The sequence below is a fragment of the Solea senegalensis genome, linkage group LG16, assembly GCF_019176455.1.
Source record: "Solea senegalensis isolate Sse05_10M linkage group LG16, IFAPA_SoseM_1, whole genome shotgun sequence".
Taxonomy (NCBI): Eukaryota; Metazoa; Chordata; class Actinopteri; order Pleuronectiformes; family Soleidae; genus Solea; species Solea senegalensis.
In genome coordinates, this window is record NC_058036.1 from 17583867 (window position 1) to 17724432 (window position 140566).

At 44.0% G+C, this 140566-nt stretch overlaps 11 protein-coding genes and 1 non-coding gene across 16 annotated transcripts in view; 4 read left to right on the top strand and 8 right to left on the bottom strand.

Moving 5' to 3' along the window:
- Positions 1–32210: 32210 nt before the first annotated feature.
- Positions 32211–40702, bottom strand: prox2 (prospero homeobox 2). 2 transcript variants are annotated; one of them, XM_044047692.1, is made up of 6 exons: positions 40119–40702; positions 39914–39961; positions 37287–38895; positions 35467–35574; positions 34070–34264; positions 32211–32887 (listed from the first exon to the last, which is right to left on the bottom strand). In XM_044047692.1, exons 3-6 carry the CDS (start codon positions 38835–38837, stop codon positions 32720–32722), a joined length of 2022 nt encoding a protein of 673 aa, XP_043903627.1. In that variant the 5' UTR covers positions 38838–38895; positions 39914–39961; positions 40119–40702; the 3' UTR covers positions 32211–32719. The 2 variants fall into 2 exon arrangements, with proteins under 2 accessions (XP_043903627.1, XP_043903626.1); XM_044047691.1 differs by having other exon boundaries at positions 39914–40702.
- A 303-nt stretch (positions 40703–41005) lies between these two features.
- Positions 41006–49835, top strand: dlst (dihydrolipoamide S-succinyltransferase). Its single transcript, XM_044047695.1, has 15 exons — positions 41006–41167; positions 41995–42028; positions 42138–42177; positions 42942–43003; positions 43102–43176; positions 43288–43343; positions 44361–44469; positions 45442–45603; positions 45774–45859; positions 45963–46060; positions 47265–47395; positions 47758–47831; positions 47938–48021; positions 48128–48295; positions 49204–49835. Exons 1-15 carry the CDS (start codon positions 41105–41107, stop codon positions 49336–49338), a joined length of 1377 nt encoding a protein of 458 aa, XP_043903630.1. The 5' UTR covers positions 41006–41104; the 3' UTR covers positions 49339–49835.
- Positions 49836–50040: 205 nt separating this feature from the next.
- On the bottom strand, positions 50041–55367 carry rps6kl1 (ribosomal protein S6 kinase-like 1). 2 transcript variants are annotated; one of them, XM_044047688.1, is made up of 12 exons: positions 55238–55367; positions 54554–54664; positions 54211–54384; positions 53788–53912; positions 53609–53701; positions 53028–53075; positions 52631–52763; positions 51127–52536; positions 50956–51045; positions 50751–50833; positions 50556–50651; positions 50041–50451 (listed from the first exon to the last, which is right to left on the bottom strand). In XM_044047688.1, exons 3-12 carry the CDS (start codon positions 54344–54346, stop codon positions 50341–50343), a joined length of 2325 nt encoding a protein of 774 aa, XP_043903623.1. In that variant the 5' UTR covers positions 54347–54384; positions 54554–54664; positions 55238–55367; the 3' UTR covers positions 50041–50340. The 2 variants fall into 2 exon arrangements, with proteins under 2 accessions (XP_043903623.1, XP_043903624.1); XM_044047689.1 differs by having other exon boundaries at positions 54554–54764.
- A 1036-nt stretch (positions 55368–56403) lies between these two features.
- Positions 56404–58247, bottom strand: olfm4.2 (olfactomedin 4, tandem duplicate 2). Its single transcript, XM_044047696.1, has 5 exons — positions 58172–58247; positions 57906–58073; positions 57613–57825; positions 57391–57532; positions 56404–57309 (listed from the first exon to the last, which is right to left on the bottom strand). The coding sequence occupies exons 1-5, from the start codon at positions 58226–58228 to the stop codon at positions 56516–56518; spliced, it is 1374 nt and encodes a 457-aa protein (XP_043903631.1). The 5' UTR covers positions 58229–58247; the 3' UTR covers positions 56404–56515.
- Positions 58248–60225: 1978 nt separating this feature from the next.
- On the bottom strand, positions 60226–62121 carry olfm4.1 (olfactomedin 4, tandem duplicate 1). Its single transcript, XM_044047694.1, has 5 exons — positions 62062–62121; positions 61802–61975; positions 61502–61714; positions 61283–61430; positions 60226–61206 (listed from the first exon to the last, which is right to left on the bottom strand). Exons 1-5 carry the CDS (start codon positions 62113–62115, stop codon positions 60356–60358), a joined length of 1440 nt encoding a protein of 479 aa, XP_043903629.1. The 5' UTR covers positions 62116–62121; the 3' UTR covers positions 60226–60355.
- A 321-nt stretch (positions 62122–62442) lies between these two features.
- Positions 62443–65746, bottom strand: LOC122783049 (leucine-rich repeat-containing protein 74A). The gene is given in 12 exon segments (XM_044047693.1): positions 62443–63087; positions 63247–63332; positions 63537–63641; positions 63795–63938; positions 64055–64150; positions 64239–64433; positions 64513–64598; positions 64685–64766; positions 64845–64894; positions 65013–65106; positions 65206–65313; positions 65393–65746. Coding segments are annotated over 12 exon segments (2004 nt in total). The 3' UTR covers positions 62443–62483.
- Positions 65747–66535: 789 nt separating this feature from the next.
- On the top strand, positions 66536–71750 carry angel1 (angel homolog 1 (Drosophila)). The gene is made up of 11 exons (XM_044047686.1): positions 66536–66619; positions 67571–67923; positions 68108–68780; positions 68987–69210; positions 69314–69383; positions 69703–70145; positions 70266–70407; positions 70510–70620; positions 70716–70749; positions 70836–70999; positions 71096–71750. Exons 1-11 carry the CDS (start codon positions 66550–66552, stop codon positions 71302–71304), a joined length of 2493 nt encoding a protein of 830 aa, XP_043903621.1. The 5' UTR covers positions 66536–66549; the 3' UTR covers positions 71305–71750.
- Positions 71751–72932: 1182 nt separating this feature from the next.
- On the bottom strand, positions 72933–77971 carry vash1 (vasohibin 1). Its single transcript, XM_044047702.1, has 7 exons — positions 77033–77971; positions 76463–76551; positions 76127–76183; positions 75674–75748; positions 74989–75370; positions 74260–74369; positions 72933–74110 (listed from the first exon to the last, which is right to left on the bottom strand). Exons 1-7 carry the CDS (start codon positions 77252–77254, stop codon positions 74038–74040), a joined length of 1008 nt encoding a protein of 335 aa, XP_043903637.1. The 5' UTR covers positions 77255–77971; the 3' UTR covers positions 72933–74037.
- Positions 77972–79230: 1259 nt separating this feature from the next.
- On the bottom strand, positions 79231–81450 carry fcf1 (FCF1 rRNA-processing protein). The gene is made up of 8 exons (XM_044047706.1): positions 81352–81450; positions 81034–81098; positions 80721–80792; positions 80491–80639; positions 80324–80396; positions 80129–80216; positions 79466–79560; positions 79231–79378 (listed from the first exon to the last, which is right to left on the bottom strand). The coding sequence occupies exons 1-8, from the start codon at positions 81352–81354 to the stop codon at positions 79330–79332; spliced, it is 594 nt and encodes a 197-aa protein (XP_043903641.1). The 5' UTR covers positions 81355–81450; the 3' UTR covers positions 79231–79329.
- Positions 81451–81461: 11 nt separating this feature from the next.
- Positions 81462–93180, top strand: arel1 (apoptosis resistant E3 ubiquitin protein ligase 1). 3 transcript variants are annotated; one of them, XM_044047680.1, is made up of 22 exons: positions 81467–81502; positions 82364–82592; positions 82977–83145; positions 84425–84645; positions 84970–85041; positions 85242–85468; positions 85608–85845; positions 85944–86113; positions 86218–86398; positions 86486–86730; positions 87361–87438; positions 87518–87659; positions 87757–87878; positions 87976–88051; positions 88690–88799; positions 88903–89082; positions 89389–89514; positions 90137–90266; positions 90354–90412; positions 90491–90580; positions 90667–90842; positions 91015–93180. In XM_044047680.1, the coding sequence occupies exons 2-22, from the start codon at positions 82445–82447 to the stop codon at positions 91115–91117; spliced, it is 3063 nt and encodes a 1020-aa protein (XP_043903615.1). In that variant the 5' UTR covers positions 81467–81502; positions 82364–82444; the 3' UTR covers positions 91118–93180. The 3 variants fall into 3 exon arrangements, with proteins under 3 accessions (XP_043903616.1, XP_043903615.1, XP_043903617.1); XM_044047681.1 differs by lacking the exons at positions 82364–82592; positions 82977–83145 and having other exon boundaries at positions 81462–81502; XM_044047682.1 differs by lacking the exons at positions 81467–81502; positions 82364–82592; positions 82977–83145; positions 84425–84645 and adding an exon at positions 84659–84876.
- Positions 93181–97774: 4594 nt separating this feature from the next.
- Positions 97775–97847, bottom strand: trnav-cac. Its single transcript has one exon. It is a non-coding gene; the product is annotated as a tRNA-Val (tRNA).
- Positions 97848–112639: 14792 nt separating this feature from the next.
- Positions 112640–140566, top strand: part of LOC122783036 (latent-transforming growth factor beta-binding protein 2-like) — an 85288-nt gene continuing 57361 nt past the window's right edge. The window contains exons 1-3 of the mRNA XM_044047673.1: positions 112640–113537; positions 116315–116388; positions 125405–125666. Of these exons, the coding sequence (XP_043903608.1) occupies positions 113107–113537; positions 116315–116388; positions 125405–125666 (767 nt within the window). The 5' untranslated portion in view covers positions 112640–113106. The remainder of the gene's footprint in view (positions 113538–116314; positions 116389–125404; positions 125667–140566) is intronic.

A 140566-nucleotide genomic window follows, 5' to 3' on the forward strand; every position in this document is an offset into this window, starting at 1 on the left:
CTGGCAGCCAAGTGAGCCATGCGTCCCCACACCTCTGACCCTGCCCAAGACTCTCTTTGGCAGATCAATAGGCTGTCAAAGTGCCTCGCAGGCACAGCAACCGGGCCATCTGAGAGTTCACCCCCTCATTGTCCGTCTTCACTGTTTTTAAGTGCATTTATCAGGTTACACGCCTGCTCTCTTCATCACTTAATGCACGGCTGAGCTGCTGTCCAAAAAAAAAAAAACCTAATGGCCAACAGCAGACCTCTGTCCCAGTTTGTCAAATTACTCTGGTTTCACTTTTATGCAATCACACAGTGAAAGGTTACAGTTTAAAACCCAGACCGGATCTGATGTCGGTCAGATAATCTGCACCCACACACACACAAAAGAAGAAAAAAGGAAACATTAAATCAAGTCTTATCACTTATCATTTTATGAGTGACACTAGTATGTTTCTGGGCCAAAGTGTGAAAGGAGTTGTACGAACAAGCGTCGACCAGAACAAGTCGTCTGGGTCCACGCGAGGACGAGACCACACTGACCCGACAGTGCCGCAGTGGAATCCCTGCTTTTACCTTAAATCAGTGCACTTGTGTTCCCGAACACTTGAACACTGGCAACACAGGCACAGTGGAGGAGCAGGTTATAAACTACACACACACACACACACACACACAGATAACTGCATGTGAAGGGTTTTGTTCCTTCATTTGAGATTTATTTGCCCAACTGTATCTTTATCTGTGCTGCTCACTGATATGAAGCTGTGGGGGGAGCAGAAATATTTCCAACTATCTGCTGACTGTATCTCCCTCCACCCAAGAACACACTGCTGTGGTGTGTGTGTGTGTGTGTGTGAGTGTGTGGGAGTCTCTCCTCCCCACACTGCTTTATTGCCTCTGCCATGTATTCACATGTCCTTATGGGCTTTTCCAATTTAACCACTGGTTTGGAAATAATGAAGGCAGATAAGGGAAAGTGATAAGCACGGATATGTCCGTCAAAACGGGAGAAAAACTCCTCGCCGAATGGTTTGTGTGCTCATACTTCACACACGTTATTACCGCGGACCCCGGGGCCTGTGCTTTGACTCAAATGAAGACATTCATACTGTACCTCATCTGCATTTATTATAGAATAGTTTGAATTATTAATATATTATTTATTTTAATTGTTTTTTCCCCCCTGTTCAATAAACATATTGTTGTGTAGTTACTGTTATTTGTTGACGATCATATGTTGATGTCAGCGGTTGATGGATCATGGATTGCAGGATTTCCTTCAGTGCAAATTGAAGGAGCAGCAGAGCGAGGGGGGGGGCGGAATGGTCCGGCTCAACTCCAGAGGGGGAAGCAGCCAGAGATGGGCCTGACCTTTTAGGCATGTCAAGCAAAGGTTAGAAATCTCCACTGGCCTTAAAGCAAATGCACTTGTTTGCCATAATGGAGAAAGCCCCTGTCTTTTTTTTTTCCAGTGAGAGACCAGGTCTGGTCCCCGGAGAGTTCCCTATGATGGAATTCAGTCTGCGCACACACACACACACACACACACACACACACAGAGTCTCTGTTGTTGGAAGCTAATTAAATATTCATCTTCCTTGCATCAAACCAACCAATCTCAACTTCTTTTATTAAGTGATGTCATTTCACGTCGAGTCAAACACACAATGAATTCGTAGCGGAAATGGACACGCCCCCCCCATGAGATTATTCTGCAGAAATCCCATAAATATTGGCAAGACGCTCTGTCTGGGGCGGCCTAAAGACACTCGGTACACCATATAACACACGCGGCTGCTCGTAATTCACACGTTCATATTCACAAACGGGAATTTTTATTTTTTTTGTATTTAAAATACGACTCGTGTAAAAAAGGCGCGATCTACGGAGATTGACGGATCATGTGTGATCCCCCCGAATTAAATATCGTATAGATCACGTGCTTAATGTCCTTTACCCTCGCCCGATGGAAGAGGGGAGCCTTGACCACGCTGCGCGCTGGTAATTTACGGTGTTATGGGACGAGTGCAAAACATGCTGTAAATAAATAAGACCGTCGCCGTTTCCTTTTAGGACAGGAGGGAGGTTATAGACGGCGACGCTCTCTCTGCGGGCGCGTCTGTATATCACCCAGAGCGGAGGAGGCCACGAAATGGGGCATCGAGCGACACTACATGCAGTCCATTTGCTAATTTCAATATGGTCCCCCGTCTGTGTGGGGTATGGCCTTGGGCACGGTCGCAACCCCCATCTTAGTTCACCGCCGCTCCCTCGCGTCCCTTTGACCTTGCACACACACACACACACTTTATACATACAAATTCTTTTTTACTTGCTTTTGTTTTTACACCACACACACATAAGGAATCACTTTTTTTAAAATGTCAGTGTTTCTTCATGAGCAAACCAAACATTTCCTGCAGGTCTTTGGAGGCTGAGCTGATTGAGTAACTGGGAGCACCTGGCCAGGCCTCCCAGCCTATTTAACCCCGCCTCCCCTCAGAGATCACGGTGCAACTCCTTCACCTGCACCAGGATGATTTGTTTGTTTTAGTGTTTCCTTTGTTAGACACTGACAACATGCGCTACACATGCTCCATCGCATTCAGACACCACCTTATTGTTTCTATGTTAGCACCGTTGTTGAATAAATGTGACTTGTTGTGCATCTCCCAGTTGTAACAATCAGCCGGTCGTAACAATCAGTGTCAGGCAAGCGTCGATAAACGAGGCCAGGCAAATCAAACGAGTGGTTCTGTTGTGATTGTGTGTCAGAAACGGACAAAAATGATTTAGTTTGACCACATTACGCCGCCATTGTTTGGCCCTCGCTACTCAGCATCTCATCTGACTGACTGACTGCACTTTAAAGGTTTACTGGCCCATAAATCCCGATTAAAACGTGAAATGTTTTACAGTTGTTTCAGTTTGTGCCTCTCTACAACACCATGAACATGTCGTCCTGCATGACGTCTCCCATCACCCCTCCCTCCCTCCCTCCTGTGTGGGTGTTAGAGCAGAAGCAGAGGGAATTATCACACAATCCTGTGGTGTATTATTGTAATTAGATTTCCCAGGATAGCTCAATTAAGTCATACTGCTCCGGGGTTTGACACTCGCTCACGAGGGGTCCACTGTGTTAAGTAAAGCACACAGGAAACACGACGATTACTGTGTGGTCACTCGTGTTTGTATGAATGAATGAAACACCCCCTCTCTCTGTTGTCCCTGCTGCAGCTCACCTGCACAGATGCTGCTCAGGAGTGAAGGAGAGCACACAGTGACTGTAATGTAATGTCATGCATATTCTAATGAGAGGAGCTCCATCTATGGACCACCTGTTGAACTGCATTCATCCCAATCCTGCTGAGAGAGTGCTTGTTACTGCGGCGCGTTAAAAACAAAAAAGAGAACGCCTGTGGGTGGTAAATAATCACAGAGCTCTATTTTTAGCCGCTGCGGGATAAATCTGATGGACACTCAGTGTTGCTGTAGAGGTCATCTTTAAAGCACTGTCCGGGGCTCTGTGTGATTATTTATTTGTATGAATGGCAACAAAACGTGAATATGTTTGGAGGAATTGCTTGTCATGTGTGGTGACAAAGGGAGATTCAGCACTTTTGATGATATGTGGTTACATTACTGGTCCCAAGGCTGCCGCTGAGTTTAAATGCTCCAGTAACATTTCCTTTTATTTATATCCGCAGACCTTGGCTGAAATAAATGAGTTGAGACAAGTGTGAGGGGCCGATGTTACGAACAATTTCTTCCTGACGCCGGGGAAACGAGTGCGCGCGCGAGACACTCCACTCGTTCACTGCCAGTGGCTGACAGGCCGCCCGCGCTCGGCAAGCAGGAGGCCTCTTAAAAAGATTCAATGTCGGCATCCACGTGAAAGTCGTTGTGTCATTATCTTAAATCTTAACTATCCGGCGGGATGAAAGTGTGAGAGACAACCATATCTGTCAGGGGTCGGCGGGAGATGTTTTATTCTCTGTGTACAGTGAGTGGCCCCTCTCTCACACACACACACACACACACACACACACACCGAGATTAGCAGTTCCGACCGAGGAAGTCACTCCACGAGGGTCATTCTGTAGCCTGCCTTCAATTTACTGCCACTTTTAATATTCTGTCACAGTTAAAGTTTTTATCGCCCTCTTTTATGGCCGTATCCTTATGTCCTGTGCTTATGAACTTTTCTATGCAGATCACTCACTCGAATCAAAAATGGAGTCCCGCGGTCTTTGTTTTCCGGCGGCTGAAGCGTCGGGGAAAAAAATCTGTTTTTTTGGAATTCATCAATGACGTCGTCCCACGACGAGAGACGAGGCCTGGTGGTTGAACAAACAGCAAACCCTGAGCTGAATGTTGTGCTTCTGCCTCTTTCCTTTTCCCCCCTCCTGTAAGAGTGCACACGGACTCACAGGGGACTAGTTTCTCTCTGTACTGAACATTTGTACTCGCTTCACCTCGATACATTCTCACACTCGTCTTCCTCCCCGACGACTGCGCCGCTCTTGTTTTCTCTGCCTCTGAGGCTTGACAGGCCAACGGGGGAGGAAAAAAAAGAGGGGCAGAGTGGATGCGCTGGAGATTTACGAGTGTATGGATCTGCCACTTGGATGAAGTTCATGAATACGTTTAGATTTTGTCCTCTGACGCCGCTGTCCTCTATGTTACAGGGTACACGGATACATACAAATATGCAGACAGGCGTGTCTTTTCGACGTACTCCTCTGTGGATCGGCCAGGTGGGGGGAGGAGACACCGGGAGACTGACCAGTGGCCAGCAAGACTGGACTATTGTCCTGGTGCCATGGTGACTGGGAGCAATCAATAGTACATTAGTACGATCGCTATATAGATACTTGGTGACTGCCTCTCTTGCTTTGTGTCCGTCTCTCTGTCGTTCATACGCACACCATCGCGCGCACACACGGGCTTTTAATGATAGTTATTTGATTGGGGGGAAGGTGCACGGAGGTGTGGGCTGAGCTGACCAGGGTGATGTGTGGATGTGCTCGGGGGGCCTCTAAGTGCTCATGAATGGCCCTAATGTGGCTGGCAAATGGAGACATAAAGAGGGAATGGGTACACTTTTCACTTTGGTCTGACATACCGTCGCTGCCCCCCCGGAAGCCCTTGAGGGGGCATTTGGAGAGGGTGCGGAACACGCTTTAAATCCTCCTCCTCCTCGGACTAATTGTTGAGGATATTGACCTTGGGAAGGGAGGCAAGAGCGATGGAGGGAGGGGAAACTGGGTGAAGGGTTGAGGTGGCGCACAGTTCATGACGGTTGCGTGACCTATACGCCAAGTGTATTCCTTTCTTTAAAGAAGCCGCAGTTTTGAGTCCACGTGTCGTACTCTGTGTGAGTCGTTCAAATCAAAAAGGTGTCAACGAACGTGGCGTCGCAACTGCGGGAATCAACCACTTGAATTTCAATTTCAGGCCTCATTTTCACCCCCATGTCAGTGATTCAGAGCACACACGGCTCTATCGCATCCACGAGGGAGAATGTGGCAGTCTCTCACACACAAACAGCCCCCACCCCCTGTCCTTTGCCCTGACCCTGATCGGGCTTGGACAAGTTCACCATCCTGTTCCGTCTCAAGTCCCAGTCAATGGGTGTCAATACACTGGATTGGCCCGGGCGACAGCAGCTCGAAGGGGAGTCGATGAGGAGCTGATAAGCAGCGAGAGGCTGCTTTGTTTTAGTAATGACGGCTTAAACAAATGCCCACCGGCCCTTCTGTTAACCCACGGCGTCACCTCAAACAACAAGCGGTCATCAATAAAGGGGCAGTGGAGGGACACACGCGATATGGACCCACACTCTGCACACATCCCACACCACTGAGTTGCAGAAAATCTACCTCTTGAAAATGTTTATGGTACAAATTCAACCTTTGTTTATCCCGAAAAAACTCCCATACACAATGACACTGCTCTATCTGTAGATGCGGTCCTTATGTCTCAAATTAAACATTATATAGGCATCCACGTTTACCTTATTTGGCCGTCAAAAGTCTCTCTGTTATGACTGGCGACCTCTCATCATCTCACGTTATTCCCTCCTGCGGAGTGCCACAGGGTTCTATTCTTGGCCCTATTCCTTTTTTTATACATAATAATGATGCACAATTTATCTTTTCACTGCTATGCAGATGTTACAAGTCTACTACTCTAAATGCAGTGCATCTTGTTTGGTTCCAGCATGCATAATGTCTAAATTTCAAATGTCTTCATTCTAAATTGTTAATACACTATTTTAACATGCAGTAAATTATTCTGGGAAACTCATTTTTCAGGCATTTTTATGGTTAAAATAAGCAGGACATTTTCTATTTTCTTCTCTATTCCCTTCATTTTATTGCATTTTATTGTATGTGAAGCTCTTTGATTACCATGCAGGTATTGTAAAGTGATACATGTATAAATAAACACTCATTGATTGGGAAAAAAAGAGGAATTCAATTTCATAAGTAGCTCAACTAAAAACGACGACATGTCAGAGAACCTGCCTCTGGTTAAAAAGCAAGCTTTGAGTCAAGTAGTTCCCTGTTTTGAATATTTGCCCCCTCAAAAATAGCGTTGATGCATGTGAGTTATTTCCTGCAACAATGTGAAGAAACTAGGAAGGTTTTTGCGCAGTTAAATCCTCCCTTTTTTATTTTTCAAGCTGATTAATCGCCAGCTTAATGGCATTTTATAATGTTACATTAACACTTTAACGATTTAATGCTCTTGGTTCTGCAGTGTAATGTCCAGAGTTCATTAGAAGTAAATCTTATCTCATTACTTATGGCGCCGTGGTTGTTGAAATTGTAATTCTGATTTATATCACGCGGTAGTGAGGAGGAAAACCAGGGATGCAACAAATATCACACGAGAAAGTATGAGAGTTTGTGTTTTGGTCTCATTAATTCAGTCTGTGCTTGTTTTGTCTGTGTGTGTCTTATTTTATCTCTCGCTCCTGTAATTGACCCATATTCTCCTGCTTGCTCAGTGCTAATTTTACAGTATGTAGCCATGGTTTACAGACATAACAAAACATTAAGATAATGTAAATCACCGCCGTGTAAAAAGAAGCTCATTGTGATATATTTATTGCATGAATACGTGAGGTAGTGGCGAATAAAAAGAGTCGTGTTTTCAATGGGTCGTTGGCCCTGTTAACATTTAGCGTAAAAGGCCGTTGCTTTGACCACTTCCTGTCCTGTGCGACTGCAAACAATAGCCTTTTACTAGGAAGCCCTCCTCCTCTCCTTTGGCAGGCTTTTATGGCGTGACAGTTGCACTATACCTCCGCAATTACTTTTCAATTAGCACGATGAACATTTCCAACACTGCGGCGCAATTATTTTATAGCCCAGTGTCTTAGCCCATTAATGGTGCTACCAACAGCACGGGAAGTGATAAACCATCTGGCCGGGCTCCCAAAGAGATAGAGCACACTTAATGGAGTGAAAAAGTAAAAGCAATTAATGTCACATTAATATAATGATAATAATGCTTTCCCTTACAGCTCTGGCAGGCAGAGCAGGGGACTGGGACAGAGCTTTCATGAGCGCCGCTGAGCTGAGGAGAGGGAGATTCTGCCGGGACTCACAACACGGCACAGCAAACCCGGGGTCACTGCTCACTGCAGCTGTGAATGGAAACATTACTCCAGCCATGCAGGGAGGGAACATTTCTCAATGGAGAAAGAATCGAATGCTAGCAGGCAAATATTGTGAGCGAAACTGTGACAACTGGGCCGTAGATTTAAGAATCCTTGCACAGATCAAGTGTAATCCAAGTGTTCAGGACACTTTGATTGACATTAGTGCATATGTGTGTATGAGTGTAATCCTGGCTTTCTTGGATTAACTAAATGAAACCGAGTGGGCTGCGGGTGCAGATGCAGAGTGTTACGGTCGAAACACTACAAAACAATGTCAACATTTCACGAAGAAACAGAATAAAACATTTATACAAATGTGGAAACATCAAATTCTAAAGTATCTAAAAAATAAAAAAATATAAGTATCATCTTACACGATTAGGTCTGCTAGTGCACATGCTAGAAACATGTGTGCTTGTTTTATTTACACCTGCACCTGTGTGTGTGTGTGTGTGTGTGTGTGGCGGCAGCAGTGCCTGTCTCAAGAACAGCTCCCCTGTCCTATCTCCTGACCCCTCTGTGTTCCTGCCGCCCTGCTCTGTTTGTGTTAATTCCTCTACATCTCCAGGGTGGCTTACATTAGAATATCTTAACCACTGGGCTGCATTAGCATAGCGTGATGGATGCTGCTGAATCTCCATGCCAGATAATGTCCACATTTTGCATTTTAAACTAAGCTACGCGATGGACGTGCTATCCATTTTCACGGGGGGAAATTAGGTCCTGGTGGGAGAGCGCCTGGTACTCTGTCATCCCAAGCAAAGCTCCTCGCCCGGGTTTTATGACACCTCTGGGGCACCATACAGAGACAGGTTGAGGGTCATTGTCCAGCACTGGTCAGCTGTGATGCCTCATAAACACTTAGTAAACTTGGGTGTCACTTTACTCCGCTTGTTTTTTGTTTTTTAAAGCTTGCCAAAGTTAGGGATGGAGCGCTCTTGCAATATTCATGTGTTGCGTCCATCTGCGCGCCAGGCTACGCGCCGCTATACTTCCTCTCCTCGAGTTACTTTCAAGCGAAGCGTGATAAAACCGTACATAATTCCCATTTCAATCCATATTATAGTCCGGCAGACGAGTCATGTGCTCGGCGCAGCCAGACTGACGTGGTGTTGATTTCCGTTACAGCGCTGCCGTTGGCCCGCGGCGTCTGATCAACAGGAATAAATCAGTGGGCTTCTTTTATGTGACGTGAGATAGTTGTACATTTATAAGCCTCTTTATGAGATAAGATCTCAACACTTGAGCTTGCATCACACACACACACACACACACACACACATGCAGAGCCGGCTCCCACACGCTTATTAGCCAACACAGCGGCAGCATGTCTGTGCAGTTTGCCCGAGGTGAGCTTATATTCCACAAATATCCACTGTTACTGTGTTACTTATTATCCTTATTGATAGAGATATCAGTTGTTATCAAGCAGGAACTTTTAAATGTGATTATGCAGCAAGGGAACAAGTGGAAATATGACAGTAAATCTCAGTGTGTTGTGTTACAGTTAAAGAACAGGCCGGTTTCTGTCGCACGTATCCATATCCAGGAGAGCGATAGCTCATTGATTAGCCGTCTCCTTGCTTTTTCCCTTCACACAAGCATGAAAGGCATTGCTGTGCGGCCTCATGATTCCGTAATGTTCTGCTAATTACGTTTGACTAATTATGATTCTTTTATGTGGCAATATAAGCTGGGAGTCCCCCCCCCCATTACAATATAGGCCCTCGCTCTGCTTCATTGATCATGATTGGATACCAAGGCCTCCGTTTTCTGTTTATTTTCTAATTAAATATTAGCTTTAACCACATGGGGATAATTAAACTATTACACCCATTGACCGCTCCAGAATGTGATCAAGTGAGACTCCAGCTTTAATTAGAGCGCTTGGACATTAGTGTTTTTTTTTTCCCAGGTTAGGAAAACCAGGCAGGATGCTTTCAACACCAAGCACATTGACTGAGCTCAAATTACATCCGCCTTTAAGTAGTGGATTGATTGGGGAAGGGGAGGCTGTCTTCACAAGCTAAGTGTTTCTGAATAGAGCTGCAGCACATACCTCCTCTTCTGTCCTTTCCACGTGCCCCATAAAGAGAGCACCGCTCTCGGAATGTAGTGCGGAGTATGTGAAAAACAGTACAGGGATAATTCAACAACACGCGTGTAGACAAAAAGGAGACGGGGCAAAGAAAGGATGTGTGAGGTGTGCGTCGGGGGGATAGGGGGGTGGAAAGCAAAGTGCCACTGTGCTCTCTTTCTCTTTCTCCTCGGATGATGGATAGCAACAGTAGGGAGAACAAAACCAAGCATTCCTCATGCTGTCAGCACAATGAAACAGGGACATAACAGGATTTGGTCACAGTGCGAGCGGAGCACTTCAGAGAGATGCCAGGCCATCATGCCACTTCGACTAGAAGTCAAAGACTCCATCCATCACTTATAACGTCCCCTTAGCATTTGACTGGGGCTGGCGTTGCTGTCTTTCCTGGGACTTCCCGGTCCGAGGCACGGAGTCTGAGTGATGAATTTATTGCACGAGCCATTGTTTTATTGTTGTTATTCCAATGAAGAGATGTTCTTTGAGTCGGGGTGTAGATCACTTCACATAATGCATGTAGCCAGAGAGAGAGTAAGGTCATTTTGTGACTTTCTTGCGGTTGTTTAAAGGAATACTTCAACATGCTGGCAGCGCACTCGATGAGAAGATCAATACCACTTTCATATTTGTTTCTATCTCCGCGTGAAATTGAAGCCGGCAGCCTCCGAGCCTCGGTTTAAAGACGGGAAACAAGTCAAGTCAAGACAAGTTTATTTATAAAGCACACTCGCAACAACCACAGCTGGCCAAAGTGATGTGAAATAACATAATGAGAGATAAAGTAGCACAGCGCGCAAGCCACAGGAGATACAGGCGGAGTAGTTACTCTTCTGTGTCCAAAGATAACACAACCCAGCGACTATCACTATTCTAAAGCTCATTAATTAACACATAAGACTGGATATGCTTTGTTTCATCTGGATCAGGGGTCTCAAACTCGCGGCCCGGTGGCCACATGCAGCCCGCCAGTCAATGTCCTGCAGCCCTTATACGCTTATTAATTATATATAAGCCTGTCTAGTGTTTTAATTACAATTGTCCACATGTATATTTTTGATTGAATGTTTTAATTCTGTTTTATTTATATGTTTTTTTGTGAACAAACACTTTTTATTTACTTTACTTACGTGACGGATTATCACAATATTATTTTAATTTCCAATCACTAAACTGTTCATTTTTCCATGATTTTTTGTTGGACTTTTTTCACTCCTGACCAGACTAGAAGTTCTCTGGCCCCTCAGGTCATTTTGAGTTTGAGGTCCCTGATCTAGAAGCAGTAGTAGCAGTTGTCACAAAAGACATACAGTATATATAGATACATGCACTGTGTAAGTGTTTGCGTTGTATAATTACTGGTTTATCTTTTATCTCTTTAAGGGGATAGCAGTCACTTTTGTGTCCCTAGTGCTTCCTGTTTGGCCACAGTCATAAGGACAAGTTGAGAAAAAGTATTTCCCCAAATATTAAACTGATTTCAGAGTATGTTTCAGTGTACTATTCCTTACTATCTATTGATATAACAAAAAATGTACCCAAACTGTGAGGTTTCAGCTGCATCCACTCCGTTCGAGTTGTGCGTTTCTACGTCCAGGAAGCAAGGGAGCGAGGCAGCAGGTGTTTCCCCTGCGTCCACAGCTCAGAGATCAGCTCTATCTATAGCAGTGGGTTGCGCTCCCGTCTGTAACGTGAAGCCCCCCAGTCACACTACCCCAAAAAACAAGGACTGCAGGGGGGGAGGACAGCCTTTACAATGAGGTTCCTGCGAGAATGGCACCAGGTGATAAACATGATACACATGCTTGTGTAATGCTCTCTTCTGTGTGATAATGTGAATATTGTGCAGTGTGTGTGGGGGGGGAGGTTGGAGGGTGACTATAAAATGAAGGATTGGAGGAGGGGAACATTGAAGGGGGGAGTTGCATTCTCAAAATTAAAAGTTGTAGCCTATTAGTCTGTTTTTGGTAGCTGAGCACGCGCCCATGCCTAGCACGGCTGCTAATAGGAAAAGATGTGTGGAAGTATATGATTTATGGTTGCACGCAGGCAGGGGTGGAATAATTTGGTGCAGAACGGGTACTTACTGAACGGCAACAACTCGGCTACTTATCCGTACTTTCTGGTGATAAATTAGCTCTTGTTTAAAGTGGCTGGAGACCCATTTTTCATTTTGATTACTACACTTGATATCTCTTTCTTTCTTACTCTCTCTTTGTCAGCAGTGGTTCTTAGCATTTGTTGTGTATACGGTGTGTACATATATATATATATATATATGTGTGTTTGTGTGTATTCAGTCCAGCCGCGGCTCCTTAACCCTTCCCTCACCGGGGCGGTGCAGTGAAACCGAGGTAATGTGGCGTATTGTGGTGACGGCCAGAGTGACGTGGCTTCTCTCTCGCTGACCGTGAGCTGTCCTGCTGCCAGCTGGACGCAGAGCTACTGTCACTCAGTGGCCGACCCCTGCCGGGAACCCCTCGCCTCAGACAAGGTTCCCATTGATCCCCATGTTTCCCCTCAGTGGGGTAAATAAGCGGGTGAAATATTAAGTTGTAGGTCAGCTACCGATCAATAAATAGAGCGAGGAGGAAGGAGGGGCGGGGCCAAGCCTCCACAGCCAGAGTCCCACTAGAGCTCTGTGATCCACCTGCAGGCAGAGGTGAAACCAAATCTTCACCCCTGGACTGTTCACGTCACACAAACTCCAAACTGCCATGCCATGTCGCGAGCTGGCACCCACGCTTATTGTCCTCTCTGTGGCACTGCCAGCCAAGCGAGTGCCTCGTCTAGTGCTGGAAACTCTACAGACGGCGTAAATAAAACATATGAGCGCCGTAATGAGAAAAGAGCTGCGGGGGCCAGCGGAGCCGCAGACCAGCAGCCACTGACATAGTCACCTAGATAGCCAGCTTGCAGATAGTCCAGTGTAATTACTGATGCTGTAATAAAAGGCTGCTCCTCTGCAGTCAGTCAGTGTGGCATTGATCACACAATTGTGTGTGTGCGTGTGTGTCTCAAAATCCATTGTCCTGACAGGTTCGTTTGAATTCTCCGGCCCTGGGGCTAAATAGTTTGGCAGGTGTCAACACTTATCTTGACCTGGCTTCTGTGTGCAGGACAACTGAGGGGGAGGCTCTGTCAGCTCCCGCCCTGTGAAAGCACACGAGGGGGCAGGGGTGTGAGGGCGGCGGGGCGGCAGGGCGGCTCGGCAGCGCGAAAGGCCCTTTTTCCTCCTGCAGGGCTACATCTTCAGGGCCTGCACCTCCAGCCCCCTCTCCACTCCCCGCTACGGTCCTGGTGCTGATTGACAGCTATCTTACGGCTGCGGGACATGCACCCCGGCAACCCACCACTGATAAAATGTTAATGTAATTAACAGATAATGGCTGTTGTTTTTAGCTGTCAATACTCAAACTGGGAAGGGATAAAGGATTGGAGCCGCACAAAGTCACATTCAGATATCTGCCAGCTATTGTAGAATTCAATTATTTCGGGTACACTAAACCCCACCACCCCCCTCCACCTGTGTTCATCTGCTAACCTCCACACCACCGTCACAGGCTCTCGTCCACCTGCCTTCACAGGCAATGACATCTGATCGTCTTGTCGTGGTATCGACAGGATTTCTTTCCGGGCCCTGCTGTTGGAGACATGCCTCCGCTCTGAGCAGCCGCGGCAAACTTTTTTTTTTCACGCACGGCCACGTCTTCCTGCTCGCCACTTCCCCGACCATAAATCATGTGACTGAGGCAGGCAGCCACAGAGCTCCTCTCACCTCGGACAGGGAGTCTGACACAGACGCGCCCAGCCGGCCCGCCACAAGACAAATGTATTTATATTTGTTACCAAAAACACGACGCCTATCAGGACGCGGCCGGCGCTGCTTTGGACATCGGCTGCCTGACTATTCTGGTATTTTAATAAGTATCAAGCCCAAACAAGATTAGGCGCTTCCAGTTTACGAAATGTCAGTGAAGGCAGCGCTATCACTCATAATAAATGGGCCTATGCAAACAGAGGGTTTTTTTTTGCCATGCATAAGAGCTTGTTTGGTGTGCACCATGGTGATGCTGTATGCTGATATGCAATTATTCTAAAGAGTATCAAAGTTCAGGTGTGAGTCTACCATCTTGCAGGAGCAGTGGGGGGAAAGCTCTGAGCAGCTACAGATTACCATAGGAATATTCCATGAATAAAGAGAAAAAAGAAAAAAGAAAAAAAACTTGGGACGATAAGGAGGAGCCTGATAAAAAAAAAATCCATAATGGATGGGTCTGTGTGTGTATTCATATTTTGTTTTTGGCCCGGCTCTATAGCTGATATGAGTGATAATCCCGTAGCCCGACCTGTATGCATTCGCTCCCTAACGATGTCACCCTGCAACTTTGATCAGTCCATCTCAAGTGTTTGTGCTCCTGCTCCTTAATTAACCCAGTTTGTATTTGCTAATGACGCCTAATTACCATTTGTGTAACAAGATTGCTCTCATTGCCATAATGAGAGAAACTCCTTCAAATGTTGCAGCGGCTTACGAGCGGGGTTTGTGCCGTTATTAGCCGAGTGTTTATGCAATCACGTCTAATTGAAGTGTTAATTAAATCAGGAATACCATTTTGCCCCAACAACGACGCTAAACTGTGCGAGTTGTGTTGAAAGACACCGTCACCGCGGGCACCTTTCAACCCACGGCCGCCCCACACCTGTCCACCAGCAGCATCCACACCGGGTGGAGTTGATTGGCACTTTGAGCAGCTATAGTGAAATCAGGCTCCTCCCTCCCACTGCTTCACTGTTAATTGCCACTCACAAAAAGGGCTGCTGGCTCTTGACCTTGTCCACCCATCAGTGTCCACACAAATCTGGATGACGGCAATCTCAGTTGACCAGACACACACACACAGGCAGATAGACAATAGAGCACATTATAAAGCACCTAATTATTATGTGATAATCAAACAGTGATTTTATTGTTATATAAGATTTAAGACAGTGTTATGTTCAGTGTGGGATCTTCACGTGACGACGCCGGTGCCTGCTTTGTTTAAATAATTGCTGTCAGACTAAGATAGACTATTACAGGTTATGAATTTATATTAAATATTATCATTTTAAAAATGTTATGAGTCAATGTTTTTAATACTGCAATTGTAAAAACATGATTGTCAATATATTATATAATTATCAATTAGATAAGATAAGATAGTTCTTTATATGTCCCGCAGTGGGGAAATTTACATTGTTTCAGCAGCAAAGACAGTAAAGATAAGGATAATAAATGATTAATAATAAATAATAAACATGCATTACCAACAAATGTACCATATATAAAGATATTAACACCAAGACTATAAAAAATGAGTTAAAATAGAATGTAGAATGTACATTTTAGACAGTTTGCAGAAAATACCCGGTATGGACTTGATATTTACAGTATAAATAAACGAAGGTTGAACATGGGAAATTATATAAGTATATTGCACTTATGTAAATGTACAGTATATTGCACGTGGAAGGGAGGAATGAGGAGCCTGGTTATGTGTGGTCGACTGAGAGCAGTGCTTGTTGTGTATATTGGGGTATACACACACACACACACACACACAGTAAATGACTTGCTAACGTAGGAAAATTATAAAATAAAGAGAAACATTTTTACTGCATGATGAAGGAAGTGTCTAAAGCTAAAGGTTGTCCAACATTTTCACACCTTAAATTAAATGTTGTCGTATTTTGTTGACCTGTTAACAACGTGTCTGAAATTAAATAATAATATTGATAATAATAATAAAACAAGGAAACACACAATATGCAGAAAGAGTGGACCAATGTTGGTAAGTGTTGGAGCCACATCCATCACTCCCCCCCGGCTCGCACATGCATTCGCCGCTCTCCTCTCACCTCTCCTCCCTCAGAAGGATGATCCATTTCTCTCCTCTTGTCTTTACGTTCCTTTCCTCCTCCTTCTCTCAATCTCATTTCATACCCCAGTCATTATGTCTCCCCCCCCCTTCCCCCTCCACACCGTCTCCCATCCTGCTCCTGAACAGGACCCATTGGCCCTGATTAATCTGCTGCATTTGACTTAATGAGAGGTCATTCACATATCTGATCACAATGGCTACAGGAATCAATGATAGATGGCCACTTGGCAGAAATACTGAGGGAAAAAGCAGCTGAATCTGTTAAGGCTTTATTCGATATCCACCCTTTATTCTGTGCACCTGAGTGTGTTGTATTACTGTGTATAAAATCTATCTCTCTCTCTCTTTAACCTTTAAAATGGTGATATTGTTTCTTTTAACGTCATCGTCAGTGCCTGTAAGTGAAGTGACTTAAACGTGGTGCTATAGATTCACGGTGCAACGCTCAGCGGCCGGAGAAGGTGAGTGTTGTGACTGAAAAGTGTGCGTTAAAGACTACATACACAATAGGTCATTCGATATTATAGCGCTGTGATACACATATCTACACGCACACACACACACACACAGAAAAACCTTCAGTTAGGAGCTTATGAATTGATTTCTTCCGCCCGATAAAGCCCACGTCTTCCTCGCTGAATCTAGTAAGGTGTCCTCTTGACCTTTCTTGGTGGGCTTCTTTCTGGTGAATTGACTCCAAAGCGTTTGTTCCCTGGCCTTTTCAGCAGCATGGGTGTCCGCTTATCTGTGGTGTGGCCTGGCTGGCAGACATCAGCTGCCTGTCAGCACATCACACTTGACCATACACACATGTAAACACACTGTTTTAAAGAATTAAGGCCTCAGAGCGAGACTCTGTCTCCATTCAAGGCTGTACCGATGTGTGCGATGTGATTTTATTTAAACTTGCAGTGTTGACAGACAGAAAATAGGACATTGCATGAGAGCTGTCATGACCAAGAAAGCTGTTTAGTGTTTATTTGTTGTCTTGTGGTTTCCTGTTTTATTTTGAAATGTCACTCTCCTCTCGTTTCAGGTAACTTGGCCCTTCCCTTTGTGTTTTTCCCGCCAGTCTGATTGTCTTCCCCGCCCTGATTGTTTCCACCTGTTCCCCATTACCGTGTGTATATATTATGGTCTGTCGCCCTTTGTCTATTGCCAGTTTTTCTTGAGAACTTGAGAACCAGCATAACCACCGTGCAGTCGTCTTGTTAAGATTTGTCAGGTTTTGTACTTTTGTTTGTTATTTTGGCAAGCCCTAGTTTTGCCCTCAAAAGAGTGGTTTTGTTTGTTAGCTTTAGCCCTAGTTTTTGCACCCAGTTTTGCCCTCAAAAGTTTTGCCCTCAAAGAGTGGTTTTGTTTGTTAGCTTTAGCCCTAGTTTTTTGCACCTAGTTTTGCCCTCAAAAGAGTGGTTTTGTTTGTTAGCTTTAGCCATAGTTTTTGCACCTAGTTTTTCCCACAAAAGGGTGGTTTTGTTTGTTAGCTTTAGCCCTAGTTTCTGCTACTAGTTTTTCCCTCAAGAGTGGTTTTGTTTGTTAACTTTAGCCCTAGTTTTTGTTAGTAGTTTTTCTCTCATATGAGTGTTTTTTGTCGCACTTTCAAAACGTTTATTTTTTACTTTGTCCCCCGAGTCGTGCAATTGGTTCCTTGTTCAGTTGTGACAAGAGCAACATGTGACATTTTACTTTGTTGACCTGTGGCATGTATGTAGCTGAGTAAACTACTGTGACTGTACAGTCGTACTACAGTATGCTAGCCTGTCCGTGATTCATTCCACTACATTATGCACAGTGGGACATGTGTCTAGAGTATTTGCTGCCAATGAATTTCCTGGTCTTTGTCCAAGTGCCATCTCTGGTCCATGGAGCGTGGTGGCAATGAGGCCGGACAGTGACACCAAGGTCCTATGCATCTGAACTAGCATCTGTTGTGGATGGGAGCAGCACAGCGGCCGCCCTGTCCTCGCCGTTGGCCCGACAGCATCCTGCACAGTCCACTGTCTGTCACACCCAGCGCCCTGCAAAGTTAATTGTGAACTGGAGTGGCGCGTTGGGGCCCTCTCGCTAAGCGCCCCTAATGACAGGCAGAGAGACAGCTACACATGTTCGCTGGCTCTCCCTCTGGAGGAGGCTACAGATAGCGCTCCGGCACAGACACTGACCTGTCACAAAGCTGTCAGCAGCCAGCCTGTCAGCCATGCAGCCCAGCACGCAGCCCAGCTATCCCAGGTGCTCGGCTGACAATCTCCGCACCCTGTTCTGTCGACGGCACGGCCAAGCCTGCTGCTGCTGAGATTCATTAAGGCTTTATTTAAAGCGGCCTTGGCCACTTCATTATGAACCTACCCCGGCGTGTGCGGGACACAAATAAGCAGCACTTTTTACACTTTGAATGGCTGTCCAGAGTCCCACAGAATCAATGTTGTTCAGTCTTGTACTCTGATGTTAAATTTTCCAGAGAATTCCCACAACGCTGTTCCACTTGGTCTCTCTTGTTAAGATGACTCCTGGAGTGTGCATTTTGTGTTTATGAAGAATTCTCCTGGTAGTGTAATGGAGCTCAGCACAGACGTATGGAACACATGTGCTAATATCTCCTCATAGGAGCCCAAATGAGCCATTACAGGAGCTAATCTGACAGGCACACTGCATTCAGTTCCCCATCTGCCAGCCGAGGTGCTGGAAGCCGCAGTGTGTTTCCTCCTGAGTGCAGCGCTGGGATGGATGGGCCAGATGGAAAACACCCCACTTTAGAAGCGAGCCACTGACCGTGGATGCTGAAAGACGCACAGAGGAAGAGGATGACTGAGGATACCTTCATATCACGGATGAATCACCTGATTATGGCAGAAAGTTTGGGAGAATCGGAATCCAATGCAGTGCTTTAGTTGTTATGTGAAATCCTTGAGCAGAAGGCCATGGTACCGTATCCACCTGGGTCTGCTGGCCCCTCTACCTCTTCTCCCTCCATTGCAGTTACCCATTTTTCCACACTCTTAACACATGGTGAGCGAAGCAAAAAAGGTGGAGGGAACAAAGGGGCAATATAGGCTGCCGTCTACCTCTTGGGGAAGAAGACATATAACATTAATGGTATCCGTTAACATCTCCTTAACCCCAATCCCCCTTGCTTGCCGAGCACCTCCCATCCCCTTCTTTTCCCCCTGCAGCCAACCACAACCCACTCACCGCCCCACCACGGTCCCTTCTACCTCCAGCCCCCTCAGGCTCTGCTCCCTGGGGGCCTGTTTGTTTCCCTGCCAGGGGCACAGGCGGCGGAACACTGATGAGGTGCTCAGGCCACCGTGAAATGTGCCATAACCTGCCAGCGCAAGGGCCTGGTGAGATTGCCGTATTTACTTTTTAATCTGGCCGCCTTAATACATGCGATAAAAACTTTGTCACATTAGATGGTGACAGATGGGCCCGGAGATGTTATTACTGGTCGGGGAGGCAGGGGGAGAGGGTGTTGGGAGGAGTGGGTGCGGGCTTGGGAGCACAGGGTTATGGGGGTTTGAGAGAGAGAGAGAGAGAGAGAGAGGCAATGCCCCCAATCACGATAATTTTTCATCACCCCAATTACATTGTTGAGTGCGTCTCCGCAGTGGCATGTGCACACCCAGTCCTGCTGCTGGGAAAAGAGCGAGGCAGAGAGACATAAATAAAGATAAAATGAGGTGCCCTAGGTCTTCTATCCTGCTGACTATTTCTCTGCCATCTCTCCAAACTGATGGAGGCCCCTTTTAAATGAAGGCTAAATCTTATTTAGATAAGAGAACTGAACTGCTGCCTGGGACGAGAGCATCATTGTTTGTTACTGATGGCTGGAGAGGTGGAGAGGAGGAGGAGGAGGAGGAGGAGGGCTCAGAGAAAGTGGCTGGTCTTTGCATGTTGTTATGCTATAAGAGAGATTGAATGTTGTTTTGTTTGTGGGAGTGCGGGGGAACAGACCACATGCAGAGAGTATCTGTCACGACACAGATAGGCAGGTATGGTTTTGGTTTTCTAAGTGTGCATTTGTGAACTGGATCCCCTGGTAATAAAATTTCATTGTTGTATATCCATCCTAATGTCATTTCCTATCTGGGAGCTCTTTGGCTGTATACTGCATAGAATACACTATCAAAATATAGCTGTTGTTTATAGCTTCTCTTTATAGCTGAACATCAAAATGTGTGTTGCCGGGTGTGTGTATTGGTTGCACAAACATTTTTGTTTGCCGCCGCTGAGCACGCACAGCGCTCGGCAGCCTCAAGCAGTGCAAGTTTAGCAACTGTTTTCCTTTTTAATTGTTGTGGAAATTAAATAAGAGTGTTTGTGACATGAATGTTGTAGGTAATGAGAGTCTGAGAGCAGCTGGGAGGCTCCGGGCCTGCGTGAGCATCATTAGGAGCTCAGAGGCTCCCATGCTCCACGCAAGCGTAAGCCGCTAATGAAAAGAATGTAGTCACAGATCTCATTTTTCAGGCAATTCTTGTGTAAACTGGAGATTTTCCAGTGTATGCACAGTGGAACAGGGACCCCACATAAATCACACAAGCCGGCTGCCTCCAGTGAAAGAAAGAGGGGGTTTGGAGCACATGCTAACCCCACAGACATATGCTGCAGGAAGCTGGATTTCTGCAGCAGCACAGCCAAAATGAGAGAACCACTCACCGCACCTACACCTGTCCGCCACCCCCACCACCACCGTGTCCCCCCCCCACTTCTCCCATCTCTCTATCCATTAACACCACGCTGTCCAACAGCCCAGCCCCCATCGTCGCCCCTCACACACCCCTTCTTTAACTGCAGGCGAGCCAACGCCAGCATCCACGCCACCGAAATGGGTCATTTTTTAATTAAATACAATATTAATTACTGCGAGCATCATTACCGATACGTGAGATTTGACTAATTAGTGTAATAGTTTTGGTGTCACGCTCATTAAATATGAAAATTACAGCAGTAGAAAGGATCGGTTCCATGATCAATCTTGTATGGACAGAGAGGAAATGATTTAGAGAATAGCTTTTATTGTACAATTAACTCCATTACAACCTGCCAGACAAGAATAAAGTGAGCAGGGAATTCGGGTCGGCGTTGTGTTGTGAGCCTCGCACGTGCGAGTGCTGCCTTTTGGCTGCTGGCTCTATCGCTCTTTCAAATGCAATGCTTTGCTTGTAACTAGATGAGACACTTGCCAAAGCATACTATACCCTCCAGAGGAGCCGTAGCCTCATCGCCTACTCGATTCGGACAGCTGCTAAATGGAGGACTTGTTGATCTCTTCTATTTGACACCCTCAGAGTTCATTATACTCGTCCAGTTCAGCAGCTTTGCCATCGAACAGTGAAGCACGATGTTGTCATTTGCCACGTTAGAACTTGACATTGTCTTATTTGCACTGTTGGACAGTAATGCATTACTCGGTTATATATTAGTGTAATATTTGTACTATTTTGACAGATAATCACTCGGTTAAACGATCAAATGAGTGGTGGCTGAGTTCCATTTAGCTTCCTTAGAGTCAGGGTGCATGCTGGTTCACTGTGTCCTCACTTGCACATGAACTAAACAGAGCCATTTTTACCGTAAACAGTAAACACCTGTGCTTTATTCCACTGAAACATGTAGGAAATTGCTGCGGCGCAAAGAAAATGTGGAGTTAATGTGCCGCTAGATCACAATCGCACACAAAAGCACAGCGGGTCATCGCAAGTCACGTCACAGGGAACTCACAGTAAAAGTTCTAATCTCATATAATTATTACACTTCCTGAGTAACTGATTATTCCAAACGCGTTGCTTTGGGAGACAATGGGAGAAGATTTGCAGCATACGATAGAAATAGAGAGTGAACGCTCTCCCAGGTGGTGAGCGAGTGGGCATGGAGCCTCACTGTTGTTTGCGTGCGTCCGAGTCTCTCTCCACTGCTCTGGTAAACACATTACATAGGAACGGAGCCAGTGCGTAAGAGCTGAACAGAGCGTCCCTCTATGTCCCCAGCATGTGTACAGCTTAACGCCGGCCAACAGACATTGGCCCTTTCGCCGGAGTAGGGGTTTTTGTGTGTTTAGCATATCAAAGCTGTGAAAATAACCGTGTTTGCGATGCCGCTGCTCTGTCCAGGTGGTCCAGTCATATCTGAGGCCTCAGACCCGGATGACACGGTGCCTGGTGTGTGTTCATCTGGGTAAGGGGAACACCCCTGGCTGGCACCGCAAGTCTGTTCCATTCAACACAAGTGATGATGGCAGAAAGCATAGCAAAGCAAACAAGGAAGAAAAAAGAAAAACAAAAAAAAGCCACATTCAAATGCCTTCAGTGTAACTATGTCCTTGCAATTATCCATTTATAAACTATTCATATAGTAATCAATAGTAGAGTATTTTTGGTGAATTATTTAAGATACCTCTTGTTCTTGGCTGATCATTTCTCATCCGTGACTGTCATTAATACTCTTTATTGGAATATTATTCACGTTTAACCCGTTGCTTCATTGCAATCAGCGAGAGCAGAATTATAACACACCTCCTGCAGCTGCTTATGACCTTGTTCCTCGAACGTCTTTGTGAACCTCCACTTGTATATGTATGTACTATAAACATTTCCCCCCTCTTTGAATATATGCAATAATCCTATCTCCAGCCACATGAATACCGGAGCCTCCATATTATTGTAATGCTAACCTCCAGACTGCATGCCTGATAGCCAATACTTTATCACAGCTTTGCCTTTTTTTATGGGTCTGGTGTCTCTTTAAAATGATTGCCCCTGTTTTGATCTGATTAATTTTGTGTGAGCACAAACAATTACTTTTCATCTTTATCTGCCCGAGGAATCACCCCCTTTTATGGGTATCATTTATTACAGGTGGACAGCTACTTGTTTATTAGAATTTCAAGCAGCCCGATCGCAGCCGAGATCTCCCGCGGTCTATATTTACATTTCAACTTCAGCTAAACAGGCATGACAAACACACGCGGCACGGAGGGCCAGCCGTGGCCACGCTTCATTTTCATATTGCCTCTTCCCAAAGCCAGACGGACGGCACTTAATGCAAAAGTTCCTGACATGGTGGCAGAAGGTGCTGTGCGAGAGAGAGAGGGAGAGGGAGAGGAGGAGAAGAGAGAGGAACTGAATGAGGTTGTGTGGAGGGAGGGGAGGGGGGGGACTGTTTGTGAGTGAGTATGTATTTGAGCTTTCAGGTGAGTGTCCATCATTCAGGGGAAGAGGATGGGTTCATGGCCTCTGAAATCCATCCATGGCGAGGGGGTCTTCACAGTGAATATAAATATGTGTGTGTGTGTGTGTGCCACGGCCAGGGCCACTCTTGACAAGCCAACAGCTGTTAATTATGAATTGGCCTGCAGAGAGGGAGACAGGCTGGTGAATATGCAGAGCCGGAGGAGCGCGAAAGAGCCCGTGCAACACCGAGTGTCAGACCCCCACTGCACCCAGAGTGGCAGGGTTTGACCTGCGTGTCAATCACTAGCAACAGAAAGGGGAATTATTTGGAATGGGCCCAAAACTCTGCAGTTTGACTCACAGTGAAATGAAAAGTTCTTATTTTCACAGTAGCACACGAAAGGGAAGTATCTTAATCTTACTCAAAATGGACGACTTTTAATTTGGTGCAGTGCATTGAGTGTTTTTTTGATGTAGTCACTGAACTCAAATGGACTTTCATTTGGATTTTCAGTATCATGTTAACATGCAGTGTGCAATAACGACGTTATCATGCACTTCCTGAGGAGGTTTGCCATGTTCCCTGCACTCGTTTATTATTCAAGTCTTTTTACTTTAATAGAACATTTTTAGAGGAAACAATCTAATGAAGCAAATAAATTAATCTAATCTTGACCCTTAGTGCTCACACGGCACAGATTTGTGCCGCAGTTGCACGCATGGTAATTTGCCGTGGGAATAATACACAACTCCTTATATGGACATCCGGGGCGGGGGGTGTTTACAAGTCACATAATATTATTCAGGCATAAATATAGGCCGCTTTTCTTTTCTTCTTGTCCATAAAAATGAGACAAGTGAACTTTGAACTGTGACGTATTTCCAAATTCACAAATTCAGTACTTTTTGCACCATAGTTGGTGAAAAAGAAATGTTTTTTTTCCATCAGATTGCCTAAAAAAAAGGATATAAGACACTCTATATTGCACATATTCTTATACACTCTGTATATACTGTCCGTTTTAACATGAAGGAGACAAGTAGCACACATCAGGCTACAACCGGACAGATCACAAACATTTTTAAGTCGTACTCTGACATGAATAGAGATGTGGATTAAAGAAACCACGAGGAGGGCTTCTCAGAGAGGCCCCGAAAAATCTTCTATGTCTCCCTCTGGTCACGATGGGGAGAATCCCCCTGTGTGTACACAGCAGCCAGTCACAGTAGGACCACACTTAACAGGGCTTGTGCCTTTAATGACAGGGATATCGCCAGGAATTCTAATTAATTCTCCACTCTGAAGCTGAATCTGCGTTAATTTCCCCCCTCAAGGACTTTTATAAATTTCATCATTAATAAAATCAGACATTCAATTAGTCCCAAAATCCGAATTGCTGACTGTTTCTGAACATTTCGGGTCTGATTTTTCCCCTTCTTTATTAGGTTGGAGGAGGGGGGGGAAGTTAAAACTAATTTCATTAATCTAATCGTCATAACTTTGAAACCATCTCTTAATTAGTTCAAATTAATATGATTAATCACAATAATGACAAAAAACGCGTTCAATTACAGCTTTTCAATGGCAAGTGGATGTGTTGGGGGTGATAGGGGCATAAAGGATGAGGGTGGGAGGCAGAGCTGGCTGCGGGAGACGGGATTGGTTGTGATTATTCCAATGACTGACAGGTTATCAATCATGCCACATGTTTAATAAAGGCTCCCGGAACTCCAGTGGAATGGCCGCGGCTCGGTTGTCTTCGTTCTTGTTTTATTTCTACAAAATCCTCTGGAAGTCGCCCCTGTTCCTCCATGAAATATGAGCCCACCTGTGAATGACTGGAGCAGCACATTTTAATGAAGAGAGTGAAAACAAAAATGGACTCATCCATATGTAAATAAGATGATGGCAGTGCATACGCTCAACTCAATGCTGCCCCATCATTGTTGAAAATTGCATACGTTTATGCGCTGGAAATGATACCGCTTTATTTTCATTTTGTTGAGCAGAGCCGCAGATGAGCGTGTCTCACCCACCTCTCGGCTACTCTCTCTCTCTCTCTCTTTCTCTCGCTGCAGACATATGGATCTGAGAGACGCCTGCTGCTTTGCTTTCAATCAGGGCCACTGATCTAACAAAGCAGGAAAGCAGAGGCATGTCACCATTTGTCACATGCCACCAGGGCACAAGCTGAGCAGCAGGTACACCCTCGGGTATGTTAGGCCACGGGGCCGTGCCGCAGCTGCCAGTCCAAGGCAGGTTCTCTCTCGTCTCATGCTGTCCCCCCTGGGACTATAGACACCCAAATGTCCCCAGTTGGTTTCTGGGGGAAATTTGACCTGCGATCCACCCATCTGGAGAGAGAAGAGAGCACTGACATGGCTGCTTAGCCTCCATCACCCTGAGGAAGCAGTCAGATGATCAGTAGGTCCATCTGGGGATAGAGATCCCCTCTGAAGACTTCACTTCACCTCTCTTTGCAATTCATTATCTGGTGTAGTTGATCTACTTCAGACACTTTTTGCACGGATACGTCCTCAGTCCTGTGGTTTGGCACAGAGCAGGGGGATTCACCTGCCACTGCAGTTCAAGTCAACCCATGTAGGAAGGGAATCAAAGACACTGAAAGGTATCATCTCTCTGCAGTTGTGATCTTAAAAGTTCAAAAACACTAGCTGCTGGAACCTAAAACGGGCATGAGCTGCAGCAACTGTGAGGAGGACATGTCTTCTCCTGCTGCAGCCTGTGTGACACATACAGTACAGTTTGCACAGCATTCACAGTGAGGACACTCATAGACATTAACCCTAACCTTAACACTTCTGTGATATCTAGAAGATTGAAAAACTATGCACCGGCGACCCTCACGTGGAGGATGAAGCTGTAGAAGATGGATGGATGGATGGATGGATACCGGAAAGCAGAGAAACAGCAGCAGAACGACCGTCCAATCACAGACGAGGTTCACACCAGCTTCTCAATGCCATAATTCCTGAACAGTTGAGTAACCGCCAGATATGAAAAGTGAAAGTTATCTTGGAAAAAACATTTTTTTATAATAATTCTACAGCCATAAAACCAAAATAAATCCAGGCAGGCCTGAATATCATAATGCAAGAGTTAACCATCATAACTAAAAGCTGAAGCCTAAGTTCTCACCCTGACCCTAAAATCAAGTCTTAACCCCTTAAAAAGCCCTTGTGAGGACCAGCCAAAATATGAAATTGTTCTGTTTCCTGTTTTATTTTGAAATAATCCCCATTGCTTCTCGTTTTGGCGTCTACTTCCTGTAGAGTTTCCCTCCTCTGTGATTGCCTGCCCCGCCCTGATGTGTTTCACCTGTTCATCATTTGCCCTGCACCTGTGTATTTAGCCTGCATGTTTCCTGTGTCTACTGACCAGTAAGTGTCCTTGTCTTTGTTTAAGAGCAGTCACCTTTTGACCTCTATCTTTGTATCTTTTGTTGCCTTGTGCTTTTTTGTCTTACTTTAACATTACGCTTCCACCTTCCCTCCATCAGTTGTGGAAAAATATAAAACTCTGTGGGAACATCACATGAAAACACAACACAGGAAGTTGTTTATAGTTTTTTTACACAGCGCACGGCACAGATACATATGTCTCTGTGACCGCGCTTATCACGCCGCTCAAGCACTCCATTCCGTTACCCGATGGTTATATCTCACACGGGGCCGGATCCGTGTCCGATGCGTATCTCGGCTGACAGCACAGTTGAAAGCCAGCAGCGTGACAGACAGACAGACGGACACGCTCTAACGTGTACATTGTATAGTCAAGTGTGCGTGTAACCCCTCGTGCGCTGCAGATCTTGACTTCCTGCGCGCCGCCGTGGCCGCGTTTGTTGACCCTGATGATTAGAGGCTATTGGGAGTGACAGAGAAACCAGACAGTGAGTGGAGCCATACCTTTGAGGATGCTGTGACCACATGGGGCAACATATGGAGCCATTTCCTGCTCCCTCCCTCCGTCCCTCCGTCCCTCCCTCCCTCTCTCTCTCTCCAGGACTTTTTAGACATGTCAGTTGGGCCCTAATCATGCATTTTTCTGCATGAGTTGAGATCTAGAGTGTCTGTGCCGAGCTGGCTTCTGTGCCCTGCGGTTCTCCACGAGTGCAGTCAATCAATAGTGCCCAGCTTCACTGTGTTCATGACTTGACAAACACACACACACACACACACACAGAAAGAGATTGAGAGACAAGGACAGACACACACACAAAGAGTTTTACTTTACTTCCATTTAAAGGTCTGTGCTTATTCTGTCCATTATTCAGGCCAGTGCTTATGCTTTAGACCATTTCCTTATTGTCGTCGTGCTTTTTAATTAGAGGAGAGTGGGAATGGGGTAGATGGGGGCTATACCTCAATAGTTCAGCCTTCCAGAGGCTCGGGGACAAAAGAGGCATTTTTCAAGGTCTAAACCCACCCTCCCCTCACATGCTCTGCCATCTCTCAGTCCCCGGCCGCCCTTGCACAGCCTTCCATGTGCATAAAGTTGAAATAAACTGCAGTCTATATTTTCATTGGGGAAAGTGAACCCAATTTACACGCTGCTCCGTTGGAGATGAGCACTCTAGCGTACCCTAGCTGGTAATCTTGCCCAGATTCCCCCTTTGTGTCCTGCATTATTGTTGAAATAAATAACCTTTCACTGCAATCATTGTGGGGATCTTCACTTAAATTATCGCCCCGCAGATAGCTCACTCATGATCTGCTTCTATATCCATTAACTATCCCGCGAAAGTGATTTATTGGTTGAAGGGTAAGGAAAGAGGGAACGAGGAGGAGAGCGAGGGAGTCCGTGTGGTGGGTTTGGTTAGACAATATTGCCCTCTACTGTTAAGTGAATGGATTACCTGCAGAGTGGAGGATCTGGTGCTGATGATATCGATGAATCTGTATTTCTTCAAGCCTGGACCAGTTCATCTTTGATTACAGTCACAAATAACGTAAAATAAAACTAAAAAAAGAAGAGATTTGAAGCCTCTTCCAACGACACAAACTTGAATTAAAGCATCAGAAATGCTACTGCACAAGCTTCCAAACAACACAGCTCAGATGGAAGGTTGGGCCTGGACGTGATGCCCTCTCTTAGCAGCAATCCAAACCAGGGCTCCAGTAACAAAACACCCCCCCCCACCCCTGACCCCCCTTCATTTCATCCCCTCCTCTGCAGTCCCTCCTTCCCCACACTCCTGTGATGTGTCGTTACACGCTCGGCTGGCTCCTCTTCCATGACAGACTGTTACTTCCTGGAGCGGAAACGCATTTGATTGTTAACATCTGGGCCATTACAATTGCAAACTAGGGCTCTGTACATCAATCAGGAAGTGATTTCAAAACAAAGAGACCGTCCTCCAATCAATCTATTGGGAAGCGGGGGCATTACATGCTCCTGTAATCCCGGCTAATTAGCGGGATAATGGGAATGAGATTTATGAATCTGCTGAGGAGAGTGGAGGTGCGAGGGCACACTCAAATTAGCAGGGACGCGCGCCAGCCCCGGCTGCAATAAGGAGGATGTGCTGTTGATTTTTATCAACTTCTTGCTGCCATGGCCACCTTTTGGCTGAATGTCACTGTGGAAGCAGCATCACATCACATCACATCACACGGTGCGTGTGGAAGAGCTTTATCAACCAGTGCAACAGTGAACTTTGTGTCCACCAGGGGAGCATTTCTGCTTTGTCAGCACTTTAAATAAACATATGGAACAGGGGCGGCAAACTCGTTTTAGTTCCGGGGGGTCACGTGCGACGCAATTTGATCTCAAAGTGGGCTGGAACCGTGAAATAACAGCATAAAATAATAGCAAAAATAAGAGCAATTTCAACACTATTATGCTAAAATGTATACATTTACAATGTGTGCATAACAACTTACGGATCAAGGCACAAAACATTTAGTCACAGTTATTTCAAACTGACAAATAGAGTTTAAGGTTTTAACAAATTCATCCTGCATCCGGCCACGTTCTGGCCCACGCGCCGTATGTTTGACACCCCTGATCTAAAACAAACAGCACTGAGGAGAAATATGCCGCACAGATAGTGTCCACAGTTTATTCTGTCCATATGTTAAAGGAGACATATAGAAACGTGTGTATGCAAACGGTCATTTTTTGGAATAATAACAATAAGGATAATAATGTATTTTAGTTATAAGCGCCTTTTCAACACTCGAGGACACTTTACAAAGCAGACAAACCACAATCATGGTCATTATTTTGTGTATGTATGTATGGAAAATGTGAAAGTGGTGTCATGCTGCACAGAGAAGTCAAACATCTGATTATTATATTATGTCTACACCCCAGAGAGACAATATAACAAAAACATCGCTGGATCAACAAAGTCTTTATCGCAGTGAAAGAAGGAGGAGAATATCTGCACGTCCTAAAGCTCCCATTTAAAGGATCTTTATTGTCAGTGGCTTTTTTGGAGTTTTTTTGAGGCGTGTGGCTCATCCCCGGCTTTTTTCGCTGTTATCACGAACAACAAGTAAACTCCATGAGATACACATCACACATCACGAGTGGAATGAAACAGGATCTCTCTGTAAATGAGTGAAGGAAAGAGATGAGCATGTGTGTGTGTGCTGAAGGTGGCTGCCTGGATGCCACCCTGAAGCCTTCTCCTCCCCAGCGGCCCCAGGCCTGACCTTGCCCGGCGGTGGCGGCGGGGGGGGGCGACGGGGGGACGGGGGGGACATCTTCTATTAAAGCAGCGCATTGTGATAAGGCCATTCCTTTTCCTTCAGCATCCCTTTAATGTCATCCCTGAAATATGAAGTCATTAAGCGATATTAAAACAGTGCTGACAAACTAATTAACAGAAGACATTATACGGGATGGGCTCGATTAATCCGCTTTAATTGCTCTTTTAAATGGGGGCTCCAATTAAAATTAATAAAGATTTACTGGTGATCACACCAAACTACACCAAGAAGTGGCTGTCTGAAGGGCAGCCTAAAGTCAGCGGCCTCCGTTCTCAAGTTGCACTTCCTTGTGCTCCCCGTGCCCTCGCAGAGTAATAAGCCTCATGTGTCTCTGAGCGGGAGATTAAAGCGGGGAGAGAGTCTCCGTCTCAGTGTCCCACAGCTTCTTCAGGCTGCAGCTCGGGGGACTTCTGATCCTCCCTTTTGTCTTTCCGGGATCATGCTCGCGAGACAGTGGAGACTCCATTTTTTATTTATTTTTTATTTATTTTATTAATATTAATATTAAAGCGCACACACGCTGACTCCGTGACTCTGTTTTCCCCCAGTGCACAAATAAAACAAAAATAATCCATAATCATAATAGGACTTGACCGTGTCCACCTCTCTGGAGTGTTTGCTGTGTGAACACCTCCAAAGCTCAGTTAAAAAAAAAAAACAGCGACAACTGCGCCCTCGTGTGGAGACTTTGAGTCACAACAAGATCTGCTGCCATACATTGTGTGTGTGTGTCTTTAATAAGACATAATAATAATATTATTATTTTTAAAAAAAACAAAAAAAAAACACTGGTTATTAGCTAAAATTTAATAAATAATCACTTTACGAACACAAAGAATATAAAACAGAGATGAATCTGTTGTTGAATTTGGGAAAAGTGAACAGTGTGTGTTGCAGTAGAGCTTCACTAGATGATGCTGTTACTCTTCTCTGTGATCACACTCAGGTCCAAAGTTATTTTGCCCTCTATTTACTTGGCTCTTTATGTGTGAGGTTGATCAACATAATGTATAAAAGTGGTCAAACAGTGGTCTTATCACACCCTGCTTGCCTTTTACCTTTCATTTCATATTCATTACAGAACATGCTTTGTTGTTTTTTTTTAATTTCCCCCCACACACGTCGCACGGTTTAAGTTGGAGGCCTGAAACAAACTGAAGGTATTTTTCTTTGTTGTCTTTCATTATATTCGAGGTGAACCAAAGAAATGTCACAACAAATTAATTTGAGCGCAAGCACTTTGGTTCAATCCAGAGGCATTTTAATTGAGTCGAGAATGTAAATCAATTTACCGAAGGAGACGACTGATCTAATTGAAAGGAAATGTCTATTAAAAGATTAGTGCGGGGGTTTATTGTCTACAGTCTTTGTCATCAGCAAATCCAACTAATGTTTTAATTTCCTTAATGTTATCATTTCTGATGTAATTGGTGCTTGGATGCCTAACAGGTTTTCCAATTAAATATTTGGTTGTGGGCACTGACGACGTCATCTAATGTAGAGACTTTAAAGAGACATTGTGGATATTTTTGTAGAAGTTTCAGAAATAAAAGCACCTATACATATATGTATATATATATATATATATATATATATATATATATATATATAATAACCATATTCATTAATATACCACAGACAACAGTGGACTTGCTTTGATTTGTCTGGTTTATATTAAGCCCCCGGGCCATGAAAAGGCTTTCATTTGTGATTTTCTCTCTCTCTGACATCACCAAACTTGTTGGTGTGATAGTGATCGGCGCGCTGTGAGCGGGTGCCTGGAAGAAAGAGAGCCAGTGGGTTTGTGGAATTTTGCACTGGTGGCAAAACACGGTGATATGAGGTCACCTCAGGCATTAGTCACTGAGCGGGCATGCTTTTGTGGCTGTTTTTAAGACATGACAGTTGTCACACGCACTGAATGCGGGCCTTAGAAAAGTTGACTTGAATTGGTTTTGGGCGAACAATGAGGACGGCATAGTTTGGGGGTGAGGGGGGGCATTTAACAGCTGGCTGCTGGACATGGATTAGAGGAACCTTAGGTGCTCAGCATGCTGGGATGTGTCACTTTGACTGGCAGAAATAAAGCATTTACCTGACACGTGATTGTTTTGTATTGTATTGTAGAGGGAAATCATCTTTAACTCTTAGAACACAGAGCATTTTGGCAGCTTTTTTCCATGTTTAGCATGTTTAAATATACAGTATATACGGAGGCTATAAGAATGTGCAATATAGAGTGACTATAGAGCACAACCTCTGCAATCTGGTCATTTTCACCAACTCCATAAACACACCTGAGCAAAAAGTACTCAAAATGCTTAAAAAAGGATTGAATTTGAGAGATTTGTGAAATACGTCGCAGTTCAAAGTTCACTCGGCTCGTTTTTATGAACAAAAAGAAAAGAAAAAAACGCTTCTGCACAATTATTTCTACTTTATATCACTGCTAAAAATGTGACATAAAATGAATCATAAGTTTGACTCAACAACACATAAGAAGATGAAAATAAACCAACACATTTTTAAAAGCCTGAATATGTGACCTGTAAACACACACACGCCCCCGGGGATGTCCATATAAGGAGTTGTGTGTTATTCATTATTAATGTCAGTGAGAATGAATGAATGTTCTTTTCATGACTTTTATATACAATATTATCACATGCATATGCAGTCAAGCCCGTAGTTTACAACAAATGTATAGAACACAATATAACGTACAACAGCGACGCTTGTACAGTTAAACAACTATAAAAAAAACCTGCTAACTAATACTGAAAATAAGTGAATAACTAAATAAGGCTACGCTCTAAAAGATCACGTCTTTGTAAACATTTTTACACACCCACAAACTCTCTAAATGTGTTGAGGAAAACACTAAACAAGAATAAACCTCAAAAGCATTATTTTGAATAATCAGTAGTTGCTATTTGACCAAAGTAGAAGACAATATTTCAAAATGGCGAGCGCTTCTTTGTTCTGTTTCTTCTTCTTTTTTTTTATACAGATTTACAAGATCGTGATTAAGCCGACTTTTCACCTCGTTAAAAATCCACTACAACAAATGATGAGAAAAATAATAATAACACTGCGTCAGCTGACTAACTTCACTCCTTCCACTGCACTCACGCCTATAAATAGGAGGATGTCTTGAACTCTTCTGGGACGTCGCTGTCAAGTTTACAGATCACCTTGTAAATGGCCTTTTTCCAAGAGGTGTCTGAATCTTTGGCGGCAGAAATGGCGTTGTAGAACTCGTGCAGGGTGATTTCAGAAACCTCCAAGAATCTGTCTGGAACCTGGGAAGAAAAAAGAAAAGCAGAACAGAGATCCGTAAGTGAAGACAATCGAGTTAGAACTCCTATTCTATTAGAAGAAATAATAAATAAATGATGTCGCACTTTTCCCAGACACACTGAAGCCTCTCTTCAGCTGTCTCCGAGTGAGAAGTATATGAAACGAAGAACCTGTATAGCGTAATTCTTCAAACGCTCCAAAGCGATGAAAGGGAGCTCATCTCTTTGTTCTCCGCACACATACAGTACAATAAATATGATACCGAGATCATTAAGTTTCAATTACAGGCTCTCTTTGATTAGCCAGTCTTGTTTTCTTGAACTCAAACTGACTCGCGGCGAGTTTCACTCCCAGCTGGGATTCTGTCAAACACCATGATGGATCCACCAGAAATCTGAGGGGCCAAGATAAAGTACGGAAGCACTTGGCTGATTAAAACTTAGAAATAGCTGCAAATAGGGATCGCTGTGGTGAGTGCTTTGGGTAAAAAAACACACATCAGTGAACGGATAAATGCAAGGGATGCTGGGAGAAAACCATGCTGGCCCGCGGCCCCTTGTTTCCCATCTACTGACCAGTTAGCACCACAGTTGTTGGCATAGCTTATTTTTCTTTCCCCCTCTCATCTCCCGACACAAAAGCATCCCTGGGAAAGGAATGTCTTGGTCCCAAGGTAAAGAAAACTTGTCGCGTCCCTTTCCCACCAAACGGCCTCCATCTCGCTGCTCGTGAATCCGCAAGCGTCTTTCTCAGCATTCCGCATCAGTAGCAATCTCAGCCTCGCTCAGGCGTGCCGGTCCTCTAATCCGGAGTTGTTTTAGCGGGGTTTTGCAGCTTCCTCTTCCCACAGTTTGATAAAGCGTCACTCTGGAGTTTAGATAATGTGCCGGCCTGCAGCCACAGGTGCACAGTGTGACACTGCAGGTCAGCACACGGGCATACGTGACAATAATATTCTGTCTAATAATAGAAAGAGGGGCAAACTGTCTTGGTTATTTAGGCGTCGCCATATCTTAACTACTGCTAAAGAAGCGTGAGGAGGGAATTATACCTTTAGACAGTTTTGTTGCCTTTGGACAGAGCCCAGCAACTCTACCATTGTTTGTAGTCTGGATTATGGAGCCATATTCTATTTGTTGGAGCCGAATATCTCCCAAGACAAAAGAATACAAAGTGCAACTTACGTGGAAGTCATTGGCCTTGTTGTAGTGCATGTTCAGAGCGCGGAAGAGCTCCGAGTCTCTGCTCACTGTGATGTCCTTGGCGTCGCCGACGCCGTCGACGATGGCCTGGCGCGCAAACTTCTCCATCTGGATGTAGTAGAACTCCCTGAAGTTACTGAACCACTTGATCAGCTGGGAGGTGATGCAGCGGTTGAACTGAGAACGGAGAGAAGAGAATTTGATGAAAAAAACCTGCTCATTTGTGAACTAAAGCAGTGCACGGCAAATTCCACACATGTGGGGAAAACAACTGTGCAAGTGTACGATTACAGAGATGTTGTACAAAAAACGGCCAACATTTCAGTGACTCCACTGAATACTTGAAGGGACAAATTGCTCTGATCCTTTCCCACCGATATCCCAGGCGACCAAACATCTGTCAGGACTCTGTGTTTTTAATCTCAGTCTTGACATTAGTCTTGTTATTCTATCTCATCATCCAGAAAGTCGGAAAAAGAGAAAATGCCTAAGGGCTGGGCAGGCATCAAAGACACTCCTTCTCTCTGGTGTGGCGGGTGAGAAAGCAGCGGCACAACGACAGAAGGAAGCTTCCCACTCATTGACTCGGGATGATAGGATGGAATCAGACACTGGGATTAGGGCGCTCTTTTGTTCACTGCCACTTCCCACCACAGGATTTTAGGCAAGGAGGAGACATTCGCAGGGCTGCAGCCGCAGCATTCTCCCCCCTGACCCCAGAGGTCAGGGCAGACTGAGAGGCAGGGCCCCCCGCCCCACCCCACCCCGAACTGGCTCAGAGATCCAGGAGACAAGATAGGAGAGGAGAGGGAAGAGAAAGCCAAATAAAAAAGAGACAGAGGAGGTGATGCGATGTGAGAGGTTGTGATAGAAATATTTTTTTTTAAAAAGGTAAAAGGAATAAAGAGGGGAGGAAGAGGATGAACAACAGGATGCAGATAAGAAGACAAAAAGAGGAGATAGAAGAGGAGGCATGACACGAGGCCGAGGCCAAAACACACAGGATGTTGTGTTTAGGGCCAGTTCACCGCCGCACAAGTCTCTAATACCAACTCTCTGTTGACACTCAATAGCAATGCCTTCCCTACAGAGTCCTTTTGTCACTCCATTTGCTGACTGGAGTGGCTTTTTTTAAAAGAGAGAATGCCCCCGGTATCTCCCTCTGCCCCCAGGACATGCGGACAGCTCAGCTCGGCTTTGTTGTTTAAACCCTCTGGGTTTTTGTTTCTCTCCTCCGACACACTGCTGATTTTTTTTTCTGTCCCAAACACACACAGACAAGTAGATACTGGAGGGGGGGGCGGGGGGGTTAACACGGGACAAATACAATACAATCTGCTGGTTGTTTTGTTTTTATGATGTTAAAGAAAAAACATTACCTTGACATCAGGGAAGAAGGTTTTCAGCACATTGGAGCTGGGGTAACGCGTGTAGAAGAACATGAGCTTCGCCTTCTTCAGATGGCTCGGGGTGAGGCCCTCCTGGATGTGCACGTTTAGGTTAAGGCGAAAAAGAAAAAAACAGCAGACAATTAAATGTAACACACCGCGTTTACACGTCGACGCAAAGTGATAGTGGAGCGGAGTATTGTGTTGCCTCAATCTTCAGCTTAAATTGGATTTCGCTAAAGAACAGCTCGGCATTAACCGGGGAGTCAATAATGACCCTAACATGTGCTTATTGGCAAAACAGAATTACGAATTAGATTAGGGATTTTTAATTAGGGAGCGGAGCACTTCATGCCCGGCGGTTAAGATGGCTTGTTGGAAATGTTTGGAAAATGGGAGCTGATTAAGTTGATTTAGAAACAATATATATTATTTCTTCTGGGAAAAAAAAAAGCCTATAGGCGCAAATGTATTATATAGTTTCCTTGTGTTAAATTGTGCAAATAATTTAAGTTTCTTCAACATATATATACGATACAGAGTCAATTTTCTTTGTGCAAATATTCATAAATTCAAAAGTTGCCCCTCGTGGAGATGTGAAGATGCTCGGGAGCATTTTCCTCTGTAGTCCACCACTACGCCTTAGGTCATAATATTTCCTTATCAGGTCACCACACCATATATTTATTGGGGAACACTACCTTTGAAATGAGGGGAGAGGGAATGAAAGATTGATGTGGTATTGTTCAAAGAGCACAGCAGAGCTCTTTGCACTGTAAAGATAAAGCAAATCCGGAGCGGCGTCCACACATTATTCCTCTCTAATGCCTCACAACAAGAAGACAAAGTGAAATTGATTGAAGGGCGTTATTTTTCTTTTATAATGAGACGTGAGTGAGGAAATCACACTGATCATTGATTGTGAGCAAAAACCGATTTCTTTTGCACAAACAAAGGTCTCGTGAGTGTTTTTCCTTGAGTTCCTGTGTGGTAAAAAAAATAAAAATAAAATACCGTGTTATCTTGCACTCAATTTTAATCGTGTACTTTCTGACAAAAGGTACCCAACAACAAATGCTCAAGACAAGCGCTCAAGTGTTATGGCTGGTGAGCACTTGTGTTTTTCCGCCAGCACTCAGATGTGACCTTTCAGATGCACCCCTATCACTCTGATGATGGAGAAATAGATCCTGCACCTTTTCAAGTCTGAAAAAATGACGCTTCCTGGAACAGAAACCAGTGCTTTCTCTGCCTTTGAAAAATTGGCTTTTGTTCCTGGCAATTCTTATCAAAGCCTTGTATTCCTTTTTATTTGTCTTTTTCCAGACTTAAAGTCATTACTCTGCTCAGATTAAAGAAGATGCTGTAATTTTCGATGGGGTTCCCGAGATCAAAGAAAAAATTCTCCTTGAAGTTTGTTAGTGGAACTGCCCGCGCTGCAATGAACCTCGGCCAGCTATTGTTCAAACCGAAGAGCTTGGATGAAATAAAAGATAAATACAGTGTATCCTTAGACATATTCTAATATTTGTATCTGCTTCTAATTTGTACTTTAGTGTATTGTATTGTTACGTTGTACGTGAACGACACTCATGGGTCTCAGTGACATAAAGGTTGAATTAGTGTTTTTTAATGGGATGCTTTCAATGAGGGTTTTCACTTTCACTTTCACCTGCATGTGGGAGAATCGAATTATTGGACGGTAACAATGTGTGTGTTTGAGTGTGGGTTGTTGTGTCTGTTTTCAAATAAAGAAAAGGCAAAAAAGCAGAAGCACACGTGCTCATATCATTCAAGTGCAAAAAGGATATGTTGAGAGACATGTAGGGGTTTCGCTCGGCCATGCTCTGCAGGTCGCCACACTCCATCTTGACGTGGGGGAGACACAGACCGTCGACCGACACTCCACCCAGGGCCGACGGACGAGCGTGGTGGCCGAGGTGACTCGCTGTCACCTTGGACCGCATGGCGATGGCGTCCCACGGCAGGTCCACCGAGTCCGGGGAGGTCCTGCCCATCGATGGGGGCATGCAAGGGAGGCCCCCAAAGCTGGGATGGGGCCCATACTTGAGAAGGTGCTCTAGGATCTGGTTGTCATGCAGCGGGGCACTGTAATTGAACTGAAATGGCGTCTGATGCACGGGGTAGGGCCTCTTCACCGTCGGGGTGACAGTGCTCATGGGGGTCACTGCTGGCTTGCGGACCACCAGTGACAGAGCCTCTGTCTGGTCCTGTGGGCTTTGAGCTGACGAGCCTTCATAGTACTCCAGAGAGCGAGGTTTGGCTGCCACCTCCTCACACTGAGGCAGTTCCTGTGTGACGCTGGCCTGCTGGCTCTTCCTGTCTGCGCCCACGCTCATCTGCAGCTCTGGGGACGAGCACATGCGTGGCTGAGGGGACTTGTCCAGCCCTGTGGAGGACACCTTCTTGAACACCCTGTCCACGCACTCGTTCACAGCCGTGGAGAGCTCCTGCTTGAGGGCCTCCTGTAGGTTCTGACTTTCTCTTTGGTGAACCAGATAACCCACGACCTTCATTCTGTCCTTACAGTCTGCAGTCACCCTGCTGTTCTTCCTCTCAAAATCATCTTCGACACTGGCGTAGCGTGACCCTGGGCTCTCTGCCAGGGAGTCACGCTCGCCGGTGATCTCCGCCTCGTCTCTGTCGTCGCGCTCGACATTGTCCTGGTTGTAAACTTGAAGGAACTTCTCCTGTAGCTGACGCAGCAGCATTTGCATGCTGTGGAGCTGCTCTTTCAACTTGTGACACTCCTCGTCCTTGGCGTGACAGATATCACCGTTGCTGCTGCTGCTGCCAGCTCTCCTGCTCAGTGGTCCTCCAACACTGTTCTCCTGATGCTGAGGCAGCCTCTGTTTGCGCTTGTTCTCCCTGTAGGCCTCCCTGCTGTCTCTGGCGTCTGTGGTGAACCTCTCACTGTCTCCATGCTGCTTGCTGTTGGGAGAGCCAGCCATGACCCGGATGATGTTTTCCACTCTGGCCCGTTTGGCCTGCAGGTGGTCAGTCATGGGATGTTCACCATCCAGGCTGGTTCCTGTAGAGATGTGCCCACTGGGCGACGTGGCTTCCACTGTGCTGTCCTTTGAGGAGACACTGCTCTGGTCTTCCTGACCGGAATCAGCGGCAGTGGAGCTAGTGAGGTAGAAATGGCTTTCGTCTTGGGCCCTCTTGTTGTGAATGGTCTTGCGGAGGAGCTGAGAGATGATGGAGCCACTGGAGTACGAGGCCAGGGGCTCGTCGTACATGTTTCTGCGGAAGCAAGGCAACATGGCGCCAGGTTTGTCGTCGTCTATGCAGCCGTCGCTGGAGTTGTGCATGCTCTGGTCAGGAAGACTGAGGTTCATGCTCAGTGGAATTTAAAGCTCCCACGCGACGAGTGAGAGTTCAGTGGAAATGAGAGATCTGGAAACACAAACCAGTTTAAGGTTAATGAACTATGTGTAAAAAAAAAAAGACAAGTGATTAAAGAAAGCCCTATATTTATTTATATTTAATCCTGTGACGTTGTTGTTTATTGTGTCATTTATATCAGGACATGTTGTTGAACACGGCATCAAATGAACAACGAGTTCAATGAGTCTTTACTTTTGGGTGGAGATTTTAAATGGAAAGAAAACATTGAGATAATAAAGACCCATGAGTTCATTCAGCAGCAATTCTGTCATTTTGTTTATAAATCATGAGACTTTTAAATTGAATTGAATTGTATTATATTATTTAGTGTTACTTAAAATGACTACAGAAGCAAATGTAAGGAAATCAAAGGATCTGCATTATTTTCAACATCCTCAGCTCGACTAAAAAAATAAATAAAACCTACATTTGATCTTGAACAATGAGAGTTATATTTCACCCAGCGGTTGCAATAAAGAATAATGTAAAATATATTAAAAAAAAATGTGTGATATGAAATGTATTTCAAGCCATCCACGCAGGCTTCACGCATGAGACACGGCTTCACACATGGTTTCTGTCTTTAAGAATAATAATAATGGACTAAAGCTGAATTATCTGATACTGTTTTTTTAGTTAATTAATGTGTAACTGACTTTGGGCAACTTAATACTGTATTTTTGTATAATTCTCTATCATTAATTTACACAACTTTTTCAATTGTTTCTAATTCTTTTCTCTTTTTTTTTGGTGGGGAAATATATGTACTTGTCTTCCCTTACAGTTTTAAATGATATAACTATAATTATATATATGCAATAATATAACAATGTATTTATGGACAAATGGTAAATTAGTCCACACAAGCAAGAAAAAAACACATTAACATTAAAGAAAAACTTTATTTCTAATGTATTCATTGCTTTTGAATCTTAATTATAGCTTTTCAATTATAACATGTAAGAAAATATCCAGTATATTGTCACTAAACAGTAGAAAACTCTATTTAAAAAACAACAACACTTACCTTGTTTAATCTGGTGATCAGGAATCAAAGTGTAAAAAACACAAACTGCTGCAAGGGAAAAAAATAAATAAAAATAAAGTGAAGCGATGAGTTTTCTGAGACAGAGATCTGCTCGCGGACACTTTAAGGTCAGACTCCCACAGCAGTTCACTTCACCCACGCTGTACACTGACAGATTCCACGGCGGTGATGGGAGCTTGCTTACCTGTTGCGCTGATGCTGCTGTCTTTAAACTCATAGATGGCCTGCGCACACTGAGAGTTGGGCAATTTGAGTGCAGGAGGAGATGATGTATGAGAGCTGGGGCGTGGCCATGTGAGAGCACGCACAGAGAGATAGATGGTCATGGTCTTAACATCAGCAACACAAATGTCAGGAGGAATTGAGGAAAGTGTGTATGAAAAGGTGCTGCTGTGAGAGTCACTTAATGTTTTTCAGGGGAGATGGATTAATACAAATGCTCACTGCAACCGGAAGAAATTCATAAATATTCATATTAATCATAATTAAGTAAACGATAAATGGAAAAAATACATATTATCTGCATAGAACCCAATAACAATCATAACAATAATACCATTCCATTCCCAGATTGATTAAAACTGGTTTATCAGAATGACAAAGCACTTATTGGCACAAGGAGGAAATAAGTGGATCTGGATTGGAAGTAACTGTGGCTAAAATGTGTTTTAAATAGATAAAATAAATGAATTAAATGTCTTCAGATCAGTTGATGGCCATTATGTGTGTACATTTGCGCTAATATAATCTAATAATAATAATATGTTACTATTATTATTATTACATATAATATATTATTGTTATGATTATTATAATTATTAGTGTGTGCTGTTTTATACAGTTGCTGTACAGCATATTCCTTTATTCTAATTCTGTTGTAATGTTTTTATTGTTTATACGTTGTATGCAGTATCTTCTCTGCTTTCATCGTAGTATTATTCCATTCTCTTTTATTCTATTCTATATTTTATATCGTTACAAAGGCATATTCTATTTTGACAGCAGTGAAGGGTCAGAGTGGACGGCAGAGAGGACTCCCTCCTCTCCTCCCCCTCCACCAGGAGCACTTGGTTTTTCCCATACCACTTCCTCGGTGCTTGCGCGGTGTGTCAATCGTGTCGGTGTGACCGAAGTTCCCTCCCGTGGACAGGCTGCCGTTACACAGCCACCATGTTGTCCCATTCCCGGTGTCTCACCAGGAATTTTGGCCGCTCCCTCTCTGCCATCCGCCAGGTAGGCAACACGCAGGGAATAAGCAGATAAACGCGTGAAGGCACGGGTTCTGTTAGCGTTAGCATTAGCCGCTTTAGCCTGCTCGCCACCGTAGGCCGCGGACAGGGACATTGAAAGCCAAGGACAGGAGGACACTTCTGCTTCATGAGCCCCTGCAGTAGCGTGTATTAATGTTGAAAAGCACCATGCTCCGTATTAGCGTTGTCTCGTGTTTCTTACCTTTTAATATTAAATGTTTGTCCGAGGTAGAAAGACCTCCGCTGCGTATTCATACGAGTTATGTCAAAGTTATTCAGCAATATTGAGACTGCTAGCTAGCACATGCTACCCATACTAGGCTAAGTGTAGGTACATTAGCAAACTGCCTGTAACTGACATGCTGAGGTCACACTGTGGTTTATGAAAGAAACCCACACCCTGCTTAGCACATTTTATGAAACTGTTATGCTCGTTCTCAAATGTTTGGTAATCACTGTATCATACTAAATCATACTAAAGTGGCTCATTGTGCAGCTATTACATTAGATGCACATATACATTGATTTATTCATTATTATACTATATTTAATATATAATATCTATCTATTATGAATGGCTGTCAAATTAGAAGTTCATTAATCTCTGAAATATTTGTACAGAACATTTATTTTGTATTTGCTGGTTTGTTTGTTCTGCAAAACTTATTGACTGTGTTAAAGGTCATTGTCCAGCATGTTGAATTGATCCGACTGCTATTCCACGAATGTACAATCACATCTTTTAGTTTTATTTATTTAACTTGTCATTATCTTGATGGTGACATGATTATGGTTGTATATTTTTCACAGGGGAATAATGTGTTAGCTCGTCGGGCCACGACAGGTATGTGTGTTTACTTGTCAAACATGAAGTCTTCTATCCCAGCCTTTGACTTTGTATAATCCCTCTGCTCGATGTTAAATGCAGGCTTCTCTTATCCTTTCTCCAACAGCTCTGTCAGCTAGTCCTTCTGTCACTTTGAACAACACTGTGTAAGTACACAAAATGAATGGAAAATAATATAAGTGTGTGTTATGCATGAGTCGGTCTGACATTGTATGACAATCTTTAGTGAACCGTCACTCCGGTTATACCAGTACAAATGTGAAAAAAACTTGTGCTGATCGGCTCCATACAACTAGAAAGAAAAACAAGAAATAGAGGCATAATAAAGACAAAATTAAGAATATAAGTTAAGTGAAGAAAAGTATACAAAGAGATAATAAAATAAAATGGTAATACATACACTATATACAATACAGATATGGTGTAGTTTTTAGTATTATGTATTAGTGTTTTGGCATATTGTGCATAATGAAACATTGCACATTGTGGTGGGCTGTTTTTTTTTTAGCTTTCTTATGACTGACCCCGGCTGGGGGCTCGTGTTACTCACCACTACATACAACTTGAGTGAGTCATAAAAACAGCTCATACCTAAGGCACAATATGAGAAGACACTTGAGTGATTTTGCTACTTCATTACCGCGGTATATCTTGAAATCAGTAATCAGTCCATGCCGATTCACGATACGGGTATAGTGAATGAGTTAAATTTTGATGTCCACATGTACATTTTCCCATTATCTGTATCTCATTTTGCCATTAAGCTATCACCTCAAAATTGTCCCCCAAACGCCAGATGCACAACCAAATTTATAACATTATTGAATGATTTCTTGTCAAATGTGTTTTTATTTTTTGCCCCTGTATTTATTTATCTGTTCATTCATTCATTCATTCATTCATTCACCAGAAAATCTGATCCCCGGTCCAGCATCTTCCAAATCCAGTACTTCAGGACGTCTGTAGCCTACAGTATGTTTTATCCTTTATACACTTGAGATGATGATGCAGAAAAATAATTTGAGTGGAGAAAAAAAAAAAACATCTCCCGTTACTGTGTTTATCTCCAGGAGATGAAGTCGTCACAGTCAATACCCCTGCATTTGCAGAGTCTGTCACAGAAGGGGATGTAAGGTGGGAGAAAGGTAACTCTATTTTATTTAGAATTGTCCACCAGTTGCTTCTGATGCAGAAGAGCGGTCAAACACTTCAGAAGGTGTACACTGGAATACTAAAACGAATTTATGTCCCTACAGCTGTTGGGGACTCCGTCTCGGAGGATGAGGTGGTGTGTGAAATAGAGACAGATAAGGTAAAATCAATAATAAATGTTTCATACCGCATTCCGATGGTTCCAAGACATCATTGAAAGCGTACATGTCTATTTAAGGCATTGCCTTTCAGATAAATAGATTACATTTCTGTTATGAACTGCTTTTGAATTTCTTGATGAACCTGTTTGATGTCTGTTTGCACCAGTTAATTATTTTTATGCTCAATGTTTGTTCAGTTTCTCCAATTAGCTTCTCTTTTTTCCCCTCTTCTAAATTAAATAACTTCCATTCTAATCACATATTCACATATCACATATTCTAATCACATATTCCAGTATCACTTGATGAATGCCGTTGTTCAAAGTTATTAAACACATCCAGACATGAATGCCACAAAAAAGAATCACCTTTTTTTTTCAATTAAAAAAAAAAAAGGTTAGAATCTGAACTGTACTTTGTTGCAATGGTATGACATTGAGGATGTCTTGTGACTAGTTAGAATAGCAACAGTTAACAGGTATAATAGGCCTAATGTACAACCATATTATCTTTGTCCTTGTTTCACCTTGAGGGGCTTATTTACTACCATTTAGGCTACCAATGAGCCTTTTACCAGTCCCAATCCACTATTCTTACTATCAGTCTAATTGAACTAGTCTATGTGGTTGTTTCCTTATTCGGCACATGCAGTTACATGATGTCCTCTATTGATGCATCTATAAAACCCCTGTGCCAGTTATGCATCTTTCCAAAGTTTGCTCTCCCTTTTCTGGCAAGGCAACCATTTTTGTTAGCCTCTCTTCTGCTTCAGTAGTTAATGTCACTTTGAGGCATTCAGTTTCAGGGAATTGTGCCTGAAATTGTTTTATTTAAAAACATTTGTTTATTTTAGCATGAATGGTATGTTGTAGAAGGTGTGGGTACTCTGTGGTTTGTTTCTCATATAAGGGCTGGGTAATATAGACGAAAAATTATATCCTGTTATGTTTTGGCTGGTACTTAACCTTTTTAGTTTTAATTTGATCTAAAAAGAAATGTCTTTTCCCTGCCATTAGACCTCAGTGCAGGTTCCCTCTCCTGCTTCTGGTGTTATCGAGGAGCTTTTGATCCCTGATGGAGGCAAAGTTGAGGGAGGAACTCCTCTTTTCAAGCTTAGGAAAGGAGGTTTGTGATACTGGAGTTATACTGTAAATTAGGGGTGGAGTGATTCATTAAAAAATTTGCTTTGTTCAGTACACCTGTCATGGTTCATGACAGCGCAACGTCTGACTCACACTGCATGTTTCACAGCTTTGTTTTCAGTTCAACACCCTTGTTAACGTATGAGAGTGTTCACAGTAATCAGAAGCTGTATGTGTAAGAAATGAAAGCTTCAACTACAGGAAAACTATATTAAACAGGTGAAGGGTGACAGCCCCTCTCTCTCTCTCTCTCTCACTCCCTCTCCCTGGTGAGGGTGAGGTTTGAGAAAGAGCGTGACCAACGTTCCCATTTGTTTAATAAAGGAGAACATGTTTATGTTTATACCTAACTGCCACCAAACGGATGGCAGTTAGACTGAGTATTCATTTACAATAATCATGCAAAATCAACATGGAAGTGCTGGGAATGTTTGCATCGCAGGTGCACTCTCTATTCTATCTCTTTCAGTCTCTCTAAGACTACAAACAACCACTAAAAACAAGTGGGAGAATATAAGAAAACAAACCACTTTTAACAGGCAGTCTAAGTCTGTTTCAGATTTAAAACAACAAGCTGTGCTGTCATGCACACTCATACACATGCATACAGACACCCCATAATTGGTCATTTTGGGAGACAGATGAGTGACACGCAGCAGAGTGAACACCCACACAGGAGCTTAAAGTAGCCTTGACACACTCACCTATTCTTTTAAGTAAGATTAGACACTGAATACGTGTTAATATTCTTACCTAGAAGGTAAAACGGTTCTTTAAATGCAGCGATGTTTCATAATCTCACTTCAACGTTAATTTAATATTGTTACAATGATGCCCCGTTCTTTTTCATGAACCATTCCACCCCACTGTAAATCGAATGTTAAGATGGAATAGTTGAATAAAAGATGTTTTATAAAGCCTGTGCAGTCATAACCTTTCGTCTCTGTGTCAAAAGCTGTGGCTCCCAAAGCTGCGGCAGCACCAATAGCCGAAGCCCCTGCAGCCCCGTCGCCACCACCTTCTGCTGCCCCTCCTCCCCCCTCAGCTGTGGGCCCCATTCCCACCACTATGCCCCCTGTGCCACCTGTGCCAGCACATGCTATGGACACCAAACCAGGTTAGCTTTCATCAGACAGACTGCCTGTGTCATGTGAGAAGTGTTTTGCTTGACATCTGTGCTCTTGACCTCAAGCTTACATGATTAATCACCGTTCTGCAGACAGTGGTCGCCATCAGTTCTGCTTAACTGACATATAGAGACACTAACTCTTAATGTCTTTTTCATAGTTTCAGCCATCAAGCCCACAGCTGCTCCCGTGGCACCAGTGGCCCAAGCAGAGGGAGGAGCTAAAGGTGCCAGGACAGAGAGCAGGGTAAAGTGCACAAATCACCACAACCCCTAAATATGATATTTAGGTAGAAATTGTACTTTTTATTTAAAATTTCAACGTTTTTTTAAAAAAAAATGATTTTTAGGTTAAGATGAACCGCATGAGACTAAGAATTGCCCAGAGGCTGAAGGAAGCCCAAAACACCTGTGCGATGTTGACAACATTTAATGAGGTCGACATGAGGTAGGAAATTCTAAATTTGTTGACCTACATTATTAAGCCCTCTTTGATGCCCTACACTTTTAAGTGTAGGGCATCAAATTTGTTCTTTCAACGATGGATGTGTTTTGTTTTTTTAATCTGTGTATTCTCACTCAGTGCCACTGCAGTGTAAATATGCACTATGCATGCTGTAGGTATATCAATGTCAAAACCAGAACAACACAAGTTGTTATTATAGATCGGGATGTGGCCAAGAGGAAAAGCTTTTTGAAACCCAATATCCTCTTAAACACTGGAATGTAAATATTTGGTCGTAATGCCATCTAAAACGAAGATAAGAATTGTTAAAATGGGTTTTATTAATTTACAAGGAAATGTTATTGTCTGCACTTGCCCCCTGTGCTGAAGAGGACACTTTGAGGATTTCTTTTCCCCTGCAAATGTGTGGTGTCAGCTTTCAGCTATTCAGGGTTTTCTGTGTATCCTAATTGGATTGACATTGACGGTCTGGAGGAAGACTTCCCAGGCTAGGGCTCATCTGGAGCCGAAGGAGCTAGTCAGAGCAGGAGGCCCGAGCATCTGCAGGGGCCCACAGAGACCTGCGCTCTGAGTGGAAGAGCTGCCTCAACCGATATGGGCTTTTATGACAGCCCAATAAGATTTACAGGCCCTAGAAAGTGAAGATTTTTATCGCTTCTTCTCTCCTTTCTCGGAGAGTCTGTGTCTTGGGAGTGGCTAATTATGTTAGGGGAGAAATCCTAGAGCTTCAACAGGGTTAGAGACAGGAAAACAAACAATTAAAAAGGGAGATACAAGAGAAAAATGAGCAACGGTGAAACGATTAGCAGGCCAATTTCAGCGGCTTTAATTCAAAAAGGATACAGACATGATAGTGTACATGATTTTGTCAGATTTGTGACCTCGGTTACAGTTTTCACAGTAATGGTATCTGATTAATGATTCTAGTATTACCAGTTAGAGCTGTTGGTCATGCACTTTCTATACAGCAACTAATCAAACTAATCAAAATAATCAGTAAATGAATAAATAAATACAATCATTAAGTACGTTGAGGATTTAAGTCACCAACAGTTCCCCTCAGTAGCACACTTTCTTATCCCTCGGTGGGTATTGAATCAGCAAACCCACAAACCTATCTCGCTTGTGCCTTAAAACCAACATGTGGCTTGATCTGTGCATTTTCTTTTTTCCATTTCCCCCGTAGCAACATCTCAGAGATGAGGAAGTCTTACAAAGATGCCTTCCTGAAAAAACACAACATCAAGTTGGGCTTCATGTCTGCGTTTGTGAAGGCCGCTGCCTTCGCTCTGTCCGATCAGCCCGCCGTCAACGCTGGTATGGATCACTACTTCATCTGTGTCGTGTTGTGTCTTTGGCACGACTTTCTGCAAGTGTGTGTGCCGAAGGAAAAGATTGAAGTTTCAGTATCTCGTGCTGCTTTAACCGCAAAACCAACAGTATTAGATGTACTGCTCTCAGACCAACATGACCTACTTGCAGATACCTCAATGAAGCAGAGGTGGTCTGTACCTCTGGCTTAAAAGCAAGCTAAAATCTAAAATAGGCTCTTGGTTTCATGTTCTGTTGCCCCCTTGCATGCTGTAGAAATGGTACATGAGGTCAGGAAACCTTTTTAAATTAGCTAGTATTTTATCAGTATGCAATGTTTTATGTGTGTCGTGTGTGTGTGTTTTCAGTCATTGATGACACAACCAAAGAGATAGTGTACAGGGACTACGTTGACATCAGTGTGGCTGTGGCAACGCCAAAGGTGAGACAAATGGATTATACTGTAACACTGAGTGTAAGTGCTTGATGGCCCACTCGAGTCTAATGTGAGGAGCAGAAAACTCAACGTCACGTGACTTCTCTCTCAGGGTCTGGTGGTTCCTGTAATCCGAAACGTGGAGGGAATGAATTTTGCAGACATTGAGAAAACCATCAATATGTTGGGAGAAAAGGTAACTTCTTTTTTTTATATATATATATACATATATATATTATTTGATTGTTTATTTTATTACGTGATCAATAATAATTATGAGCGCATGTGGGGTTTTTTCCCAGGCTCGTAAGAACGAGCTGGCTGTTGAGGACATGGACGGAGGAACCTTCACCATAAGCAACGGCGGCGTGTTTGGGTCCATGTTTGGCACGCCCATCATCAACCCACCGCAGTCTGCTATTTTAGGCATGCATGGCATCTTTGACAGGCCTGTTGCAATCGGTGGCAAGGTTGGTTTTCCTTCAACGTACAGAATCACACACACACACACTCAAAAAAAAGCTTTATGAATTTATCAATTAGCAAATCTCAAAGGCTGCAATTTAATCTTTGGATTTTTGATGGTGCCATGTTTTATGAAATTACTTAAAAAACTAGAGTAAAGATAAATTATATTATATTTAGAGCTGCAACTAATGAATATTTTCATTATAGATGAATCTGTGTTTTTTTTGCAATTAATCGCATAATCGTTTGGTCTATAAAATGTCAGAAAAAAAAATGTTCATCATTGTTTGATGATGTCTTTGTAACATGGGGAAAAGAAACCAGAAAATATTCACATACAAAGTGAAGTGGAGAAAATAGAGTAAATAAAGACATCGTGGATCTAAAAGTGGTTCAGTTGATACATGTAATTTATAATGTATAAAGGACAAACGCAGATTAATGATTAGATTTACAGTCTACTTTGTATATGGTTGTTTTTGTTAACTGTTTAACTATCAAGGTCTGAAAATATTAAGGAGTCATATGCCTTTAATTACTACTGCCATCTATAAAGCATATTAGAACACACATTTTATTTTATTTAATCTTTATGTAACCAGATAAAAGACCCATTGAGATCAAGACCTCATTCACAACGGTGAAATAAATGCTTTTCATTTGGGTCCAAACACGGGGAGCAGACGGGTACAAAATGTCATTGGAACGTAAGGTTTAAAGCCAAATTCAACGATGGTGGGAAAGTACTGCAATCAGGAGTAGATTATGACTAGAACTGACTGTTTCATTCCTTTATGCCTTCTCTCAGTCACATCTTTCGGCATTTCTATCAAATGAAAGCTTGGAAAGCTCCGATGCTGAGCTTTTTTCTTGTTGCTCAAATCTCCCCGATTTCTTCCCCCGTGTCCAGGTGGAGATCCGTCCCATGATGTACGTCGCCCTGACGTACGACCACCGTCTCATCGACGGCAGAGAGGCCGTCCTTTTCCTGCGTAAGATCAAGTCGGTGGTGGAGGATCCCAGGGTGCTGCTCCTCGACGTGTGAGCCCCCACCCCCCCGGTGAACTCCAGGCCCCCACCAAACAAACCCAATCCACACCGGCACCAGTGGCTCTACTCACTCGACGAACATTAACCGTAACTGTAGATGATATGTTGTTGTTGTTAAATAGAAGAAGAGAAAAAAACAGTTGGGGTGTGCAATGGACATTTTGTCAGACTGATTAAAGTGTTGGTGCTGTTTGTGGAGGAATTTCAGGGTCTGGGGCTTCAAGATCAAAAAAAAAGAAAAGAGGATATTATATAACTTATGTGCACCATATGTCATTTTCTACATACAACTACTATGAATGGCAAATAGAGTTCACAGTGCCCGTCATTGTATGATTTGGCTGAGAGGAGAACAATGAGCACATACTGGGGGGGAAACACTTCTTAAATGTCTGAGGTGATCAAATTTGTCGAGAGGAAAATTTAATGCTGTACAAGAAAAGACTATTTAAGAGAAACAGAGTTTTAAACAATAAAAACTGCATTACTCAACTGAAGGCATCGCCTTTGATTATTTCTCATGCGTCCCGTCATGTTTACCGATTAAATCCAACGGAAGGGATTTCTCTTCACCAGATTTCAGTGGTTAGCTTTTGGAGAGACAAGCTCATGATTATGACATGTATCCTTAATCCTCTTCAGAAACACAACATCTGTCCATAATGACCGGTTATACGAAGGAATACAAACACTCCTATTGCAGAATGTACTTGTTTTATTACAATATTAAATGTCAGGCAGTCCTACGTTTTGGAATTGCCAGAATTTCGGGTTAGGTGGTGCCAGTTTTCATGCACAGTGTCACTTAATTTGAATTGATGATTTAAAAAAAAAACTGAATTGAAACCCCTTAAATAGCACTCTAGAATATTTAAGTGTTTTGGGAGTTTCTTTTCCTCAGTTTTGTTTTCCTTGGGAATCACTTGCTGCATCCTGTCTGGCCACACACGGATGCTAAATTGGGGCGTGGTAGAGCGGCCACCCTTTTAGCAAAGTGCTAGCAGCTTAGCGCTTTCCAAGAGATGCTGCTGAAGAAGGGATGGCACTTAATGTCACTCACACCTCCGCCACCAGAACCCAACCGATAGCCAGCATCGAACTGGAGCAGCTGCAGCGGGATAATGGGGAGAGGAGAAAAGACATTTTTAGTTATGTGTGTTCATTGCACACACACAGATCAAACGCAAGGGTCTTGTGGGCGTTTGACCTAACCTCGGTGAGCAGAGATGCAGCCGCCGTGCTCAGGTGGTCGGGGATGAGCAGCTGAGTGTGAGAGTGGATTCCTGCCGGGTGGAGCTGCCACAGTGGCTGAGAGATGCAGTGAGCAGAGTGTGTGAGAAGCCAGTTCTGCCAACACAGCGACACAATCACAGACGTTGCTTCGTTCTCGTCGTGTTTCTTGCTTACCATTCCTGTGAGGAGTTCAAACAGCATGGCTCCGAGACTCCACCAGTCACAGGCCTCTGTAACCCTGGACACGCCACCGATTTCTGTCAACAAACAAACTCAGTTTTTCTCTTTATTCCCATCTATTGTGCAGCACTAGAGTGGACAGACTACATCTTGCCACTAGAGGGCAGGACATGAGCTTACAACAAAGCTTCAGCTTTACCTGGAGCACAGTACATCTGTTCCACGGCTTTGGAGCAAATCTCTGACTGGACCTCGCTCCACTGGCCGAAAAATGTCAGACACACCTTTCCTGGAAGAACAATGTTGGACCTAAATCAAGAGTGTTGCACCTTTCCCTCGTGACAATGTGAAAGTGAATCGACAGACTCACCGTTGCTGGTGAACAGAACATTTCTAGGGTTGAGATCACGGCACAGGATGCCTTGCTGGTGCAGACTCTCCAGGGCCAACAGGATCTGTGCCCCCCAGACACGCACCTCTGCCTCTGGAAGCCCCCAGCAAGTCTGTGGGGCCTTACCCCTAAGCTGGGAAGACTTGTTAGGGAGCTGAGGCAGGTGACACCAGCCGTCCACCTCAATAATCTGGTCTTCTCTCTGCCCAACTGATTCCACAGATTTAAGCAAACCATCATTATTGGATGGGGCTCCAAGAGGACCAGAGGAAAACCAGCCCAGAAATGATCGCTCTTTTGCAGGCGCCTCTTTCTCTTTAGGACTCAATTCATAGGCTTCCTCTGCATCTTCTCCGGCCTCACCAGGACACGATTCCCCTCCGTACTCCACTCCGGACAGGGTCAGGGGCATCTCTGAAGACGTGATCTGGTTCCCTGCGTTGCTGTGGTAGACTGGGGCAGAGCAAGGCCAGGAGCTTTCTGAGGTGTGCTCAGAAAACACCGCTCGGTCCGTGCTCCTGATGATGACCATACCGTTCCGTTCCTCCACGGTGGGACTGCTGTGGTCGTGTACCGAGCCCGTAACCGCGTCTGCAGAGTCACCACTTAAAACAGATCCCTGGTTCGAGCCGTTGGTTTCCCATGATGCCCTACCACGGATCTGGGTTTGGCAATGGAGCGGAAGATGCAAGATAGCAGGGGAAGAACTCAAACCATTATTTTCACCCTTTCCCGTTTTTATAAATGAGGTCTGATTGGTGTGAGGTGCAGTTTGTCCTGGCGTGTCAGTCACTGCATAGGGGTTTATTTTCTCGCAGGTCTGTGCTGGGTCTGCAGCATTCCATGCCACCTCAAACTCGGAGCTGCACTCAAGCAGTCCCATCGCAAGTTTCTTGCGGTGGACCTCTGACATGACGTCGAGAGCTTGACTGACACGAGCACAGGACAGAGGAAGAGCGGGCTTTTCCTGAGTTTCACTAGAGTGCAAGCACAAACTAGGGGCTGGTGGATGGATGCGAGTGTCGGCCTGCTTCCTCGGCACGCCGGAATGCAAACTCAATCGATCGAGCTTGCTGTAAAATGATGCTGCAGAGCGAGTCTTCTGCAGACAGCCCGTCTCCTCGATGTACGAGTGAGTGCCACAGCTCTCCACGCGCTGCTGAGTCTCGTCCCAGGAAGTGGGGAAGTCCGTATCGGGGCTTTCGTCGCCTAATTTCTCAGGAATGCCCACCGTGCCTCCTTTGGTGTTGTGCTGGTAGTCTGTGCTGATGGTGGGAGAGGTGTAGCTGGTCTTCAGCTTGATGCTGTGCTGGCCGGAGGTGAAGCATTCGGGGTGTTCCTGGGCCTTCTCGTTCCGTAGCTTGTGCAGCTTCGAGAAGAGCCTCCCACCTACGACGACGGGGTTTAGAAATGTGCGACTTGTGACGTTTCAACAGATTTGAAATGCTTATGTTTGCAGAGGAAACCTCGGTGAACTTCTCACCTTTGACGTGCTCGAGATGCAGGTACACAGCATCCTCGCTGACGTAGTATCTTAACAGCTTAACCATGTATGGCACGCCCTGAGGAATGATGGTTGGCTGATCCCTGCTCTCCCAGCTCGACTTGACCAGACTCTGCAAGAATAGAGCAATGCACGACAGCTTGGATTGGCCCCCTTTAGAGATCGGTGTCTTTCTGTTACCGTTTCTCTCTAGTGGCTGAAACCTGAGTTGCAGCAGCGCTGGCTAAAGTGAGTCAGATCAATGCTGGCTGATACTCAGGGAGACAGGATGGAGAGGGCTCCCATCAGCTGTCTCACCACAGAACTCAACAACACAGGTTTGCAGCCACATGGACATCCCCCAGTGGCCGTCTATGGAGGAAGAATGAATACTCACCTTTACAACAAATGTCTCCTTATTCACCATACTTTGGACAATCAGGACCTTAGATGGGATAAAAAAACAATAATAATTGTAGATACATGTAATTACTATAGTACATTTTGCTACAGACAGTTAAAGCTGTGGTACGTAACTTTAAGAAACAAAATAAAGTCCATTACATTTAAACAATAGTCAGCATTTTACGACACAACTGATGACGGAAATGCAGAAGAATAACAGCTACACTAAAAGTCTGATATTAGCTGGACTGAGACAATAATTCGGTTTTCTTAATGTCATGTAAACACGTCCGCCTCGGACTGGACTATGAATTGCATTATCCGCGTTAGTCCGACTAAAACTAGCTTGATTTTAGAGTTGATGTTTGAGTTGAAAAGTTTCCTCCTAATCCTCATAGTCCTGATTCATGCACACTTCCTCTTCCTCTGTGTGTCACAAAGCTGCAGCAGGAGAAGACGTCACACGCCGCTTGTTTCTGAGCTTTAGATTGGGAAACTATTCAAAAAACACTAACTGTGTTTTTGTGACAGAAGTTACGCACTGGAGCTTTAGTAAGTCAACGTCAGTCTCACCTTATCAGTCACTCCGATCACCTTGCACATCTCCAGATCCTCCATGGGTGAACTCAGGTGTCTGATTGGACGGAATCTCAGGCTGCTGTAACCCTGGCAACGAAAGCAATGCAAGAATGAATGAATGAATGAATGAATGAATGGGAGTCGTTTTAGAATGACTGTGGTGATTGTCTTACCCCTAAATGAGAGCTCCCTTTCCCCAAGTTGTCCTGCAGATGTGTGATGAAGATTTCTTCGGCTCGCTTCAGATACTGAGTCGTCTTCCTCTTCACGGCTTCTCTGCGGTCCTTGTTGGGGTCCACTGTGAGACAGTGTCAAGCACGTCAAAGAACTGAGATACAATAGACCTCACACACAAAAACCCTTTTGGCCTTTGATCCAGGATAAGGAGCAGTAACAGCTCTTATTGTCTTACTGTCTAACCAGCAAAAAAAAAAACTCAACTTAACCTTTGGTTTGTGACTTCCTGTTTTTATATTTGTCCACATTCCTATCACATGTCTTGTGCAAACACACCCATTTTCAAATTCCCCATTCTGTGTCACACACACACACACGCTGCCATTAAAACAAACCAAAGCACTGACCACTTCACTTACACTGAACCCCATTCAGCAGTAAGTCCACGCCGTTCTTGTAGTAGCTGAAGGCGGCCTCGTAGTCCTCATTGACCTCGCTGTCCAGTGCCATGCGGATCTGCTTGGCCGCCTCCACCAGGTAGTCTCTCTTTGCCATGGCTGCCTTGTTTTGAACCTGTCAAGGTCCAGCTGGGCCTGAGCACGGGATTGTTCAGGGTCAATCGATCAATCTTGGCCGATACTGTACATCAGTTGTGTTCAATTATTAAAAAGAAAGTGACTCGTATGATTTTATAAGTGAATAAGTGAAAGGTTACCGCTGCCGTTTAGAGTAAGATCTTCAGTGTTAAAGCTGGGCACTCACCTTTGTTCCCTGGTCTTATCAACAACAGGACACATCTCTGTCTCTCGTCACCGGGCTCAGTGTGTCCCCGGGAAATCCACGGTGTATGTGTTGGAGGCGGCGCATGATCATCTGGGCCGGTGGAAACAAAGAGTTAACCTCCAGACCTCCACAGGAAGTGACTACAAGCTTGCGTACTATTTTCTGATGAATGGAAAGAAGAGAAGCACAGCTGCGCAACGTCCAAGATGAGCGATAGAGAGAGAGAAAGCATGCATATCTGAGGTTAATTATGTGTCATGTGTCACTGTGGCATGAGTAGAACCTGCAGAACGTGTCAGAAAACATGATGACACTCCCACTGTGTTTGTCCAATAATATGTGCTTACAGAGGGACATGTATGATACACTGACATGGTCTCTGAGACATCCACCCCTTACCCACTGTCATACAAAACCAAATTGTGTTAAATAGAGCATTCCTCTACCATTTATTTATCCACAACACACACACACACACACATACACACCCCAGTCTGGTTACAGACATGGAGGCGACAGCATCTCAGGACTGTTGTGAAGAGCCATCTTCCAGCATCCTCCATTTTTCCCCCTTACAGCATGCACCATGCATAGGAAAATCCACACACAACAAAACCAATGTGTAAACGGCACAGAAAACACACACAGTTGAAGAGACGGTACCTGATGTGAGGCGATCATGCCCTGGACCCTCCGCCCGGCAGCAGCAGCAGCAGCAGCAGCAGCAACATCAGCAGCAGCAGCAGCAGCAGAAGTCCATGTCTACAGCAGCCTCAATACTCACATCCCAGGAAAAGGAGAGGAGGAGAAAGCCTCTGATTGGCTGAGCGTGATGTCACTTCAGAGCACCATTTCACTCAGGGCCTCTCACTGCGCCCTCCCTTATCCTGAGAGATGCTGGCTCCTTTAAAGAGACAGTGCTGTTTTTGTGTGTGTGTGTGCACTCACACAGACCCAAGGCCCCCTTTTTTCAACCCTGATCTTGCACTTCTAAAATTGACAGAGTTCAGGTTTTATTTGTGTGTGTATACACACACACACACAAAAGATTGAGTTATAATGATGTCTGATGTCATCCAACCATCCCTGAAGCCGTAACGTTGGCGCTCAGTACCAGATGGAGCCAAGCTCCAACCACAGCACAAAGGAGAGTCATCCCCACCCCAAGGGAGGGCCGGCTTACATGAAGGGGGGAGGGAGCTACAGTGTGGAGTAAAGGGAGGGTGGAGTTGTGTATCTGATGCTGCAACCTTACCCTGAAAGCAGGGGCTCTGATTTGTCTGACTTTCACTTCCCTATACCCTCATTCTTAAATGTTGAAATTGAAAACAGAAGAAGCGTGACACTGAATTGAACGTAGGTCAAGACACGAGAGATTCATCCTTTTGCATAGTAGCCATTGACACAGTAGCCTCTGCTCAGTGCAGGTTTTACAAAGTGTGTATTTCTCCTCCATAGTGTCAGTGTGTAAAGAGTAGAAGATGTCGTCTATGTTGAGATCTCTAGGTGTGGTGGTACAAGCTGTAAAAAGCACAAGCTATCTCTCCTTTATCACGTGTCCCTGTTGAGAAAAAGACTAAGAAGTCCAAATTTCCTCCACCTTTTGTACTTGATTTTATATCCCGTCAGCGGTATGTCCCCTTCATTCTGTTGTTACTATGGCGCCCAGCCTTTTCCGTATATAAACAGTGACAGCGATATGAAAACGAAAGGTTTTATTAGTCGTCATATTGGGTTGAACACAGTCTTTCATATTTCCATGAATGCACACACGGAGAGAACATGCAAACTCCTACACCTACATGGCATAAAAACTTCATTTCACGTCATTTGAATGCTTCAGTTTGATTTTATTCAGGAGAAAAAGAAATGGAAGGAGCTTTCGTGACATAGCAGATCAGTCGTATCAATCACAATACAGGCGATCGCGACAGGGAGGAGTTATTCTCTGTTAAACTTCACGTTGTAGGACACATAGTAGCCGTTGTTGTACATGTAGAGCTTCTGGTCAATGGGGTTGTAGTCCAGGCTGCTGTATTTCTCCTGGAACTTGTTGAACTGGATGTTAAGGAGTTTCTCCTGCTTTGTCTTGGTGTCGTAGGCGTAATAGATCTCCTCTGTGTTCAGATCTACTGACCGGGTGACGTACATGACTCCACAGGCCATGAAAGCGTTGCCCGCCAACTGCTTGTAGGCGCCAGTTGTCCACTCGTCCGTGATGCCAAAGGAGTTTTCATCTACCTTTGCGAGGACTATTTTACCCATGCTAGCATGGGACGCATACATCACCCACAAGCCATTTTCGTCCGCTGCAAAGTCGATATTTTGATTTTCTGAGTATCTGTACGAGAATGCCGTACTGGCGGCTGCAATGACTCTGTAATCGTATTTTGCAGTCGTCAGATTCAGCTTGGTCATACTGAAGGGTGAGTTGTGCTGGTAATATATGGCGTTGCCGTGAAGAATGTAATTGTCACCGATGCCGACCCACTCGGTTGGCAGGTCATAATGTTTGAAAAGATTTCTCAGAATCAGGTTTTCATAGCTGGTGTACAAATAGAGGTCATACACATGGGGAGTGCTGTATGCACCAAAGAAGTGCATGGACTCGTAGCCACGATTGGGTTTGGAGTCTCTTCCCCAGACCCCATAAACATAACTGCTGCTCAGATGACCATTTAGTTGAACCACTGTTGGTTTGCTGACACTTATGATTCCTGTGTGATTGCAGTTGCCTGAAAAAACAAAACAAAATAAAGCATAAATGACCGGCATTGTAAACACATTATCTTCGGTCTTCTGATTTGCTGCCTTACCGATATCGGGATTGCTGAACTCTTGCTCCTTCTGGCAATCCTGCAGCTTCTTCTGCAGCTTAGCAAACTCAATGCGGATCACTGCAAGGTTGCTCTTGTCATACGTCTCCAGTTGGTTCACGATGAGCGTCATGTTTCGAATCTGGAAATAAACGCGTTGGTTAAAGAAAAAAATCCAGTATCATGACTACGAAGAACTACTATGAAGTGGGTTTTTTTCACCTCAGTATACAGACTGTCGAACAGCGGCGAGGAGGAGTTGAGGGAGAATTTGAGCTGCGACACCAGAGCCTCGAACTCTCTGAGCTCAATCCTGAGCAGCTCAAAGTCCAGTTTGATGTAGTCGTCAGCACTGGTCTCCAGCATGACCACACGAACAGTCAGGTTCATCAGTTCTTCCAGATAGATCTCCACTTTAACCTGATAGCTCACCAACTACAAAAAAAACAACATAAGCCGTAATGATGACGCCTGTAGCGTGACATATGTTTGCAGTCGTCAGACTTATACTGCACCTTGTTCTTTTGTATGTTCACTTCCACCATCATGTCCTTGTTGACTTCTTGCATGTGCTGGACTCGGTCAGCAGGGAACGTGGTGTCGGGCAAATACACCTGACAAACACACTGGCCCGAGTCGCCCACTGATGCAGTCACATTGCCGGACTCCCAATCCTCCACTGGCTTCAAACAAAATCGCACCATAATTAAAGTTTGTTGTAATAAATATCCTTAGATATCATCACGTTTATTCACATGAGAGTGAAGCAAAAGTCACTTACAATCCAGGCCAAAGCAGGACTCAGGACGGGAAGGAGCAGCAGGAGAAGCGGCGGCATCGTGTTTCGGTTTATCTCTCGAGTGTCTCCTCGGACGCTCAGACTGAGGGATTTTAAAGACAGCGCTTATCAGATCATGGCATGACACCTTCTCTCTTCCCACAGTTATTATGTGAGCTCAACATGTGTGCATGTTTGCACACCCTCACTTTGGGCTATGACGAACCCAACACCCAAGATCTGATGAGAAAAATGCCATGTGCGGAGAATGTTAGCAACACCTTTTATAGTTTTATAAGTTTATAAGAGGAAGAAGTCATAAAATTCAATGATTGACACTGTATTGCGCAAAAGATCTTATTGTAGCTACATTTTCAGTGTATTAAAAAACTACCAAGCCAATTAGTCTTAATCCAGGGAAGAACGCTGCTCCTGGTTTCTTTTCTCTGTCTCTACCTCACCTCCCTCTTGTCTTTTCTCTCCTCTGTCCCCAGTTTTTCTTTCCCCCCCCAACCTGACTAGGCAGATGGCTGCACATCTTTGAGTCTGCTTCTTCTGTTTTTCTCTCTCCACTGATGCCTTGTGCTTGCTCATTGTGTGAACTCCGGGTTCTCCAGCTTCCTCCCACAGTCCAGAAACATGCAATATGGGGATTACGTAAATTGTACACTCTTGACCGTAGGTGAGAGAGTGGATGACTGGATGAATGGATGGATGAATTGAACCCATTAAATATAGAGCAGATAAGAGGTCAGTTCCCATTATCATTATCATTATTATTATTTTTAATTAGTATCACTTTATAATCCAAGTGGCTAACTAGCATTCTCTTGTATGTGTGTCTGGGTTGGGTGTATTTTCAAAACAAGTCTCATAAGATACAAAAACACCTACATTTCCTGGATGATGATGCGAAAGACACAAAACCATTTGTAAATGTAAATGAAACTGTTGTTTAAGTTTTAAGACAGCGTTAACACTGCAGACATCTTTTGAGGTCACTTCACTTCCTCCCCACCTGTGTTGATCGCCTGCCCGCCCTCATTACCTGCATGTGTGTCTCGTTAACCCTCCTCCCCTTGTGTATTTAAGCAGTGTGTCTCAGTTGGTCTGTTTCTCCACCAGTTCTGCCTTGTATCTGTTTTCGAATGCGTGACAAAGTTTTGTTGATTACGTCAGAGTTTTATTGAAAATCTCTGCTCAGAGCACTCAGACTTCTCTGTGTACTGACCTTATCAAAATGAATTGTGAACTTATCCTGCTCTTGAGTTCTTTATCTGAGCCTTTGTAACATTGATTCCCTTGTGTTACCTTTAAAAAGAAATGAGTGCGCGCATCACATTGTTTTGTTTTCTCTTTTTAGCGGATTGTAATTGTACATAAAAAAAAGGTATACCCTTTGAAGATGTATATAATGAATAGTACGGGGTAACAGGGATTTAAGTGATCTGTAACTATGAATTGTATAATCTTAGGTGTTTCCTTTTCAAAATATCTTGTTGCAATGGTTTCATAGCTAAATTGTAATCGTTTTTTTATGGGCAGTAGAAGATTTCTGAATTGTCACAGTAGGAAAAGTTCTCAGCATAGAAGTGTGACTGAAAGATGGCACACAGTGATACATACATTTCTAAACTACTGTTTTGCTACTGTGACACAGAAATATTGCAGCTCCACTATGACCAAAGATTGGAACACTATGAGATTATCTTTGAGATGACTATGTCTAGTTTATTTGTTTTTTGTTTTGGGTTTTTTAAAAAAACAATTGAAAATCACTAAGAAAGCAAAACCTAAACGAAATATTTATTTCTAGAAATTCAGGATCAAGACTGAATGGCTTTTGTTGTTGTATAAACTATGACTAAAAATGCTTATTTAATTAAAATAAACCCTGCTATCCCACTGTAATGAAAGTCAAGTCAATAGAAAATGGGCCTTTTAAGTTTCATTTTTCAGCTATATATAAAATCCATATTACACCATGTGTGTACTATCATGAGTAATTGCCAAAAAAATACCTCCATAAATGAACAACATGACACACCGGACACTTTTGTAATGCTTGAGATCATTTATTAGCAGAAAGGAAGAAAAATGATGCAATATGTGAATTACAAGAAGAAAATGGACAGTTCCCTTTATAAGGAATAAGGTAGAATATTTCAGCAAATCACAAGTAAGGATTTAGGACTTTGACAATGACACATTGCCATGGGCCAGTGGTGGCTCCACCGTGGCTTGAGTTGTGTGGTTAAACCACAGATGATAGCTAACGTAGTAGCCCTCATTGAACATGTAGAGCTTCTGGTCAGTGGGATTGTAGTCCAGGTTGGAGTACTGATCCCGAAACCTCTCAAAATACACATTCATGTGGCTTCCCTGCTTAGTCTTAGTGTCATACTTGTAGAAGATTTCTTCAGTGTGGATATCGAGCGTCTTGACTACATACAGAACACCACACACCATGAAGGCGTTTTTCACTGCTGGCTTGTATACACTCGTCTGCCATTCCTCCTCAATCCCAAAAGAAGCCTCATTGATTTTTGCGATGGCCATTTTACCACCGGTCTGGTCTGTGGCATACGTCACCCACAGGCCGCTCTCATCGGCAGCAAAGTCGAAGTTTTGATTTGGGGAGTTAATGTAGGAGAATCTGCTGCTCGCACGAGGAATCACCCTGGACTCGTATTTCATGGTCGTGAAATTCAGTTTAGCCAACCCGAACGGGCTGTTAATCTGATAATACAGGGTGTTGTCTCGTACGATGAAATTGCTCCCCGTACCTCTCCAGTTTTGTGGAAAGGTATGATGCTGGAAGGCGCTTCTTAAAATCAAATTATGGTAGTTAGTGTAAAAGTAAATGTCATACAACACTGTACTGCTGTGTCCTGAGTAAAAGTACATGGACTCTCTGTTCGGAATAGGCTTTGAATCTTTCCCCCAGCCTCCAAATTTGTTGCTAGAGGAGAGATGAGCATTCAGTTGGCTCACAATGGGCTTGCTGACTTTGATAAGACCAGTGTGAGCACAGGAACCTGCAGAGAAAGAGACACAAAAATGAGCAACTCAAGCCCCAGGAGGCGCTGTTCTTGCATCTGTGCAGAAACCCACCAATGTTGGGGTTGAAGATTTCCTGGTGGCGCCTCTCGCACTCCTCCAGTTCCAGCTGCACCTTGACGTATTTCCGGCGGGTCAGCAGAACCACGTTCTTGTCATAGGTCACCTCCAGCCTACTCAGCGTCACCTCCATTGCTGTGATCTGAACGATAACAAAGGTTTTTTTCAGCATTTAGTCTGTTGATGTCAGCGAGAGCCATCCTCCGTACTTACCTGTACGCGCAGAGACTCAAAGATGGTGGTGGAGCTTGTGATGGAAAGCTGAAACTCTTTGATCAGAGCCTCCACTTGCTTAATCTTCACCTTCACCTCCTCAATGTGTGCATCAGTGTAGTCATCAGGGTTCTTCTCTATTATCTCAACCTCTGCTGTCAACTCTACTATTTTTTGTGCATATGCTGTCAGTTTGAACTCATAGTCTTCCAGCTGGAATCAAATCGGGGGAGGGAAGAGGATGAATCATTATCTTGTCACTAATGGGTCATCATTCACTGTGCATGTATGTCAGAATACCTTGGCGATCTCCAGCTCCAGTCTGTGGCTGATCTCCACAGCTGTCTGCTCGATCTCCTCCAGGTCCCTGATAGGAAAGGTTGAAGTGGGGAGGAAGGCATCACAGGTACATCTGTCCCCACTTCCACCTCCTGTGTCATTCCTCACACCCCCCTCACTCCAGAGGCCGGCTTGCTGTGGAAAAAAAGATTAAGTACATCTTCTGAGCTCTAATTTTGGTTAGTTTCAGAGGATATTCTCTCACGTCACGGCTTACGTACCCCCCAGGCCGGTGTGGAGCTCAGCAATGCAAAGAAACACAGAGCGCCGATCATGGTGGTGCGGTGCTTTTGACTCCGACAGGCACATTTGTGGGGTTTATATAATCAGGTTCAACATTGGACAAGACGCAGCACCTGTCCTAGTTCACAGCATTGTTATTTGAGATGTACGTTATCACCGATCTTATGTTTAACAAGGGTTTGTTGACTACACTTATATTTGGGTGTGCATCACAACTGACAGAGTTCCCAAGTGTTATGAGCAGAGACACTGACTAAATCAAATATTGATTCACAGGTGACTCATTTCTTGATTTCATTTCTGGAAACTGACGACGAAATACAACATTAAATCAGTCTTTATTAGTTGTGTGTGGATAACAAAGATGTCAGGGTGTGAATTATAACATTCCATATATTATTCACATTTGCGTGAGATTCTTTGAGCCCTTGTCCACTGGTTTCTTAGTTTTCTTTTTCTTCACTTTCCTGGTTTTAGCTTTGGCCTCCGGCTGCTTGGCATTGAGAGCAGGCCTGGACTGGGTCAGGTGGTTCGCCGTGGGGGTCAACTTGCTGTGGCTCATCTCCGGATCAGAGCGTATACCCTGAGCAGAGATGGACTTGCCCCGCGCAGAGTTTAGAGAGTCATCCAGCAGGTTGGGTTGGGAGTAGGAATGCATTGCCAGGGAACTGGTGGGATAGTAAGATGCGGTGCCGCCTACCATGGGCAGGTGGACATGCTCATTGCTCAGGTTAGTGACAGAATAACGACTGCTGTTGGACATAAGAATGTGGTGCCATGAACTGAGGGGGGTGGCAGAAAAGTGCTGCGGGCCACTCGAGTCGTCTTTGGCCGCACCAGGAGAAATGACCATGGAACCATGAGGTGTTACAGCCTCCACAGCCTTCTGGAAGGTCTTCAGGATACGGTCGCTCTTCTGCTTCTCTTTCTTCTGACGGGACTCGACCTTCCTTAGCTGCCGACGGTGATCTCTCATCATCTGTTTCCTTGTATCTGCCAATCCCCTGCACATCATAAAAACCATGGAAAATGTCTCTCTCTCTATCTCTGTGCCATTTACAAGATCTGCACATGTTCCCAGCTCTTAACTAAAATAGACTTTGTTCTCTGTGATAAACATTAGAGTGGATATGATCAAACAACAGCATACAGGATGTACTCACCTGTAGTCTACCATCCCCGTCCTGTCACGATCGAGTCTCTGAATCAGCTCCTCAATCTGGTATCGATCCAGAGGAATGCTCGATTGCTGCCACAGTTTTACATAACAAACAGAGAAAGAGACAAGTCACAAAGTTTGCACTTGATTATATTGATTTGTTACATCCTTTGTGATAGACATGATCCACATCAGGAATAAGTGTGGACCAGTGCTCATCATGGATGATTTCAGACGACTGAAATTCCTCAGTGCATTTCATACGTAAGTAAATTAATCATAAGTAAATCAGACCTGCACTGCCTTCCTAAAGTCAGCGACAGGGACTCGCATGGTGCCGTCTTTGTCAATGTTCCGGAAGAAATCCCACAAACGCAGCTTGTGCTGATCCAGATAATCCTTTTGGAAATAATGGAGAATGCATTTTGTTTTTTTAAAACGTAGGAAGAAAATGCAGCCATTTGATAGTTTTCCTGAACTATTGTGTGAGTAAAATCCTTGTATGAAAGAAGATGATTTCAGATTTGAAGTCAGTCTCAGAGGGTGACTCGCCTGGATGACCTTCATTGGGTCGACACGTTTTGGCGGCTTCTTTGCAATGGAGCCCCCGACCCCTCCGTACTGCACATCCAGACCTGGATGCTCCTGACACGTCGCCTCCAGCAGCTGCACAAAGTTCTCATTTACCAGCACATTCTGCTTGGTAAAAAAAGGTGCGAAAAACAGAACAATGACGTTTGATTAACAAATGTGTAAATGCATGTCAGGAATTTTCGAGCAGGATGGAAGACGGTGCCACAGCAGTCACTCACACACATGTTTATTTCCTCCAAGGCAGTTTTAGGTGTGTTCTTCACCACTTTAACCAAGGCCAGTGCTCCCTCTACTGTTATAGAATTATATGCCAGCTGCAGGAGAATCAAATAAAGCATTTGCTTAAAACTGCAGCAACACTGTTTTCGCATGCGTTAGATCCATTCAACGTCGTCCTCTCACCACGAGAGCTCGGAGCGTGTCGTTGAACTCGAGACCTCTGCACAACATGCTGACTCCCTCGTCGGTGATACGGTTGTTGTTGAGGTTGAGGTGAACCAGAGTGTTGTTGAATTTCAGGGCCTCTCCCATGGCCAGGGCGCCCTCGTTCCCAAAGCCATTCCAAGACAAGTCGAGGTGTTTTAACATCACATTCACCTAACGATGGGGAAATAAATGCAATCAAACGTTGCATATGAAGTTCATGAGTAAAATGTATTTCTTATCAAGAACATACTTTGAGTCCTGCACATAGAGCTACAGCTCCTTTCATTCTAAGATGATTCCAGCTCAGGTCCAGCACCTCCAGAGCTTCATTGTTCGCTGTAGGAAGGAAAGATGAAACACTGATGAAGTAAAGCAATACACTAGATTTATGAAAACATTAATGTTGGTGAATTATTCTGTACCCAACATTTGTCCCAAATGTTCCCCTCCTTTTCCACAAAATTCATTGTGGCTCAGGTCAAGCTCCTTTATTCTGGAATTGCTCTAAATGAAACAAAATATTATTATTACTATTATTTTAAGCAAATGTGGATTGTTTATTTCTATTCTTTATGAACTTACGGAGAAGGACTCTGCAAAATATTTAGCGTCATCGTCCGTAAATCCATTACCTGTTGGGAAAAATATGATTTTAAAGTAAACACGATCACAGATGATTATAATAATCTTATTACTGTTGTGGACTCACTGTGTTTAATTCTCATAATATCATGTCAAATGCACGTTTACCGGAAAGTTTGATGGATTTTAAGGAAATGTTGCCCAGCAACATTTTAGCCACATGCTCAGCTCCTGCAGACTGCAGATTGTTGGTGGACAAATCCTGGACGTACAACAGAGACAGAGATGCTGTAAACTGTACCATGGAAGTCATCTGAAAAACATGTGTGCCCTCTACTGGTGAGTTTGCAGTCCTACATACCAGGTGCTGAATGGTGAAATTGGCCCTCAACATTTCCACAAGGTATTTGGTCCCTTCAGCTTGAATGTGGTTGTTTGCCAGCTCCAGATTGTTGATATTCATGTCATTCTGAATACAAAGAGCTTATGAGAAATGTAAAAAAAATAATAATAATTTACTCAGTAGGAGGCTTGCATTTCAAACTTACCACCAAAGCAATGGCAAGTGCCTTGCATCCCAAAGGTCCCAGTCCATGGTGGGTGAGGCTCATGGTTGTCGAGTCAAGGTTTCGTATAAAGTAGGAGACCGGTACCACACCCACAAGCCTGCAGGCCTGCAAGTACACTTCAGCTACAGATGCGTCCATCGTGCCCTCGTCTTCCTCTGAAAACAAAACATTCAGAATGTATTTCACTCCTTTTTTTGAGCGCATTATCAAGACCTACTTACCATCAGACTCCAAGTCTGTGTCAAACGTGTCCTCCTCTCTTTGGGCTTGTCTTGGGGAAGGAGGACAGTCATCGTCTTTTAGGCAGAGAGACTCAAAAGATATTGTGGACATTGCAGTCAGCCGTCAGAGTATGTGGCTTGTGTCTTCTGGTATGGGTTGGTGCTGTGTAATGAAATAGGCCTGTGGTGTCCAGCAGGTAACTCTACTCCACAGGTAACATGTCATGTGTTGTGCAATTAATAATTCATGCCTGAGTGTGGCTACAATCCTCTGATTTGTTTACAAATGTAGTGTATTTCTTAAAGAAAATGAGGCGAAAACATTACATATGAAGGAAGGGGATGTTTTTGGAAAGGCTGAACTACATAGGACTGCAACAAATAGTTATTTTCTATATTTGTAGTTTCTTTCTTGTGTGCTGGATTTGTTTCCCCCCTCCTCCTCCTCTGTACAAACATATCGAATTCATACAAGATAAATGAATAAATATTGAATAAAAAAGAGAGAAAATAAATATAATGTTCATTAACTGGACAACTGAGAGAGTGATTTCTGCTTCTGAATAAAACATTTTGCAGTTAGGATAGTAAAGTTACTTCCGGCATTCAAGATCATTGTCTTGTGGAATAACACTGCAGCAAACAACATTTTTGAAAAATGTGAGATTATGAAAAGAATTTACAGAATAAAAAAGTAATTCTTCTAAATCTATCTACAGTTTTCAAGATTTGTATTTAATTTAACAATTGCAGTCTACATGAGTAGTCCCAGTACTGTGCATTCAGAATGACAGTAAATGTTGCAATAACAAAACTCGTAGATTAAGATTATTTCGAACACGTGTGTCGCAGTTTGGGGTACCCCTCTCTCTGCTGACCAGTCAGAACGCGCATGCGCAGTTTTCTAAACGAGCCATGATTTGCAGCTTGTTGTTTTATGCGCTCTACCCTCTGTCACGGTACCTGACCGCGGGTCGACGCTCAGGTAAATCTGACATCACAACAGTTATAAACGGATTTGTGCTTTTAAAGTGATAGTATTTGCCGTGTGTGTGCGCGTTTCCCTTGTCAGGAGCTAACGGTTGCTATAGCTCTGTTTGCCTCGGTTTGTCGTGGCGTTGTCAGTACAAATACAAGTTTAAAGTTAGGGTTTTAATGCAGCTTTTGTGTGACGGGTGTTTCGTTGTGTCAGCCGCCGCTTGTACTTTGTCCTTTGGACACGTTTGCGACGTGCGTGTCGTGTTCTTGCAACTTGGCTAACTTTAGCTCATGGCAACATGCGTTTGTCTGCACCTGTTTTTAAGCTAATGACGCTCACTGTGACGTCAGGGCGTCACCACGTGCCCGTGTTTTGCTGTTGTATTTTATTTCTATTTTTATGAATATTGATTTTATTCCCATTTTTGTATAGTTGTCAAGTTCATCTATTTGTATTTTAGTTTTGTCTTTTAATTCTGTTTTTTAATTTGTTGAAGGGTTAACATGTAATATTCTGTGCATGTGTATAATCACTTTTTAAGAAAAATCATTTGTTTTTTGTAGTGTCAGAATAATCCTTCTACATGTACTTTATCAATGGCGTCGGTTTGGTTGAAAGATTAGTAGGGACACTGCTGAGCCATTTCGGTTTCTTTTTGATTTGATCATTTAAATGATGAACTTGATGATGAGTGCAGACTTGAGTTTCAAAAGGTAAGAGTCGCTACAGACATTATTGATAACCGCTTTATTAACGGCTGTGCTGGTTATCGATCAAATTAAGAAATAATTTGCATGTTCGCTTGTGCAGATGTTGGTTTAAAAAAAAAAAACAGTGTGCATTTAATGTGGGAGTTAATCCAAATACATCCCTTCCCACCAGTAATGAAAACAATTTATGCTGTAATGATCCATCTGCTTGCATCACTGCTTTTAACACCAATCTCTTTTTTTATAGAGGACTCTCAGAAAGGTCTCTCTCCTGCAGTGGTCCATGGCACGGCAGCATGGGATGGTTGTGCTGTCACGACAAAGAGGTTCACCCAGTCTCAGACAACCCAGCCGGACCAGTGGCTCTCCTCAAGCAGTACGGCGAAGGGAAAAACGGAAGAAGGGATGAAAGAGGGAAGCCCAGATAAAGAAGGTGATACAGGGATGGAGCAAAACAAGGAGCAGCCAGTGGCTGTACCACACAAAGAACCTAAGAATGGGGAGACAAAGATGAGTGAAGAACCACAGAGTGAGGCTACAAAGACGAGTGAAGAACCACAGAGTGAGGCTACGAAGACGAGTGAAGAACCACAGAGTGAGGCTAGAACCACAGAGTGAGGAGATGAGTGAAGAACCACAGAGTGAGGCTGAAGGTGAAGAACCACAGAGTGAGCTAAGAGTGAAGAACCACAGAGTGAGGCCCACAGAGTGAGGCTAAGATGAGTGCAGTGAGGCCAGTGAAGAACCACAGAGTGAGGCGAGGAGTGAAGAACCACAGAGTGAGGCTAAGGAGACGAGTGAAGAACCACAGAGTGAGGCTAAGGAGACGAGTGAAGAACCACAGAGTGAGGCTGTGAAAACAAGTAAGGAACCACAGAATGAGGCTATGATGACAAGTGAGGTGCCACAAGGCAAAATGGAAGTTTCCATGCAACAGAATATCAACACAAAGGAGGCAACTGATGTTCCATCAGAGGACATCAACCCAGAACAAGCACTTGCAGCCCATATAAAGTGGTTGCAAACAGACGCTAGCATAAAGGAAACCGACTGTCCAGGACTAGAAGAAATACAGATACATACACCTACACACAGCGTGGAAGAGTTGGTCATTTCAGCTGAGGAAAGAATTGAACAAACTGCTTGTTCAGGAGAGCAACAGACACAGATACCAAGCATGGAGTCTGAGACTCCAGCTGTCAGTGAAGTAACTGAGTGCTGGGATGAATACTATATAAATCCTGCTGCTGATGAAGAGTATGATGGGGCAAACAGTTCTAAGTTGGTGTTTTGTGAGCATTCTCAAACTCACCTTACAATCAGCAAGCCATGCAATACGCAAAATAGCTTGCACTTCCCTGCAGGACTTGGCTTGGCAGGGGAGATAGAGTGCCCACTGTGGCAGTTTCCTGCTGGGAGCTATTACCCTCCATTAGAGTCCCCCGAATCATTTGAAGGTGAGAGTCGACTTTCTTTTTTCTAGTTATTTTTTTTACACTTATGCCGTATATAGAACTCAACTGTTGCATGATGGGGTTAAGCCTAAATGTCAGTGGTCTAAAATTAAGTGTTTCTCGAGCTAAGACTGCTTTTTTCCCATCTCTGTGCGTCATGAAAGCAGCTCATGAGTAGTTTATCAACATTTGCTTGTTTTCCCACACAGTAATGTGGAGAGTATGGCAGAGTTTACCTGCAGCAGAGCCTGCACTGATACCTTTCCCTTTCACAAAGACATCATTGAACTTCACTGTCATGTCCTACAACGTCCTCGCTCAGGATTTACTGGAGGCCAATGAGGAGCTGTACATTCATTGTCCTCTGGAGGTGCTGGACTGGAGCTACCGCTGCAGCCTCCTCCTAGAGGAAATATTTAAGTGGGCACCAGATGTGAGTCAAATGCAACTTCTGTTTTCATGAAAATCAATCAAGCTACATTTGATTTAATTTGTATGTTTCCACTGAAGATTTGTGTTTTCCTTGTTGCTCTTAGATTCTTTGTCTCCAAGAGGTTCAGGAAAACCACTACCATGAACAGCTATATCCAGTGCTGTGTCAGATGGGTAGGTCATCTGTAGACTGTGGCCACTTACTGTTTTCAAAGCATATTGCAATATTAAAAAGTATCAAAAATACTCAAATTTCCTGTCATACCATGTGTAAGTGCTGTTTTTAATGACTTTGATGTTATCATGGCTGAAGGAGGCAATATTTTAGACCTGTAATGCCGTAATATCTTTTTGCTCAAGGTTGTGATTATATCATCAGAATCTGATATGGTCTCATGCCTAGTCCTCTAAGACTAATCAATATAATAATAGTGGGGGGACGCTGAAGAGACGAAGACGTTGACATAATTTTGTCATTGTGTGGTTGCTCCAGGCTACACATGTGTGTACAAGCGCCGCACAGGACCCAAGACAGACGGCTGTGCCACTTGCTACAGAAGCAGCTGCTTCTCTGAGGTGTCCGTCTCATTACTGGAGTTCTTCAGGCCGGACACGGAGCTGCTCAACCGGCACAATGTTGGCATTGTGCTGCTGCTTCGGCCTGTGGTCACCCAGGGGTCTGAGATCAAGGCGATGGGCCCGCCCCTTTGTGTGGGCAACACCCACCTGCTCTTCAACCCGAGAAGAGGCGACGTGAAGCTGGCTCAGTTAGCCATGATGCTGGCAGAGATTGACAGTACGGTCAAGTCCTGTAAGGCCAAGGGTGAACATTGTAACATTGTATTGTGTGGAGACTTTAACTCTGTCCCAAACATGCCTCTTTACCAACTCATCACCACGGGCACGCTCTACTACCGGGGTCTACCTGCATGGATGGTGAGACTGACATCAGACTTCTAATTAATTAATTAGTTTAACACATGAGTGAACTTTTGTGGGCTTTTTATGTTCTTGTTCATAAAGTTCTTGTCTGTATGTATTCACTGTGTCTTACAGGTATCCGGTCAGGAGGACCTGTCCTTTAAAACTCATTTTCACAGACTGTCTGTTCCCCTGTGGCACAGCTGCCTGGGAATTACTGACAACTGTCAGTATAGTGCATCCAAAAACACATTTGAGAACAAGGATCAGACATCAGGTTAGTGTCGTGAAAGTCTCAGTATAATTGTTCACACCGTATTCCTGTAATCATGACAAGATGAGTTTTCATGTTTCATTTCCCACATTTGTTCTTCCCAAGGGAAACTTCACTACAGCCATGACTTTATGCGACAGCTGCGCTATTGTCCAGCTGCATGTGTCCGTCCTGTGGACCTGAAGCTGATCCAGGGCGTGACGGACAATGCACCAGGTATTTTTGTACAACGCTGACGGAGCAGAATTATTAAAAAAGATGATTTCCTTCCTGTGCTGCCTAAAATCTGCATCCTTTTTAATTGTGCACAGATCCTTCACTGGAAAATCCATCTTATGACACATGGTGAGTTGATTTTGTGTGTTTTTTCTATGTAATCAAGAAATTTTATTCCTATAGTATTAATTTTATCCTAAGTTTTGTGTTCACAGTTCCAGACACACTCTCACTCATTGCTTAGACCTGGAGTCGGTCTATCAACATGTTCTTCCGGGCTCTGGTGCCCCAGAAGTTACAACCGTACACTCTGAAGTTGGAGCCACAGTCGACTACATCTTCTACTCCCCAAGACGCAGCTCTACCTCTGCTCAGACGGGTATGATTTTTATGTTGGGTTATAAATTTGACACAACAAATAGTTAAATTTCCAAATAACTTAGTTTCCTTTTTGTTTGTTTGTTTTTTTTTTAAGCTTGTGGCAACTTTGTGAGTGAGGGTCTGGAGTTGATTGGTAGTCTCTGTCTCCTGTCAGAGGATGTCTTGTGGTCAATGAACGGTCTTCCCAATCACATGTTCCCCTCTGACCATCTTAGTCTTGTGGCCAAATTCCAGCTGGACCTGAACTCTCCCGCGATAGGAAAGACTGTGGGTGAAGTCGGTGGGATTGACGTCAGAGGATAAGCAAATTTCCATTCAAACCATTCAGGTCTTGCTCTCTGTACACACTTGGTTTTTGTTTTTAATTTGTATGAATACAATTACCCGCGGTTCAATCCTGGCAACGGCGGATTATAGTTTTTGTAGCTTTGAAAATAGTATTTTGTTGACAAATAGCCAGGAAAAATGACTGCCAATATTCAGTCTCTTTCCACTCGGTTTTCCTCGGGTAAATCATGAGAGCGGCGTGAGACGTGATCGATATTGGTAGCGAGGTAAGCGTTTGCTTAAATGTGAAAGTGGTGATTGTTTTCTGTTTTGATATGGTAATATACTGACCTGTTTGTGTTGTTTGGTAATGGTTCTGTCACATTTTAATTTTATTTTAAACCTACTTTTGAACAGAGGGACAAATTTCTGATTGTCAGTTCTGTACTGACGGGAGGGAAAAAAATAAATATTTTCCATTACTTTGATTGCTTCATAGTTTTCATCTTAAACATACATGTCTCTGGGCCTGACAAGAATGTACTGTATATGTCCTTCCCATAAGTATAAATAAACGGGTATAATTGAATCCACTAGTATTAAATCTTAATATTTATAAATGCATCTTTCCACTAGTGTTTAGCCCTGAATGTTGGCTCTGTACAGGGTGATGTGTGTGTGTGTGTGTGGCTGGCTGGTTGATGCAAGAGTGAATAATTAATGTTGATAGTTGAGTGCCCATGCATGGCAGAGCTCAGTATGGAGCTCTGTATAATGTGTGGGACATGTTTCACTTGCCTCATTCATTCCTGTCGGCATGGTTTGTAACCAACCGTCACTCAAAGTCTTCAGTGCACAACAGAAATAGATTGTGTTTCTTCCCTTTTAGGCATAGAATGCACAAAAGTGGGATTTCTTGCCCTCTGCTTCTGCCTTGCAAATGCTTGATATCTGTAGTATTTCCATAAGAACAGACTTGGACACTTATCCACTTACCCCGTGGTGTGGTGTTACTATAGTTCAGTGGATCATGACAATGATTTTTTTTTTTTTACCATGCATGCAACCCTAGCCCTCTCACCTCGCTGGTGTATCCACTAAAGTGGTTTCTTGCTGACTGGTTTGCATTGAACGCAGCAGCCGTTCAAACCATATTAGCTGATTGCTGTGCTGCTTTGGGATGGACTTGGGGATCCATTAAACAGCAGGATGCCCGATCCTGAGAGCGTGTTACTGCAGTTGCTTATATAAGTACAGTGAACACTGGCGACGCTAAAACAATATCGGGACTGCATTAATAATGCTGCACAATGTCAGCGTGAAATGTTTAGCTTGAACTATATTTAGATTCTAGTCTGGTCTGTTTTAACTCTGAGGCCTGTACTTGGCTTATATAGAGTTGTTGGCATTAAGTGCCTTTTGTATAAACAGGCACACTGTTGTGCGATCTCTGCAGTGTATTGTCATCATCTGCCTTGGTGCCAAAAGCTGCCCCTCAGTTAATGACTCCCTGTGCTCATTTAAAACTATTGGCTGATAGAAAACTGGCACGATTCCCTGCCTGACAACCAAACCTCCAATTACAGCATCACCCATTCAGTGAGTGCACCGTGCAGCAAACGGAGCTAATTAAATACAACAACAAAAAACATCCAAACAACAAATTGTGTTGCCTCAACACTGGTGACACTTTATTGTGATCCTGTAAATCTTTTGATACAAAACAGTTGTTTTTTTATAGGATATTAAACAGAACATGAACAACACCGACTATACACATAAAAACATATTCAGGCCAATGTGTCTTAAATATTCAGTGACACTAGAGAAAGTATAAAATGACCTTTTTTTTTGTTTAAAAAAATTACAAAAAAGCAGGTAAAAGTGCTGTAAACAAACTCCTTTGCACGTCTGCCTTAATGGAAGTCTGCTGCTTGGATACCATTGTTTCAGGCGAGTGAAATATTGTATATAAAGTTGCTACAATTTGAAAGAAAAAGTGTATACAAAGCACTTGTACAGTACACACATATAAAGCGACTCAATATTTCACATCTACATGAAATGCAGGTGAGATCAGTCAGCTGTTCCCAGGAATCCCATCGGTAACCGTGTCACTCAACGGAAGCGTTCGTACGCTTCGATATACTCCGTCTACATCTAGCTTGCTGAACATGCTGCTGTCTGTCATACGTTTATATTAAAGTTACTGGGGTGGTCAGCGATTATACTGTTTTGTGAGGCCATAACAATAATTGATTAGATATAAAAAAAAAAGGTGTTCTCTCTTTGAGTTTTCACACAAGGCACAAAGGGTTGTGGTTTACAAACGAGTCACTACACAAGCATTTGCTGCTAAGTGGATTCAAAAAAGGACGCGTTTTTGTTACAGTACGACGACACAAACTGTCGATGAACACCAAAAAAAAGAGAAGCTGTATGTCCATTAGCACGTCGACGACGCTGAGCGGTCGTCTTCACCAGGCTTTTAAGGACGCGTCCCGATTCGCTCTCGTTACAGTTGGCCAAACTGCACTTGTGACCCCTAGTTCTATTTTAGGAGCGTTGCCAGCACCAAATACGAAGCACAGTAGCTGCTCCAAAAACTACCGACACAAACGTGGAGAAGCGGAATGAGGCAGGTCTTGGTAGGGATAGGTTGCTGGTGACCTATTCCACATTGCATCCAATGCGTAGGTCAGTGTGTACAAATAAATTAGACTAAAAGTAAACCTAATCGGCCCATGAAAAGTGTGTAGTAAGATTTCTTCAGACTCTAATCTGGTATCCGTTCATGTCTGTAGACGAGTTCTGCTCCAAGACCTTCTTCTCTCCAGAGGGGCTGCAAATAAACAAACAATAAAAAGCTTTATTCACAACAGAGGGAAACTGTGACTAAATCAAAAGTGACTTCTCGTTCTACCCGCAAGATTAAAGGAACTGTATTTTTAGCAAAGAACTGAAATAACCAGAGCACATCATGAGTCTTACCGTCTCTCAACACGGCTGATCCTGCGTATTGGGCTGCCCGGCCCTCGGAGCGGTGAACCCATGCTGTTTCTTCTGTCTTTGGTTGGAGAGGGATGTGCCGACGTTCCAATCTGTACCAACAGTACACACAAATCAACTTTAGCCTGTCGCATTCATGAGATTCTAAAGTCTAATGTCTGTGAAGGTTCTCGAATGAGCAGAGCACTCAGTGGAACACAATGAGCTGTGGTGATCGACCGAGGCAGCCATGCACGAAGCAGAGTCAAGCCATCGACTTCAGTTTCATTATACGCGACATTATGTCGGCATGAGAGGTGATGAGAGCGCCGTTTGAGAGAAATCGCTCCTCGGACGGCAGCTTGACTCAGTCACAGAAAACCTAATAAGCAGTTAGGCAGACTCCCATCTGCTGAAGACAAATGACATTTCTCGTTAGTCCTATAAAGGCTTCTGCGAAATGTCCTTGTTTACTTTTAAAAATAAACGTTAAGACGCTACGTTAAGCCACTGTCAAACACGCTCGCACAATGCTGATTGAGCCCATCGGCTCCACAAGATTCACTAGGTGTTACTCAGTATTGGGCGGCATTTAGATCTGGTGTGGGTGACTCTCGTGGTGAAATGAATGTGCCTGACTGCATTTCTGCATGTGCCAATCATGGCTGCAGGGGCTGCTGCACTGGAGCTTTAACATCTGCTTGATTTTCTCTCACTATCGCCACGCTTTACCTTGAGCCGCATGTCCCGCGTATGCCTCTCCAGCTCCTTCCGCAGCTCGTCCTTGGTCAGCTTGTTCACGTCCAGTATGGAGTGCTTCCACTCTATCTGCTCCACGCTGTGGGGGTCGTGAGACACGTAGTGGCCGATCTTGACCTTGTGGAGCGTGTGCCAGTAGCCCCTGTAGGCTGCGTCGTATTCCTGCAGCAGGTCCATCAGTGTCCGGAACTCCAGGGGCTTGAACATGAGGTCCTCTCTCCTGCTCATGCCCAGAGCGCCGAAACGTCCCCCGCTGTGAACTCCCAGCACGATGTGGTGGAAGTGGTTCCCTGAGAATTGAGACTTAAAGCTGAGGGGGAAGCGCTCCACACCCGGCATGTTGTTGGTCAGGTGACTATGTGAAGGTGGGTTAAGGACAAATCAGTGCAGATTTGGCTCCTTTTACTCAGGCCTGTTGATAGTGAACTGGATTTATCCGTCCATTTTCTACTGCTTTATCCTTCACATGAAGGTAATGGAGGGGCAAACGGTGCTAATCCCATCTGACATCTGGGTTCCAATTTGCCTAATCCCCAAATCTGCATGTTTTTGGACTCTTTTTTTTTAGTAAACAAAAAAACGAATTGAAAGCCAGCCATTACGCACCCACAACAAGTCATTTTGAAGACATCACGGCATTGTGAAGCTGTAAGGATACATCCCTAAGATCACCGCCTCCAGACATTTGATTGGCAGGGCCTCCCTCGTCATCTCTTTAGCAATGTCCATCAACCTGTGTGGAAAATTTTAATCAACAACAACAACAGCAGCATGTAATTCTGTTTAGTGAGAAACAGCCCGGCGCACTGATGACTGCTGCAGTGAAACAAAGGCGTTGTTTTCCCCGTGTTCCAGGGAAATAAAATCTGTGCAACTAAATCTAATAAGAGTGAGGTCAGGGTAATTGTGTTCCCGGGCCTCTGCTGATTGACGTCAGCTCCTGCTCACGAACCCGTGGGGTAAAGCAGACACACGGCCGAGCCACATGCATCAGCCATCAGGAGCGCGGTAACAACACCGTAAGAAATCAAACAAACATCCTGTGACTGCTACCACAAAGCCCCAAGACGAACGATAGCGCTGGGGTTAAGTGGAGGCTTTTTTTGCTTACGCGGTGAGAGGACGGCTCTTCTTGATTTCAAAGAACTGCATTCCTGTGTGATTGTACCTGTAGGACACGGTTAAGGTGATATGCTACAGAAACAGAGCAGCAAGAAACAAGAAACAATCTGATATTCATACGTTGTTCATTATTTATGAATGGGTGGTTGCTGTAAATCAAGCTTTTGCTTTACATAGAATACTCATCTTCTAATATTTGTGCTGAAAAGGGAGGGTAAAGAGAAACTACTACAACCGTTAATCAAACACATCCTTCCCATTATAACTATGATATTTAAATACACTAAATAATGACACGTTTAGATTCTAACCAGCCAAAGGATACTGAAACTCCCTGATGTATTTCTGTATGGCTTCCAGGCGCTGTGGGACAGTGGTGGTAGGTTGGTATGAAGGCACACTCGGCACAGGAATCTGGGACAGACAGAGGAGCCAAACAACTGCATTGCCATTGTATAATCCCAACATTCACTCACATGCAGCTACAGAATGTGGTCTTGTTCGACCACTGTGCTCGTCTCTGTTCGGTCGAGGAAGCAGCAAGTGTAAAGAGCTTGGAAGACTGGTGAAAATGCACAGTGTGGTCCTTATTCTCTAATGTCATGTCTTCTGAAGTGTAACTAGTTACCTTTGCTCCTCATGACATATTTGAATATGTCATTCTGATACTTATGGATGTAATAATCAGATTAATTCACATAATCATGAGTTGCAGCCCTTGTGGATTCCAGAATACTTCTGTTTGGACTGCGTGGCAACACTAACTCAACATTTCCCTTTAACACATGGGTGTAAATTGTCTCCAGCGAGTGACATAAGGTCAGTGTGGACAGTTGCTTCTGTCGTGTGTGTGTGTGTGTGATCAGATGCAGTTTTGCATATTCAAACTCTTTACCTTGGGCAGGTCTGTGGCCCCTCGGATCTCCTTCCCCAACGCTTCGCCGCTGGGGTGGATTCGTGCCACATGGCGCCACATCCTCTCCCAAGTCTCCTCATCCACCGGGAGTCCTCCTCTGTTCACGTAGAAGGGCACCCCTCCGTCCCTCAGCTCGTCCTCACCTTCATCCTCCTGCTCCTCGTCCCTCTCCTCCACAGAGCCCACAGTGGCCCTCAGCATCCCTCCTCCACAGTCCTGGCACAGAAGTGTCCTGATGCCTTATTGGAGGCGTTCACTGTCTGATCTGCAGCTCACAGGTTTAAGCAGGTTTCCACAACAGATGACAAACTCATGTCATCCAGCGTGTGTGTGTGTGTGTGTCCAGTGTCTCACACAGTCACTGCAGTGAAAAGGCGATCAGCTGTGAATGAATGAATGAAGCTCACCTCTGTGACTGGAGCAGGTGAATGTGAAGCAGTGAATTCAATACGTGGATTGCAACAAGCTACATCAAGAAATATTGACTTTGCAGTGATTACTCTCTAATAACACAGCATGGAGGTCATCGTGTGATCAGCTACTGATAGACAATAGATTAGGACACTAAGCCTTTAGAGCTTTTTTTTTTACATTGAATGCGGATGTAAATATCGACACCTGACAAATGTAACGCTGTAACAGACCATAATAGGATTGACAGTGCACACAGCAGAGTCCTGCATTTGACCAGAATCTCCCTGTACCGTTATGAAAAGGTCATTCGCGTCACACCACCACGTGGTCCAGCAAATCACTGCCGCCGTACAATCCCAACACAACTATCCCGCTTCATGTTCGTCTCTCACCGCGTTATTTCCTCCCCACTCCGCCGCTGCATTGTCCGCGCAGATGCTCCTCTCGTTAGCTCCAGCGACTGCGGGGCTGGATCCTCGCAGACACTCCCAGAGCCGCGTTCACTGCGCATGCGCACCCACTCGCACAGCGGATGATCTCAGACGTGACAAATGCGGCATGCAGGTGCTGCTCCTGAGGTGTCCACGGCCCTGTCCACATGCCCCCATACACCCCTTGAAACCGCACAATTTGATGACATCACCTCGATTCAAAAAAATGACATAGGCAGGAATGGATTATGTCACTTTTTTTTGGTTTTGCAGATAGGGGCAAAATAATGTATTTACTCTTAATATTGTAATATACACAGAAAATGGGCATTTTTATACAAAATCCAACTTAATATACAACTATTTAAATAATTAAAACTTAGCATATTCTTAATTTCTTACATTCCTCTCATAACATTTTGTTTTTTCATCTTAATGGGAACATAATTTACAAGATTGACATCACGTCCTACAGCAGAAGACGTGGCATTACCATTAACACCTCAGAATGTTTGAGGCATTAAAAGTTTACTGACCTTACAAATCAAGTGAGAAGTAGGTTAATTTTCTCATAGACTTCCATTCATACAGTCCATGCAGGTTACCATGTGGTTACCTGTAAGTGTGGCAAGTTCCCTTATGAAAAGTGGCTGTAACAGTGTACATTGCTCATAACAGCTGCCATTTAAGCCCTAAGACCTCCTGATTTACTGTGAACGTGGACCTCAAAGTCTCCGAGGATGGACATCAGGACCGGGTCCATGTTCACAGACGACGCAAAACAGTGTTTTTGCTCGTCGCAGTAAATAACTGCACCACTCTGGGGCCATGTTTCAATGTTCCTACTCCAGACGTGTAGCATTCGCAGAGTGGAATTTATTTGAATGAATAACATGTTTCACAAAAAAAGAAGCTGCTGCAAATAGCATTGACTAGACACTTGCACTACCGCTCGTGTTGGGATACACAATGGAAGACGGCTGATGTAGCTGTGTGCTGCCTGTAATGCAGGAAACTGCACAAAGAAAGCAATTTCCCCACTCGTCCTCCTTTTATCTGACTTGCCTTCCATCTGTACAAGGCAAATCCCAAATTGACTATAAGGCCATTGCGCCACTCGGGTTCTAATTGCATCCATTTACACAGATGCTGAAGAGAGAGCGACTACTGTTATAACCACATGTTCATGTCACATTCAACTTAATGAATGATCAATTAGTCAAGTTCATGAAGTGTGTTTTTATTGTGATTTAGAAAATGCACATTTGCAAGAACACACATTTTCAATGTGGCTACTTGACTATTATCAAGGCAACAGAAGCAAGAACAACATTTTTTTTTATCATCCAAACAAAATTTTTAATATACATGAAAGGAAAAGAACATTAAACGGGGAACGTCGGGTCATTTACAGGTCCAGCTATAGAATTCTTAAAACCTTGGTGCACCATAGTCATCGGGCATCCGTTCAATGTTATACCTGTAAAAACAGAAGGGGTAGTTGATGAAGCGGTACTGACGCCAGGTCAAAAGAGTCACATTTTGGGGGGAAAAAAGTAACACAAACCTATGGTTTGAGATGTACATGATGGGTACTCCAGGGATCTTTCTGATTCGTCTCTTTAGATCTCTGTCGACAGTAGCCAAGATGTAACACTTGTGCTGTGGAAATATTGGTTTACAGTTGTTAGGCACAAACATTTTACAACAACTATCAAACCACATGCAGCTACTTTAAATTAGGTCTTCTGTTACTAGTAGTAACCACAATCATACAGCTCCATACCAGTTAAAATCCCCAAACTAGTCTCGAGAAATAAAATCAGAATCAAAAATTAGTCACACATCTGTGTAGAGACAGAGTTTATTTTTTTCCTGTAATTGCCTTGATGAAGCGTTATTTGCTGCTATGACTTTCATTTATGATTGTTGATTTGTTTGATCAGCCTTGGGTGAAGGTGCCTTGTGATAAAAGGGCAGAAACACTACATGTACACAACTGAAGACGTGTCCCTGGCATCTGCTGGTTGATTTGCAATTTGTCAATAGCACGATTTTAATGTGGTACTTCTGTGTTTCCAGCTTCCTTGCAACATCTTCCTAATTTGAAAGCACTATGATTGCATTTGTTTTCTGTGTCTTTATTGTTGTGACTGCAACTTTAAGACTTTTAAGGACATCATCAATATCTGTTTTATTGTGGAGCTACTCTGTCATCTAAATACATTACCTGTGTTACTCGTTGGACTAAGCAGTCATCTGCATATGTTCCCTGGTGTGTGCATGGCAGGCGCTCAAACCTGGGATCTTTGGCTATCCTGCAAAAGCAAAAACAAACAAAACACTTTAATTGAAGAAATACTATATATATAATACTATAAAATTACTATTTCCAAAATTCTATTCTGTGTCAAGTGTCTTGTACCTGAGCGCCACTCTGTATTTCAGTCCAAGCTTTTCAATCTCAGCCATTACACAGTCTGTGATATATGGAATGCCTGAATGGTAAAAGATTAATGGAGTCCATTTTTATTTAACTCTAATATGCTCAATTATTTAAAAGGTTTAACACCTGTGGATAAGAGTACTTACATTTGGCATACAGACAATCCATCATAGACTGAAAAATGTCCAGCTTTGCCTTGATGGAGAAGTTGATGAAATTGGTGTCAACAAGTACGTGGTATGGTGGACCAAGCTGAGTATTGTACTGGAAGAACAGGCATGATGGGTACTTTGTCCTAAAAATGCAATGGAATGAGTTTAAAACTGTGCCATAAACGTCAAGGTATCCAATTCAACCTTTTTTGTGTCTAACTTACACTTCTCTCTCCTTCAGCTGTGATGGGTCCTTCTTCTTTTTCTCTTTTGCTTTGGCTCGATCTTTCTCTTTTCTAAAACCAAGGCACAGGGAAAAACGTATTGGTATTGGCAGTCGGCCGAAGCACTACTGACATATATAAAAAGTCAATATTGCAAAAACAATACAACAAATACAATTACATACATGTTTACAGTTAAACTTAAGTTTTGTTTTGGTTAAAGGTATAAGCTGTCATAGTACTGTAATGCCTATATAAACCAAAGTCGTTGACAGAAATCAACAGCGTTGAGAAATCAGTTACCAATACTCACATTCTCTGATCTTTCAGGCTGATCATTCGCTTCATTGCAGCAAACTTCTTGGTTTTCTGCTTCCCCTACATTAAACACACATACAAACAATGTTCAGAGCCTATTTATACAACATCTCATACTGTATCTTTTTAAAGTACTTGATGAAATACTTTGTGTGTTTTAACAAATGGCATATGTTTAGATTTAGGAGGCTAGGCTAGCTAACATAGCTCGACAAAACAGCTTCATATCCTCGTTAATTACACACAACATTTAACATTCCTAACATTATAACACATGCGTTAAATCGCTATAACGGGGTTACAGATCGCTTACCATGGTTTAAATCTGAGACAAAGATCACATTAGCCGAGTAAATCTTGCTACCCTTCTCCTCGTGTATCGATGCGCTTACTGTTGACGTCATCAAGTAATCGACACTTTTACTACACATTCCGGCTGCGAGGCTAATGTCCAACAGACGAAGGTAGATGCAATGTTTTTTTACGCCAAACACAAAGGATAATTGAAGATTTGCATGTTTGCTTTGTGTGAATATGCTTTTACAAGTGGCGTCCTGTCAGCGTGTTTAATGTGGATCCTGGTAACGACGTGGGTTGACTACAAGGCTTTATGAAAATACACCGACATTGTTGGCTAACTTGGTTAGCTGTTAGCACCGTGCAGCAGTCAGCCAATGCGAGTGCAGCTGTCTGTCATTGTAACGACGCTAACAAACGCTGAGCTTAGCCTTTCGCTACACTAGTCGCTCCAGGTGTCAACAGACCAATGAGGATTGTTCGTATTGATTTTGTTTTTGTCCAGTTGTCCATGGGGGGAACTTGAATAAGGCGTTTTGACAACGCTATTTAGCTTCCAGGTTGTTTGTGGCAGTAGCGGTCAATGCCATTTGACAGGGTTTTGACACCTGTAATTTGCACGGCTTGAGAGTCCACCATCAGTACCTTGACCATCTTCTGGACTTAATAATTGGATCTACTGGGAACATGTATATCTATTCTTTCTCTTTGATGGCCACATAGAAGCTGGAGGTAGTGTTATAGGCAGTCTTTTGCCAAGTTGTTCATGCATATTTTAGTGTTAGTGGATGACATGTAATATTATTCTCTCATCAGCCAGCACCACTCCAGGGTGACACTTAAATATTCATGCTTTCTTGACAAAGCAGTTTACCGTTGAAGCTCCCATGCTTGCTTAATCATCTGTTTAACCATTGTTCCTCATTTGAATCCGTCTCTTAAAGAGCTTGAGGTTTTTCGCCATGTATTTTTTTGATTTTTTTTGACTCGTGGCTTTTGAGCCTAAGCAGTTTTGTCTTCTCTTGTAGGAGACTTGACTAGCTCCCTGGTACATGGTACTTATCTTTTTGAGCTCAGAGGAGACTGAGTGAAGGCTGAAAGATGGTCTGATGGACCGCTGCTTCTTCCTGACCTTCCTCCTCTGCTCAGTGTTGTGGATCTTCTTCTGGGAGGTGCGCTGGAAGAAAGGAAAAGAAAGTCAGATTGAGGAATGGCTTCAAGGACATAGCCTTTCTCAGTACAGGCACTTATTTGAAGGTCAGTGTTTTTCTATTGTTTCATTTGAGATGACCAAACATTGGTGCTGTGCTACCAATGTTTGGTCTACAGTTAAAACAAGGGTGCACTGAGCAGTTTAAGCTTTAGTTTTAAGTACAAGGAAATGTATTGTGTCCTCACATTCTTGTAGGAAAAGTGCCATGTTTTACCTCATTTGATATAGGTTTAATGCAGAAAGATTGCATTTGACCCCAGTCATTGTTTTGGCTTGGAAATACAAAATAATCAGGTTTATGGAGTGCAATTGGAATATAGACACAATCTGCACAGACCTAAAAATGAGAGACTTAAATAACTCTTCTGCTGATTTGCTGGCTGGTGCATATATGGGGAATTTTATGTGCTTGTTCATGTGTCATCCAGATGTACAGACACTGGAAGAACTGAGTCTGAGTGTACTGAGTCGCCTGGAAGAGGTAGTGAAGGAACAGCAGCGCTGGAGGCAAATTGCAGAGGCCCACATCCAGCTGCTCCGAGACTTTGCCTTCCAGGAGTGGCTTTGCTCTCAGAAGCTGGAGCACTATTACCATACGTAAGCAATGGATGGTTTTAAATGCAACATTAATCTTGGAAACAGTCACAAGCATCCGTCCTTTACAGACGCAATCAGCTGTTGGCATGTAACAAATCTTTTTCCAATACCTTGATTTACTTTAGTGTTAATTGCCGTGGTTAACAAAAGCTTTGTATATTTTTGTCCACTGGAGGGCAGCCTCACCATGTCTGCTGACACAGTGTTTCTGAGGGTCACTGCAGTAAACAGTGTTCTTGAGAGGCTGTTATCCTGAGACCCTGCAGCAGTATTGCAGATGTGTTTTTGTGTACACGTCCACTTGTATTTCTTACATTTTAGGGCCTTTTTTGGCATACATACTGACCTTGTCATAGCCAGCAGTCCTCAGAAAGACCAACACTTGGCCCTAATGAGATAGAACCTAATTTCTGAGGAACCAAGTTTAGTGATTATGACAATTAATACAAATGTCTGCCTGCATTTGTATTAATTGTAAAGTTCAGAGGTGTTTTGAAAACGCAGACCATATGGTTTGAGGGAAACGTATACAACATTTCTAAAGGGACACGCTCACCTTTTTGAAGGTCATGACCGTCATCTGTTAAGCCTAGGGATGCACATTGCTGGACTGTTTGCCGATATAATAGAACGCTTGGACAGAATACCGATGCTCACGTCACAGCCTATCTTCATTGTGTGAAATAAATAGTTGTAGAGGACATAAGCATAGATGCAAAGAGGTTGCAGCCTATTAAGCCTAATGTTTTAGTCAATAGTCTTATTGGGGGATTTTTGGCATGTTTACTGATATCTGATAATACATTTTAAAGCAACCAATATTTGCAGATACCAATATTGGGCCATCAATTCATTACTTGCCTTTCCATTTACCACACCATAGTGTAAATTGAAGCTAGAAGCTTTCCTCCCAGATAAATAGCAAGAAGAATGTTTGGTTTTTGCAAAGAGACTTTGTTCATGGAAGTTTTTCACTTTTTTCAGTTTTGGCCATTTCAATGGTAGGTAGTGTTACAACAAAAGATTTTGTTTCGCTTTAATGGTTACCTCCATTATCTATTATCCTTTCCTTTGCTCATTGCTTTAATGTTAAACCATATAAGGTAAAGCATTAATTGTGAGGGACTAACTGTTGCGTGCTGTTGAGTTGGCAGTCTTGCCGAACAGACTTTGAGCAACCCCCTTAGCAGTGATACTAGTGTTGAGTCACTGAGGGCAGTGACCCTGCTCCTGTCCGTTGTCTGTCTGCAGTATTTTTCACTTTTGTTTTCCCCTGCAGGCTGAAGACCTTGGGTTGTATGAATCTAGATGATCTATCCCAGTTTGACAGTCAACTGCAGCTGTCACTAGCTGCCTGGGGCTACTACTACGAAGATTATATTAAGTTGTCCACAGGCATCAATATCCTAAGGACCTCCAGGGGGAGTCGAGACCAGGACTACGAGATCCGGCTGGTGCACAGCCTCGCTGAGAGGCGTCTGAATGAGAAGTGGTCGATTGGTGAGTCAAGTCGCTCTTTCAGAGTGGTTTTAATTTGGGGTTGTGTGCTTTAACTGCAGCTGAGGTATTTACAAGATGATCTAAGACATAAAAATTTGATGGATTGTACTCTTGCTAAAAGTCACAGATAGTTTTAACAAAGCATCATTAAAGAAGTATTGTTTCATCTCTTTTTACAGCTCAACATCTGTTTGTTTTACTTTCCTTTAATGGAAAACACAGTTCCCAATGGTATTCAAGATAAATATATTACAATTCATAAAATGAGTGAATGTTCCATCATTGTTAATTATTAATTGGATCAATGTCCACTTGTCTTTTCAGCTGGAGCTCTCATATTTGGCTGTACTGTGGCACTGTGCTTCTTGATAAGGGACCTCATGTTTTACGTGATTGGTGAGTCTAGGTTTAGCTCTTGGGTGTTGCTGAGCCTTGAAATGCTGCTGCACGACTTGTCATTATTCCACCTTCCAACACATACTCTCACAGCAGCTTTTACAAGTAGCTTTGCAGTAGTTTGATGCCTGAGGATCTGCTAGAAACGTTACTCTTTTAAATCTTAATAAATCCTCACATTGTTTCCCTTCTTATTGCAGGTGGAATTACTGTTTCCATCATAGCGTTTGTCTTTACTATCAAGTTCCTCTGTGAGCTTGCAGCAAGGGTTGTCAGCTTCCTGCAGAATGAGGATCCGGGGCGCCGCGGTGACCGCAGCATCTATGACTACGTCCGGGGAAACTACCTGGACCCACGCTCCTGCAAGGTGTCGTGGGACTGGAAGGAACCGCAGGAAGTCGGACAGACTATGAGTTTCAGAGTACAGGTGATGATTGATTGATTGATTGATTGATTGATTGATGGTTTCAAGTTAAGTTAAATTATTTATGCATGACTTATGAATACAGCAGTGACACAAGCATGTTTCTGTGTATCTATACTGTTTTTTATTTCTGTTTACTCAGCTGTTCTATAAGAATGGCCAGCCTTTCCCGGCTCATCGACCGGTGGGGCTGAGGGTCAACATCACCCACATTGAACTGGCTCTGGACATCCCTGTTACACAGGAGGTTCTGCAGGAACCAGAGTCCAATGTAGTTAAAATGGCCTTCACGGTGCGCAAAGCTGGACGTTATGAGGTTGCTGTCAAGCTGGGCGGCCTCAATGTGGCTTACAGCCCTTATTACAAGATATTCCAGCCAGGTATGATATACTGTTTTGGAGCCTACCTTTATTTTGATATGATTTGAGAATTTTTGTATCGCGTGTTCAGTACTTTTCTCTAACTTTGTTCACTCCAGGTACAGTTGTCCCATCTAAAACAAAGATTGCCTACCATTTCTCCACGCTGGTCCTGGTTAATGGACAGCAGCACACTTTGCAGATTGAGCCCAGGGACGAGTATGGAAACCCCACCAGTAACTCGACAAGTCTCACCGATGAAGCGAACTACAGCGTCCATGTGCACTCTGTAAGTCATTTTTTTCTGTTATCCATCACATTCGGTCATTTCCTAACACGACAGCTTTACAGGAGAACAGGGTCTTACCAGTGAAATTCCCTCTGTTCTTTTAGCTGGGCACAGCAGACGACGACAGTCTGGAGGGATGCTTCAGTAAATCAGTGTCACTCAACAAGCAGCAGTGCCAGGTTCTGCTGAGACTGACCCTGAGGAAGGCAGGTTGTTTCAGGGCCCGCATCTCCTACAAGGATCAGCCTCTCAGCAATGGGGAATTTGATGTTATTGTTCTCAATGGTGAGAATTCCAATGCATTTCATAGATATTGGGTAGATTCTGTCATTTCAAATCCTAATTCTCATATAATCTCATTGTATGTTGCAGAGAATGAGAAGGCCTGTGTGGAGAAGAACGTGTCCACTCCAGGCATAAGTATCTACTTTGAGGCGTACCTATACAGCAGCGGGAACTACAGCAGTTCATCGTGGCAGTTACCAGCCTCCTCTCTGCTCACTCCCCAGCGGAGGCCCTCTATGGGAGAAGAGGAGGACGAGCATGACTCTCCTGTGGAGGGACAGCCTGAGAAGGTCAAGAAACCAAAAAAGGTCTACTGCTACATATCACCAAAGGTCAGTTGCCAGCATTTAATGATTTATTTATTTTTCTTCTTCTTCTTGAAAGGTCCAGTGTGACACGTTTAGGATAGTTAAGTGGTTGAAATCTGAATTTTAATGTAAGGTTTTCAAAGTTTGAAAAGCTTGTGTGTGACCATGAAATCATGATTTTGGTTTGTTTATGTCATTGTACCATCTCTTTTACTGCTATAAAAGTGAAATAAGCATGGTGATTATGGCGATGTATTTTTATAAGTGTACCACAACTGTAAGATGCTGGTAAAAAATTATCTTGAATTTGACCTGGGAAAAGCTGTGTGAACCTAGTGAGAAATGAAGTTTGTGTACATGTGTAACCCTTGTAAGATAAAAAAAACAATTATGTCTCTGTAGCCTTCGAAAAAGCTTTTACTTTACTTACGTTTGTATTTGAAAGCGAAGTCTTAGTATATAAAGAAGGAAAAATCACATCTGTAGGACACTGTAGTTCCCTGACATACTTCCATTGAACAGCCTGCAGTCTCAACATTATGTCACTAATCCTTACTCACTGGACCTTTTAACTTTTTTGTTCGTGAATATAAGAAGGTTAGAGAGGTATTATGTGTGATAACTAAAGACTAAGTTGACTTTTCTGTCTAACAGCAACTATCTGTGAAGGAGTTCTACCTGAAAATTATTCCGTGGCGCCTTTTCACCTTTCGAGTTTGTCCAGGAACAAAGGTAAGGCAGATCAGAGCAGAACCAAAGAATCCTTTATTAAATGTGACAAACACACAATAATCCTCCACTCCGTTTTCAGTTTACCTATCACGGTCCCGATCCTGTTCACAAGTACCTGACTCTCGTGGTGGATGATGGGATCCAGCCTCCCGTGGAGCTCAGCTGCAAAGACAGGAACATCATGGCTGCCACCTTCATCCGTTTCCTGCACAAGAACATTGGTTCGTTTCAGTCCGGTGTTTGAATTGTTTTTGTCACGGGCTACACCCGTGTTCTGTTGACCACCGTGGTAGTGATTTATTGATTTATTATCGCCAGGTGGCTCTGAAACGTTCCAAGACAAAGTGAACTTCTTTCAACGTGAACTCAGACACATCCACACCAAGAAACCTCGCACCAAGACCTGCCTAAAAATCACGAGACACTCCATTCTGGATTCAGTGAGTGCTGCTGTCTTGTATTATGAATCTGATTGTTATGTGGTTGTAACAAGTGTAATATCGACTCAAATCATCTTTCTTTCTTCGTGCTGCTCAGTCCCTGAAGGCTACCCGGAACTTCTCGGTGTCAGAGTGGAGCAAAAACTTTGAGGTCGTGTTTCAGGATGAGGAAGGTAAATAAAACCAGAGTGTACCAAAGTGAGCTTAAGCATTTCATTTCAAATGTAATATTTGGTTTGTCCTGAGTTTACATCCTAATGAATGTCACCGACGTAAGCCGTGTTTCCATCGTGGTACAATACGTTTGGTACAGTCGCGTCGGTAAGATACGTAGCCTGACTGTACCGGTGCGCCAACAACGACGTCAAACGTGACACAACAAGTCGAGCATTGAAGAAACACCGGTCACAAGGGAGTGACGTGGGTCTGTCGTGTGTCTAGCTCCACCCGTACTGTACCCTAAGGCAGTGGATAAGTAAAAAGTTCATGTGCAAAAATAAACAGCAGTTATAGATTTTTATTTGGTTGATACTGACTTCTAATTATCCAGAGTGACTGATTGGGATGCGCAAATATAATTATATTAACCTCACAAACTCAGAGCTCCGCATCCCCCTAAGGGGCGCTTGCACCCCAGGTTGGGAACCATGGTCCTAAGGGAAGGGTCCCGAAAAATGGAACATTTGGGACAGGGTATTTTGGTACTTTCCTCATGGAAACAAAGAATCTGTAGCGTACCAAACCGAACCGTTCCACGGCAGAAGGTATTCACTGAAGTGACCGCTCTATGAAAATGTTTTTTTTCTCCCAGCTCTGGACTGGGGAGGTCCTCGCAGAGAGTGGTTTGAGCTGATTTGTAAGACCCTCTTTGACACCTCCAACCAGCTGTTCACTCGTTTCAGTGACAACAACCAGGGTCTTGTAAGTGTTGACCCCCCCCACTCTCCCACCCCCACCATGTTTTGTCTCCTCTTAATCTACACACAATCCACACAAACTAACAGAATTAACATCTATCTTGCAGGTGCACCCAAATGCAGACAGGCCGCCCCACCTGCGTCTAAAGATGTATGAGTTTGCAGGCCGCGTTGTGGGGAAGTGCCTGTATGAGTCCGCCCTGGGCGGATCCTACAAACAGCTGGTCCGAGCTCGTTTTACACGGTCCTTCTTGGCCCAGATCATTGGCCTTAGGATGAACTATAAGGTATGGAACACAGAAAAGACTTCTTCCCAGAAGTTGGATGTTCCTCTGGTCTGTCTCATCACTTAAACATTCCTCACTAAGCCAGGAAAATCTGATTTGTTTCTCTGCATTATTTATTTTAATGACGAACCAGGCCAGCATGTTTTGCCGTTAATCCAACTTCCTAAGATTTCAAAGCTGAGAACTGAAGTCGACCCTATCATCTTTCTTTCTTTTCCTTTTTTTTCTTCCGCGGAGGAGATGAAATGTCGTGTTTATTTAACAAACGTCACTTTGTTGTGTTTCCACTTGATTTCCCACACGCAGTACTTCGAGACAGACGACCAGGAGTTCTATAAAACTAAAGTCTGCTTCATCCTAAACAATGACGTGAGTGAAATGGACCTGGTGTTTGCCGAGGAGAAGTACAGCAAGTCGGGACAGCTGGAGAAGGTGAGGCAACACTTTTTGGAGAGGAACCTCCCCCTTTATCCCTGATGTAATTTCACATTTGATAGGAGCAATAAACGAGCAAAAGAAACCATATTGCTTATTTGGCAGGCGTCGTATTTTTACTTTAAGGGGAGGAGAGTGGTGAGTTTGTATTCAAACTTTGTTTGAGTCCACACAATAAGTGGCTGTGTAACTCGCCGAGTTTAACCGCCTCCTTTTAATGACATACATGTGTTTCTGCTTCTTGAAAAACGTTTAAATTAATTAGAGGACTTGTGTTTGGGATGGACGCAGATCTGATATTCCTAACTTTGTTTTCATTTCGATGTAATAACTTAAAATTAAGAGTGATCATATTTGTGCTAGCGTACAGTAGAATGGGTTCTTTTATATCGACGGTGGAAGCAGTTTCTCAACATGTCGCCGTGCCACGTTTCTACAGCAACGCAGAGTAAGAGCAGACGAAACCAAGCATGGTCTCAAGAGAGGATCTTTTACCTTTGCATTATGTACTTCAAAGCCACACTGGTGCTTCTAATCGCGTGAAAAGGCGGAGTATTGAGTTAGAAACAGTGCAATCTCAATCCCGTCTCTTGCATCTAACTTTGAGCGTGTCGTGCAGGTGGTGGAGCTGATTTCGGGAGGAGCACAAATCGCTGTCACCAATGAAAATAAGATGCATTATCTTAACCTGCTGGCCCAGTACAGACTGGCCAGTCAAGTGAGGGACGAGGTGGAGCATTTCCTGAAAGGTAAGGAGGTTTTTTATACTAGTTTTTCTAATCTGTCGTCCACCACTACTGTGTTTATAGTTAGCATCATTTCCTAATGAATCGCAGGTTTGAACGAACTGGTTCCAGAAAACCTGCTCGCCATATTTGATGAGAACGAGTTGGAGGTATGTGTGACGGTTCAGAGTGAAATCCCGTCGCCGTTTCTATTTATATCCGTTTATAACGACTTCTCCTCTCTTAAGCTCCTGATGTGCGGCACCGGCGATATAAACGTGCAGGACTTCAAGGCTCACGCCGTGATTGTCGGAGGGTCGTGGCACTTCAGAGAGAAAGTATGTTGTGGGAAAATCCCCTTTTTTTTTTCTGTGCTCTGACACTGATGAGAATATCTGAGCGCGTTGATTTCCTGTCGCTGCAGGTGATGAAGTGGTTCTGGGCCGTGGTGTCCAGCTTCACTCAGGAGGAACTGGCGCGTCTGCTGCAGTTCACCACCGGCTCCTCTCAGCTTCCCCCCGGGGGCTTCAACACCCTTTGCCCGTCTTTTCAGATTATTGCTGCCCCCACACACAGCACCTTACCCACAGCACACACCTGGTGAGTAGAAGAGCTCGGACTGATCTTGTTCTATTCATTTCTGACTGTAAGTGTGTCTGTCTGGAGTCCTTGTTTTTTGAAGTACCGACCCATCCATATCATTTACAGCAGCGGGACATTGTAAAAGTGTAAAATTGAATGTAACTCATGATTGATTTATGTCTCCGTCTAGTTTTAACCAGCTGTGCCTCCCGACCTACGATTCCTACGAGGAGCTGCACAAGATGCTGAAGTTGGCCATCAGCGAGGGCAGCGAGGGCTTCGGCATGCTCTGACTCCTCCGTGGTTGCCGTGGTTCCACTAGGACACCAGCTCTACACCAGGTCCCGACCTACAATTCATCTCCATCAAAACAGTCGGGCTTCTTGGTAAAGAATCGCCCCGAACCCACTTTCTCTCTCCTTCCTCTCTCAGGATGAGAGGCCATTACTGGAAGTCACAGAGGGCTGAACTGGAATCAGGTCTTGATCATGTGAACTTGATCCGGTGCAAACGTATGCGTAATAAAAACTATTTAGTGTTTTGTTTTTGTTTTTTGTAAAGATAAAAGGACTGGACCTCGGACGGGTTGCGAAAGGCGAGCGTTGGGCTAGTTTTATTTTTGAAAAGCTACACGTTTCGCTTCGTTTTTTTATATGTTTTGAAAGGCAAATGACGAGCTAGCGCGAAGGCCTCTAGTATTACTGCGTATAAACGCTTCTCTCTGCAGTTTGACTAACTGAGGAAACACTTCAATGCAGCAGCAGCAGCAGCCCACAGGTCGCGTGGGTGACGTGTGCATCGACAGCACTTTGGCCTTAATAGATCAGGGACTGATGTTTGTATGTAAATACCTAACGATCACTCTTATGTAGATACTTGTGATGTACATACTGGCGCGTATTCATACTTTTTTCACCTCGTTGCTTCTTTTGACGTCATGTTTCTTTGCCGTTACATGTTTTTTTTTTTCCGATGAGTTTCTATGAGCGTTTTGAGACGAATGGAGGTTTTTAAAAGAAGCCAAGTGATTGCTGTTGTTTATACATGTTTTTAACTTATTGTGTCTCGTAAAGAAGGATTTGCGTTTGACCCATAACTGCTGAAGCTATGTCTGTTCATGTTTTCTTATGTCTTTATAACCTGCCTTATTCATGCCCTTTGCCTCCGGGTGTGTGCAGAGACGAGCGTAGACGGTCGGAGCCGAGTCAACAGTCGTGGGTAATGGTTCTGCAACGCTTCCAAACACATTGGGGTTCACTGTGGACGCGGGTGTTTTTAAGAGAAGTGTCACAAACTTCCTATCACGACATATGCCGACATATGCCGGATGCTTTATTCTGGAGTGTTTACCTCAGAATCTGATACGCCACACCACTGAGTCCTCTGAAGCAGGTGTATGTGGTCAACTGTACAACCTTCATCCTCTCCAAACTAAGGCATTTCTTTCTGGTTTGGGAATTAGTTTTTTTTTTTGTCATTATATTATTGTCAAACTATTTATTTTTGTCTTTATCTTGAGCCAACAGACTTTTTCCTTTGTTTCTCTTTTTTCTGAATGTTAATGAGCCATTTCATAACGACGTGTGCTGCCAGTCAGAGTGTGTGTGTGTGTGTTGCTCTGCTTGTACAGAAAAAGGAAACTGAATAATTAGTCTCATTAGCGTTTAAGTTTGAACACGTTAACGTTCCCCATAGAGCGCGCTCTGAGTTCAGCTCCATCCCTCACTCTCCTCGCACGGCTGGCAGTGAACGTTTCACTCGTGCACTAAAGAGAGTTAACTTTGTCGAACGGCAATGATGTCACTTTTTTTTGGAGTTTTGGTGGATTGTTTCCACTGATTCAACACAGCCAATACAGTGGGATTTGATTCTTGCTCTTTAACTGGACTTTTACAGTGTTAAGGAGGGGTTTTTGTCGGCGAGTTTATGGCTCCGTGTGTTTTGGGTTGTGCAATGTTGACCTGGTGTTCTGCGGAGAGCAGTGAAAAGCTTTCATTCAGAGTTTGATTTATCCATCAATACCAAACTGGCCGGCATCATATTTATCCGTAGCAAGTGTAGTTGACGCGTTAGTTAGATTAGATGACTAATATAAACGTATATTAGTAAATAAAGAGGTCTGTTCTGTAGTTTTATGTTTTTCACGAGCATCTACTACTGTATTTAAAGTTTGGATGTTGATGAGTGTGACTTTTAGCGATGTAGATATTGTGAAATATTTGACTTTAAAGCTGGGGTACTTTATTTCCTTTTCTTTTTTTTTAAATAGCAAGTCTCTGCTGATGAATGTTTGAGATTCTCTGCACTGCAGGTCCTTTGTTTATGGGAATAAAAAAAAAAAAAATGATGGACCAGATTTTTATGGCCTTATCTCATTGTGTGCGCATCATATTTGGATTGTGTAAGACAGTGCGGATCAAGAGCGAGATTCCATCCACTGCCAAAGCTGGATTTTGGACTTGGAGATGACTCGAGTGGTGTTGACCTCAAACAGCAACAGTCATTCTTTTACTTGTTAGAAGATTACGCACTTGGAAAACAGCCCATCGATGAACACAACACAGTGTAGATGAGGACATCGTCGTCACTGCCACTGATTGAGGTAAAGTCTCAAAACCATGGTATATCTGTGTAGTGTACATTACTTTTAATAACATGTCAACATTTGCAGTTCACATGTTAGGTAAAAAAAAACATGAGCATACTGTCATTTATCAGCAGAGTTCACGTTTTAGACACAAGGGGGCAGTGGCTCCACATGTGACACGAGTATCGTCCTTATGGCGGGATGTGAGAAGCTGACCCTCACACTTAAAACTCCAATAAATCCATAACAAACCCCACATTTTACATTGAGAAACATTTGTTCTGTTTTGCACGGTCAATATTTACGATATAATATTTACGACACTGAAAACAACATTTTTGTGATTTATATTGTCTCGTCAAAGCTGTGCAAACATAGGCCGAGGCATAATGTGTAGATAACAGATATGTGTGCACTTGTTCCACATACTGTGACCTCGTGAAACACGTGGAAATGAACTCCATTCACCTGCTGCTTTTCCATCGGCTACAGGTTTAATGTGTGAGAGCACTCGTGTTTATGGAACGCGATAAAAATCCAAGTGCTGAAAGTGAAAATGGAAAACTAGCTCGTCCTTCCACTGCGTGGAGACGGTGACACAATTGAGAGTCAAGATAGTCTATGCAGGATGTGATAGCAGTGTGTCCGTTTGATAATCGACTACGTTCCTTTTCGTCTGCTGTGCGTAAAGGCCGCGGACATGCAAGGCCGCGTGGACTTCCACATTACACCCACATGTTCCTGGCGTGTGTTCCTCACACTGCGGTCTGAACACTATCAGGAGCAGAAAGGCATCTTGAAGTACTTGGAGGCAGGAGTCCAGTTATTTGGTCTTGGCATGCACCTGTGGATTTGCATAATGGTCTCTCTCGAATTTCCCCCAGGAATGCTCTCTAAAGAGGGACCACAAATCAGACAAGTCATCCTCTGGCACTCGCCGAGAATGGTGTACCATGTTGGAACAGTTCTCCCTCCCTGTGGGAGATCTCGCAGGAACAACACTGTGCATTTTCTTTTTTCTTGCTAAATTCATCTGATGATACTAATTCCCTGGGAAAACATGTTTCTCTGACAAATTTTCCATGTACTGTTCCATAAACGTCTCCAGACCTGAGTGCAGCTTGGTTTCGAGGGGTTTGGGGGTTGCCAAGTTCCTGGGGGAGTCAATTTATGGGGTGGTTCTCTTCCACCAAAAGACTTCTAACATGATCGAAAATGCAGTACCCCCACCTCTGAGTCAGACACCCAGCCTCTGTCACTTTCTCTGATCAAACGTAATCGTGCACAGACGTTGATCTTCGCGGGGATGCCGAAACACAAATGTGGCACGCTGTAAATCTCTCCGGGTACATGACTGCTCTCTGCTGCTTCCTGCTACACAGCCTCGGGCTTGTCTGCTGGTCCTCATTACCTGATTGGCTGCCACTGATTGCTGACAACTGGATTGGCTGCAGGTGTTTATTATCATCTGTGATGACTGGGCTGATTTAGAGGCCAGTCTTAATCAGTCAGGTTTGTTGAAGGACAGGAGAGCTTCACAGCAGCAGCAGCAGCAGGAGCAGGAGCAGGAGCAGGAGGAGCAGGAGCAAGAGCAGGAGCAAGAGCAGGAGCAGGAGCAAGAGCAGGAGGCCTGGACTGAAGGAAGTTTACGCCTCACTGCTGACTCCATATTGCCCTCGGGCTTTGGCACAAATGCGGGCAAACACGCTCTTGTGTCTGTGAGTATACAAAGTATTATACACAAAGGCCAACCACCAGTTCCTCAGCTGTGTCTTCTGCGGTTGCATTACGAGGCTTAGGAAAAAGGTTTTAGGAAAAAGGCAATTGATTCATGGGGGGGCGTTTCGATGCCTGTTGAGACGTGCAGCTGTTTTATATCAAGTGTGTGGTGAAAGATTTCAGTCCCGGTGTTCAGGCCTCTGCAGGGACAGGACAGACTCTGCACCTGTATTACAAGCACTCATGCATGGTTAGCACCTGCACGCTGAGGCATCCGTCCTGGTCTGTCAAAGCCGACGAGAACGTTTGGAAGAGCACGGTCGCGACTGTCGGTCGGTGGACCAGTTTCCATCGTTCATAGCTTTGTCGTTTCTATTTTAAACACAATAAGGTTGACGTTTTTGGATCTTTGCAGAAATGTCAGACAGCTGTTGGCCACAGAGCCATGAAACGTTGTTCAGACGTTCGTGATTCCTTCAGGATGAATTGTAATAACATCAGTGTTTTTTTGTTTAGTTTTTTCCATGTTGCTCTGCAGGTCATCATTTCAATTTCATCGCTTAGTTGTTGTTTTTTTGGTATGATGACGGCTGCATCATTCAGCTTCATTAGCATGCTAATGTACTTAAAGGAATATTTCACTGATTTGCATTAAGCTCTGTATTATTAGAATAGGGGGAGTATTTTTGAAAACTTGTGCTCCTTAACCTCAGTTTCCCCTGAGTCGAGAAATTTCTTCTAGGGGGTGCGGCACCTCGCTCCCAGAATGTAAACAGTGTTTGCCATCTTCGCTAACAGTTAGTGTCACGTAACAAAGAAAAGAATGTAGAAATTTCTCGACTCGGGGGGAAAACTGAGGTAAGGAAGCACAATTTTTCAAAAATACTACCCCTACTCTAGTAATACAAAGCGGTACAACATGATGAATGTTGTACTTACTGCATAGGAAAGTGTTGAGATTAGCATTTAGCTGAATGCTTTTCGGCCTCATTAAGATGTTAGTGTAGCTGGTTAGTTGTTAAATTGTTCTTTTAACTGTGAATACATGTAAAATGCTTCATGCTTTTCCTGAACCATGGGTGGAAAAGGGTCGAGGTAATACTTGACATTACAGTACATATAGTAGGGGGGTAAATTTTGTAAAAGTGGTGCAAAATGGCCCAAAAGTGAAAATCCGGTAGGACAAAGACAAAACTAAGTTGCACCAGATTTCACGAAACTTGGTGGAAACATGTCGCAGCCCAAGACGAACAAAAAAGTCCTCTGGGACCATGGCTTCAACTCAACAGGAAGTCTGCCATTTTGAATTTGGCGTCCATCATCTGAGTACGTTAACAGTACCAACATAAACAAACATGTCAATTTGTACTTAACATATCAAAAGTTATGTCGCAGATTAAAAATTCTGTGTGCTACAGCAACCATCGGCAAATTTCAACCATTCGCCACAAAACAGGAAGTGCCCTGTAACCAGAGCCGGATTAAATAAATGGACTATACTAGGCGGACTGTATTTTTTGGGCCCCCCTCCATCGATGTTATTTATGAATTGAAATCTGAAATTTACCAGAGTTACTAATAAAAGTGAATTCACATTTTACATAGCGTAGTCTTTGGTTACGAGTTGGTTCTTTGTATGCCAAAATAAGTCATGTGTCGTATATTAAACAGTCTATCAGACTATTTTTTGATTTCTATTACTGTATTTATACGTCACTACAATGCTCTATTAAATGATACTTATCCATTGCAAATGTCATTGTTAAGGCAGTAGTACCAGTAAATCACCAATAGGAGTCATCATTGCTATGTAAACAGAGCAAATAAGATAAATGTTGTAAGCTATTGCATTTAGCAGAAAATCTTAATTAAATGTGTTGATTAAATGGAATAGTTTAATAAGTAGTCAAATATACAAAGACCGGTAACGTGTGCAGTAAGATAAACTGTGCTGTCATGGTAAAGAGGTTTATTTTCATGGACAAGCATCACCTCTCTTCCATTTTCTGTTATTCAGCTCCTGGTCTGGACTGTTGTGGATGTTTCTCTGGATGGTGTACTGTGCAGTGTTGTTTTTGGAAGCCATTCTAGATTTTGTCTTAGTTTTAGTCTTTTAGTCTAAACTGAACTTATTAGTTTTAATCACGTTTCAGTCATTTCTATAGTGCAGTGTCACACATAAGTTTGACATGAAATTTCCTCCGCCGGTGGTGCGCCGCGACCGACTCTAGATCGGCTTGGAAGGGCTCGGGGCGAAGGCGGTTTACAGCGAACCCCCGCCCGGACCTCGCCGCGGACATGTGCACTCGCTGCGGCTTCTCCCGCCCGCCTGCCCCCCAGCGCGACTGTCGATCGGAGCAGACTGTCCTCAGAACGCCCTGACAGCGTCGCGTCATCAGGACGAGGAGCGTAAATCGTCTTGAAACGCGACCAAGTCAGTCTTAAGTTTTGATTGTCCGTCTGTCTGGGCCCCCTGCCAATCGGGCCCGAGGCACGTGCCTAGTTTGCCTTTGCGTTAATCCGGCTCTGCCTGTAACTTCGCCGTACAGTAAACGATTGGCTCAAAACTTCAGCACATGACAGACAGACAACTTTATTATTCCCTTTGGGTTTAGGTTCCCCTCTGGGAAATGAAAATAATATATGTTTCCGCCCGGTTTCGAACCGGGGACCTTTCGCGTGTGAGGCGAACGTGATAACCACTACACTACGGAAACTGTTGATTGTGAAGTCAACGGTGTAGCACCATTACTTTCACACTATTATTACCAAGTTGGACATCGCATTAGAAATAAGATAGTGTTAGCACACTACTCCCTCCTATTGTTGTTTCTGTACTGTAATGTGTAATTGTCATTATTGTGAGGCGATGAAAAACGCAGCGTCACTTCCGCTCATTCCGACTCTCACTGTACATGCACAGGAGGGAAAAGCGAGATGTTTGCCATCCAAATGGTCTTCAGAGGTGACCAAAACTGCATGGTACTGGTCAGTAGTGAGCCAAGCATCCGTCCTCTTTCCAACCCCAGCCACTACGAGCCAGTAGAAAGCCCCAGGCCACTGGTTTGATCCTGAGCTCTCTTACTCCTCACTGGGCCAGAGCAAATCCTGCTCCCCAAAGAGGTCATATTTGGCCAAACATCGACTTGTACTGAGCCAGGAAGCCTGTCTCACTCCCCGTGTCAGTGCATACTTTCCTAATTTGTGAATTATTCAGCAAAGATCTTCCATTTTGAAGGGGGGATGACAGAAAATTGAAATGTATGGAGATTAAATTAGCCCCACATTACAATACCTAAGGCTCAGTACTTGAGAATGAAACCCTGTGTCGGTCTGTGGCTTGGGCAACTTCCACAGCAATGTGGAAGTTCTGCAGCGTTTAGTCATCCTCTAAGCTAAGTGTCATCTTAGATTTGTCAGATCACAGGGGAAATTCATTCATACTTTCTCTCGTTCGAAGTCTCACTGACCACAGCCGTGCAAACCACAACAATAGTAGCCACATCTGGACAGCACATGTGCCACCTCTTTTGCGTACATACCAGCAAAGGCCAGATTTCAGTCCAACGTCTGTTTACAGTCCAGAGCCACACGTCAACATCACCTCTGTTCTGTTACTCCAATCTGCCAAGAGAAAAGTTGTTTGACGGGAGCATCAAAGACTTAAAAAGAAAAACTGACAAATAAGGATTTTTGCATTTACACATATTTTGCTTGGCTGGTGTGTGTGTGTGTGTGAGCGTCTCAGCTGGCACAATGCATACTAAATTTACAACTGGAGTATTCTCATCCACAGCGCGAGCCGGTCATCTAGACGTGTGGATGAAAGGTAGAGCACACCTCGTGGAAACTGCTGATCCAGGGGAAGTGTGTGTTCCTGTCTGCCATGGCGATCTCATGCAGCCAAGTCACCCTAAACGGAGGTCAGCACACTGTGGGGACCACCCCAGCGACAGAGGAGAGGAACAGGGTGAGGCTGTGTTCAGAGTGACAGAAAGATTGACTGCATCCTATCAGCTGCTGCTGCTAAAACTTGCCCAGCTCCATGTTTATGGCAGCTTGCTGGCTAATACCTTTGAGAGAGAGAGAGAGAGACAGCTTGGTTTAAACATGACTTAATTACAGGTACAGTGTATGTTCTCACAAACAGCAGATTTAACTTTTACCAGATTTCCTCTTGAGAGTCATTAGCAGAGGTGGAAAGAGTAACTGAAATATTCTACTCAAGTAACAGTACTACTATTCTAAATTTTACTTAAGTACAAGTAAAAGAGAATCTAAAAATGTACTCAAGTTTAAGTAAAAAATGATTTACACAGAGTAAAAGTTACTCGGTTACTTTTTCTTTGGGGACACAAATCCCATTAAATCCCATTTTTAATTAAAGGCAAACCTTTACAGATTAAAATGCTGACAAAAAAAGTGTATATATATATATATATATATATGTATGTATGTATGTATATATATATATATATATATATATATATATATATATATATATATACACACACGTTCCACCTCCGTCACATTCAAGCTCATGTCAAATGGGTTCATGCGATTGCTGGGTGCACACAGGAAGTGATTACAGACGGAGGCAACAGCAACACTGTGCCCCATAAAAGCTTGAAGGCTGCAAACGGGTTGGAGGTTGACCATAAAACACAAAGAAGCACCCATGAAAAAGCTGCAGTTTGACACGTATCCCCACATGCCCCCTTACCCACAAACACTCCCTCTGTCCGGTTCGATGGTACAACTAGAAAGGACACAACATTTAAAATAATATCACATCAAATGTTATGCACTGCAGCTTTAAAGCACCACTGCATGTTCCCCGTCTAACAAAGTTCCCACCAGGTTCCAGGTCCAAGTCAGCCCCAGTAGGATATGATGTAACTCACCCCAGGTTCCTCTCTGCTTTGCTTGCTCACATCGTAGGTCATGGCAGGAGTCCCTTCCTGTTTTGAGGGCTTGTCAGCCACCCAGCGGGATGATGAGGATACCATCCAGGACACTCTGGGGAGGACATTAAAGACCCCAAGATAAGTGAGGACATGAGAGAGGCCACAGACATGGCAACGAGTGTTTGTTTTGTTCTGGGTGTGAGCTATGAGAGGATCTGCCTGTATATTTTCTCTTCATTGGTTGACTGTTTGAAATGAGGCTGTGTAGAGGAACCCCATCCCCCACACATCCCCGGGGGGTCACCAACTGTTACACCAAGAATATCGTGTAAACAAATCTTATACTTTAAACAACGTCTTTGAAAGCGTGTGACTTTTTAAAGTCCTCTTTTTTTTTGTACATCCTTTTTTGTTGAACATTTTCAAAATTAGAACAGTCCAGCACAGTATACAGATTACATGGGATATGTAGCAAATCCAAAATACATCCACATCAGTGAGTTCCCAGGTGCTCTAACACTTTGCTCAACTTTCATCTCCCACCTATTTCGTCATAACAGGCTTTTGTGATCTTATTGATTCAGGGATACATCCCTAACGTCCCCTTTTTTTATTCATCCTCACTTTCCGCAGCGAGAAAAGAGCAATTTGTGCGTCCGGAGCAGCGGCTCGAGCGTCACGCGTTGCGGACGAAACAAAGGGTGCCTTTATGCTTCATAAAAACCTCAAAATTAAATGAACAGAACAGAATACAACACAGCACTTAAGGGGAAAATCGCTCTGTTGATAGACAGAGGGGAGGGATGTTGACATGCTTCTAATCTGTTTGTTTCCATTGGACGACGCTGAAGCGCGGGGACCGAGGCCCACTGGTAAAACAGTGAAACTCTGTGAATACACACACAAACACACAATATTCATAGTACCTTCTGCCATTTCACTGTCATTGAAATAAATCAGATGGGCTGTCCCTCTCTTTTGTATTTTCCCCTCCTGTCAATTAGCCGACACGTTTCACAGACGTTTTCACGTAATCCCCCAACTCGGAGCCATCAATTCTCGGGCCACTGTCATCATTTCAAAGCCCCTCCGCGAAGCCCTCCGAGCCGACGGCTCCACAAGGACATGCAAATTTCGTAAGACGTTGTCCGCACGCTGCGGTCGAGTTCTTTTTCCATCCACTAAATAAATCTGCGATCGCGTTACAGTCACAGGAGAATGCAGCAGCGAGATTTCTGTGGCAGAGTAAACATTACATCAGCAAAGAATTCGCCCCAGAAAGAGAGGCTTTGCATGGAAATCAGCGTTCGGGCTAGATGTAACATTTCATTTTTCAGCCCATTCACAGACAGGCTGTACTTATTATGAGCATATACATGACAAAACGTCCATTTTCTGTCTTTTCGTCCGAGTACAAAATGGCATAATAAAGGCTGTTATGCAACGAGAGGAGTTCCTCGGTGTTTGCGATGAGCCAATTGAGCTATTTTCTGTTTAGATCTGTAATTAACAGCCCCCAGGTTTCCTCCAGATGTGGCTTGGCCACAGACACACACAAAGTGTTTTTTTGTGTGTGTGTGTGAGTGTGAGTGTGGGTTTAAAAAAAAAAAGTGACCCAACACGACACAATCCGTCATCATAAAGAAAGATGCAATGATCTAATAAGTAGATGCGACGACTCGCTGCAAACATGGAATCGTTCATTATGCTAAATGGCGCACAGATGGCGGATCCCTCTGCGAGCAATCACGGCCAGTGATTACCGAACCTCCGATCACATACAATCAACATGTGAGATGAAAGCAAGGAGGTGGCGTAGAAACAGTAGTAGGATTAAATCCCACTTCCACCAGCACGGCCTCTAATATTAGCCAGGCCTTTTTGCGGGGTACGATCCCCGGCTGCATCTGTCTCTGTGTTTGTTTTCTCGAAATGCCACATAATCTGTTTATTGTTGGAGGGAGGCTGAAAATATTCTGGAGCGGTCTACAAACGGCAAACACAGACCGGCGTTGTTTGTGAGCGCGAGAACTCTTCCATTCCACGTCCCATTTGCCCTTTTACAGTCTCCAAGCACCAGACCTGGTGGAGAACAAAAAAATGTGCAGGGTTTTTAAGCCAAGTTTTGTTTCGGAAATGTAAGTAAACATCCCAGAGAGAATGCACCAGCAGTCAGGTCTGTCATGCAAGCCTTAATATACAAGTCCTATGACTGATTCCTCCAGGTTATCTTATTCTGGGGCCGGCGCAGTCAAGTAGAAACAGTTGAGGGAGAATTTTATGACCTTTATGTTTTGCATAACGGCTTCTGATAACTGTCATCTTGTATTTTTCTACTCCGCTGGCATCTTGTTTTTCTTCATTAAGTCGTTTTCCTCTGACTTAGATAAACTCTAGCCTGAACTGTAATCAGATTGTCCGGTTCTGTTCTGCACGGAGAGCCTTTTTGACACTGTAGACATAACAGCCAAACTCATTTCCCTCCATAATAACAGTCTTAAAAAGTACAGCCTTGATGTGCAGTTGCCAACTACCGATCCTAATCCCAGTTGACATAGGGTGAAAGGCGGGGTACACGTTGGACAGGTCACCAGTTCATCACAGGGCCACATAGAGACAAACAACCATCCACTCTCACACCTACGCTCAATTTAGAGTTTCCAATTTGCCAAATCTGCATGTTTTTAGACTGTGGGAGGAAACCAGAGAACCCAGAGAAGCAGAAAGGACCTTGTTCTTGTTTCAACCGGCTCGTGAACCACTACGTTTGTCATAAAATCAAAGCCTCCGCTGTGGCGAGCTGTGTGCCTGCAGAAATGTAAGCTCTAGAGATGTGCAATGCAAACAACGATGCAAAACTAGTGAAACCAAGATTAAGGTTAAACTTTGATGCTTTGCAATTAATAAAAACCCAATTTTAATCACTATATGCCTTGACCAAGGTGTCGCTATATTGTCAAGTGGAGCGGTTGAGACTGATTTACAGCCCCTGACCTGCTGTTAAGTAGATAATTTGAAGGCAAGTGAATGACACACACCTTTCACTCTCACGCATGTCCTTGGGCAAGGCACTCTATACCAAGGTGTAATTGCACTGACCTGGTGTGAATGTGTAATTATCACTGAACGTGAAGCTCGGTCACCTTTTGACTTGATAAATCAAGAAGACTTTTCCCAGTTTCCTCCCCACAGTCCAAAAACATGAAGATTTGGGGATTCGGTAAATGTGTAAGAGTGGATGGTTGTTTGTCTCTATGTTGAGTCGCTACTTTTTTGTTGTGGAAACTCAATCTGTGCCGCGCTGTGCCGTGCCGAGGTTGAGCAAGGACCTTATGGCAGCTCGACCCTCATGTGGAGGATAAAGCGGCAGAAGGTGGATGGATAGATTAAATAATCATCCACTTCTATCTTCCAACTTCACTAAATCCACTTTGGTCTACTCCCTGACTCCCTGATGGTAAACGGCGTAGGATAAGTGAACAGTGGCTCCTGCACAAGGGTACATCGCTCATGGTGCCGTGTTAAGTCATGAGGATCAGAGGGATAAGTGGACTCACCTCTCCTGGCACTTGGGGCTGTGTAGCAGCATGTCTGTCTGCAGGCTTATTAAAACTTGGCTCCCTAATTAACATTCGCCCTTGAAGCCTGAGCGCTTAGCGCTGCACAGGAGACAGGAGGGCTCTGGACACACGGGGCCTCTCTTCCTGCGCCCTACAGAGCGCTGGAGTATAAAAGTCAACTGTGCCGTCAGGCTCGGGTCGAGGCGTAAGAATACTTTTACATTACAGCTGAACTGGAATGTTAACAAAAGACGGTTCGCAGAATAAATCCTGTGGTCTCTCCGCTGTGTTTTTATATTTGTGGAAAAATAATTTTGCAATTTGATGGGGAGAGCGGTTTTATTGGCTCTGTAACTGTTTTTTGCTTTATAGTTTTGTCGTTGTCATCTTTGCCTCGGGTGATTTAGAACCCAGTGCTGCATCATGGGAGAGAGTGGGAGGAAAGGCCAGTTCCACACGGACTGATTGAAGCTCATGCCATGATTTCACACTCTGCAAGCACTGTGAGTGTGTTGGGTTTTTGTTGTGTCCTTAAAAACTGTTGTGGTGTGAACCACAGGGCTTGGTCCCGATGAAGCACAACCTCATTGCTGAGGTCCTGGTGGAGGTTAGAAGTACGGTGTGATTGAACTACGGTTGGGTTAAAGTTGAGGGTATGTTTAAGGGTTTGGGTAGGTTGCCTAAATAAATGCGAGTCAACGCACACAGTCTTAACAAGGCTAGCTGCACAAACCCACAGGTTTGTGTGTGTGTGTGTGTGAAAACTCTGGAAGACGCCAAGTGTGGTGAGGACTTGGAGGCAGTGTTGCACAATAACATGTCCAACCCAACATCTCCCACAGGGACGTGATTTATGAGCTGGACAGTGACAGGAGACATCAAGGAACAAAGACATGGACACAATGTTGTCCGTCTGTCAATGTATCTGTCTGTCTACGTATCTGTCTGTCTGTCTATCAATGCATTTGTCTGTCTATCAGTGTATTTGTCTGTCTATGTGTCTGTCTGTCAATCAATGTATTTGTCTGTTTATCAGTGTATTTGTCTGTCTGTCTATGTGTCTATCTATCAATGTGTCTGTCTATGTGTTTGTCTGTCTATCAATGTATCTGTCTGTGTGCCTGTCTATCTGTCTATGTGTATGTCAGTCTATCTATGTGTTTGTCTGTCTGTCTATGTGTCTGTCTGTCTGTCTATTTATGTGTCTGTCTGTCTGTCTGTCTGTCCATCTATGTATCTGTCTGTCTATGCATGTGTCTGTCCATCCTCCCGTCTCTGGTTCTGGAAAGTCAGACACACACACACACACACACACACACACTCACACAAAACAGTTCAAAGAGATTCCTCTAAAGTGCCATAATGAATGGGGCATTTTTTTCCCCCTCAAACATCTGTCAGAGGCCTTGGTGTCTGTCAGCCTGGGGGGGCTCATGCAGACAGGTCAGTGCAGTCAAGAGAGGCTTCATCACTAGTATATACCCCTCCTCGCTCGCTCCTGTCCCATGGATCCCAGGGCCGTAACAAGGTTTCATTGATGGCAGTCGCACAGGCTTGGACTGAAGTGTAGTCTTGTAGTGGTGTTACCCCACTGACCCGCACACTGGACAGATTTCCACCCGACAGCGGTGACTGATAATTAGCGAAAGCCTGCGGCCAACAACACTTTGAAGTGATCTTGGCTAATTGTTGTGTCATTCCCTTTTCCTTGAGGACTACTCATTATAAACAGGACATACTGTAGGGAGACGAGGTTTAATGGACTGAATAATATATTTATCATGCTTAATACTAAGCTATTTAGGGTCAAATTGACCTTGTGGGGGTTAAATTGCATCATGGTGTTCTCGTGATCCATCCCGAATGCCGCTGAAGCTTCTTGAGCTGAGAACTATTATGAAACACGTCCTGCAGCCCTCGAGTGTGAGCATTTAGTTCATGTATGTATTTCCTCCATATGACAACACGGCTTGAAAACACTGCTCGTGGTTGGTTTGATCCAAACGACAAACCATGCTTAAGTGTGTGGGTGGAAGGCGCGTGTCATCAGTGAGTCAACCACTAAATGGGGCTTATGCATCATCCATTCCCAGCAGTTTAGATAAACAGACCTGAACCTGTGTTACTCAACAGGCTGCAGCCTAACACCAAAACAACACTGACAATGTGGTAAATTTCTCCTTAAATTGTGTGCGGTCAGATGTGGAGTGGGTGGCTTTGTGGTAAAAGAAGCTGTTTTTCAGTGTCAGACGTGTTCTTATGCCACAGCTGTTGTTTGTTCCAGTAAACCTAAAATAATCGTGTTGATCAACACACATCAGTTGCCACAGACAGTGTTGTGGAAAAACACCCAAGATTTAAAAACACATGCACAGAACATTCATCATATTTTTTATTTATTTTTTTTACTTTTAGCATTATTTATCATTCATCATTATGTTTTTAAATAGATCTTTGAATATGTGCTGAAAAAGCAATGACCCTCTGGAGGACATGAGTAGGATATAACACATCCTGTGAACTGTACTTTTATAGGTCCTGCCTCTTAAATAAAAAAAATAAACTTGTGTTCAATGTACTGTTCCGTAGTACGGAAGAGTACTAGGGCCACATGTAAAAAGAAATCTGAGATTTAAATCATAATTCTGAGATTAAAGTCATAATGCTGAGAAAAAAAGTGAGAATTTAGAGATTAAAGAAAAAGTCAATTGAGATTTTAATCAGAATTCTGAGATTGAAATCAGAATTCTGAGATTGAAATCAGAATTCTGAGATTAAAGAAAAAGTCAGATGAGATTCAAGTAATAATTCTGAGAAAAAAGTAATAATTCTGAGATTACAGAAAAAGTCAGATGAGATTAAAGTCAGAATTCTGAGAAAAAAGTAATAATTCTGAGATTACAGAAAAAGTCAGATGAGATTACAGTCAGAATTCTGAGAAAAATCAGAATTCTGAGATTAAAGAAAAAGTCAGGTGAGATTAAAATCAGAATTCTGAGAGAAAAAGGTCAGGATTATGAGATTAAAGAAAAAGTCTTTGGGCCACAAAAAAGAGAAAGGAAAAAACCTAACCTTTTCATAAAATCCTGTATCTGCATCAGTTTTGGTTGTTGAAAGTGTGTCAAATACTTTAGTCAATACTTGTACTCACTTCCCTCTTCCTGTGGGTGGAGACTGTGGGGTAATCATAGCTGATCTCCATTATCCTCCTGGTTAATGTGGAAAACGCTTGACCTTGATTTTCCATGGTCATGTTGTGGAAACAGTTAAACAACACGAACAGGGACAGAAAGTGTGAGGCACGCGGCCGTCGATCACAGCCAGTGCAGCAGGCCTAGTGTCCAGGTCACAGACACGGGGACTAAAGGAAGAGGAGCCCACGGGGCCCCGAGCCAGCAGCTGGAGAGGCATACTGAACTGAGGGGCCAGGAAAACTGAAAGGGAGTGAAGAGAAAAGTGGGGAAAAGAAGGACAAAAATCTACGGGTGAACAGCCAGGATGATGTATCACGCACATTAACTCCTCCCTCTGCTTTTTCTTAAGTGAATTTCACCAAAAGCCAAAGAAAACATGATGACTTTATACCGAGCGTGTACAAGAATGCGTCTCACAGAAGGCACAATCCCCCCGTCCCACTCTTATTTAGACTACACTGCCGGTATTGATTTAGACTGTGACTGATTTCATGTGAATCTGAACGTTTTGGCTACATCTGGCTAATGACTGGAAGGCCTCACATCTCCTGGAAAACATACGACTTCCGTAAAGTCACGGCGAGCGCTCGTTTGACCTAATTGGCTGCCAGCGAGATCCACCCTTTGAATCCGATCCACTGGCATTCATCACGCAGTAGCATGACATCACTCCGCGTATTGTTCATCGGAGACACTTTTAAATCAAACTTCAAGAGACGGAGGGACTACACCACAAAAGCCAAAGGCTGGAGATGGGAACTTATAGGGCTGAGCAGTAGATTTCTCTAACTGATCAGAGCTCCAAACATTAGCCAGAGAGTACAGTGTTTCAAAGGGCCGCCGACGCCGCCGTCGATAAAACAACTTTATGTGCTAAACTGGAACTGAAGATTATACAGTATAAATCCCCCTGGAAACTTTCACTTCTGATTAAATGTAAATGACAGTCGTGATAAAATAATCTGGGCATGATGTCATGCAGCTTCCAGGATCATATTTCAAATAGTAGAAAATGGTTAATAATAGGCCTCGAGCTCCAGAGGCTTGTGTGCCAGTGTGTGGATGCTTTGCCACCTGCGAGAAATACACAAATCCTTCACCGGGAGACCCTGCTGTGTAACCCCTGAACACCAAGAGCCTGAGATTGAGCTTCAAGCATCAAGTCAGGGAGAAAACTATCCGGTAAACCTCGTCAGGTCACGGAACCACGCTGAGAATATCACTGGAAGACGTATAGCGAGATGAATCTGGTTCTTTTTTTTGTTTGTGACCTCTCTGACACGAGGCTCGACTTCAGTTGATGCGTTCAGCACATGGTCGGTAACCCCACTCTCAGTTCATCAAATCTCTAAAAACCTCTGTTGGTGCAAGTCGGTCGTGCATTGTAGATGATGGATTCTCCTTGAATCACGCACACGAACGCTTTTAGCAACATTATTATCATGAAAGGCAAAGTGGAAGTGCTTGTCTTAAATAACGCCCATGTGACCTACTTCTATTACTCCAGGCTGACAGCGCTTCATTCATACAGGCTGAGAAAGTCCCTGTAGTCTTGGGCCTAAGCACATTACATATCCCGCTCTGTCTTCAACGGTTTCCTCTCGTTGCTTGAACGCTGTGTCTCATGCGCGCCGCTCAGTCCATCGCGAGGTACGATAATAGAGGTCTTCTGGAGAACGCTTTCCAATGAAACGCTGTCACGTTTGAGAAACCCCACGTTAATAAAGCACATAATTGCAGATTTTATGAAGCCTTTCTCTGCCAAACGAACCTCATTTCCCTCTCTCTCCCCAGGTCCTCACTTGCTGCCCAGTCTGAACAATGTCGGTATTATGTTAGCCGGTGGGCAAAGAGTAAGCGGAGCCGAGGACTTTGATGCAAACGGCAAAAAGGTAGCTAATGAAGAGATTGACGTCGACTCGCCATTGAAACTTATCACAGAGACCGATTCACACGGATCACTTAAAATTCTGCAAGCAGAGCTCGCAATACACTGCCGATACTTGTTTAAAATGAGAGCCCTACATTCTGCATTCAGCGATACTGTTTTGCTTTCTAATGGGCGCACTTGAACTCTGACCCTTTCACTTGCTGGGCGCGCGGGGGGCGGGGGGGGTGACGAGGCAGGCACTCGTGGGTGAATGGATGCAAATGTGCGCCTCTCCATGCTTGACAGGTAAACATGTATGGCTGGTTCTGGTGATAGAACTCATTAGAAGGCACAGAGTGTGTGTGTGTGTGTGTGTGTGTGTGCGCGCACGCTCAGTAACTACAAAACATGTGCCTCATAGTAACACGCTAAACCCCAGTGAGGAAGTGGTGCTATTGAAAGCGCTGAATAGTTATCAAATCCACCTTGAGCTTTCTTCCTGTAACACACACACACACATTCGCAGGCTGTAATGCGTCAGTGTAATTACAGGACTTGGATGTTGTTGCTATTACCGCGCTCGTGTAATGCAATTATAACTCTGCTTCACGTTTGAATGATGATAGGAGTGGCCGGGGGTTGTCGTTTTCAAAGGAACCTTTGTGTCGAAGCGTCGGTCACAGCCGGAAAACGTCCTCCTGTATTGATGGAGATCCACTCTCATCATCATCATCATCGCAGATACCTGCTCCACAGAGATCTTCAATGACTCCCAACACCATGGTGTTTCTGCAGTTATTATATTTGAGCCATGGGGTCGTTGGGGGGGGGGGTGTAGTTTGTGATTCCACTTCTTTGTGGACCAAACAAAGTGTCCGGTGTGGTCTTCTTCTGCTGCTGCTGTAGTCCATCTGCTTCTTCACACTTTGATTATGACGAGTTACCGTCGCCTTTCTATCATCTCAAATCGGTTTGGCCATTTCAGTCTTTGAATCTCGCTAACCCTAGAACTGGTTGTGCCGTTTCTAAAATACTCAGACCAGAGTCTGATGTTTGGTTTGAACATCAGCATGTTTCCTTGACTGTGTTGCTCGCCCATGTGATTGGCTCATTAAATATTTGCAGAAAACAGTGTTTGACCACATTGGCAAGTTTTGGGGATTTCTTTTTTGGTCTTGGACATTATTCGTGTGCCACATCCTTTATCTCTGTCAAGCAATACTATCAGACCTGCCTGAGGGAGCGTTTGTGTGTATACAGCAGCACTGCAGGGGTCGGTAGGGTCAAGAGGCAGTTTATCGCATAAAACTGCTGTGTTAACAGGTTTTTGAGGAGTATAATTAACCCTTTAACACCGAGCGCATCGCAGGCGACACATTTGCGCAAGTGCACTTACCGCATTGCCATAATTACGCAATGGTTTGCGCTATCGGAAAAATTCCAACAGTTTCCGAAAGATGAGAAGTTGCCTGTCAAAGAAAACATGTGGCTATTAAAGTATTTTCACTTTTCAGGAAGCCAGAGAATCTGCATCTTTGTCGCCAGATTCTCGGTTTTCTTCCAGGTGGGAAGAAAACCTGTATATAGTTATTTTTTTTGGGCCTGTTTTTGCACATTGAGAGACAAAGACTATGTATACATGTATGTATGTATGTATATATTTTTATATATATATATATATATATATATACAGTGTATATATATATATATTATACTGTCACTTTAAGTTGTTAATATCCTATTTTAACATGCAGTAAATTGTAAATACCTGCCAGATTGTGAAAGTTATTCTGGAAAAATGGGCAGAAGCGCTTAGAGACAGGACATTTTCTGGCCCTTTTATGGTTAAAATAAGCAACAAAAAATAAAGTCTAGACTGACATTTTGAGCGTTCAGTCGTACTCCGACCTGTTTGCAGCCGGCTGGCTTTACTAGCGCAACGTTGCTGTTGCTCATGCGCCAGAAAATAGTCAGGAACAACTGCTCTACACACCAACAAAGATTAGGATGCTGATTGAGTCTTTAGGTGTCACTTGAGCTCCAGCCAGCTGCTCACACACACACACACAGGGCTAAAGGATTTGTCCACGCATGCCCCGGTCACCCTTTAAGGATGCCGGGGTCAAACGGTTGTGATCGGTTTCAGAGGAGCGACATGCCTGGGGTTGGCCTCAGACTGCTGGACAGTCATGAGACGAACGCAGCTTCCTTCTCTAATTAGATTTCCCATGAGTCGGAGGATGAGCTGTAATCAGCTGTGGCGCTCAGGCCAAGTCTCCACTCCAGGCTCGCTCGGAGAGAGCCAACAGAAAAAAGACGAGGGCAGGAGTCAGTGGAAAGATGTTAGTGTCTGTTAGTGTTCGTACAAGTTTTCCTGGTGAAACTTCACATTTCTGAGGTTTGAACTGTGTTCCTCAGCCACGGTGAGAAGGCGAACGGGCAGACTACTAGTCTTCCTCTCCTCCGCCGTGTGTGTGTTTTGGATGGCAGTGGCTGTGCGAGGTAATTACGCTCGTGGATCACTCATGAGAGACACAGGCATGCAGCATCTTTGTGGGCTGAACGAGAGGAGGGAGAAACCTCTCTGTGGATTGTTAAAGATCTCAGGAGAAGAAGGGGAAAAGAGAGAGAGAGAGAGAGGGAGGGAGGGAGAGTAATGTGTTGTTTCCAGACGGTTCAAGGGAAAATGATGATGCAGCATTGATGAGAGGGGGAAATAAATGGGATTTGTTATGAAACCTGAGCAGTTTTCCGAGGTTTGACTTTTTAGTTTGAATCGTCCGCTCTCCACATAATTGACTCCAGCGTGAACCTGTAAACGTATAGATTGCTGCGACGTACAGTTTATATAATCTCATCTGTTCGAGTAGAACGTTGTGTGTGTTAAAGGTCTAGTGTGTATAAAAAATGTGACATCTAATGATTACACGCCTTACTTTTCCATCAGTGCATCAGGAAACTACGGTGGCCTTTGCATATCAGAAAGTCTCTGTACTTCTTAGGTTGTGTAGTAAGCTTCTGCTTCATAACACTAATGCTGTGTTTCCACCGGCTCGACTCAACTCGTCACGGCAGGGTTAAGTTGTGTTTCCACTAGCATTTTTTTAGAACCTGCTCCGGCGAGGTTCCATGCGAGCTGAGGCACGAGGATCAAAGCCGAACAATGCCGAACTGTAGATCAGATAAAAAGACTTAACCATCCTTAAAAACGTGCGTTCATCTCTAACCATTAGCAGGGAAATGTCTAAAATCTCAATATTTAACAGAGGAGTCTGGTGTATCTCTGTCAGACGGAGTCTGTGCTGCGGTCGCTGAGGAAGAACCGAACAAATCTTTTTAATGAACTGATTCTAATGATTCGGTTACACTGAAAACAACTGCTTTACACGTCACTAGTCACTCGTTTGTGTGTGTGTGTGTGTCGTGTGTTAAACGAAGTCACAGCAGTTTCATGTAGCCATGCAGTGATGACTCCGCCCTGTCCTGTCTGTAGGTATATGTATATATATATGTATGTATATAAATGTCTCCTCCTAAGGCTACAAAAACAACTTATTTTTAGTTTTAAATAGATTATACTTCTACAGACATACCTAAGGGTAGTATATTCAATTTCTGTCAATAATAATCACACACACAACCTTTTTAAATTCACTGTGCAGCTGTGATAAGAAGCACACACTTAACCGAATCACCATAAAACAGTCAGCACCGACTTGGATGATGGAGGATTTGTGCTGTTGATTTCCAGGGTTTTAGTAGCCTGTCACTTTTCATTTAAAACTTCAAACGTGTGCAGTTGCCAACACTTAAGTACTGGAGATAACCTGAGCGCAGTGATCGATGCGGATGCCGCGCTGCTCACAATGCACGACACAGAGACGGTAACATGATGTAACTTGGCAGAGGAGGCAGAGACGGTGCGTGTGGGCACATGGACCTAGTTGCAGTGAGTGGGAGCAACAATACAGCAGACAAGGGGGAGTTTCCTCCTGTGACTTCAGTTCCAAGGAGGAGGTGATATTCATGGGAGCACGATTCAAACTCTCTCTCTCACTTGGAGCAGGAGTGAGCGCTCTGCAGCCCTGGATCTGGATCCGACGCGCTGCTGCTGCGTCTTCTTCTTCTTCTTTGCGCACTCTTTTCCTCTTCAGCGCAAATGAAAGCAGATGGAATAATGTTTGTGTAACATAACTTCTGAAGGAGAACAGCTTAGAGGGGTTTTCTCACTTTTGGACTGTGGTGTAGCGGCTGATTTGGACACTACCTGGACATTATGAAGAGGAATCCAGACTTGTTTCATTCTCGGGACAGGATGCAGTCCTGTTGAACACTTGCAGACTAATTAGCGGGTTTAAATTGTTATTATCCGCGTGTGTTTTTGACAGACTGTAACGCGATCTCTGCGCTTTTACGCGGTACTTTCAAAACGCTGCACGTCAAACATGGACCGCGCACGAGTCGCTGTTTTAATGATTTTGACTGTCGCACTTCTTCGAGTGGGCAACAGTCACGAGGACGCGACAGGTGGGAGGAAAGAGTTTGCGGGGCCGCGGCGGCGGCTGAGGAGTCCCGGACACTTGCCAGAGGACGGTGGTCCATCCTCGGTACCGTCTGGTGAACTGTCCCCTGGATCCACTCGGTCTAAGGCTCCGCTCCGCCTGCCCAGAGGCGCATCATCCCAGGCGCACGGCAGCCTAACAAGCAGAGCCGGACCCACTCGTGCTGCCGCCGTCTCCCGGGAAGACCAATCCTCTGCGCCACGGGATGGTGCGCAGCGCAGCGCCAGACAAACAGCCAGCCAGCAGCACAGAAGCAGAGGAAACCACAGGCACAGCAGCAAGCCCAGCTCTGCCCACACAAGGAGACTGGTTGGGTAAGACTGACAGCCAAGTGTTACACAGAAAAACTGCACCTTCTGTTATTAAGTTGTCCAACATGAACACATTTGTTGTGACCTTATTTTTCACTGACCAAGACAAAACCACGTGATGATGCAAACTAAACCCACAGAAGCAGCTTATTCTGACTAATAGATGTATGAAGTTTGTTGGATCATGGTGCATGACATGTCCACCCAACAGATCCTCACACTATAAACGTGTGTAATTTGTCATTGGGGTCACGGCAGGACATGGAATAATAGCTGCGGTTACACACTGATGTTGATTTACTGACAGTGTTTGCTTGTAATGGGGCCAACAAATGTGTAAATGAATGGTTGACCTGTGTCTGAACTGTACTGAGACTCATGCAACGTTACAGTATCACCGTTTCCTCCCAAGGATTGGACATTACACTGTATTTAAATAGTTAAAGGAGTCCAACTGCATGAACACTTCAATGTGTGCGCCCCAGTTTTGTGTGCTGTTTGCCCGTGGCCACGTTTTTGTGGAGGCTCGACCCGAGTATTTGGAATGTGCTTAGTGATCAGAAACACCTGTTTGTTGTTGTCTGTGCTGGAGTCAGTCCACATCAGAACCCCGGGCCGTCTTAAACGGCTCACACTGGGTTTGTTGCCGGTGAAATGTCTCCTTCGTGGGTCATAACACGGCCTCTTGGCTTTAGGAAATTGGTTATTTATATAGCCGACTTATGGGGAGACACTTTATGTGCAAGAGGAGGATTCAGGCAATTGATTTGCAATCTGTAGGCATAAATATAAATATCACAAAAATGCTGCTCTCACATCCACCTGCTTGCGTTTCATACAGTTGTTCTCAAAGGGGCTATAAGATGTAAAATATGTAAAACTGTGGCCATTAGTGTCCAAACCAGGTACTGCATTCCAAATTCAAATCACTGGAAAGATCCCACTGTTTGTATCTCTATAAGTATCCAAAGAAGGTGGTTTCATTTTAATTTTTAATGCGACAGCATCAGATTGAAAGTGAAAGGGAGTCACAACAAAGGACAACATATCCCACACTGAGGCCACACACACACACACACACACAGAGTTTGCTAAAGTTGACTGAAGCTCAATTTCTTACCTGTCCAGGAGAAAATAATCCACACTGGCAACTGTTGTCAAATTCCTCTCCGCTTTTAGCCGTCTACATTCTTCAAATGTGCAGACCCTCTGACCAAGACATCTTTAAAAGTCCTTAAGTTACTAACACTGTCAAACCTTTGTGTTTCCACTTGCACCCTAACCTGCGAGTCGCTGCCGTGCTTTAGTAGCACAACAAAATGAAAATGAATCACTTCCTGTGTGCGGAGGGGTCACAACATCAGCAACACTGAGAGAGACTCAGAGAGAGAGAGCGAGTGGAGCTTAATCCGGATTGCGTGAATTTATTTGACACTGGTTTGAATCCGACATTTGTTTGTGCGTCAAACTTACAAACTACAACAGCGTTTCTTACGTCATGTGGCTTTAAAGGTGGCACTGAACCGCTTTGGATCTAAAGCTAAATCTGCCTTTTTACGGACCAACAAACCCAACAAAAAAACACACGTGTCAGTCAGAGAGCTGCGGTCGCACTGAGGTGCTGTCTATTTAAAGGAGTCCATAAAGAAAATAGCATGAGATCCAACATGCTTTTATTGCAGTGTCCCTCACTGCTACAAAAACACACTTCAGAGTTTAATGAACGCAGCTCTCTGAGTCTAAAAGGTAAATCTGCGGGGACATCGTCCGCACACGGTGACTTTTACCACTTTGATGAATCATCTGCAGCTTGTTAGTGGGGAAAGTGCTTTCATGACACATTTCCTCTTGGAATTCCCACTCAGCTGCTCGTTGGTTTACTGGAAGCCCGAGGCGCTGGCAGCGCCGGGTTCACTTACACTCCTTTACATTCAACACTCGCCTCCTGTTTCCACCGCACCTGTCTGACAGATCCCGATCGCTTAGTGGTAAAACGATCCTCCGCCTCCTCTTCATGTTGAGGATTAAATAAAAGAAATATAACAAGGTGTGAACAAGGCGTTATCTTTATGTTTAACCCGGGGGGCGTAAAGCCTAATTGCTTTGTATAACGTTCTCCATTACAGACGCACAGTGATGGAATTAGAATGTGACGACTGATGCCACTGATGTGGTTTTATTGATGACAAAGTTAAGCCTGCCAGAGCTCGCAGTCCGGCTGAGGTCAAGGGGTCAATCCCCCGTTATCTCCTGAAATCGCCTCGAGTCAGACACGCACTGACTGTAATATCTCGTGAAAAGATGAGCGGGCGCAGAGAGTTGTGTGAGAGTGTTGGCGTGAAGATCTCTCTCGCCGCAAAAGAATTGGCCCGCGCCACAAGTGCGGGTTAAAAGAGCTCAAAGAGCCCAGTTACAACAGTTTCCACCTTGTCATCTCTCATTTGCCGAGTGATTTATACAAGACGCAGTGTTTGCTTTTAACGTCCCGCGTGTCGAATCCCTCCAAGGCTCCGGTAACGCTGTATTTGTTTTTCGCTCTGGACGCTCGCATGACAGAATCGGGGACTTGCGGCTCCGCGCTCGGATTGAATTTCATGACTCGCGCCGAAACTGGGTTTTATCGAATCAAAACGCAATTACAGAGTAATCTCGTTGGTGTTCATACGAACAGGCCCAGCCACACCAGGAGGACCTGAGACTGTGTTATTGCTCTGTTGATTATCACCACGTACTGTGCATGACTGTACCTTTCTGTAACCAGTGTGTCTCTCTGTGTTCAGGCCTAATGTCTGTGGAGGTCAGCAGTGCTGCTCTGGCTGGGCTCTGGCACCGGGAACCAATCGCTGCATAAAACGTAAGGAGAATCATAATTCACTCACTTTGTTTTCTTTTTCATTTTAAATGACTGCAGCTCTTTCTTTCATTCATTCGTTCATTCATTCATTCATGCTAGAGATAACAGCGTTATTGCCCGGCATCCAAGGTCATTCGTTCTTCTGGGAAGTCTTGAAAGGATACACAAGCACACTGATAAGCGTTATGTGCAGTATCAGGTTTATTGAGCAAGAAAACGTCGCAAAAAATGTGTTTTTTTTACTTTTCATGTCGAGTCCTCGCATGGAAATTACAAGCACTTACTTCTTGGCTCTGTTTTCCCTCTCAATTATGAGTGGAAACTGCTTCTTCTTCTTTTTATTTGACCACTGCACTACTGGATAACCCAACAGCCAGTTAATTAACAGTGCAGTGAAAGACGTAGGCTGGGAACGAAGCATTAAACCCGGTATGAGCACAAGGACGCGTTGAGATCACCAGCTTGTCGTTATAATGTTGCTATTTTGAATATTTTTCATAAAGAGGCCTATCTATGAATAGGAGTGCTACACGACTGATATCATATCCATGTCTCAGTGTCACATCTGTGGCCACCATTGTTCGCTGCAGACTGAAATAACAGCTTGTTTTTTTTGTCTTATAAAGTTATCTTTAAATTTTTACAAGTGAGAACCCACGTGTTTTTTTGTTGTCACTGAAATAGCGACTCAAGATCTATCTAATTATCCGGTTTATTTCTGCCTTCCGTGCCTTTTATAATGACTGAGCAGCCACCTGTTAAAAGAAAAGGTCACTCGCGGCTCTCTTCAGTCGTGACACTGGAGTTAGCGCTCTTATTTTGACTTGTTTACTGTCACTTTTTTACAGTTTTCTCTTGTTTTTTTCTTTCTCCTCTGTTTTTCACACACACACACACACAGTTCACCTACATTTCAGCCAGTTCATTACACAACGAGCCGACCTAATTAGGTTTCCCTCCCTCCTGTCCTGGCCAATGCAAAGACTTCTAAAGGCTAAAGGCACCATTACCAGGGTGTAAATGACATCCAACACGGAGTTGAAATAGTTTAAATTAAAAGAGTAAATACTTATAAATCTGGCAGAAAGAAACAAGGCAGTGGATCTGAAGTGAACAGGCCAGGGGTCTCTCCAACCATCTGGACCCTCTTACAGCTTGGCCCTCACCCAGGTCTGACTGGGGGCTATGCTATCATCAGCTGAGTGAAGCCCCAAGGCAGGCGACGTGCCAACAAAAAGACCCCAGACATGAGGTGGGACAGGGAGCCCCCGCGTCGAAGACCTCCGTGGAGGGGAAAGAAAAGCGGGGCCCAGGCTATCTTTACTCCATCCCCGCCCCGTGCTGTATTAGGAGATGGCAGCGCTAAGAAAACATGTTCACAGTGGGGGATTGAAAAGGAACAAACGTGTCAGGTGGGAGCATAAGTAAAAACATAGCGTTTGTGAGTTGCGTATAGGAAATTCTCGCTGAAGGGATTGAAGTAATGTCTAATATATAAAAAGTGTCAGCTGCCGGCTTCACCCGCGAGGCTGGATTGGGTGTCTGGAGTTATGGCTTCCAAACAATACCTCCTTGTTCACTTTGGTTTAGCTCAGAGCAAATATATGACAGGAATTGGATCACTAGTTGTCCAGGGAGTGCGCCTGCATGCCTTTAGAAATGTGTTTACGATATAAAAAGGTCTCCGTCGCGGTCTCCCAGGACCTGCTGGTTGGAGGCTCTACGAAAAACTCAGTCCTGCCCAAGCGCTGGCATGTTCGGTGCGGACAGCTCTGGATGGTTAACAGACCCGTTTGTGTTTTCAAGTGAAATTCCTTGAGCAGAAAATAACCAATGTTGTGTGATTGAAAGCTTTTGATCCATGTAGAAAATTGTGTTTTCCCCCTGCTGTGTCGTGTGTATTTCTCGTCTGGTCTCGCTAACTGTAGTAATTATAGGTACCAAGTTTTTTTGTTTTTATGACTCAGGTTTTACATAACCAATTTTATTATTAAGAACCAAAGATGTGTGCGTGTGTCGTGTGGCGCGGTGTGCTCGGCTGGTTATGGAGTGAGACCAGGTGCGAGCTTGGCTTTATTTCAGTCATTTTTTATTTATTTTTTATTTTTTTTAACTTACAAGCGGGGAGTGAAGCTACCGTCAAGGAGCGTCCTGTTCTGGGTCAACGCTTATACACTTCTATTTATTCCCCTCTGTATTTGGACTTCCTGTTGCTTAGATGAAGAACAGAGGGAGGCCATATTGTAAGCGTCTAAAAACAATGAATGCTGAGCTGAACACTCCCAATGTCAAATATCCAGATAGAACGGTTTTCATGATAACGGGTCATTCATAAAACACGTCAATAACATGGAATGTTTGTGCACCTGCGTACTGGCTCGGTACAATTTGCTACATTCATGCATTGTTTTTTCTTTTTCTTTTTTTTTTAAATCATGAATGGAAACCTGTTTACAAAATAGTAAGTTACTTAGTTGTGGATTTCGGATGAAAGCACAAATTGCTGGCCATGTTTTATGCTAAATACAGTAACCCTCCATTAGATGTTAGCTATCGCTGTGAAATTACTGTTTTCTAATTTTTAGTTTCCAGCTTTTGGACATTATATTTAAACATCCGAAAGCCCGTGTTACTGGAAAATTTACTTGTTTTTGCACTTTGAAGGAAGGGGGGCCACACGGTTGGTGTAGTGGTTAGCACTCTTGCCTGGGTTCGAGCCCCGGTTGGAAGAAGGGTCTTCCTACATGGAGTTTGTGTGTGTGGGTTTTCTCCAGGTTCTCCGGTTTCCTCCCACAGTCCAAAAACATGCAATATTTGGTAAATTGGACCCTCTAAATTGAGAGTGAACAGTTGTTTGTGTCTATATGTGGCCCTGTGATGGACAGGGTCCAGTTCTGTCCAGTGTACCCCCGCCTATCGCCCTATGTCAGCTGAGATTAGCACATCAGCCCACCCGCGACCCTTGTGCGAAGGCTAAATCGGTAGAAAATGGATGGACGAATGAAAAGGATATCATAGAGGACATAATATTATAGTCTGAGCTACAATAATCCCAGGCTGAGAGGACGGCGGCATCTGAAGAAACATTTCGGTGAAGGATGTCATGGAAATGCCTCCAGCGGGCAAGTTACCACATTACAATCCATCTCATGATTGTGCTAGCGGAGATGGAGCGGAGCGAAGTGGAAATGGCTTTATGATTCGTCCTCCGGGGACCGCGGCTTTCTGAATTCAGAGCGGCTTATTGAGTCATTTTGAACCAATCAAGTGACGGAGAACAAGAAAACGCCATGTGTTCGTGTCGGCGTCAGTATGCATTAGCTGCCTTGGCTTTTCCAGTTGACATGGCTGTTGAAGTAATTGGATTAAAGGCATGGTCTGCCGCACACCGAGTAAATATAAGGAACAAGTCAGAATGCTCTCGGAGCAGACTCCCAGGGTTCACGCTGCTATACCTCACAATGCTTTTTGCCTTTCACGCAAGCACGCGCTACATATGGCAGCATGATGCAAGCACAATGAAAGCAGGAGCCCCCCGTCCTCGCTGGAAAGTACACACATGGTCCTTGATTCAAACCTGTTGCTATCTCTAGGAGAGGTGCCTCATTTACGTGGAAGGATGAAGTTGTTTTCAGTCTCGAGAGCAGTTAGTGATTGACTGTGAAATGCAGCAGAGAGAGAGAGGAGTTTCTTTTTGATTGCCTTCCAGCTTTCTTTGGCCTGCTGTGCTGCTTATAGGGCCCCATCCCGACCTTAAACTACCTCTGCGAGCATAAAGGCTCTCTGGCTTTCTTTGTCCATCACAACATTAAACCAAAATAAAGGACGCAGCAGGTGTCTTCGTCATATGTTTGAGCAGAATAAAACCCACGAAGAGCTACACTATGTAAGTCATGTTAAAGATTCATTTTTAAGGATTGTTAAGTCTTTTTAAATCTACAGTTCGCCTTGCTTCTTGTGACCAATCAGTGGCCGTCACACATACTATGAGCCCCAGCTCTCTTGGACCAAGTACCAGGTACCAGTACTATCACTGCGTAACCGTGCCGTGCCGAGGCGAGTCCAGCTCGTGGAAACACGGCATTAGTACAGCATGCTCTATGTGCACGACTCAATGAGACGATGACATCGTTGCAGTAATACAAAACCATTCCTTTTTTGTTGTTGTTTGTTTAGATTTAAACTCCTCGATCTTGCTTGAAACACCCGCTGCTCTCTTCTTCTGTTTCGCCATGTGCGGAGCAGCTGGCGAGGCATCGGGGACATGCATGTGTTACCGTTTTTCCGACCTGCAAAGACTTACCCCAAAGAATGCAGCCTCGCTATCTCCGACTAAGATAAAACAGGCCCGGTTCTGCTTTCAGTGACACAACACAGTGTGTTCAAATGCAGCCGACTCATCCTCAAGAGTTATTTTGGTTTCTTTGTGTCAAAACAAAAACACATTTGAGTTCAAAGGCATATAGCATATAGCACATGCTCTAACCATCTAAGCCACGTGTATTGTGTGTGTGTGTGTGGCAGTTGTATATACTATACACTTCATAGTACAGTTTATGCAGCGAGACGTCACAAATCAACACTCGGCGCATGACACCGCTGATCCACAAGGACTTTAAAGCTTAAATGCAAACGCATTGCGGCAAAGCAGTTTAGATTGTATGAGAAAAAAAAGTTCTGTGGTGTTTGTAGCGACGCCACTAAGCCAGCGTTGAAATGACTGCAACACAGACAGCACACCACACCACGGAGCCCTCCATGGCTTTTGTATGTCATGTGTGGATTTGTGTGGGGGGGGGTGTATAACACTCCCTTGGCAGTGCTGTAAAGAATTATGGGCCATTAGACAGATCCTGTAATCAATACACACCCCATCATCCCTAACCCATCATTAACATACACGCCGGACAGCTCACTCTCGGTTTGTCTTCCCCTGCAAACCAGGAGTGCAGCTTTCTCCACTCCAGCTGCTGCTGTGTCTGTTTATGCTGCAAAACGGGGTCTTGCCGGGGCTTCATGTGCCACATGTTTTTCTAATTGCTACCATTGACAAAAAAAAAGAAAAGTTGCGGTGAAACGAGTTAGTACACAATGTCTGGACCGAGGAGATGTTCTCCTTTTTTGTTTATACATATTTGTTTGTTTAATCGCCTTTAACAGAAAAAGGATGGGACGAGTACTTGGATAGGATTCTTCAAAACAATTTGCTTTTATGTTTTTTTTTCTTTATTAATGGCATCTCAGCAGAAAAGTACGACCTGGCTTCACTGGAAAGCACCGCTCTCACTCTGAGGCCACGGTGTTTTTAAGGCAGCCCTTATAGACCACAATATATCATGGCACCCTCCTGCTTAGAAGACCATATGGAAGTTGTTGGGATGCGATGGAGGATGGGGTTTTTTCTCTAGAGGCGGCTCTGCGAGTTGCGGGCGCACGCCCTCACATCCAGAACTCCTCCGCACACTGCATGTGGCATGTGGCTCATTAGGAGTTTTGAATCGGGGAGTCACGACGGAGCGCGGCCAAAAATAACGTACACCGCGTCGTGGGTCAGACGCAGGTTAACAAAATTCCCCAACAAAGCAGAAGGGGATAAACTTTCACGTCAAACGGCATCGCTTCTGCGTCTGATTACAACAATAGAGAGGTCCTAATGGAAGCACGCCGCGCTACGGTCACTGCAGCAGACCTGAAATGATAGCATTTGTTCTGGCAACCATGTGGAAATCACATGTCGTCAAGAGATTAACACTCTCTCTTGAAATGATTACCGTTTCGAGGCAATTGCATTAACTGCTCAATAGAGCAAATTCCTACTTCTTCGCCGGAGAGTGAGTCTGAACCTTCCGCAACCCCTCACACTCGACCTGTTTCATGAGCTCTGTTCTGTGGATGAGCCTCCCCGCCGTCGTAATACGAGATTATATCCCAGTTTTCTACAAAGTACATTTATTTCACAGTGACCACACTGATGGAATGGGCTTCGAGCATAAAAAATGTTCTCGTTTTATTTCACTCTCGCTTCCAAGCTTCCTGTTTGTCTTTGTGGGTAACAAGCCTTTTGTCATATTCTATTAAATTCTAATCTCCGCAGCAGCTCACAGCGTCTTAATCTCATAACAGTATTCAGCCTGCGTAGTCCTTCCCAAGATTATGCTTTCATTATCACTATTATTTTCCAGAATGTCAGGTTTCCCCCCTTGTACGCCCGTTGACCCATGCAAAGCGAGGCAGGTTTCTGTGTGTGTGTGTGTGTGTGTGTGTGTTATCGCAGATATTGGTTTCAAATTGCCCTTTGCTGAATGAAAAGACTATAAACATTTGACTGCTTGTGTTACTTTGAGTCCGAGCGAGGGAAAGGTGAATCTCTGGTGGATTGTAATGGCCTGGAAATGAGAGTCCAGTGAGGGCAGTGGTGACAAGACTGGCAGTTTTCCGTTGGACGGGCGCACGTAGTCAAACCCGAGCTTGCGATACACGAGAGAAAAGTATGAATGGCCTCAATAAAAGCCTCAAGGTTGTTTTTATTATTATTAATGTATGAACAGGATTCCTTTTGTGAGCTCATAAAAACTGTGAAACAAAGTACTACTGGCAAAGTGTGTCTTTAAACCAGCAAGTGGATTCTAGACTATTTTGGCTGTCATGCATTTGGTATTTGGCATTTTTAACTCATCTAGTAACAACATCCTGCAACTTTGTCAACGGCTATCGTCACGTAGCTTGATTTTCTGACATCCTGCCTCCTTTTAAAGATGGAGATATCTCAGCTCAGACCAAGAAATGGCAGTTTCCAAAGTAATAATGTCTTTTATTACTGATTCTCCTGGATCAGCATGTTTGCTTGGAAGGTCCAGCGCTGCCAATACCAGTCCAACTGGATCTGCACACAATCCCCCAAAACTTGGCCGGTCATCCTCAGTCGTAATTAAGGCTGAAGTGGAAACGCCAGGAATGTTTGCCATTCCTCCTCTTTTATTTCCGATGGATTCTCATATTATTATTATTATTATTATTACTGCGACTCCTGCAAGGAAATAATTGCCACGCGTATTCATGAAATGGGTAGAATGCGAGGCAATTAATTTTAATGACGTGCGAGACAAATCCGTGTGATTACTGTGACACTGTTCCCGACAGCCAAGAGGCAGAGAGTGGATGCGCTGTGGAGGCAGAGTCCCGGAGCAACAAGTCAGGCCCAGACCCAAGAGTCGCCGACCTGTCCGCACTAACATCAGCGAGTATCTGGCGTTAACGTTGTGCTCCGCAAACCCGAAAAGTAGGTCACACGTCGCTTCGCTGAAAGCGTCTCCCCCCGCCGCGTGCCAGCCATGAAACACCACTTATCGGGTTATTTTCCTGCCTCACACTGTTTCTCATTTCATTTCCAGACGGTTTATTTGGAAGAATGTCGTTTCACACATTACCGAGCTCTCCCGCTGCAACATAATGTCACTGGAATCCGGGGCCTGTTCGAGCCACTGCTTTATCCCCAGACTTGAGGTTAAACAGACTCTGGACGAGGGCGATGGCGCCCAGCCAGCCTGTACTTTTAGTTAGATGATGTTTTTAACTTCTTGCCAAACAGAGCTCAGGCAATTCCTATTTTATCCCATGATGGAAAATTTGGATCACATACTAGGTTATACAAATCCACAACCACATTCTCTTTAAATGTGTATCCTTCATCACAAAAAAAGCGCTTACATTTTCCTCCCGGGTAGTTAAAAAGGATCGCTTGAGTGAACCGGTTGGTCTAAATACATTTGCTTCCTTATGAAGTGCGGTGACTGTCTGATATTTAATCAGACCACACGCTGACGATGCACGCGTATATACGTATGGCCTCGGAGAAATGACAAAATACGGAGGTTACTTTGGCTCGTTGATTGTGGAAAGAAAAGACTGACTGACGCATGTTCGCGCTGCAGTCGTGAGCTCACGTCGTCTGCGCTTTCTTTCAAAGAGTTAACAAAACACAACGCGGCGTCGGGAGTCCGAGCGGCACCGCAGGTGACAGGAAGCGCGCCCGCAGGTAGACCCGCCGCGCTCACCCGGTGGGAGCACTCCTCGCTGCCAAGAGCCGCGGCAGCGTTCCCGTCTGCGATCAGTCAGCGTCCACAGCATCTGTGTCAATACTAGCATTCCACAGCGCTGTTGACGGAGTGCCGCTGTTTGCTTTTGCCACCACAGACCCCGGGACGCCTGATTTACCGTCTGAGGACAATGTCATAAATCCTCAAGTGCCGCCGACTAACGTGCATTTCTGTCACACGATCGAGAGCTTGTGTACTTTGAATTGTGTGCCATGGGCCTCACAGCACTTTGGGAGAATTTGGGAGTGTGATGGTGGGGTTTATGGGGTAGACTGGTGACGCGGGATTGTTTTTCCACGGCCATGAAATGACCCCGGTGCTGTATTTGCAGACTATTGATAAACATTATGCACACATTCAATCTTTCAAGTATACAAAGCCCCTTCACATTATTCAGCTTTTTATTTCTCAGATGAAAAATACATAGCTGTGCAGGCATTTTCTCTGATGAAGTGTCAGTTAGTCGCTGTTGGCCTCAATAACCACCATGAGCTGACCGCTTTACAGTGAAAGCACGCTGTATTCTTAGAAGAGTGAGCAAAGGTATTTTTAGGAAATCACTGCCTGCAGCACTAAAGTGAGCCTGAAGTATAAGCTTTGCTTCATGAGAAATTGGATAAGGATTTAATGTAAGTGATCTACGTTTAGACTAAACACGGTAGTTAAAGACTTGGGAGGAATTGAACATGACAGCCCCTCCAGAGTCGCTGCTGAATGAAAAGGACAAAAAGGCTTGAAAAGTGAAACTAATGGCCCCCACTGATTGAGTCAACTTAAAGCGAGCCCCAGTGTTGCGATCATGGGAGACCGTGAAGGAGCAGTAGCAGGGAACGCCTTTTCCGCTGCTACATACAATCAGGGGTCACATGCTCTTCCGTGACCTGCTGAAAACTTGATCCCCATCTGTGCTCTCTCCTCAGCCGACTGCCAGCCCCCCTGCCAGAACCGCGGCTCCTGCAGCCGCCCGCAGACCTGCGTGTGCCGCTCGGGCTTCCAGGGCGCCCGCTGTGAGGAGGCGGCTCCGGAGCAGGTGTACATCCGCGACGGGGGAACCCTGAGGCGCGTGCAGCCCGGCACCAACCCCTTCCAGAGAGACCAACCGCGGAGGAGGCCCGCGGAAAGACAGGCCAACAAGGCTCAGACCCCACGACCTGCGACCACCAGACAGCCTGCCCACACCGTGTAAGTGATGCAGCTGTGCTTCCCCGACTCCTCTTATTACAGACAGAAAAGAACCTCTTAGCTTTGCCAAACAAGGATCGGTACACAAAGGTCCTTCATAGATAGATAGATAGATAGATAGATAGATAGATACTAGTTCAACTGTCAACACACAATTTTCTGTACACCAATGCACCAGAGTTTAAACCTTAGAACACAGAGCATTTTGGCTGCTTTTTTCCATTGCTATATGTAAACGTACAGTATATACAGAGGCTATAAGAATGTGCAATATAGAGAGTTTGATATATAAACACACCTTAGCAAAAACTACTCAACATGTTGTATTTGTGAAATACGTCACAGTTGAAAGTTCACTTGGCTCATTTTTATGGACAAAAAGAAAAGAAAACACTTTTGTCTTTTGTGACTTCTGCACCATTACTGCTACTTTATCTCACTAGTAATCCCTCAAAAACACATTTTTTAAAGCCTGAATATGTGACCTATAAACACACACCCCCATGTCCATATAAGGAGTTGTGTATTATCCCCACTGCAATTTACCATGAGTGCACTTTATCATGTGACATGTGAGCACTAAAGGTTATTAACCTTTAATCGTCTTAAAAGTCTTAATTCCACAGTGTTATTGTTTTATTGGTTAATGTGTAGAACGCATGTTAATAATAAGTGTTAGCTCACTGTCACACGGGCCCACAGAAAACTAATTGACACCCTGTGTTATTAAGACATTTTTGCAGAAATGTAATTCATTACACGCCATTCGCTCAACTCGCTATGTTTAGCCGCAATAAATCAAATCAGACAACACGTTATATCTTCATATAAAACTAATTATATGTAAAAGAAGTAATAAGTAAAACATTGTACTTCCATGAAGGTAAATCTTTAAAATATACCACACAGAAGTATTAAACCAGTTATTTTTTTGGCCTTGGACACCGTCTCTGTTTGTTTTTTGATTTCACGTAATCACTGCGACTCTACCGTCTCCAGCTAATAATTGCTCAGACTAAAGCCTCTTTCAATGCGTTCGGCAAATTCCCCAAAGACAGTTAAGCAGACAGGCTCAGCAGTTTCTTGGCTCCAACTCGACGGTTTGAGTTCCAGTTGTTGAAATTAAGTTTTTGGGTTTGATTAATTACTTTGCTGTATTCTTGATCCGGGATGTTTTGGAGGGCGTCATTGTTTCCGGGAGTGTTTTTGATGGGCTCAGACTTATTTTGTCGAATATCGCGCTCAGTTCTGGACCCAGTCATTTTCTAATTTGTTTGTTATCGAGCCATAATTTATTTGGGGGACTGAGGTCATAATTCACTTTTTTTTTCAAACCAGTAATGTCTCTCCACTGAGCCATTTGAACATTTTCAATTACATCTGACATTAATGGCACTCCTCTTACTTAATTATAAGGGCCCCGTGTTATTCGCTGGTTATGAAATTAAGCTGGCTGAGCCGTCCACATGTTTGCGGTAGCGTAAGGAAAATCTTCTGAGTGTGCTGGCAGATGATTCATGAAGGAGTTTTGTACATCCTCATTCCCAAAATGACTATCTTGGAGGCATAGTAAACGCACTAATCAATACAAGACCTCTGAAGAGTGCACAGTTGCTGTCCATATGTCGTCTTTGTTCTTGACTCACAGGGCATTTTTGCGCCCTGAGTCACACATGGGCAACGAGAGGGAGAGAATGCGGTGAATGGTTCGACACTGTAAGCAGCAGACAGTGTTCCTGAGTCACTGGTGCCCCCACTATGACTATTTTCACTGTAATGTCTCTGTTGGAAGTGACTAAGTGTTTGCAAGAGGTAAAAAAAAAATCAGGATGAGCCATTTTCCCCCTGCTGCGGTGCAAAACTTCCAAACATGCAGCTTAGGGATAATCCAATTACGAGTTGGGAGATTTCCCTGAAATTGTTAGGACAAAATAAAACCCCCCTGCCAAAATTGTAAAATTGTAAAATGTCTTAATTTAAACATATTAACTATACGACTCCGTCTCTTTCATCGGTTCCTCCTTTGAACGCTCGCGCACGCCTCATGAGCCGATGCAAACCTTCTGCATTCTCTTGGCCCGAGAACCATCTTTTTAGGGGTGTAACGTTTTTTCCCCCCGTTGCAAGTCTTGGTTTCGTATGTCAGGCTGAGGTTTCCACTGTTTGCGAAGCCAGGAAAGCACGAGCAACGTGAGGTCACAGAGAGTGAGAGTCCGATCGGGGAGATAAGGGCTCAATTAAAGACTTTAGCGGGGGAGGACAGACAGTCAGACTCACATGGATCATTTGCCGCCAATTGAGGGAGCAAAGGCCACACTGTACACCCAGCACCCAGTCTGCAGAAGGTTTGAGGCACTACATATATATATGTGTGTCTTTCTTGGAGTGGACTGGGCCCGTTGCGTCAGGAGCATCCCGTCACTGGCCCGGCCTGTCAAGTGGCGCCAAGAACAAGAATAAGTGTAGAGAAGGAATGGGGCAGACCAATGAGACAGACAAGGAGTGAAAGAATGATAATAAGAGAGAACATCAATCCGAGCGAAGCAAATTGTTCTGTCGAACAAAGAGAGAAGTGGTCGACCACTTTGAAGTCTCTCGTCAGCTTTTGCCTTCATTTCCCAGTGTCCAGTCAGCTGTGGTTTGTAACCGAAAACCCCCGCTGAGTGCACAACAGCAGGCGTCAGACAGGGAAAGTGTAAAGTCTGCAGCTGATTATTAAGAGGTTTGTCAACATCTCAGGGAAGTCGATGCTTGATTTAATTTCTCCACAGGCCAGCAAAAAAAAAAAAGTATGTGTTGCTTAACACAGGCTTTGTTGATGAGACATTGAGAAACACGAGGATTGTTTACTCGTTCTGTGTCTGCTTTGGCATTGTAGTCATTTTTAATTACCCAAATTATGACAACATTTACTTGCATTTAATCATTATAAACTTCCTTTACATTAGCCATGCTTTATATTTCTCCTACCCAGGAGCTTACTAATGCAATACTGTGTTGTTTAGGATTCAAAGTAGCTTACTAATGCTAAGTTTAAACATCTCTTTATTAATTCCAGGAATGTCAAATAATTTGCCTGACAGGCTTCAAGCTTGGCAGGTGACTTACTAACGGAACCAGTGTGTGCAGCGGCGTCTTTGGCGGGTGTTTGGATGAGAATTGTGAGCGATATCGGTCGAAATACGACAGATGTATCACTAAATGAGCCACTTCCACTCCTTTCACATGGAGAAAGTACTATAGGCAGATGTTGCCCTGAGGTGTGTGTGAGTTACTCAGTTGTAAATTGCACACTTGAAGAGAAGAAGAACAACATCGACATTTACTTTACATCGGCGTTCTTAATCACATATCTGCCGATGAGGTCACTTGACATTCGCTCGTACCCAACGTGTACCCAATGCTGACCATTGCATCAACACGCAGGCTGGGTCTGCTGCCCAGATTTTGGAACCGCCGTTGGGTGTGCATGGACAGCAAGAAGTAGTTGCCAAGGATAGTTATCCGAGCTTTGACCTGGCAACCCACGAACCGGCTGACACTCCTTTCATCTGTCAACCAGACGTGTCCGAGGGATTGTCGCTCGTATCGTCGCTCTCTTCTTCTTTGGTGGGAATGCGTCCTATCCCCTGCATCTAGACTTGTACCGCCACCCGATGGGGGAAGTGGGAAACTACAGGATACTGACGCAGAAGTATACCAGATCCTTAAAGACAGTCATGCCGCCAGTAGAGAGAGGATATGCAAGTGATGCAGAGGCAGAGTATTTGGTTGGGGTTTTTTTTAGGTGGTGGAACAAAGCTGTTGAATAACTGCAAAATGTTCTACTCTTAACCATAAATGATACTAATCTGGGGAGCTTTGCTTAATACACGACAACACCTTTGTGATAGTAAGCCTGCATCTATGGGCCAAACCTTTTGTAACAAATCCTTCCCTCCCAAAAAGTTTGAGCTCGTTTGAGCCGGGATTCTGCTCTGTTAAAGTTGATTGATGGTAGACATGCTGTCAGCCTCGTCCAGGCACTCCTCCACTGTGAGATGTTATTTTAGAGATTAAACGGCTTCATAAATAGTCCTACTGAAATGGCTCCAGCACATTTATCAGTGACAGTCTTGGGTTTAAAAGTCTTGGTGGGATGGACAAAACATATGAGGTGCCTCCTGTTCAATGCATATCGGAGGACAGGAACACCGCTCCATACCATACTCCCTCTTGTTGTATTCCTGTCTCCAGGCTTCCACCTTTCCTCTGACCCTTTCAGCTGTGTCCCCGAGGTCTCAGCTGTCTCTTATGTGGGATCTAAAACTCTAAAACTAAAAATAGGTACAACAGAACCTATGTAAGATACACACATGTGTAGCCGGCAAATAAATGACAACGTGTGCTGCGGAACAAATGCGTTTTACTGTAAACCCACCGTTTCCCAAAGACTGCTGTCCTCAGCAGCACAGACTGGCAACAGGAGACCCTCGTCTTCATATCGAACTCAGAAGGTCTGGGCCAGTGGGGCAGCAGTCCAGGCCGGAACACATGGATAATATTCATTAGTCATTGGCAGGAAATGGAGCAGGGCAGAGCAGGATATGTGTGTCGTGTGCAGGTCGTCCCTCTTAAGGTTGTGTCTCTTTGGTGTCTGTTACATAATGAGAGTAAGGACAGCTGGCAGCACATACCTGAAGAACAGAGCCGCACAGCTGTTCACAGTCGCTCTGCATTCGGCTCACTTTTGCCGTCATCTTTGAACTGAAGCTTATACGTAACAATTAAGAAAATCCCTCTGTCTTTGGTGCATTATTGAAAGTAGACGTTGTCTATAACCACTGCTGGGGAACGTGATGACTGTCACTTTCTAAGTCCGCTGTCTATTTTTTGTGAAAACACATGGGTTAAAGTTGTAAAAAAAAAGTTAAACATAGCTTCCAGAGTTTAATGGGGGTGTCAACTCGATGCCCATGAGGGCTTGAAACATTTGTTGGGCTACTAGGCCGGTCCCAACCATTACATAGACATCACATCTTAATTTTTGTTTAAATAATTGTCACAAAAAGCATCGGTGGATTATTCTCCTCACTTTTTTCCCCCCGTCAGTTTCCCACCATCGACTGGCACCTCATCAATGACGTCATCCCTGTGTGCTTTTCTCATTACGGTTTCATAGAACGTGAGCTTTAGACCCGCTGACTGTTAAACTTAGATTCTTCTCACGGTGCAAAGCTCGTCACCACATTGCAAGTGTGGTAGCTTGTTGATTTTAAGCGTAATATCCAATAACTTTGAGTAGGCACTCAGTTTTGTGGTTGAAACTGGAAACACAGACCCTACTTTCCATTACTGAAGCTACATACTTTATATGCCATTAACTGGCTTTTACATAAGGTTTAGTAACATTATTACATTTTGATTTGGCTTAATGTAAAAGTGTAATGGACGACGGTTAAATTCGTATTAATTGTCACGTAGATGTCGCACTATTGGTTCATTACAGTGAAGTGAAGTGTGATTTGCCTCAGGGACGATCGCAAGCGAGGTCCCACCCAGTAACGTACTGAGATGTTGACGGAAAATAAAAAAACACCCAGTAACTTGGAGCAGAAGACCTGCAAAGTGGGTGATGCATACATCCTTCTCCACATTAACTGTTATGCTTATATCAGAGTGAGACCCACTGTTTGCCCAGTGAGTAATAGGACTGGTGGTTGTGCAGCTTGTTGACTCAAGGCTTTGCACACAGCCACACAGCTGTTTCTCAGAGGAAACTGCGGTCATGGTGGGAGTTCTCCGTGTTAATCATGGATCACTGCTCCGCCGTTCACTCCCACTACAGACAAAACCGCATGGCCGGCGCTGACAGGAGCCTCTGTCAAAATTCTCAAGGTGACCTCAGCACCTGTACTGAAATATTGTTTCACAGTCATCGCCGGCGTTCTTGGTTGCAACCATCGTGGAAGATCTTGGCCTAGCCCGTGTAAAAGAAACGCAGCGCTCGAGTAAAATATGACCCTAAACGCCCAAAAGGCAAGAGTGGAAATTCACTCAACAGCTCTCTCATAACTCAGTGGAGACGATAATAAATTAAAGGCGAAGCCCAAACCCCCACAGTAGCTTTCCATCTCATAATACTCTTCATGCCTCTGCCTTTGATCAGATTCGAGTGTTTGTAGAACTAAAATATACTTCTAAACATCCAGCCCTGGGAAAGTTCTCCTACTGTACCACCTGGCAATCTGCTTTACCGCTCCATGAGAACGTGAACACAACCCGTCCTCACGTCTTCCTTTTCGTCTTCTGGCAAAGCACGAAGACCTGCGCACGGGAATCGGTCGGGCGAAAGGCATAGCTGCCTGGTAAAGTAAAATGTAATCCCCACAGGTCGTGTGCGTGCCTCTCACATGAATAGGACTTTGTCTCTATTCCAAACCAGGCGTGTGACCATGTGTCCAGAGCTGATTTGTGTCCCCGCGTGGGTCCACTGGTTCGCTGCCTTTCGAGGTTTGTGTTGGTCGTGCTGGTGCTACAACTGCTTGACCTTTGTGCCCGACCCCGGCCTCTGGTGAACATTTTCACTTGTCGTGTGAATGGATCGAGCCTTTGATCCATGACTGGAGGTCATGGTGTAGCTCCTGCTAACTATGAGTTAGCCGTGTGGAGGCCACCCTGTCCTCGGGTGAACTCAAGGAACAATGAAACTGATTTTGTTCCATTTTATATCGGCATAAGTTGTCGGAACGTGTGTAAACGTAAATATGATGTCGATTGTGTGGGAGTTAAAAACGACAACATTGAGCAAGGCAGACCAGGAAGAGTTTTTTTTTTTTTTTGTCGTTCTAAAAATATAAATCCAAATGAGCCCCATGAGTGTTTGGCTTCCTGCTAGGCCAGAGGGAACAAAGGACCATAGAGAACTCAGCACTTGGCGTGGGACAGATATGTCTCACTGCCTCGTTCTCCATCCCAACTTTTCCCGAAGCCCCGTGCAGAACACTGTCTGTGCTGTAGTGCCAGCAGTCCCGCATCTATCTCATCATGCATGTGCAGATGCAGCTGTTGGAGGGACGAACACTGTGCGGCAGTTATACGGAGACGAGTGCCTCGTCCAGGATGCAGTCCAGCCTCCAGCTCTGGGGGCTTCGGCAGATGGAGAATGCATCCATCAGGCTCATCTCCCAGTTATTGGGGAATGTGATGAAAGTGCAAATTAGCAGCAGGGCTGCGCACCAGTCGCTCTGTTTGCACGAGAGGATGAAAGGGTTCTGTGATGGCCGAGCACTGGGCCTTCATTTTTTTTTTTGAAATGTGTTTCAAAAAAGAGGCTAAATGTAAGAAAGTGTAGAAAATGTATGAGAGTTCCTGAACTGCAGCATCATCACTGTTTGCAATAAGTTCTCATCCTGGCTTAGTGTTGGACACCTTCCTGTGTGGCCCACTGGGCTTCACTTGATAAAACCTTCTGCTTTTTAAGCTTTTGTCGGTGCTTCTGTTGTCATCTGTGTTGTGCTGGGAGCTGCAGCTGATTGTTGATATTGCAGTGGTGTTGAAAGTTTTCCCAATTTAGTGAAGTCCTGCGAGCCACAGGTGATGTTTTATATGAGTTCCATGCAGTGGGGGGCAGGACCGAAAATGTTTGGTCCATAAAAGAAGACCATTTGGTGACTTCTGGTACGTTTTAATGACAAAAATCCATCATCTATGCTTGTCTTAAACATTTGTTTGGATACTCAAAGGGGCCACACGGTTGGTGTTGTGGTTAGAACTCGTGCCTTTGCAGCAAGAATCATCAGGATTAGGTAAATTGGACACCCTAAACTGAACGTAGATGTGAGTGAATGGTTGTTTGTCTCTATATGTGTCCCCGACCCTTGTGCGGAGGATAAAGCGGTAGAAGATGGATGGACGGATCTTCCTCCAGTCCTCCACTTACTTACTATGATCAGCATGTTTCTCCATGTGCTTTTATCTCCTTGTTTCTCTCACCTTAGAGTGTCCAAGTGTGTCGATAAAGCAAGGAAAGTCAAAGAGGGAAGTTCAGGGAGAAAAATCCCCCATATCACTTCAGTAGTGGTTTGATACATTGATGCTATTGTTAAGCAATTATGGCTCAATGTATCGTTCTTCATGGAACAGTGAGGTGCATCCATGGGAAGCTTGGATATGGAGATTGGGCCGGAGATTTGAACGCAGCAGACTCCATTCCCACACAAACTACAACTCCCACGTGACTTACTTACTTACTTACTTACAGCTTTGGTAATGTTGTAACCCTGAGGCACACGGTAGCGTGCGTAACATCACATTCTGTGGAATTTCACAGTAAACCCGGCCTGACTCCGTTTCATAGAAGTCAGTCTATCGGAGGCTCTCTAATTTATTTAAGTCACGTTATGGTCTGTTAATTCTTGGCATTACAAAAAAAAAAGAAAGGGGGGAAAGAAAAAACCTATGAATGTTTTTCTTCATTTACAAACTGATGTTTTAGGTCTTGTCAGAAGCCGTCTCTTGGCTCGCTGTCGCAGCAGCCTGACACGTGACACCGGCCAGCGAAGGTTTATAGTCTCAGTCAGCACTTTGTAATGGCTCTGCCTGCTGCCTGTCCTGTGGCATTTGATTAAGTGAATGATCAGAGCAACTACAATAAACCAGAGCGTATCCAGTGACCTCTCAAGTCTCCGTGTCTTCAGGCATTTTTGATTCTGGTCCCTGAACCACAACAACCGCGTGGGTTTTGCCTCAGTCGTGTCTTTTTTAGATTATTATTTATTTTTTATGAATGCAGAGGTGAAAACAGACAGGTTGCAACTGCGAATGCCCCCTGGAAATAAAAAAAAAGGAAAACTTGTTATTTCAAGTTCAGTTTTTGGCCTGTGATGAAGCAGACGCCAGTGTTTTGATGTCATGAAACCTAACTCAGGTCGAATTCACAGAAAATCTATTTTCATGTCGGCAGAAGTGTGTGTGTGTGTGTCTGTTTAGCTCTTCGATCCAGCTATTGCCGCATAGATTTCACATGAAACTTTTTTATTTTCGCTTTCCGGTGGAGACTTGTTGTTGCACTAATAAAAAATGGCCTCATACCCCCGGAGGAGAATAAAACAGCTCTCTGAATCAATCCAGCCCCGCTGTAATTCATGTCACCCAGGCTCTCGCTGCTGCTGCTGCTGCTAACAAGAGTCCTGGAAGGGCCGTTTCCAGACGGAGGACATGATTCAGTCCAGCCTCTGTGGCTGGTGCGATAAGCTCTCAGCACACCCAGTTTTTCACAAGGGGAAATATTCTGCCAGGACCCACAATTATCCCAGTCATAATGAGTAGAGATTTTTTTTTTATCAAAGAACGGCCGGGCCTTAATTACTCACTGATGTTTGGCCTTGTGCGTCCATGCGTGAAGAACTTAGTTGAGGAGAAAGCAGCTTATCATTAAAGCGCTTAACATGTTTCTGTGACTTGGTGTTTTCCTGTGATTCCTTGTTTATAGCAAAGCTGGCAACGGTTAGTCCAAATTTGATCATATATTTCTTTTCTTTTTTCTTCTATCTTCTGTCATTGTTTAATAATACTGAATACTTATAATAGCCTTATAGGAAACTTTCACACATCTTCATATATATAATCTGAAATCTTACCATTTAATGCCTATAAATAAATAACATATTTTTCTTTTCAACTTCTAGTAATTGATTGGGAAATTACACTTATTCAAGGAGGTTTTTCTGGTGAAATGACAGGTGATAATCGATTAATTTGTCGATTATTTTCCATCGTTTGGTCCATAAAATGTCATTACATTTTGAAAAATATTTATCGGTATTTGTCAAACCTGGAAATGACGACAATCTCATATGTCTCATTTTGTCCACAAAGCAAAAAATGATTCAGTTTGAATGATTTCTTTGTTTTACAGAGCAAAGAAACCAGAAAATATTCCCAGTAAAGAAGCTGAAACAATCACAGAAACTGGTTTTAATGCTTCAGGAAACACTCAAACCGAATAATCGATTATGAAAATAGTTGGATAGGAACTTTCTCTGGTGAAATGAGTTCTGACAGGTGACGATCCATCATCTGAAGTCTCCTGATCGTTACGTGATACGCAGGTATACGCGTTATACCCTCTTCAGAAGCATTTACATTCACACTTTTGTGACGTTTGTGTGGTTTTCACTCTGTGAACCTCAGATATCAAATGACACAGTCAGAAAAAGTCTGTTTTCCAGGACAACCAGACTGATCAAAGATACATCTGTGTGCCAAACTAAAACATTAAAGCACATTACTTCATTTTTTCATGCCATTTGGCGCTCAGACAGACGTGTCCACACACCTTGTTTTCCTGGCTCGGCGTGAGAGGATGTTTATACTTGAGCTTGGATCTTCACCGGTAAAAGGATCGGCATTTACTGTATTCTCATTCTCGAGTGTCTGGGTGAGCTTGCATTTGGCATCGTCTCCCCATATAGCATTTCTCTTAAGATATTCCCATGTATGTTTCCCCGTCGACACTTTTGTGTTTGGAGAAAAAACGACATTAAGATTACCACGCGTCTTGTTACTGATTACGCAATTCAAAAGCTTCAAGAGTGGAGAATAATTTGGGATTTTAAGCCCTTGAATATCCAGGTCAAGTGACGCCTGCAGCCAAAGCCAGCAGTTGGTTCATCAAAGCAGGGGAAACAGTTTAGTAACGAGCACGTCAGTTGACTGTTTTATGAGGAGTCGTGTGCTTCAGGGCTGCAACAAGCCAATTATTTTCATAATCGATTCATCCGTCGATCATTTTCTCCATTAATCAAGTAATCGTTTGGTCTGCGAAATGCCAGAAAATGTTGATCAGTGTTTCCCGGAGCAAAGAATCCAGAAAATATTCACATTTATTGAGCTGAAAAATCAGAAAACATGTTTTAATTCTTTAAAATAAACAAACTGATGAAATAAACGTCAACAAAATACCAGCCTTGAGAAAGAGTCTGGTGCAAAATCCAAAAGTTTTCATACTTTTTGCATTAATTAAACACTAGTGAATAAGCATGTTAATAAGTAGGTTGTAGTACATGGACATTAGTCCTGTAATATTCATTATTAGTGTTTCCAGCTTCATCGCTATCTTGCAAAACAGGCTGTGAGAAAAGCCACGACTCTGGAGGTTAAGACATTTATGACCAGAGGTTTAACATCCACAAAAGCTGTAATTTAGGGTCAGACTTATATGTGACAGAGTTATTTTTGAGCACCAATTTTTTTTTTATTTTTTTTTTTTACCACCATGACTTTGTTGTTGCTTGAAGTTAGGTGTATGCGTTGGTAACATGCTAAGGATCAAACCTCAGGGTTTATTGAAAGAAGCGTACGGGGGATTTTGGCGGCGAAGGATGAAAAACTGGGCGTTCTGCGTAAAAAGTCTGACGAGTGTGACCACAATGGGGTTTGACCGCTGGTGCTGCAGATGGTTTGCTGCATTGACTGGGTGGGTAAGAAAGGATTAATTATTTCTCAGGCCACAGGGACTTTTTTTCACCTCCTAAAATACACCACGGTCGTTAAGACCGACCAAATTCTGGATTAACCTTTTCCCCCCCTCCCTTAGCTCCATGAGCCCTTAGCGCAACATCAAACACTGGAAAACATGCCCAAAAAGTAAGTTGTGGGACTTTTTTTTTTTTTATAAATTAAAATTCTCAAGCCATCGAGTCATACTTGGAACTAAGTACCGTTATAATCTGGAATGTTTTCTTAGCTAAATTAAATCGCTAATGTTTTGGATGTCGCAGGATTCATAACACATACACACACACACACACAAAAAAAAGAAACGAGCAAGAGTAAAGACAAAAGAATGACAGTGTAGGTCTTTGCTAATGTTCTTGGATAACGCCTCCTGGGACTAGAACAGTCTGCACTCTCCTTCCTCGTCTGTGAAATGTGGAGAATGACGAGGCCTTATTATTCACAGATTCCAAATCTAGAGCATAGAGATGTAAACTCCTGTTCCTAATATTAGGGGTCATGTTTTTTGTTTCCTTACAAATCTTGTAACTTGTGCTCCAACACTCTGTGGGGAACACATAAAAGTCTTGGGACGGGGGCCAGTGTGCTTTGTTGTATCCAGAAACTGTTTGTTCCCCCAACACGCCGTAAACTCTGCGAGGCACGGTCCTCGTTGACAAAAAAGTGCGCGTCCCCGAGAGACTTATGATTCTTGTGTTCCACGCCTTGCAGTGGTTAAAGCACTACACAACGTTTTCATTGTTTCAGCAAACGCTTTTTTAGACCAACTGCATAGGACAAGGACATGGACTCGTACATGAAACGTGTCTAAACTTTGAGTCTCTGAATACCATCAACTTCATCAGTAGCTTTCAAATTGCCCTAATTATGTTCCGTTCTTACGTAATAAAGGTTTTTGGCTGAAGCTGCCTGCTGGAAAGAGGTAAATAAAAGAATTAAAACAAATAATGACGGGATTTTGTCTCCGGATAATGGGACTCTTGTGTTGACTGGTTATAAAGCTACGATCTCAGAGGTTTGCCACTTGTCCCACACTGAGGGTCATGTGTAGTCCAACACCAGTGGACTGTGACGGGACCAAGCGACAAAGCTGGGAACTGTTGTTGAGTTGTGTGTGTGTGCGATCCAGACTGGGATGCTCAGACACTTCTGCCTGCTGTCAGACGCTCGTGTTTAGACAGTCCGTTCCGAGCCAAATGTCTTTCAGACAACCACCAGACGAGCTTTTCATATCAGTCTTTTTTTCTTTTTTTTTTGCATTAGCTGCCGTGGGCCAAAAAATCCAAGCCATTACTTGTGGGTTCAACGTTTGGTATTCTCAGACAAATCAAAATGAAAAATGAGCTTTGCCAAGGTAGACTTGTGCTGAAGTGTTGTGTGATCCTGGAAAACAAAGTTCATATCAGAATCCTGAGACTTGTTTCAGCCTTGGCATCTAAAGGCCAGCAAATCTATAACTTATCGTTCAAATGAACTGATAAATATGCTTTGTTTTTATATGGAGATTTATAGGGACAGAGGATACTGGAAGAGGCTTAAAGGAATACTTCAGCGATTTGCATTTAGCTCTGTATTACGAGAACAGGGGTAGCATTTTTGAAAATTGTGTTTCCCAACCAATATCTTTATTCTTTACTTTGTTACTTCCTCACCAGTGACACTTTGTTCTGTTAGCTTAACTGTTAGCAAAGATGGTGGACACGTTGACATTCTGGGAATGAAGAATTAGCGTTGCAGTTCTAAGCCTCAGACCAAACTGTAACGCTAACTCCGCACTTTTTAGACCCACTCGTAGTGGAACGGGACCTCATTCCTAATTTCCGAGAAATATCTTCATTCTTTTTTTTTGTTATGTGCCTACCAACGACACTTGGTCCTGTTAGCGTAACTGTTAGCAAAGGTGCCGGACACTGTTTACCGTTTACATTCTGGGAATGAGGTCCCATTCCCCTACAAGTGGGTCTTAAAAAGTGTGGAAATAAAGTAGCAGTTCTAAGCCTCGGACCAAGTGACACTTGGATTGAAACTGCAACGCTAATTCCACACTAAGTAGACCCACTCGTAGTGGGACGGGACCTCATTCCCATAATGTAAACAGTGTCTGCCATCTTTGCTAACAGTTACGCTAACAGGACCAAGTGTCACTGGTGGGCACATAACAAAAAAAAAAGAATGGGGATATTTCTGAGGTTGGGAAGCACAATTTTTCAAAAAGCTACCCCTATTCTAGTAATACAGAGCTAAATACATACTGGTGAAGTATTCCTTTAACTGTTAGTGAGTGAGTGAGGGAGTGAGTGAGTCAGCTGTAGCCCATACGTTGCTGTGGACTGCTTCACATAAACACTGTAATGGCCCAGTCATGCCAAGTGGGCTAAGCAAATGGTTTAAGATGTAAACACGTCCAGAAGATCTGGGTCACTGCTTGTATGAGTGTGTGTGTGTGTGTGAGGGTGAACAGGATCATCACATAAATAAAGAATTTCCCCGCGTGTCCGTGAGGCTCCTGTCTCCCAGAAACAACACAGTCACCACTGGGAGGATGGGAAGTGGTGGTGTCCAAGTCCTCACTATGGATTTTCCTGGCACTTCCACTCCTCCTCCTCCCCCCCTCCAGGCACTTTGATCAAAACTTCAAAGCACACCTAGCATTTTGCTCGCCAGTCAAATTTAAAAAGGTCCTAATGACAGCACGGTCTACAGAAAGTAAGATCAGAGGATTTGTTGCTGTTTTTTTTCCCTTGACCGTCCTCCGGGGTTCGGTCCTGGCTCGTGCTCTCGCAGCGGCTGACGACGTGTTGTTTGTGCTCCAACTCATCTGCTGGGTCAAGTGGCTCAGCTGTCATTCACGCCGCCCGTCGCCCCCTTCTTCACAACGACTAATAATCACGCACGTCGTAATGCGATGGCGTGATCAGCTCAGCGCGACTGAGCGCCAAGTCATTCTTTCACTGACGCGTTGGAAGTTTCATGCGCACAGTGGAGATCGTTGGCCAGAACTTTGATTTGTAATTTCCACAAATGTGATTAGGTTTGCTCCTAATTGCTTTCCACAAAATGTGAAATGAATAATGATGAGTATAAGTGGACAACGTCAGTGAGTCTGTGTCTTAGGTGGAGGCCTCCCTTTTTGCTATCAAACAAACCGACGCTTTGATCAAGCGTTTGGACGGACATTTATCAGCGGCGCACAAGAATGTTTTTTCCCTTTGAATGTAATTATTGAACACATGTTCTGTGAACTCGATATAATATTTGGTCATGCATCTAAAACCAAGTCGAGCCTCGCACTGTAAATAAAGTAAAACGCCCTTTAATGTCGAACCTTGTTTTATTAGATATTCTTATGCACTTTATTTTCCAAGCGTTAGATCTGAGGATTGATACCAACATCAAGGCCG

Bases quoted from the DNA above. Each gene is read 5' to 3' on its own strand.
- arel1 (XM_044047680.1), top strand. From the start codon at position 82,445: ATGGACCGCTGCTTCTTCCTGACCTTCCTCCTCTGCTCAGTGTTGTGG. The intron at 82,593-82,976 runs GTCAGTGTTTTT...TGTGTCATCCAG, and splicing joins GTACAGGCACTTATTTGAAG to ATGTACAGACACTGGAAGAA. The intron at 90,413-90,490 runs GTATGTGTGACG...TCCTCTCTTAAG, and splicing joins TTGATGAGAACGAGTTGGAG to CTCCTGATGTGCGGCACCGG.
- fcf1 (XM_044047706.1), bottom strand. The intron at 80,640-80,720 runs GTAAGTTAGACA...TTGCATTTTTAG, and splicing joins CAGCTGAAGGAGAGAGAAGT to GACAAAGTACCCATCATGCC. The intron at 79,379-79,465 runs GTTTGTGTTACT...CTGTTTTTACAG, and splicing joins ATGTACATCTCAAACCATAG to GTATAACATTGAACGGATGC.
- olfm4.1 (XM_044047694.1), bottom strand. From the start codon at position 62,115: ATGATCGGCGCTCTGTGTTTCTTTGCATTGCTGAGCTCCACACCGGCC. The intron at 61,976-62,061 runs GTACGTAAGCCG...TTTTTTCCACAG, and splicing joins GCTCCACACCGGCCTGGGGG to CAAGCCGGCCTCTGGAGTGA. The intron at 61,715-61,801 runs GTATTCTGACAT...ATTTGATTCCAG, and splicing joins TGGAGCTGGAGATCGCCAAG to CTGGAAGACTATGAGTTCAA.
- rps6kl1 (XM_044047688.1), bottom strand. From the start codon at position 54,346: ATGGCAAAGAGAGACTACCTGGTGGAGGCGGCCAAGCAGATCCGCATG. The intron at 51,046-51,126 runs GTGAGTCTGTCG...TTGTTCTTCCAG, and splicing joins TGTTCTGTTCACCAGCAACG to GAAAGGTGTGTCTGACATTT. The intron at 50,652-50,750 runs GTAAGCAAGAAA...TGCATCTCTCAG, and splicing joins TTGAACTCCTCACAGGAATG to CCACTGTGGCAGCTCCACCC.
- angel1 (XM_044047686.1), top strand. From the start codon at position 66,550: ATGATTTGCAGCTTGTTGTTTTATGCGCTCTACCCTCTGTCACGGTAC. The intron at 68,781-68,986 runs GTGAGAGTCGAC...TTTCCCACACAG, and splicing joins GTCCCCCGAATCATTTGAAG to TAATGTGGAGAGTATGGCAG. The intron at 70,146-70,265 runs GTGAGACTGACA...TGTGTCTTACAG, and splicing joins GGGGTCTACCTGCATGGATG to GTATCCGGTCAGGAGGACCT.
- vash1 (XM_044047702.1), bottom strand. From the start codon at position 77,254: ATGCTGAGGGCCACTGTGGGCTCTGTGGAGGAGAGGGACGAGGAGCAG. The intron at 74,370-74,988 runs GTAAAGCGTGGC...CTGTTGGTACAG, and splicing joins CGCGGGACATGCGGCTCAAG to ATTGGAACGTCGGCACATCC. The intron at 74,111-74,259 runs GTAAGACTCATG...GTTTATTTGCAG, and splicing joins ATCAGCCGTGTTGAGAGACG to CCCCTCTGGAGAGAAGAAGG.
- prox2 (XM_044047692.1), bottom strand. From the start codon at position 38,837: ATGAACCTCAGTCTTCCTGACCAGAGCATGCACAACTCCAGCGACGGC. The intron at 35,575-37,286 runs ATATCCTTTTTG...CTAAACGTGCAC, and splicing joins ACCCCTACATGTCTCTCAAC to ATCCAGGAGGGCCTCACCCC. The intron at 34,265-35,466 runs GTAATGTTTTTT...CTCCGTTCTCAG, and splicing joins CCTTCTTCCCTGATGTCAAG to TTCAACCGCTGCATCACCTC.
- olfm4.2 (XM_044047696.1), bottom strand. From the start codon at position 58,228: ATGCCGCCGCTTCTCCTGCTGCTCCTTCCCGTCCTGAGTCCTGCTTTG. The intron at 57,826-57,905 runs GTGCAGTATAAG...TTTTTTTTGTAG, and splicing joins TGAACATACAAAAGAACAAG to TTGGTGAGCTATCAGGTTAA. The intron at 57,310-57,390 runs GTAAGGCAGCAA...TTGTTTTTTCAG, and splicing joins GTTCAGCAATCCCGATATCG to GCAACTGCAATCACACAGGA.
- dlst (XM_044047695.1), top strand. From the start codon at position 41,105: ATGTTGTCCCATTCCCGGTGTCTCACCAGGAATTTTGGCCGCTCCCTC. The intron at 42,029-42,137 runs GTATGTGTGTTT...TTTCTCCAACAG, and splicing joins AGCTCGTCGGGCCACGACAG to CTCTGTCAGCTAGTCCTTCT. The intron at 42,178-42,941 runs GTAAGTACACAA...TTCATTCACCAG, and splicing joins GTCACTTTGAACAACACTGT to AAAATCTGATCCCCGGTCCA.